Source organism: Nyctibius grandis, chromosome 8 (genome assembly GCF_013368605.1).
Source record: "Nyctibius grandis isolate bNycGra1 chromosome 8, bNycGra1.pri, whole genome shotgun sequence".
In the NCBI taxonomy this organism is placed as follows: Eukaryota; Metazoa; Chordata; class Aves; order Nyctibiiformes; family Nyctibiidae; genus Nyctibius; species Nyctibius grandis.
Window position 1 is genome coordinate 1,224,591 of NC_090665.1, and position 124,718 is coordinate 1,349,308.

General features: G+C 43.4%; 3 protein-coding genes across 5 annotated transcripts; all 3 read right to left on the minus strand.

Moving 5' to 3' along the window:
- Window positions 1-29,126: 29,126 nt before the first annotated feature.
- On the minus strand, window positions 29,127-91,984 carry PLCH1 (phospholipase C eta 1). Its single transcript, XM_068406362.1, has 22 exons — window positions 91,906-91,984; window positions 69,017-69,163; window positions 67,785-68,028; window positions 66,183-66,312; window positions 63,217-63,387; window positions 56,989-57,082; window positions 53,807-54,010; window positions 52,101-52,221; window positions 50,363-50,534; window positions 47,426-47,533; window positions 46,828-46,989; window positions 44,623-44,694; window positions 41,668-41,762; window positions 40,814-40,911; window positions 39,470-39,649; window positions 39,277-39,384; window positions 38,658-38,782; window positions 38,127-38,211; window positions 37,203-37,349; window positions 36,736-36,815; window positions 34,259-34,619; window positions 29,127-31,225 (listed from the first exon to the last, which is right to left on the minus strand). The coding sequence occupies exons 1-22, from the start codon at window positions 91,982-91,984 to the stop codon at window positions 29,127-29,129; spliced, it is 5,082 nt and encodes a 1,693-aa protein (XP_068262463.1).
- A 15,939-nt stretch (window positions 91,985-107,923) lies between these two features.
- Window positions 107,924-112,247, minus strand: C8H3orf33 (chromosome 8 C3orf33 homolog). 3 transcript variants are annotated; one of them, XM_068406662.1, is made up of 5 exons: window positions 112,153-112,247; window positions 112,008-112,067; window positions 110,527-110,680; window positions 109,716-109,813; window positions 107,924-109,243 (listed from the first exon to the last, which is right to left on the minus strand). In XM_068406662.1, the coding sequence occupies exons 1-5, from the start codon at window positions 112,231-112,233 to the stop codon at window positions 108,971-108,973; spliced, it is 666 nt and encodes a 221-aa protein (XP_068262763.1). In that variant the 5' UTR covers window positions 112,234-112,247; the 3' UTR covers window positions 107,924-108,970. The 3 variants fall into 3 exon arrangements, with proteins under 3 accessions (XP_068262763.1, XP_068262761.1, XP_068262762.1); XM_068406660.1 differs by having other exon boundaries at window positions 109,653-109,813; XM_068406661.1 differs by lacking the exon at window positions 112,008-112,067 and having other exon boundaries at window positions 109,653-109,813.
- Window positions 112,248-113,702: 1,455 nt separating this feature from the next.
- SLC33A1 (solute carrier family 33 member 1) lies at window positions 113,703-123,703 on the minus strand. Its single transcript, XM_068406408.1, has 6 exons — window positions 122,918-123,703; window positions 119,459-119,649; window positions 118,616-118,800; window positions 117,716-117,833; window positions 116,663-116,878; window positions 113,703-115,319 (listed from the first exon to the last, which is right to left on the minus strand). The coding sequence occupies exons 1-6, from the start codon at window positions 123,669-123,671 to the stop codon at window positions 115,152-115,154; spliced, it is 1,632 nt and encodes a 543-aa protein (XP_068262509.1). The 5' UTR covers window positions 123,672-123,703; the 3' UTR covers window positions 113,703-115,151.
- Window positions 123,704-124,718: the final 1,015 nt, after the last annotated feature.

Consider the following 124,718-nt stretch of genomic DNA (forward strand, 5'->3'; position numbering starts at 1 on the left):
CTAACACCAGCTCCATACCAGTAAGTCTCTGCTGACAGCAGGGACTGCTGGCTGAAGACTCAGACACCTCCTCTAGCACAGCACTTAAAGGATTTTTTTCGGACTTTAAACTCCTGTCTATCAATTAACAGCAATCATGGGATAATGTCTTTTTCATAAATTTTAACATTATCTTAAAACCAGCAGAATTCCTGGGACCTGCAGCTTCCTAGAATTTCCCACTGGTGGTTTCCCAGCTGTTGTGACAGCACTTGCAGCATCTGCAGACCTGTGTGTGCTTCACAGTAAAGGCTCGATGAGTCCCCTCAGAGGATTATGTTCATCTGCCCAGGGAAACCAGTCAAAGGTGTCTAGAGATCGCTTTGATCAAATGGGCATGCTAATACAATAACTGAAACAGCAAGTTCTCTGAGTGCTGACGTTTTCTGGTACTGGATGTGCCTTGTACATCTCCACTGCTGGCTTGTGCCTGTCCTCTGCATCCTTGAGCAAGGCGGTTCTCCTGAAAAAACGCCTGCCTTTCCCCAAGCACCACGTAAGGAAAGTGATTTCATTGCTGCTTATCCAAAATGGGTATACTCTTAAAATAAAACTCAGGGCTATATAACATTTTATTATGCCACGGACAACTCAGTGTATCATATCATTTGGAGACACAAGAATAAAACGCGAGCTTTACGTTGTCTAGCTTTGCTGGTAGAGCAGGCTTGGGGATAAGATCCAATTTGTTGTAAAGAGAAACATGATTCTGTTCTCTGCGTAATAGATATTGCAAAAAACACGTCTCTGATACAATAACTTCATTGGCTGCATAGCTGTTCCCCCAAGAATCCCATCTGTTTTGATTCTGCTAATTATATATGTACATCTGATCTAATGGAAATAATTTCTACCAGGAACCACGTATTCCTAACAAGACAATCTGACCTTCACAGATTGGGATCTTTCCAGGCCTAGTTGCCTTAAGCAAGGACAGAGAGTCACTGCTGTGCACAACAGTTATGCTAACTACCACCCTAATTTAGCTGTGAGTCTAAATCATGAGGTGAAGGATATAGAAGCTGTAACTGTAGCAAAGAATAGTGTAATAATATAGACATTATTTTAAACAACCCATTTTCTGTTTGGAACGGAGGAATGAACTGCAAATTCTACAATAGATCTCAGTCCAACAGCCAAAAAAAAGCAGGGGGACAGTTTCAAAATATAAAAACCAAGGAGAGTATAACAATGGTTAAGAAAAGACTCAAGAGAATGATTCGTGGCAAAAAGCATCTACTTTTTCGCCTGCTGAAGAACAATACCCAAGAAAAACAATTCCCTCATTTTTGTGTGTGTTTCAAATTACATGACAATTTTTGGATGTTTTTTCCTCCGTGTCTGTGCTGGGATGACGAAATACTCAGTATTCGGAGGTAGGCTCGATGGTTAGCTGGGGTCAGAAATGAGATCTCTTTTTCAGCCTTCAGCTCACTGAGGTACTCAAATAGATTTGTCTCACTTAAAGCAGCCTTTTGAGCAGACTCCTTGACTTCAGTCCCATTAACTGCTCAAAGCTGGGAATGCACTTTAAATGCTTTAAATGCCTTCAGTGCTTTAAGTGAATTAGGGCCAAAATTAGGAGGAGGAACTAAGTAAGCCAGCAGGGCTATAAGTCTTTCTGGAAGAGAAAGCAACTTTAAAGGGAAAACCAGTACTGAGGTTTTAGAAAATATTAAATTCTCTTCTTCAGATCCACGTGGACTTTGCCAAAAAAAAAAAAAAAAAGGGAAAAAAAAAAATAAAAGCAGAGGCTGCTGTTGGATTCATTGGCTGGCTGGAAGTTGTGAATGCTGCTGTTCACAGACTCCTGCTGTTCCCCAGCGTGGCCGCACATGCCACTGGCCAGGGAGAGGCGAGAACCCTCCGCAGGCTGCTTGACTGTTTTTGTGCCAAAGCTTTGGTGAAGGGTTGGAAGGAACAATGTCCCTAGCTGTGCTCAAAAGTATCCCACCTCATATTAAAGTGCATTATTCTACTGATTGCTATCTTTTGGCCATGCCCTCGGTCACACAAAGGAGCTGTGTGAGCTTGCCATGGTTTGAAAGACCTGACGCCATCCTGGTCCAAGGCATTTAACTGCTGCTGCACCAGAACTGCCAGGGAGGATCTGGGGGGCTGTTCGTGCTGCTGGGACAGCAGGGGCCTTCGCCACACGAAACAGGACCGACAGCTGAGTGCTCATGGGGAGTTAACGGGCAAGGGGATGATTAAAGCCAGAGTCCAACCCGAAAGAAAAGAAGAAAAATCATGTATCACCTCAGTAAGATGCAAACTCTTCCCCTGTTGTACCAGAGACAGGATTTCTTCATGGTGCAATCCTCTCTGAGGACTGCTGGGAATACGACAGAAAAAGCAAATATCATCTGCTTGGGAACACCACGGATGCATTTGCTGTGCTGCTTCTGCTGAATTTGAGTGATTTATAGTGCCTGATGTCTGGGATGCAGCTGCCAGAACACCTCATTAAAATACCACCCGTTTTGCAAAGAAAATTGGCAATATTTATTGTTTAAATAGCTAATAGATTAGAGTACATTCTAATCTTCATCATTTCACCAGTGCCTGGATATCAAGTATTAGAACGCCAAATTTATATTTTTGTTAGCCATACTTCTAACATCTCAAAGTCTACGTGCAGCATTCAGTACACGGGCAAACAAATGCTTTCAGCTTTACAAATCCTACATGATTTGTATAAATAACTGTAGGCCACGCTGCTTTATATTAGATTAGAGCGACTTATCAACTCATCTTCACCAAAGGAATGCTCCAAGTAATAAAATCTTTACAGCTTCGTAATATTGGTACTAGTTTTTCTAAAATCACATTTCTTTCTTTCAGTTGAGCTTTTTCCTTTAAAAAAACCCCTGATTTACTAGCAAATCAAAAGCCACGTTTATATGCCTTGAATTGTTTTATTACTTTGCCATACTCTCTTGTGACCTGCAGACTAACATGTGAGAAAGTATCAGATTATTGAATTCACAAAATAGATAAATCTGTGGAAGATTTGCCTAATGAGATGCATTTTATTAGTCACGCCAACCTTAGCATTTGAAAGCTCCCTTAAAAACTGCTGGAGATTACTTCCACTCACATCTACATCATGAAAATAAAGACTGATTCTTGATTTATTTGATAACTATGCAACTGAAGACCTAGAAAATTCCATTATTAAGCTGCTAAATATTTAATTCCACACACTATTTCCTAGTCCTCGGCAGAGGACTTCAGCTGAATGCTGAAATATCTGATAAGAAAAGCTGGAAATATAACGGAGAAACAGCAGTATCAGTGTAGACACCTACGTGTGCAATGTCATTTCTGGATTAGTTCCCCACTGGGGTCTAAAAATAATGTCGATAACGATGTGGGTTTTGTCTTCGTACAGTTTCATTTCAACGGCTGCTGAGCGATTGGTAAATACCTTCCTAGCTGGCACAGCAATTAGTGCTGCGAATAAATCTGCCTGACACATGATTTATGGGGAACCATCTCAGCTGGGTTTCTTAGCACTGAGCTTTGGAGGCCTGGAGGGCGAGCTGCGCTACAGAGCGGTGGCATGCAAGGCAGTGCCAGGTGTCAACGCTGCCACCTCAGTGGCTGAAGCCTCAACGTGCACCGTAGCCTGAGCAGGGTTTCCAGCCTGTTCTGCCAGCCTGGGCATAATTAACCACAGGTATTTGGAGACAGCAGCAGCTCTGGAGCCCCGTCCAAGTGCTGCGCACCTTCCACCTGCCACTGAACCGAGGGCATGGAGGATACTCAGCACCTCCCAGGAACAGCTCGGCAACCAGAGCGGCCCAGCGCAGGGGCAGCGATCAGACAAGGTTCAGATATTTCATATAAAAACTTCACTGAACTTCTTCCTCTCCAGTGATTACTATTCAGGAAGGAAACCCAACCCATCATGCACCATAAATCACTACGGGATTTATGACTTGGGAAATGCCAGCTTTCTGGAGGATGCATTTTATGATTTAAAGCACTCAACTGTGTTCAAGACCCCACGTCTTCCAGCCTCCCACTGACACTGGCCTGAAAAGCTTCCTCTGGCTCCAGATCTGCTGGAGGTGAGGTACCAGGCAAAACCAGAACAAGGCCCACAACGCCATTTTCACTATTTTTGGAAAATTCTTTCCAATTCTCATCCTAAAGACTAGCAATTAAGTGATGGCTGCAAGGACAGAGCAGAAATAAGGAACTCCATGTCCCACCTGCTTGGAGGACCCCGAATGCACAGTGCCCTCCCTGCTCGGGCCAGTCCCCAGCTCCAGCCACCTCCCCTGTGGTGAGGGATCGTTGTTCTCAGGCGCTTAGGTTTTACTGTGATGCCCTGGCTGTACCCAAAGAGATGGAAACAGATGGATATTAAATGACACTTCTAGTTGTTCCCTCATTTTGACTCCTGAAAAACAAATAACTGAACCGCTCAGCTGGGATGCTTGTTCCAGTTCCTGGTTCAGCCCTGAATTTCCTGGTTGAAAACAACTTACCAGGCTGAAGATACTGCATTCAAAACCAAATGCTGGCTTGTATGATTTCAGGTCATGTGCTGAGCAAAGTCATACACAGGCTGAAAACATTTTTATTTGATCTTACTGTGTCCTCTGAAAGAACATTAGATCATGCCAGCAAGGAACACAATGGCAAAACACAAACTGGCTAAAGAAAAAAGGATATATTCACTAACGTAAATTGTGAAAGACTTTCTAAAATGCTGTGTTTATCTAAGATTTAAATAATTTATTTCTTGACCTGATCATTCCAGTTCACCATAAACACAGGATAAAATGAAGCAAGATGATTTCAATGCCCTTTCCAGAACAAAATGAAGGATTTCTTCAGAATCTTTTATTCTACATTTTCCCATGTATTAGAAAACTACAACACAACTGAGTATAAGCCAGTCCTGGAATTTGTGCCCTAAAGTCACCCACCCTAAACTGCACCTTTCCCAGCAGAAATACCTACAGACGCCTTGCTCTTATCTGTACATAAGAGGACTCCCTTTTCTCAAAAGCTGGGAAAAGGAAGCCTGACCCAGGCTGGCAGTTAGTGAAAGGAGACAAAATTCAAGACCAGAAGAAAACAACTTCTGATAAAGCAAAAATATGCTCATGTCAGCAAAGGCACACGGAACTGCACCAGCTGAGACTCAGCTGTAAGAAAACAGCACTTACACGAGCGGTGGAGCCCTCTGCCCACTGCAGACCTACCACTGCTGCACGGTCTCAACGCAGGATTTGACACTGTCCTGGGGCACTGGTGCAGCGTTCCACCCCGTTTGGTAGACAACTATTCAAGTCATTTTCTCCCTCTTTTTCCAGGTGACTCTGGCATGTTTGCCTGGATTCTGTACCTCTGTGGAGATGACCACCTCCTTTTGCTGTCCATCTACTTGTGGGAGAACACGAGATGGATCTTTATTCCTTTTCTATAACATATATTTTCCTTTTTAAATGAATCCTCTATGCTGGGGAAAAGATGCGTTTTAAAAATTACCAGAACAAATCACTTAATTCAAAAAAGCTTTGCAAGCCTTGAAAAGCTGTTAAAATGTTACCAAATTTTATCCAACCAGAAATAAACTTCTCAAAAACATTCTGAAATTGACACTTCCATGCACAGACTAAAAAAAATAATCTTATTTGTAAGAACATAGACTGCTTTACCAGCTAGATATGTACTGTAAACAGCAAGTCCTTAAAGAGAAGGTAGTGTGAAGAAGAGCAGCTCCTACACTTGTGCTGCAGTACCCTCTTGCGACAACCAGGGCAACTTCACACTGACAGGGGACCCAGGGGATGCTCTGCTGCAGCACCCCACAGAGACACTGGAGCTATGACCACAGAAAAAGGTGTGGGGTGGGGTGTTGTTGTTTTTTTTTTTCTAAGAAACTAAATATGCTGTACTTAAAACTTTTCTCAGGAAAAATATATTTAGTGTTTTGGGGTTTGAAGAAGCTGAGTGTTTCCTCACTCTGGGGTGTCTTTGCCACTGTTCAAACGAATCCTACCACAGTTAGAGGAAACGATGCGGGCACCTGAACCTCACTGTCCCCAGCCTGTGGTACCTGTGTGCACAAGAGATGCTAAAAAGTGAGTGAGCACTGGCATTTTGGCTACTGCTCAAGGTCACTTGAGTAATTGGGAGCAATATCTACTGGCAGAAACACAGATTTTGGTGTTTGTTTGACTTTAAGCCTCCCGTCTTTCTCACTTCTGTAGGTTCTTTACTGAGAGCATATTTTGCCCCAGATTGAGCTCCCTGAATTTACTGGTTTTTGCTTTCTGCACCTCAGAAGCCAGTTCTGTCATAGAATCACAAAAAAATAGAGGTCAAGACTGTCTAAGTAGCCTCCTCTTGTCCAGAGCAGCCACAGATTGCATGCACCAGTTAAACCTGCCCACTGCAACAGGTTCAGGCTCTTCCCTAAGCAAGAGCCACACACCCGCCTACATCATCTCACCTCACTTTGTCCCCACATGATACACAAAATTCATGGCACATATTTGTTGCTGTTCAGGTTAGACTGAACTGTTGGGATCACAGTAAGTCCTCCAACTTCTCCAGGGCTTCAGGAGTCAGGTCCCACTACCCAAAACCTTCTCTCCTGCTGGGCTGCATCAGCCTGCGCACTCCTGCTCTGGACTGGTTGCCAGCAGATGGCAATCCCTCCCTGCAGTCCCAGGCAGCCAGGCCAGCCTGTGCCTCAGGCAGAGAGTGTTTGGAAAAAATAGATCTGAATGATTAAAAAAAATACAAATTAATTACTTATATAATGCATTATATTACATATTATTTCCATAGTATAAATATTATTTTGTGCTGGATTTTTGGACACAAACCTCTCCTCTTAGGATACAGAGCCTACAGAAGGAAAATAAAGAGCCAGCTCTCCCTTCCTCTCTCACCCACCTATACACACAGAGACACGCTCTTGGCAAGGTTTTGTTTCTCAAACGCTTGAGGAATGGTTCCTCTTCCATTCTCTCAATGCTATATCATAGTCACAGACATCAGAAAATAATTGCAAATAATCACCACATGAGAAAAGATCCCAATTTAATCAACATCTGGAAGACAGCTCTTTCTGCAGCAGCCCTGCCCTGGAAAATGTTTCCATGATCTACATTGCTGTTACACTTCAATTAACCCCTCCCCTGGTTTTATGTAAACAAATAAATGACAGAACTCACCTGTCTTTCCTCAAAGAATCAGCATGTTTTGCAACACATCCTGAATGACAAAGGATGTCACAAGGAGAATTTTGCCAAAATTGCTGTTCTTTTTTGCTATTTTTAATCCATTTACGTACGCTTCCCTGCTAGCACAGAGTAAATGTTGCATATGGTCAAACATATGGGATACATACGATGACAGCATGTTGCATCCACTGCAACACCAACCATTTAACCATTAGTTTAACACAGAGATAACTTAGTTTTATTAAGATAACCAATTAGCAGTTGCTTAAGCCGAGGCTTAAGACACTCACTGTGTTGAGCGGGGACTGCAGTCCAGAAGACCACACATCTGGGGAGGGAACTAGATGTGAATATGCTTCTCCTACCAAAAAAAAAAATTATTAATATATTGTTTAATAGGTTATTCTACTGTGTTCTATACATTTATATACAATCAAGTAAATATTCCTGATGCTAATGGAAGTGGTAGCAGTGGCACAGACTAGAGAAGCAGAATAATTTGGCTTCACCTTGCCAGTGAAGGCAGACAGGTTTATAAAATCCTCATCCAAAATATAAAAGGCCAGTGGTCATTTTTGTGAGGCCTGCCTCACACACAGAAACTCGCCACTTTAATTACTCCAGTTTAAGCTAATTGCTGCAAAATGCAGAAATTCTTAGTTCGGGAAAAGGTTTTCCTCAGGTTCAGTTTATTTTTGTTTCATTCACACTAAACTGAAATGGGCTGTCTTTAAACCTCACAAAGAGCATGTTATCTTCTGTAATGGCTTTACTGCTTAAAATCACACTGTAAGTAACGAGGCACACAGATAAGCCCAAAGGCCAGGACAAAAAGGAAAAGAAGATACTTTTGAAGATTTTTATTGGAGGATAATCTCTAAAAATAGCCTTTTAATAAGTTATCTTGACAGTTAAATTTAAAGCAAAATCCATGAAGAGAGCAAATATGGGCTGCATTCAGTGTGTGTAACAAAAGAACCCTTCTGGGGGTGTATATAGATTATATATATATCATCTATACTAGGTTATATTATTGACAGATAACAAGAAGTTCATGTTGTGAGTGTACCTCAGAATTACTAATTTATTTTTATCTGAGCAAATGCCTTTGCTGGTTCAGCAGGTGCTCTGAACTAGTTAATTTTTCTAATGAAAAGGTTCAAAATCACCTAACGTGTTAAAGTCAAAATACTCCATGTGTTACACGAACAATTAGAAGCATCACCAACTGCCAGCAATAGTTTAGAACACAGTAAAACCCCAAATGAAGCACAAATTCACTTACTTTGCCTCTCCAGAGGAACTGATGCTGCTGATAGTTGATTCAAGTATGTTCTGTGAATACTATCATCTATCCTGCGAATAAATTATTCATGCAAAACAAGAATTGTAAACTTCCAATGAGTATTTTTATATGAGCAGATGCATGGGAATAAAATAAATAGTTTAATTTCAAAATATTTTGAATTTCTCAAACATTCCCTAAATGGACTTGATTTTTTTTCCCTGGTAGCTATTTCTGAACAAGCAACGCAAAGTTTAAGTGCTGTCAAACGTCAAAGGATGTTTTCTTCTAAATGGATGCTAATTAGATTAGCAGCACAGGTAATTACATTGACTTTAGATTCTGTATGTATTATGTGAGATTCAAACAGAGAATTAACATTCAGTGTCATGTGTTATATTTAATCATTGGACATTAGGAAGCATTTCTTCTCAGCAAGGGTCATTAGCCATTGGAAGGGGCTGCCCAGGGAGGTGGTGGAGTCACCATCTCTGGAGGGGTTTAAGACAAGACTGGACATGGCACTTAGTGCCCTGGTCTAGTTGCCATGGTGGTGTCAGGGCAATGGTTGGACTCGATGAGCCCAGAGGGCTCTTCCAACCTGGTTGATTCAGTGATTCTGTAATACAGAAAGATATAACATATATTTCTTAATTGTGTGAAGTTATTACATTAAGGATCTATAACGTACGGATCATTTCCTTGATCACTCTTCCCACAGCTCCTTTGCCCTTGAGCTACTGAGTGTGAACCTCATGGCGCCAGGTCCTCCCGCACCTGCTGAAGACTGGTGGCCACATCCCATAACAAACACCTCATTGTACAGCCATCAGCAGGGTGGGAAGAGTTCACATGTCAGTGCAGGCTTTGGTAGCAGGGCTCTAGATACTTTTACAATAAGCTCAAGTGAATTAAATAAGATCCCAGAGACTTCCCACTAAACCACTGTCCTTCACACACAGCTTAAATTAATCTTTGGATGAGCACTGCTGTGACTGTTCCAGGAGCTAAGAACTGTCACAGAAGACGCCACCCTCTCGTCCCTGCCAACACAACTCCGCAGCAGCAGTACCCAGGAAAGGACAACTCTGCCCAGGAAGCCCATATGCTGCAGATGCAATTGTCTCCTTGGGGAAAGAACAAGGGCAGCACGAACCAGAACATTCAGGTTTTAGCCAAATCATGTCATCACCTCAAGGGTGGCAATACCGCTACGACAGCGTGAAAGAACTACTTAAAACAAAGTAGCCTCAAAACCTGCTCTTTGGCCTTTGTCCTGTGCCTGTCTATGTGCCAGCTATAGAGAGAGGGGCTTTTGTGACACCCGCTCATCTCCAACTGGCCATGTGTCATCATGTGGAAACAATGTCACTGTTTGCCTGGACATTTATGGCAGCAACAGGTGAGAAGCGCTATCCCTCTTACTCATTGTCAGGGCCACCACGGCACGAGGCCTCTTGATTGATTTTGGGGGCTAATGACTGACGTTGGGTCGTGTTTCAGGCTCGTACGCAAGACTTGTTGACATGCGGTGTATTTTTAGTTGACCTATTTTTATCTAACTTCTACATTGCCCTTATTGCTGCAAACCCCCTTGAATTTCATTCCCCACTCCAGTTCTGGCACCTTGCACCCCAGCCACTTCACTGAAACTCCACCACAAGCATGAAGTTATGTAGGTCACTAAGATCAGAGTTTTGGTCTCTTTATGCTATGCCCTGGACTCTAAAATTGGAGTGATGACATAAGAAAACCTTCATAACTGAGACACCTAAAAATATTATCCCAGAAAATGTCACGCTGGCTGCACTGGCACCCGGGACTCGGGAGCTGGAGCAGTTGCAATGCGAGCTGTGATGGCACGGCACATCCATGTTCCTGCCTGTCCCATGACAGTGCTGCGTGACACCGCGGCACACGAGCAGCTCCACAGGGCTCCAGTAACGCCCAGTTGCTCTTCTTGAAGCGCTGTTGAAATGTCAATGCAAGATATGATTTATGTACCTGTACATTTGTAAGACAGCCCAGCCTCATGCCATAGAGGGCGAAAAAAACGTATGGAGGCAGCAACTGAAGCTTCCATTGCACCAAGATTGCAGAGTAAAGTGTGAAATCACCTCCGAGCTGAATGGCAACTTTCTGGAGAGTACCCAAGCACCAAAAGCTCTGGCACTGCACTGGCAACCTACATAGTTCCTTTATTGACATTTCAAAGCCTATCAGCTGCTTTGAGGAGGCTAGAGGCAACTTTGGCCAAAAAGCTTGGACAATTCTCTTCAGGCTAGTAAATGATACTGATAGAAGGAGCTATTTTTGGAGTTCTTGACTAACTTTCATGAACAGTACAGGAGAGCCTAGGCTTTAAACCACAACTATTTCTGTTCATTCTGGTAAATCATTTATTTGCTTCCTTTTGTGGCTGGGAGGAAGAGCTCTCCCCCTGTTCATCTGGGTATAGCACCAAGCTCATCACAACAGCATCTGACCACAGTAATACCCAACCACAGGGTATCAGTCTATTGGCAACCCTACCAGTTACAACTCCCCGACACATCAAATAAACAGCCTCCTCTTTAGATACTGCACCTGGAAACACATTTTAGAATTTAGCATGAGATAATATTAACAAATTCCCAGTATTGCACTTATCCCTTATTTAAAAGGCTTAAGATATTATATCCCATTCTCCTTGTATAAACCAATTCAAGTTATATAATGTATGTGGATTTACTCTGACCCGATTCCAGATGGCAATATATTATTAAGCCAAGGCTGTACAATTGCAATTCGGTGGAAAACAGGTCAGGATTTTATTACATGTCAAAACTCTCCAACGGTCCTGAATATTTCAAATTAAAAAGGCAAGCAGAAAATAACCCTGGTGTTGGAATGATCCTGTTGCATTACCTTGCTCATGAATTTATATTGGGTGCATATTTTAACAGCTCTTTTGCTACTTGTCAACATCCGTACGTGCAGTTTGTTACGACAAATCGTGGGACAAACCAGGGCTGGGAGTGTACAGATACAAGAGGGGGGCAGCAGTGGTAGCTCCTGCTCTCCCCACAAAGTGGAAGAGCTTCAGCTCAGATCACGCAATGAAAAGACAGGTGAGGTGAAGGAGGAGCAGAAAGGCAAAGGGATGCAGACCAAGATCTTCCATGCAATGGGCTTGAAGGCTTGCTGGTACCGACCTCGTCTCCAGGCAGGACATTGGAGGCCGACTGTCAGGCAGATGGACAGTTCTCAAAGTTCATTAAAAAAGAGAAGAGATCTCTGGAGCAAAACAGGCTTCCTTCCAGCAATCTGAGGAGCAGAGTTGCCTTTTCACTCTCTATCAACATCTCCTTTGAACCAAAAAGCATGCAGAAAGTCAGACTCCTAATTTCCCCTGCCAACTCAGGGCCAGTCCTCAAGAAACCCATCAAATCCATTAATTTCCAGTCTCATCCTTCTCTTCATGCATGATGTCAATGCCACCCGTGAACTGTATTAGTGGGCTGCTTGTTTGGACAGATTTAGTTTGTCTCACGCTATTACACTGCTCAGCTGCTTCCTGGCCTATATTAATCCTCTCTATATTATTTTTCTAGCATAATTAGTGCTGTTAACTAATTTGCTGTTAACAGCTGTTTACAAGTTCATTGAAGGAGATAACTACGAAGAGTCTCTTTGAATCTCCACTGCCAATTTTAACATATATCAAAGAATGTCTAATAAGCCATATTAGTCATTGAAATCAATCAGCATATTGGTGCTTCTCTAATTTTTTCTCTTTGGGGGAAAATATCATTATAATGACATAGATCTTAAATTAAATACAGATCTTAAATTAAGGAACTATCTTTCACCAAAGAATATATCCCCAAGCTATATATGGTAGCTGACATTTATGTTCTCATATGCATATCCATTAGTTTCACTGAATTATTCTTACTGGCCTATTTTTGAATGATTTTGATATATCCTGCACCTGCGATTGCTCCCCTACAACATTTGTAGTATTGCTTTAAGGCAAGAAAAAGGACTTTTTTTTCACTATGCTGCAAGGTTGATCATCTAATGCAAAAAAAATAATGAAAGCACACACAACTTGAACCACTGTCACTCCTAGTTCCAGTAGGCAGTGGAACGTATTAGAGAAAGGACCACATTGTCTCATATTATCTAACAAGGTAAGGAGATGCCAAACATCATATACCCTGTTTTATGCAAGCTGACAGCATCAGAATCACAGAATCAATGAGGTTGGAAGAGCCCTCTGGGCTCATCGAGTCCAACCATTGCCCTGACACCACCATGGCAACTAGACCAGGGCACTAAGTGCCATGTCCAGGCTTCTCTTAAACCCCTCCAGAGATGGTGACTCCACCACCTCCCTGGGCAGCCCCTTCCAATGGCTAATGACCCTTGCTGAGAAGAAATGCTTCCTAATGTCCAACCTGAACCTCCCCTGGCCAAGCTTGAGGCTGTGTCCTCTTGTCCTATCACTAGTTGCCCGGGAGAAGAGGCCGACTCCCACTGCGCTACAACCTCCCTTCAGGTAGTTGTAGACTGCACTAAGGTCACCTCTGAGCCTCCTCTTCTCCAGCAGCTAATTTTTGTGTCTTCTCTCCAAAGCTCCAGCAGGCAAGCCCAGGGCCCTGGTATCAGGGGCAGGTAAAGGGAGTTACTCTGTGTCACATTTTAGGGGAACACTGAGACTGAGCTGCTCTGCTACAGAAACCACCTGAAAGTACCGTTCTGTCCCAAACAGAAGACAAGGCTGTTCAGAACCAAAGGGGTTCTGGGTACCTGCTGTTTTGGGCTGAGTTCCATGGGAAGGAAGGAAGACAAAGCTCAGTCAGGGACAGAGGCAGATGCAGAGACAAGAAGCAGCTGGAGGAGCAGCCGTGCTTGGCCCGGTGGGAGAGGACTCCGTAGGAGAAGGGCTGGATGAAAGAGTGATGAGTAAGAACTGTCCGCCACTTCGTGTATTCTGGCTAACAGAGCAATGGCATCGCACCAAAGAGGCATCAATATACCCGATACCGTCACGGATTTTTATTGTTTAGGGGAACAGCCTGCTAGACCTGCTTTCCCCCAGTTCTGGCAAGCTACCCAGCTCAGAAATGAGACATGACTGTCCCAAGCGGGAGCGAAACAGCATCAAGCCATGCCTCGCCTTTCTCAGGACAGGGCGAGGAGTTCTTCCACACAGTGTGGGTCTTCTCAGCAATGGTGGGACACTCAACTCCCACACCGAGGTTATGCCAGGCAGGAAAATGTACAAAATACCTCAAGGCAGCAAAAGAAAGATTTGAGTAGCTCAGCACACTGCAATTCTATCACAACAGCAGTACTTCATCGTGGGAAGTTCGATGATACAGACTTTTCTATCCCTATCCAACAGTTCATGGATTCAAATATATATAACGAACAATACATTTTCCACCATGTTCTTTCCACCTCCTCAGTTACTGGCATTTCCAGGCACAGGTCCTCCTGCCTGTCTGACACAGAGCTGCCCTACCTGCTGGTTTTATTGGCACATACCTTTCATGCTCAGAGCGGCTGTGGTAGGGGGGCTTTTGAGAGCTAGCCTTTGTTTTCAAATGCAGATTCATTCATGTTTATTCCACTGAATTTTAATTTGAAGTACAACATTCTGCATATGCCACTCTGATTCTTTTTTCCAGAAAGTTAAAAGATTTGACAAGGAGCCAAGAGACAGAAATGTCTGAGCTAGTTCCTACTGCACCTAGAGAGCTTCTGCTTTGCTTTACAAAGCTCCTGGTCTCCACAGTTACAAAAAAGTTGAAAAATAATGATCAAGTGTTACCTTAAATGCTCCCATCCAGAATGAAAAAATAAAATTGCTCAGAAACTCCCAGTGTGACAGCCCGCTGGAGCGTGACTCTGCTTCTTTCCACTCCTGCAGGCTGACTCCATCCCTCTCCGGATTAGGTGATGCTGGACACTCCCCACCTTGCTCTGGGCAGAGCGAGGATTCGACATATCTCTGTGGCAGCCCAGGATGCAGATTACACTCCTATGCATGTGCTGATCTTATGAGGTTTTAATAGACATTGTTTGCCTCCTTTGGCTGCCTCAAGCCACAGAGCTGCCAACTTCAAATTCACACCTACCCTAATGCCATTAGCTAGCACAGGCCCAGGCACTGCTGCCACCCCTGCCCTCCCTGCTGTCCTTGTTCAGATCAACAACCTGGCAGCTGGGTCCTCCCTGCAGCCAGCCACCACCCCGGGCACCCCACACCCTTGTTCTGTGCTTGGGTGGAGTAAAAAGCCCAGACAATTCACACCTCTCTGAGGGGCAAAGAGGGACATAAGCTAAGGGACCAGTTTCAATGCCCCAATAAAGCCCTCTGTCAAAACCAGAACTGGAGGCTGTGATCTGTTCATCAGGCTGATCAAAGAGAAGGTAAGATACATGCCATGGAACACCAAAGCCGCCCTGCAGCTTGCTCCAATACAGATGAAATTTTGGTTTCATTTATAAAAGGGCAAAGAACAAAGTCTCTGACTCAGACAAAAAAAAAACCCAAAACAACCACTAAATAAACCAACCCACACAACAACAAAAACAACACCCAAATCCCAAAACATTTCAGAGAGACACCAGTTGTGCCCCACAACTGCTTGCTCTCCCAGCTGTCCTGGGCAGCAGGAGCTGCGATGAAGCCTGGACAGGAAGAGACACCCTGGGGGAACTGCCACCAGAAGTGTCCTGCCAGAAGCCAGCAGCTTTATGTGTACCACCAAGTACATTTTGTCACTGGCTCTTCAAGATGCTAGCTGAATGCTTTGGCAGATCGTTTTTGTTGTCCTAGTTGCTGATGAACAGGTATGTTAAGTCTTGACAACATAATAAATTAATAAATTCACCAGTGCAAAGTGACACAGGCGAGGGCTGCCACATAGAGAGGCCAGTGCCAAAAAAAAAGCCTCAGATGTGGTCTTTTCCAGCAGGATGTTTCTGGCTGAAGGGGAAATATGACTGGAAAACAGCTTCCTGTATTATTTTTCTAAAATCAAACAGAAGTTGTTCAATAACTGTTCGGTTTGGGTTTTTTAGCTCAGTAGCCTGTCTCACAACGCAAGTATTACAGAACACTTTCTACAACTTTTCCTCTATAGTTTAGAAGAGCAAAAAGGAGAGGAACCATGACAAAGACAACAGAGGAGAAATTCTAAACAAATGTTGACGCCAGGGAATATATGACTTCACTAAATCTTCCAAACCTGACACCTGTAAGTATCTCCAAATAGCTCTATTAAATACGTAGAGGTTTGAACCAGTCCCATGGGAATGAAAGGAGCCATTTCAGTTTAGAGCAGCTAAGAATATCATTCAGGCTGGCACTGACAGGCAAGTAAAAATCCCAAACTACAGAAGGCACCAGAATGACAACACAGTTGCTGACAGAAGCTTGTTCTGCAAGGATGTGATAGGCCCTGCCAGCGTCTGCAGCAACGACGTCTGACAGCTGACAGAGCTTAAATCTGCTGTACAAGAGTCACACAGCTGGATCCATCCTTAGTGCCTGAGCAAGCACCTTATTAACCTTTAATGAATGTATGTTTGGCAGCTATTTAGTTACTCTGCCCGGTTCCATCAAGGCGTTAGCGTTGCTCGGGGAGCCAGGTTAGACCCCAAGCAGTTTCTGTCAACATCCTACCACGCTTCTGCTGTTGCTTCATCCCATTCCACCGCCGGACCTTTCAGCGTGGCTTTGAATACCTTTAAGCTCATTTCTACCCAAGAAGCAAGCAGAGAGGTTTGACAGCGATGGGAGATGGCTTCACCACTATGGAAGAGAGCAGCAATAGGCAGGATTTGTTACTGAATTGGTTTTAGTCAAACCATTATTTACTTATGCATGATTATTGAAATATCATGATAACCAATTTGGACTTCCCAATTATTTCTCCAGAGAAGGTCTCTCCTCCACAGGAGGAACAGGAACACAACCTCTTACCAGCTCTCAGTTTTCACACACCCCAGCAGAATCTGATGGCGACCTTTGGGTTTTGTTGAAGAGACCATTCAATCAACTATCCTCTTGCCCAGCAACCTCTGATGGAACAGGATAAACAACTGTAGAATATTATTAGGGATATATACTTATCCCTTTAATTTTCTCTAGTATTTGTTCATTTTTCCACACCAGTGCTTCCAAGAAAGGTATTCCCACTACAACAGCAGTGATTTTTATTGGAAAGTGATCAGGTTAATTTGTCTATTTTTGAAAAAAACATGTTTAAATTGATACCTTCTTACATGCTTTTCTTTCATGGCTTTTCCCAGCAATGTTCTCCTCTCCATATCATTGTGTGATGAACCAAGCTGCAGACAACATTTGATCCATGCAGACTACAACAAATCATGTTTGCACGGGGCCAGATAGCCAGATTTTTCACCACTACACACAACACAACAAAACCTGGCTGCTTGGGGCCAGACGGTCAATTACCTAAATTGAGTTCTAAGTAGTTATTAACAGATCTTCTATTTATCTTTCCTTCTCAGTTTCAGATTTCTCCAAAATCTTTCCCCATGTGTGAGACCAGGCGATTTGTATGCACCGGCTGTGCAACTGCACAGATGGATCTGACAGCAATGCCATATTCTTCCACAAAAATGACAGGATAATAAGTGGAGATCTTGTTAAACTTGGCTACTGTTAACATAACTGCTTGTTTACCAATATTTCACAGCAAGTCAGACTTACTGACAGCGCTTTACTTGCCAGTCGATGAATGTATTGGCAGCTGCTTTTTCTTAGGCTTAAAGAAATAAAGAGGAGAAACAACAGGACTTTCTAGAGGTAGTCTGGCTTTTTTTTTTTTTTTTTTTCAATATTTCAACTGTCATTGATCAGTATTTGGAATCAAATATACACAGAGAAGCAATTCAGACCAAAATCACAAGACCAAACCACTTGGTTTGAGCCACTATCCATCATCTTTGAATGGTCATGGAGAACAGGAGAGCTTCCTGAGGACTGGAGGAAGGCCAATGTCACTCCAGTCTTCAAAAGGAGCAAGAAGGAGGACCCAGGAATCTACAGGCCTGTCAGCCTCACCTCCATCCCTGGAAAGGTGCTGGAACAGCTCATTCTGGATGTCATCTCTAAGCATGTGCAGGAAAAGAAGGTTATCAGGAGTAATCAACACGAATTCACCAAGGGGAAATCACGCTTGACCAATCTGATGGCCTTCTATGATGGCGTGACTGCCTGGATAGATGAGGGGAGAGCAGTGGATGTTGTCTGCCTTGACTTCAGCAAGGCTTTTGACACCGTGTCCCACAACATCCTCATAGGAAAGCTCAGCAAGCGTGGGCTAGATGAGTGGACAGTGAGGTGGACTGAGAACTGGCTGAACAGCAGAGCTCAGAGGGTTGTGATCAGCAGTGCAGAGTCTAGTTGGAGGCCTGTAGCTAGCGGTGTTCCCCAGGGGTCAGTGCTGGGCCCAGTCCTGTTTAACTTATTCATCAATGACCTGGATAAGACTGTACCCTCAGCAAGTTTGCTGATGACACATAACTGGGAGGGGTGGCTGATACACCAGCAGGCTGTGCTGCCACTCAGCGAGACCTGGCCAGGCTGGAGAGGTGGGCAGAGAGGAACCTCATGAAGTTCAACAAAGGCAAGTGTAGGGTCCTGCACCTGGGGAGGAATAACCCCATGCATTACAAGTCATTAGAGAGTAATAAATCTGTATCATGCCAACAACAGTTTTCTTGCCACTGTCGCATCCTTCTTTACTTTATAGGGATAATTACCTACAAACTTTCTTTTTGGAAATCCAAAAGGAGGAAGAGAGACTGTTGGAGACCTCACCAACACCTATCTGGAATACCACGAGACACCTTGGAGGCTGATGGAGCCTGGGGCTGCCAGGCTGATATGAAGCTGACCCCCTTGACAAAGGATTTGCTGTACATGCAGCTCCCAAGCTACTGAACCACTTAGAATTACCCAGCAAAGTTTTGTTTGGCAGAAGCCATAAGTCCTTCTAGAACATTCAGCAGCTGCAGTCTCTGCACTGAGCGTTGAGCCTCGCACGGCTCTAATAGACCAGAAACCCAGAACTGCCTTGCTTACAGCATTGTTTTCTATAAGTCATACCAGCACTTTCTCCACAATTCTTTCACTTTAAAACAAATGAAAATATATTTGATGTGTAAGACCAACAACTAAGAGTTTTGGTCTAATTTATACTGTTACATAGCTCAAACAAAACACATGAAGTTATTCCTTGTTTAGAGATTCGCATTCAGAAGCAGAAGTCCGTCATGGCTTGTATTTATCCATCCTGCTAAGCATTTAGCATCTCTATGAAGTGCAACAGAAGGTGCTGCCAAAACCATCGAAGAGAGAGAAACCATTTCATTTGGCACTGGACTGAACCTTTCTGCATGACTCCCAGCAAAGACCTACAGCAGAGAAGGGCTTGCAGCCTACTGGTCTGATAATGTATGAACTTGAATTACTGGCAAAAGAAACACACCCTTTCACATCTTTTGAGTAAAAAAAGAAGTGCTTTTCAGCAAGGAAATAAAAGGGACAATTTACTGGACATGTGTGCATCAGGCCCTCTCCCTTCCCTCCTGCTGCCAAGTCTAGCAGTATTCCTGCTCAAAGCTGGCTCAGTGCTGTGCTTGGCACGGAGACACCGAGCATGGAGACCAGAGGCAAAGGAGCCTGCTGAGGATTTATCTTTCAAATTAAAAACTATATTAATGAGTAAATCTTGGTTTATCTCATGAAAGCGCACATTGGCTTCACAGAAGTCCAGTGAGATGGAATTCCTCTGCAACCTCCTCTCACACTGTTGTGGACAGGGAAGGATTCCACTGCAACAAAGGTCTCACGGCTCCAGTGTTCCCACCACTCAAACACGGGGTAAGTCAATGCAGCAGTTTGAACTCTCAATCACGTGGCTTTACTTACATGGCCCCGAGATATTTTTCTCTTTGTCCCCTTTACCCCTTGAAGGATGCTGGCAGCCTTAGCCCAAACTGCTCTCAGATCTGTTTTTTTATTCCATTAGCAGATTCCCTGTGTTCGCTTCAACCTTTCTACTCGAGGACAAGATCTCTGGAGAACAGCAGAGACTTTCTGGTGGCATTACACTTCATCTGGTGAGATAACACAACAGGTTCCCTCTGCTCGTGCTTCGTAATACCCTCAAACACCGCACACTTTGTGTGTGTGCAGGACTAAGAGTGACTACTACACTGTGACTACTGGCTCCACGCTCCAGCTTTAGAAAGCTAACGAGCACCCAATTAAAACCAGCCACCTCACGCACCCTGTGTGTACAGCCAGGGACTGAAGCCTCCTCCACAGGGCAACACGCATCCAAGTGGGCTGAACCTTTGCCCACTGACTACACTGATCAAATCAGAAAATCCTAATGATTATCTGCCAGGATTAGGAATGCAGCTGATTAACGAGAAAGCCTCATTTTATGCAAACGCCATGCATAACTAGGTTCTCACTCAGGCTAGAGGAAAAAAGTGGAAGTGCAAGTCAATATAGCTACTATTTATTTAAATGAATTCAAAACAGCACATGTGCCCTCACCCTTAAGAAGACTAGGCATATATTTTAAATATTTAACACCCAAGTCCCAAGCCAAAATAAATACAAGGGTATTAGTTACCATCTTCCTTACTCAGCATCTTCAAGAACCCAAATTTAGCACTTGATTGTATTCCCCTTATTCTGCCGAACTCTGCCCTGAAAGAGAATCGACTTGGATGCAACTAAATTTTCATTTTACTGAAAAAATATTATTAGTGCTGAAAATAAAAGTCAAATTAACATCAGTTGCAGACACTCTGCAATTCTCTATATTCTGTTTTCTCAGCAGTGTTAGTTTTCAGAACTGCTCCACTGAATTTAAAAGTGTCACTTTAGAATAATACATCCTGAACTGAAATAAGATTTTGGCTATAAACGTTTAAGATGTGAAGCACTAAATTAAAAGAAAGGATCCACTTTTAAAAGCCCGTAAGTCAAATGAGCGCTTGAAAACTAAGCATGAATTAATCATCTGCTTCAAGACAGCTGTTTCCCTGAAAAACGTCCTTCCTTAAGACTATTATTCCTTAAAAAGGGGATCACATAAATACTGTCTGACTTTACTGACAAACTTAAGCCTGTATCCAGATGTACTTAAATTAACCACCCAACTAATGCAGGAGTGCTTCGTCCGAGCTGGGGAACTTCCCTCCCCATCTGCTCAGAACCAGCGAGGTGCTCTTGATGGTCTCACAGAGGTGTTCCAGACCCCCACTGGCCTAGACCCAAAGGTTTGGGCTGTTGGACACCAGAGTTCCCACTCATGGTGTCATTTTGTGCACAGCCACGTTCCCTGCAAGCTGGGATTAGATCTCACTGGTTTGAATATGAAGGAACTATTCCCATATCATTATAAAGCCTGAAACTGAAGCTCATACTGTTTTTTAAACGCACCCACCAGGAAAAACAGGATTTATCTTTATTTGCAAGCGCTCAGCAAAGCAACTCATACAAATTTAGTCAATTCTTAGACCATTTTCACCACTCCTTACCCCTGTGTCTTCCCTGTACGTGCATATAAATAAACCAAAGCAGCAAAGGCAGGCAGGCAGCCAATGTGACTCCACTTACAAAGAGGCTGATCACACTCCCCAGGCTGGATCTGGACCCTGTAATACTGTTAGGGCTGCAGCAGTGACTGGGTCAAGTCATACCCAAAGACAAGTCCCTGCTGCGAAGGGTTTACATACTAAAAGACCAACTGTTCCATAAGCAAAGGACTAATAAAGCCACTGCAAGAGCTACAGCTGCCCTCCCTCCTGCTTCCACGACCCCTTCTTGTACAAATACATACTTCTCCATCTGACATGGAAGTATTTGTGAACAGACAGCACAAGAAGGCGAGGTAACTCAGCTGGAAGCTGTACCGGGACTGCAAATTCTCCCATTTGCTCCATGGCTACACCAGATACTAAATTTACATACTAAATAATACATTTCAAGTCCTATGTTTCTTTACAATGAAAAAAAAAAACAACAACTCATGCTCAACTAGGCCAGTGCAGGCACTGCCCACTTTCATTTGTTTCTCTCTCGATCAACACAGGACTTTAAAAGATTATCTCTGATAGAAATTCAATTTATTTCTCCTTCTGCATGTCTGAGCAGATCTGTAATCAGGGTAATCACTTTGTCACACTGGCTCATACGTGTGGACTGAGGGTCTGGGACATTGTTTTCCCTGTTGCAAATAGGAACTGCATTAAAATCTTATCAAACAAATCCAAATAAGCATTGGTCCAAGAATAAAACTGACCCAACGTGCTTCTGGGGGAAATTCTGGCTGTTCTTTCTATGGCTTTCACTTTTTTTTTTAAAATGAAATGTTTCATTCTTTTACAACTTAATCTTAGTTAAGATGAGAATGGGAAACTAATGAAGAAAGCTCTCTGACCAAAACAATTCAGGATACAAAATTGTTTCTTACTAGGAGATTTATGATCCTATAATCAGTAAAATCAGGGAAGCAGGTGCCCAGAAGTGCTGCAGCAAGTCTCGGTGCCCTGTGGCACCAGCCCTCGGTGACCACAGCCACAGACGTGTGCAGGAAGAGGCACGCCAACGACCGGTCACCCTTCTGCAACGGGAGGGCAACAAAACCAGCCTGGGGCTTGTTTGCATCCACACAGCATCCATGTGTCACCTCACACTGTCCCCTCACAGTAGGAAGCTTCACAGCAGCTCATACAGGAACAGCAGTGAAGAAAAACTGAAAAAATACTTTCAAAAATACCCATCAACATATTTCCTTCTGTTTCTCACACATTCTAATGCCTGAGGTGAACTCCTTCCCCATCCCATTGCTCACATATAAATCACTCCTCTGGCTACTGCTTCACTTCTCGTTTGATACATCAGTGGTGCATCTGACTAGGCAATAAACACCTCCTCAGCCTGTTAGGATGAACAGAAGCAACAGAAAAGCTTCCCAGCAGATCTTTTCACCTCTTTGCAGTGCATTTCTATCACAACATGGGCTCCTCTGCCAAGCAGAAAGAATGTGAAATTGGATCCCGAACACTAGGAGCGTTTTGTACTGCTCTCAAAAGCAGGGGCAGTAGATATCCCAGTAAACAATCATAGAAAGGTAACTCTTCTTGCTTTTGAATTAAAAAAAAAATATAATTTCTTAAAAGTAATATTCTAATCTCATTTTTGCTGCTATTAACTGTTCTAACAGTTAACCCAGGATGTGAACCACCAGCCTTTACTAGGTGAAAATAATTGCTTATTCTCCTCTTGTGATCTTTCCTGCTAGGCAATAAATGTATGCATTAGATGAGAAAGGGTAAAAACACCTTCAGCATTCATAATATATTCCTGCTTTTAAAAATACTTGGCAAGACGTACTAGAATAGTACAGATCCTTAGTGAAGAAAACAAATTGTTTCTTCCACCTAATTTATACCTACATGCAGCTGGGATGGAAGAAAGCTTGAAAAGGAAGTTTTAGAGGAAAATAATCCCATTTTCAATTGCTATTGGAGGTATGGGAAACAAAATACTGCAGAAGTTAGGAATCTGTTAAAAAGCTTTTTTAAAAAGCTTTTCTTTTTTTTTCTTTCAAGAGAAAGAATCTGAACTGAATAACACCTTTGGTTTTGTGTTCTGTTACTTCACGACTGAGCTTCTGAAAGAAGAGCATGAAATAATCAAGAGTTATCATTTGCATCATTCTCAGTGCACTGGCTTTTCATTTTCATAAAGGTCATTCACTCTTTCGCAGAAGAGATAAATACCACCTCTTACTGTTCAGAAAGTTGCACAGGGATGAAATAAAACTAATATGTACCAATATTTAAAAGAGTAAATGCAACAAGAGAGACAGCTCTTGCCTAAGAGACTGATATAAAAATTGGGCAAAGTAATGAAAGTAATTTAAAAAAAAAAATTAAGTAAATATTTATTTAGAAAGAGTTAAAGGAGGTTAATGCAATTAATACCAAACAAAATGTGATTAAAGAAACTAGATTTACTGGACATCTTGTTTTTTATGAATTATAACAGTTCAGTCCATACAGGTGAGAGTGATGATGATGATGATGATATGTGCTCAGTGTTCCATAAAGCATTTAATCAGATGCTTCATGATATATTCTTCAAGAGACTTGAATGATACATGATCATTATGACACTTGCCGTGTTAAATTGGAAATAATTAAGGTTTGCAGAAGACGCAAAAATTTGAGGAATGTGAAATAATAAACATTTCTGAGCTGGACAGCAAGCTAAGATGGTAGCAAGGAGAAATACACACCTCAATGAATCTCAGGAGGAGAAAAATGCAAGTTGTATTTACAAAAGTAGAACTCCACCCTCTAAACAATTTTAAAAATAGTTGGGAAACATGATAGATACCCACTGACCAGATGCTTCCACTGCAATATTGCAGCCAAAAAGATTAAATGCCCTCACATTATAAATATAAACACAATCTGGTACAAATCATGTTACCTCCATGCTTTCTGCTGACATAACTGCCCCTGACATGCTGCAAGTGGTTCTGGTGCCTACAGGTCTTGAACAGCGCTGGAAACTTTATAACCTTCACAGGAGACCTCCAGGAATTAATAAAATATTTTAAAGAGAATTCACAGGTTTGATCCATGTAGAATGTCAAAGAGAAGGCTGTGACTTCACGTTTATGAGAGAGAAACTTGTGTGGTAAGAGGCCTTTCAACTGAGCAGCCAGATAAGACATAATTTCATGCTGGCCAGTGAAGCTAGAGAAACATCAACCAGAAATATTTGTTTTTAAGCACTGAGAGTAATCAGCATTGGAATAAGTTGAAGTTTGCAACAGATTCTGCACCAAAAAATCCTTCACTAGATGAATTTTCAAAAAGCTGCAGCCTTGTTCATACACAGTTTAATTAATTTTGGGGAAAGACTAAAAAATGGTCTTGTGAATGTCTGAATTGTAGATTACTGGTCTGTTCTATCCATATATCTAAAAATCCTGGCTCTATTCAATGCTGCTTATAAACTACGTACCAGATGCTCATTGAGGTTTAAAGACCAAGTTGAGTTCAGAAAGTGCTTAGATTTCTTGATAGAGTGTCCCTTCATTTTATTATCCAATACACAAGGCTACTGAAGCATTCTGAGTTTTCCAGAATTGTCCCATTCCTACTGTTATTCAGCACCACTTTTTAGCATCGCTGTATAAAGTATATTACCTCCAGGTCAGATTTTCTCTGACACTGCAATCATTTCTGCAGCACAAATTCACAATGAGACAAACTGCTCTCTATAATTTTAAGAGTATCACCTCGTTGGACCACAGCTATGTCACATCACACCAGTTCTGGACCTGTATTTACTCATACCCACCAGTGAGACCACACCATCCCCCAGATATGGGAGGATCATCACTTACCAGATGTGCCAGGCCATCTTCACGATGGGACCATCGCCACTGGAGCGCTGGATTGGCAGCATGCTTCCAGGCTTGTAAAAGCATCCCAAAGAGGCTGCCATTTCCTTCTGGAAATCGGTGGTTACAGAATCAGACTGACCCCCAGCCTGTTGTGTGGCAGTGAGTGAGCCCGGCCTCAGCAGTGGTCAGCCCATCCACTCTCACACAGCTGCTTCACAGAACGGTTAAGGGTTGGAAGGGACCTCTGGAGATCATCCAGTCCAACCCCTGCCAAAGCAGGGTCACCTAGAGCATGCTTCCTGGTGCACACACGGCAGCAGCAGCGATTTCCAGAGGCATGCACACATCAAGTATGGCATGTTTTCAAGTTTATGCCAAGGATCAGAATTTCACAGAAAAAGTGGGTGGTATTTAACCAAAACACACTGCTTTAACATGCCAAAATGTTTATATCTAATAAGGCAAATTTATCCCTAGTACAGCTCCCCTGATCAGACCTTTTAGTTATACCAGAGATGCATTTGGGCCAGTAATTAGAAACGAGACACTGCCTGCAACAGACTGGTATTAAACACTAATTACAGTTCTCATCACCACAGGAATGTACTGTTGTTTATGTCCCTTCCATTCCATGAAAGAAAAGGAAGCTCACTCAGTTAAACTAAACACTGAAGATATAATAGAAATCTTGAATAGATATAAAATCCATTGGAAGTGAGAATATAACCCGGTACAGAATGCAGTACCCTTTAAAATAATGGGTTTATACCAAGTGACTTCCCTGGAGATGATGTCTACCCATCTCCAACTCCTCTTAACCTCCCACTTAGCACACAAAAAGTACTAGTTTATAGTTTATTAGATTAACGATGTCTTTAACTTTCTGTTCCATCTTTTGTCCTTGCCCTACATTTCTACTATTTTTAAGTCCCAGATTCAGAAGTAATAGGGATACTTTTAAGCAAAGGATAAATTGTTGTTTATACAGACTCTCATCTGGAAAAGAAACAGAAATTTAACTTGAGGTTTCGAGTATCTTTGACACCTGGTTATAGAACGGTTCCTAATTCTGTGAAGACCTTAATCATATACTTAACAGTAAACACAGGAATAGCCCCCGTGGCTTTAGGAATAGACATATTTTCTGACCTGGTATGCAAAGAGAACTGCACTTGGACTGGACCCTGAACCAGCTGACGGGAAAACAGAACGCAGGTTAGTCCTGGGAAGAATTCTTCACCTGCCTATTCTGCAAGGGTAGTATGGACTCAGCTCCTCTGAATCTCAAGCTCTTCCTTCCAGAGTTTGAACGTTCTCCATTTCTAGTAAATTAAGAGAGAAATGGTCAAATGGTTATCCTGTAAGTTACCACTGCTTTAATATTTGCAGTTGCTTTAATACAAAATACTAAATTTAATTCAAATGTATTATATGGAAGCAAGTGCCTTCAATCTTCAAGTTACTTCATGGGGTCATCAAGCCTTTTTGTGCAGAGGCGGCTGCTAACACCAGTATCTTCATGCTCCTGTACTCACCATTTGTGATTTCATGCATTCTTCGTGCATTGAAGACACACATTTAAAGACCAAATCCATTTCTGAGTACAGCCTATCAAAATTAAGGTTCTGCAGACTGAAAACTTCTCTTACAATACCACCTCTTCTAAACATAGTCTTCCTTACCAGTTTTCCATGTCCAAGCCCACAAAGTGTCCTACAGATTACTCAAGAACAGAAATTAATGGCAGTTGACAGAAGTACTCTGCGCCTTCTCACCTGTGCTAGATCACAACAAGACCTTTGAACATCTTCAATACTCTGACTCAAGTTCTTCAAGGCTCAGATTATCCCAACACTGAGAGGTTAGAAAGTTTTGGCACGCCCCAATGCTACATCACCAAAAAGAAACTTGGGCAAACAAAATATAATTTGAATCTCAGTGAGACAGAAAAAGCAATACTAAGCCCAGTGAGACAGGAAAAACTACTGAGCCAGATCTTCCCTCCGCTTGCCTCTACACGATAGAAATCCTGCCCTGTTTCACTAGTCGAATGTCATTTTCACACACAGAACTGTCCCCATCTGAATTAACTCCTAAAATTAAGAGGAAAGTGTAAGAGATTAAGTCATAGAGACCACTGTAATAATCTACTCTGACCTCCTGTACACACCAAATTTCTAAATTAATTCCAAACAAAGCTAGAAGCGACCTGCAAAGTCAAGATTAGTTTTTTCATCTCCTGCGACAGAGATCCTACCATTTGCTTAATTACAAGGCACTTCTAATGGCAGTTATTTCTAAAGAATGTATAGGTCCTACTAATGCAAATAAATGTATTTGGATACAGTGTGAGCATCTGTGGCACGCAGCATTCAGCAGAGCAGATCACAGCCTGCACACACCCACTTTCACTTGGAAATAGTCTCTAAACTATCACAGCAGACAAGCTACAGGCAAGTCCTAAGCTGAAATCATCTCTCTCTCAGAAAGTATCTGACACTGCAGGCACAGAGCTCCTGAACCTTCCTGAAGTTAGAGATGGCTTCAGTCACACCTTCCAAATTGTATCACAAGTACCGAGACAGAAATTCAGGTCCAAAGCCTAAGGGATTAATCCAGTATCTGGTTCTGTTCCTCCATGGAAAAACGCTTTTTATTTAGAAAATACACTGTTGTCTCCCAAGTGATGAGAACAACAGCCAGTTGTATCTGTTAGACCCTTAATGGAACAAAATGGGAATATGCAGGCAGTCAGACTTAATACACATGGCTCCCTATCCAGAAAGGAGAGAGCTCAGCTGCAGATTTCCAGCTAAGAACCATCATGTGAAATGATGGAAACTTTTCCCTTTCTGAAACCTTATTGCAAGCTCTTCACAACACAGACGTCTGCAATCACTAACTACTGTTAGTTTAAGCATAATTGTATTTGCTACAGTTTCAGTAAACATGTACCCAAGTGCTTAAAAATCTATTTTAATGATGTTTTCGAGAATAATACTCCTCTGCATTACAAAAGAGGTAAAAGGTACGTCTTTTACATATAAGAAAAAACTTACAGCGAAGGCAAAGAATATCTTAAAACCAAAATAAAGCTATGTTGTTCCCTACAGGGAAGCTTCAGGTGTCTGCGATTACTCATTCAACTCACTTTCACCATTCACAGAAAAAGATAGAGACAGTCAAAACAGTTACTCTACCATGTAAATATTCCAGTGACTGTCACCAATTTAGCAACAAAATTACAAATATACAGAAAACAGATCTGCTACTGAAGCCACACACACAACCAATAACAGAAATACACAACAAAATATGCAGAAATTAAGTGTTTTCCATCATAAATGCAGAATTACTCCCACATTCCACTCTGACCTGAAATGAGCACTCAACACAGTGACCAAAAAGGCAGACAACTGTTACTACACTCCATGGAGTGGGCAGAAGACAAATCTACACCTTATTCACCAATTTGGACTAACCCTAATTCTACAAATTGTTTGCTGTAGAATCATGGTTCATACATGGAAACATGTAAAATTAATATTATCAATTAAGTGCAAGTCAGAGTGAAAACAGTGACGCTAATGAAGAGTCTCATCCCGAGAGTGCTGCTTGCTGGGCAGAACGAGCCCTAGGTCAGCAGTCTAACCCCAAGGACGTCACCAGGAACAGAAAGCACGATGCTTAGCAGAATTTGCACAAAAGGCCAAAAGTGAGCACTAAAAATGTTTTTCCAGACAGCAGGACAGGACGTGAGGAACACAGAATACCATGGTATTCATTGCAACGTTAGGCTTGAGCACTGCTGTGCTCGACTTAAAAATGACATGCATAGCAAATGCAGAACGCTACAGATGCTGACTGCATGCACACAGTCCCCAGGCTACTGCACTTCATAGTCTCTAAATCAAAGGAATACATACATAAGGGTGGAACGTGGTTTCTATTTACACAAGCTTTGACAGGAAAGGGCACATTAAATCATGACTGCATCACTAGCATGAAATTGCATTTCTAAATAATTTAAACCCTCAAACCAGTACTTCTCGCTAAAAATCCTTCATTTCAATGAAATGGTACGTAAACATTGAAAATGTACATTTATACAATCTACAGTCTCAGCAGGAAATAGATTTCAGGCTTATCATCACTACTGGGTTCCAGCTGCAGGACAGAATCCCCCGTGTACAACTGGTCGCTGCAGCCGTAGCGCCAAGCGGCGCAAGCGCCCTCCGGTATTCCTCGGCTCTCCGCGTCCTCCCCGGGGAAGCCGTTCAGGTACCTGGCTATGTAAGAGCCTGTTGAGTGCCTGTTGACAACGTGAGGAGACGCTGAAGGCTTGTTCCGAAGGACGACCCCAGCTATGCTACTGCTGTTGGAAGATTTTTGCTTGCTGGCGGCCTCCTGCCGCCCCTTGGCACGGCTGGCGATATTCCGCACCCTGCTCTGGCTTCTGGACGAGAGTTTTCTGACCAGCGCCTTTGGGCAGTCTTCATCAATCTGCCTGGAGTACAGTGCTTGACGGCTGTCCTCCTGGTCCAGGGACACCAGCTTCCTCAGCTGCTCCGTCAGAGCATCCGTAGAATGTGGTCTCATAGTCTTCATAGCAGCAAGTTTCTTGTCTCTCATGCCCGATGAGATAAAGCTTCTACTTATGTATTGATACTTACTTTCAAAATTGCAGGAAATATCCTCTGATGTCAAGTCACCGAGGCTCTTGGATTTGCACGGGCTAGTCTGCTTGATGGCCGAAGGAGGTGGGAAAGCCAAAGGATTTGTGAGCACCGGTGAGCGGATGTCGAGCTGGGATCTCTCAGAGGTACACATGACATTTTTCTGCTTATCTGAACGATGATACAAAAAGCCAACATTTTCACACATGGGCAAAGGGAGCTGACTCCCTGCAGGCCTGGAGTTACCCAAGCAGTCCAGGGCAGCAGCACAGAGCTCAACGGTTGTGCTGTTCCCAGAGGTCCTCTCACCACCACGCCCAGGATCCTGCTTTTGCCTCAGTTTCAAAGGGGAAGCCAACTGGCTCATCTCTTCCCTTTTGTACTCACATGCAGTTACCAAGAGATCTTGAGAATCCCCATCTACTTCTACAAGGCTGCTGCTTTCTGAATTTTCACCAGTGGGGGGGTCAACAAGTGTCTCCTCAAAGATGAGGCTAGTGGAAGCAAAAGAACTGGCAGACTCAGGGGCTTCCCAGCTTGTTCCCCATTTTCGTTTGGGATTTGCATTTAGCAAAGAGAGAGGTGAGGGACAAGGACAGCGAGGCAAGTTATTCTCTACACTGTTCAACTTTTTCTGGAAAACTAATTCACTGCAGGTCTTACATTCAGAAGTTGGCGTAAGAGTTGCCTCGTGGATAATCGTGTACACGGAATACTCTGTAGTCTCGGGGCTGGAGAACATGGTAGTATCTGGAGTTGACAATAAAGGGGATTTGGTGGATTTCGTGGTAGTGAAGTTGTGCTTACAGGGACTGTTCCCACCTGCAGTAAGCACGTGTGGGTGTGTAGCTATCACACTGAAGGTCTGGTTGCTAGTGCCATGGAGGCTTGAGACTGCAGTAAGATTAGTTGGGTCGTCTGTGACATCAAACTCTCTGATCAGAGCTGAGACAGCGCTATCCATCTCGCTCTCATTCGCTAAAGACACTTCATCTATAAGGCGAGAAATGTCACTGTCTTGCATGGCCAAAGTGGAGTGCAAATCAGGAACTTCAGAGCAAATGGCAGAAGATACATCTGTCAAAGAAAGAGGTGCTGCAGTGCTTTGCTTGATCGTGTCATATTTGTGAATTTCCATCTCTCCTTTCTGAGAAAGGGAAGTCCTCACAAGAGTTATTGTCTCCTCCTTAGATCCTTTTGTATCATCTTTCTTTTTATTGTCTGCACAGTTTTTGTCATGTGTTTTTTCTGTGGAAAGTTCAAAATCAGAGTCCTGTATTAGAAGGACAGTTTCACCAGAAATACTATTTTCCTGAGAGCCTACGAGGAGATTTGTTTCAGCTACACCACTTGCCAAAACTAAATTTTCAGGTTGCTCCTGCAGAGGTGGTACTAAAGAGTCAACTGTAGTCTCCTTCTGGTCATTCTTCTTAAATTGAGATGTCAAATTTGAAGTATTTGCTGTTTTCTCAGAACATAGAAAACCATATTCTTTCAAGTTTGTTTCCTTCTCATTTGCATTGTCATCGCTGTTGGCTAAATTAAATAAGAAATATATTAGTTGCATACAATATTGTGTTCTGTTTATTAACAACTATTTTGTCCTTAGACAGACAAATGGAGAACGCAAAAGTAGGTACAGCTGTGATAAAACTTAATTATGGGGTTGTGCAGGTTTAGTACGAATTATCTGAGTGATATGAATAAATGGAAAAATACAACTGCAGGCACTTCACTGAAACTTCCTTTGAATGTCTATTACATCAAGCACGTGATGTAATATTTGTTGCAAATAATGTTAATGAGGTACCATATCATAGCTTGCACATGGTATTACCTTCAGCTGTGTTCCTATTCAGATTTGTACTATAAAGAAGCATGGCAATAAAGATAGAACAAAACAGCTCTGTTAAAAAACATCATACTTTGAAACAAGATGCATGCTTAAAAGGGCTGAGTAAAAAGCATCAAGCAGATGGACTCCAGATTGTATTTTACATGTAGTTATTGTAAACGTTACAATTTAAGGATTTCATTTTTGATCTTCTACCAGCATACTGCATTCATGAGAGCAAGATTTGGATTCTATGAAAAATACGCATTAGATATTTTCTCCACCAAATCTTCTTGTCTTTATACACCAAATCCGAGCTCCACGACTCACTCCTGCGGACCTTTTAATTAAGCAGGGACTATAGAAGTAAGCTTGACATAATATATGCTGTTCCTAATGTTTGCTAGAAATCAGGTGTCCTAGGAAGAAACAAGAGAAGCCCTGATCTTTCATTAACAGTGAACGCCCCCAGTAGATTAAGAGCTATTTTTAATGAACGTGACATTAAAAGGCTGATCTCCAAAATCTAACGAGTTCCCCAAGCTTTCCAGTGCTCCTAGGTAAGGATGGAAGAGATGTACATTTCTTTGATTTGTACAAGAACAGGGGAGAAAATGGACAGCACCCTGTCCACTGGGTGCAATTCCAACTGAGACAGTAGATATGTTTAGCCATAGTATTTCAGGAAGAAAGCTCTGTGGGACAGCCAGCCCTTTCCATTCCTCACAGCATCCTGCAATAACGAACACTGCATCTGACTAGTTCCTCCCTGATGGTGAAGCCACCTCCTGTTCTGAAATATTTGGGCTGAACTTGCTTTCTGAGAATACCCAAGCCTACTCCTGTACGTGCACAAGGCTACTTTGCACCTTTTCTTACCACGATTCAAGGTAAGTGCTTCCACAAAAAAAAAGGGCCTGAGATGCTTTTCGCTGTGTCCACCACTAAGCCTTGGATGGCCCTGCAGCACAGAGAAGGTCCCTCAGGGACAGGAGAGGACTCCATCCAGAATTTCATCTTCTTCATGTCTCACTTCTGTATGTCTAAGGTGGCCAGTCCTCCTCCCTAGGGGTTACAGAGGAAGGCTCACCGAGACTCCAATGGACAGGATCTAGTCCTCTCATAGTTAGAAGGGGCAGGATTCATGCCCTGTGACAGCTTTTTAAGTCATCTCACCAGGGCCTGTGTTTTCTGCAAAAGTTATTTTGCTACAAGTGAATACCTGTGACCTTCAAAAAGTGGGGAAGTTTCTTCCAAAATAATTTTGTGTCTTTGTCTTTAGTGTCTTTAGGAAGAAATATCTAAGAAATTATTACATCTGTTGCGAAGAACGTCTGAGCTGTATCATCTTCACAGGCTTATCTAGAGGATGTTTAAATTTAAAATACAGCATTTCAGAGTTTACTTCCTTTACTAGGAAGATCTTTTTTCCTGTCTAAAGTTTCTTCTCAGGGTTTGCTTGCTGCTTCTCCTCAGTAACTTCTTCTACAAGGCAATGTCCAAATTATCTGTTCCTTCAAAGCCACTAATATGGGCAAGTGAACACCGGTGGCTCAACAACACGTTCTATCTGTGCCTCGTAGTTCTATTTTAGGATGGCTCCTGCAGTTGCTGGAAGCTGCTGCTCTGTAGATGAAAACACTCAGAGCAGAGCAGCATTTCTGTCACCCCCCCGGCCAAGAGAGGCTCTCGGTGTGCTCTCTGCATCTTACCAAGGCAGACAGACGGTGCTTCTGGCTGTCCTGCACCCGCTGAGGAAGAGCCCTGTGGGACTAACGGCAGAAACGCTGCACTGTCAGAGCTGACCAGAAGGTGAGGACCTGGCTAGCCCTGCAGTCTCGTGGGGACAGCCTGTACGAGTGCACACACTCTTCCCAAACAAAAAACAGCATCAAAAAGCAGTATAGATGCCCTGGACTAGGGACAAGCTCAAGGTGGAGACAGCAGGAGTAATGAGTTACAGCCATTACATTCAAAGCTTCCTAGACTTATTTAAATAATCCAGTAAATTAAATATTAGGCAGGTCAAACACACTGACTTTCCTGTAGTTACGGGAATAACTGGATTTCAAAACCAGGACTATTATTGCTGAAAACACTTATATAAAAACTATTTTAAGAATTAAATTGTATTGTGTATCAATAATACAAGACCAAGATTTTATCCTAACACATGCTTTCCATATAACCTAGGCTACTTAATTTGATTAATTTAGGAGGAGAATATCAAGACTGATGGATACAAAGTCTGACCTACTTCTACCCCTTTTACATCTATCTGACAGTCTGCATTAGTCTTTACACACACTATTCCCCAAAACACAATGCTGCGTGCTGTTCTTCCTCCTTGAAAACAGAGAGAGAAAACCCACCACACCAGCAGCTCTGCTTTCAAAAGTACACAGACAGTAGCAAACCAGAAACTGATGAAGTGTAATTGAAGGTTGGTTCTTAAATTACACACAGAAATTTGGTAAGTAGTCTTTTAAGAGCACTTCCAGAAATTATTGTAATTCATTTGCCTGGTTTGGAGAGCAGACAGCTTTCCAGGGCATCACTTATCAAAGAGTTTAAGGAGCTGTTAACATACTACAATCTTCAGCATATGTAATTTTGCCCAGTATCTCTTATTTGAGTTGAGTAAAACTAGGGACTGGCATAGTGACTGCAGAACTAAGCCTTTTAAGAGACTATTTCAACTTACTACACCAAAAGTAATTTTGGAAGCATCTTACCAGATGCATTTTCTTTTCCTTTGGCATCTCGGGCAGTTTCATCTGCTGGGCACGGCAGTCCTACGAGAAGGAATTTCTCCACAGGCACAGAAGCAGGACGTGCTTGCAGACTCCGGCTCGTACGCCTTACAACTCCTTCTTTGTCTTTCAAGTCTGTTGGTTCAGATGCACTGTCCTTAATTTCAGTAGCTTCCAGAAAACCCATCTTACTTTTCTTTCTACCTTTTGCTGGTGCACTGGCTGTGCGCCGGAGGATTCGGTCGCCAATAGATCGCTTCCGCACATAGTGTCCGCTGGTCTCAGCAGAACTGTGCTTAGAGTTCTTGTTAAACAACCCTCTGAGGCCTATCAGCTGCTTACTCTGAAAGGACAAGAATAACCAGAGTTTTGAGTGAGTTCAGACCATTATGTAACGAGTACAATGAAAAGGGCTGCTTTCAGAGAACTTATGAATGATGAAGACAAAGTTAAAAATGCAGCAAAGCAAAAATTCACACCAAGCAATTCACATCTACTCTGACCAAAGAGCTATCAGCACAGGTCTCCATGAATTCATGCATGTCTCTCTCTCTCCTCATTAGGATGGCAGCCTGCCACAATTACAAGAGAGGTTTGCTCAAAGTCTCCTAATCAGAGATGACAAGGCTGGAAGAAGTGTACTGCAGTGACAGGCTACCCATTAGCTTGGAGTTTTATGCATGGGCTTCATCAAAGCAATATTCAAACGTTTCAGAGCCTGAATGAAGAATGATGTAAGTTTGGTAGCTGCAGATCATGCGATTAGGAGCCATTTGAGAAATCTGTGTGCAGCAAGTGCAAAGTGCATGCTAATGAAGTCTACCTTTGTGGCTCCTAGAAAGTGCAATATTGTGTAACTGGGATTGAGGATTAAAGGGCTCCACTGAAAGGCAAAAAAAAATGCAAATACATTTGGCTAATGTTTTCATTGCAATACAAGCAAATAAGGTAATAGTACATCAGCTGTAAATAAAATCTCTCTACAGCAAATAACTTAAAACTATTTATTAGTCTAATGTCAGTCTCTCTCAGAAACTTGACCAGATATCCTCACTCATAAGGATACAAATGTGCATTCGGCCTTTGTTTATACATTAGAAAAAATAATACAGCCCATCATTAAGGCAAGCATTAGATGAACAGGCTAAGCGATACAGAGATCAAATCTCAAAGGGTTTTTTATTTTCCCTCCTCTTCTTTTATCATTTGTCTTCCCTGTGAAGCTACTCTCTGCTATTTTTCTTGACTATTCTTTGAAGAGCACATGAGCCAAGAGCAACAGCCAAACAGGCTCCCCTACAGACTATCACCAGAACTATGTGATTCCACACACGTACCCAGATGTGTACAGGTCTTGGTATACATTGCAGATGCATTCCAAGCTGTTTACTACTGCTTTTCTTTTTACACTGGTTTAGGAGTAATGGAGTCTCCCTTGAATACTAAAACCTTGTCTTTGTGCACAAACCATGCATGAGTTGGGCACGGTCAGCGCCGTTCCCTCCACCGCCTCGACACTGTCCTCCCTGGCAGGAGGAACACTTGTGGAGGCAGGAGCAGATGAGTACATTGAAATGCTGGTCCCTGCACTGAGACAGGGATGCCAAGGGCGAGACAGACATCTAAGTGGTTTACAGAGCCGTCGTTAGATCATTCAGTGATCTAATGGGATCAGTGAGGATAAAGATAGTGGAGTTAAGGGAGGATCTGGACTATACCAAATCTCAGCCCATAGGCCTTGTCAAATATCATGTTCTGGTGCAGTTACAGTTCTCATTGTTTAGTTCTAAAATAAAATTAGTTCAACACACTGAAGAAATGTGCTTACTGTATCTAGACATTATAATTATGAAGTGCTAACAGTAAGAACGTTCCTAAGTACCTGCATGCTAAGACTAGAGTAACAGTATGTTACGCTTTCCTTGCTGAACACCTGCAAGGAACCCTCCCCACATGCTCTGAGCGACATCCTTCTGCTCCCCAAGCCCTCTGACACAAGCGTGTCTGTGCTGTTACTGCGCTGCCTCAGCTGGAGAGAGCCAAGTGTCCTACTGGTTGTGGGTGTGCTGTGAACGGGTGCCCTGGCTCAGTGCTCCTCAGAGAAAACACTATGAATAAGGAATTGCAGTTTGCTTCCTTGAGCATGCTGATGCTTAACAGTGTATGTAGATACCTATACAGACCTATAAATGAAGACATCAAGTTGAGAGCAACAGAGAATCAGACATCGTGCTTTTTCATTGCTGTATGACCTGAATAATTTGTTTAAACTTTATTACAGATCAGTTCCAGACAGCTAGGTACTGCTAATCCAATGTACAAAATGCCAGGAACCTGAGCTGTAAGAATCATTTAGAAACCACACAAATCCTGTGAGGTTCTGTGGTACGTTTAAATCCATTTTTATCACAAGAATTAAAATAAAAAAAAGAGAGATGTAAATTTCCAGATGTACCTACCTTTCCATAGATCTCATTAATGGTGATATGAACAAATATGGATGCTTCTGTCAGTCCTTCTAAGTACACGTGACGATAACCTAGGAAAACAAAAATATTGCACCACAAGTAACCAACAGTTTGCATTTTATGCACAACTGGCAATGACTATCTATAAAAGTGAAATATATACGGTAAGCCACCTTATGCCTTTAGTAAAACTTATGTTCTCACAGGTTTTCCACCAGCACAAATTGCCTCCAAGTTATAAATAAGACACCAGCAGCAATTTCCAACAGCACAGACACCCAATCTCCTTCAAGTAACGGTGAATGCACCACCTTAAGGTACCAGGAGAATTGTCCAAGCTCATACACAAAGTCTCACAAATACAGGCATATATCCTACGTTGATAACCTCATCTTCAAGTTCAAAAGTGTTTGTTCTTCAGTTAGAGCTTTAAGTCAAGAAAAACAAGTGGGACTAACCAGGCACAAGACTGCTAAAGGCCAGAGTTCTTTGTCCAACAAAGTCCCGCCCAATAGGGTCATGATCCCAAACAAGAAACCGCACCAAAGCGATTTCAGGCATGTGGATGGTAAAAGTGAGCGTTTCCTCCCAGACAGGATTAAACCCTGTAAAACAAATGGAAATTCTGGGAAACAAGTCCATAGCAAGCACTAGCCTCGATTTTCATCATGCATGGCAAGAGGCATAAGAAACAAGCAGAGCAAATACACAAATGAATACTCATTGCTCATCTAGATCTAGATGCTCTCAATCTCCATTATGCAAGTAATGACAAGTGAGAGATGTGTCTCCAGGACTGCTCTTACAAACAAAATGGTTCTGGCTGGGTAGCTGGCAGGGATACCAAGGCAAGCTGTTGTTTTGGGGAACTATGGTAGGCTAAGGATAGCCCAAACCAAACAGGAACTGTTCCCTTTTTTCCCCATGGTTTTTCAACTGCCTGTGAGAGCTGACGGCCACCTATCCTGCTGCAACAGACTATCCCACTCTGTTACTCATCTCCTTCCCATGAAGGCTGAGGTGGCAGTGAAACTGCCTAGGACATGATTTGTTTACATTTCATTTGAAGTTATACATGTATTTTATATAAATAATAAAACAAAAACAAAAACAAAAACATTTGGAACTTCTGCATAAAGGAGATTTAAGAACAATTCAGGAGAAAGATACTGTGTTGAACAGTTCTTGTCCTCCACCTCTCACTTGTCTGTCTCCCTACATCAGAAATTCTGTCTAGAAAGCAGAAGTAATTTGTTAAAATAAACTAATTTGATTTCATAAGGTAAGAAGCTTTGCAATATAGAAAGTAATAACAGATACTGAATGATTTATAATTACTTAATATTTTACTCTAAGAAGAAGAAATCACTAGATTATCTTACCATTGTCGTCAACCACCCTGGTTTGATCCTTACAGCAGTCAACAGGTAACCCAATAATTTCCACCTCAACAAAGGGATCTATTATCTATTTTTCAAAAACAAAGTATTTTAAAAGCAAGCCAATGATACAAGTGAAAGTCAATTTTTAAGGAAATTCATGCAGAGAGTTAATTTAAATTCATGTGAGAATTCAAAAACCTTTGATTCACGTGAATTTTCAAGCAGAACAACCATGGGAAATGGCTTCATGAAGTGTAAGCTGATGTATGGCTTGTTGTCGCAAGAGCTGTGGCCAGCTATGGCTAATTTGAAAAAAAGTGAAGTCACCCTCAAAATATGAAATTAATTAGTTCTTAAACATCACGCGTAGGATACAGACTGTGGGAAATGTAGTATTTAGAGACCAAAAGCTTGACAATATCTGAAATTTATAGGCGTATTTAAATAAGGAGGATGTTTCTTTGAGTCACACACTGCCATGTCACTCCAGGACCTCTCACAGAAGCATTTGCTGGTATCAGAGTATCTTACCTCTCCTCTGTCTCCTAACATTGAGTCAGGAGGCTTAGGTAGCTGCTGTCCACTGATGATTTTCAGAAGAAGTTGCTTTTTAGGACTGGCAGGAAGTGGATCAGCAGAGTAGGGGTTGAATGTGCCTAAAAGATGTCAAGGAATGAGAAGTGTAAGGAAAAAGATACACAGAATAAATATCACCCCCCAAGATGCATATATATATATAGCCAAAATTCAGTCATAAGCAAGTAACTTAGAGTATGGAACAGCTGTTAATGAATTTTAAAATTCCATTCCATTTTCTTACAGCCTTTACTGAGCTGATCAGCCCTTGTCTACATGATTACAAGACAAAAGGATACCTCTAACAGAAGGGTTTTGAAAGATGGAGCCCTCAAAACATATCTATAATAACAGCAAGAGATTGTACGCTGGTTCTGACACAGTCTGCGAGTTAGCCACGATTTTTTGAGGACAAAAAATATATGAATTCTGAAGTAAAATGAGCTTATGAGTTTCTGGAAATATGAAAGATTCTACATAGAAAAATAAGAACATTTCTTGTGTCTTGGCAAAACAAAAGACATTTTCTGAAAGGCTTGATACTTACAGTAATAAATGTACAGTGGGACATTACCTTTGCACATCTGCTGAGGTTTGAGGACATAACCACAGTTGCCATTTACCCTAAATTTTGCATCATTTAATTGCATCACGCGTCCCTCGGACTGGTAGTTTAGTGCCACTGTTGAAAGAGAAGGCTCAGGCGTAAGATATTTACTCAGCACATACAAAAGAAGTGGGAAGTAAGTTACTCATGCAACACCTACCCAACTGGCAACCAACATTCCAGTAAGGTAAAGGATTGAAATTGCTGGAGTCAATCCGATAGGCTGAGGGATAGACCCTTGTCAGCTGTTTCTGGTTGTAAAGCATAAACTGCTCAGGCTTCTGCTGCACTGCTTGGTGGGCTCTGGTTTCACTGAATGACAGCACGTTCCCTGTGGATCCTGTGTGTATTGTTAAAGCAACAAACAAGTTACAAAGCAACCCCAGGAGACAGTGGCCTGAACTCAGACCTCGGTTGCACTGGTATTAATCAAGGGGAACATTAGATTTAGTCCAAAGTTACAATGATAGTCTTGTCACATATAAATCATGTGCATTGCATAACTGAAGGGCACCAGTTTCCCCTTCCAGGAGGGTCTTTTGTTCTACCCTCAAATTTTCCAGACTTACAAGGAAAGCCAAGCAGGAGCTTACGCTAATTGCTAGGGCCTTTTCTCCTGCACAACCCCAGACATGGTATCTATGAAGAATCTACAGAGAAATCTACTAGTGGCAGCATGATCAAAACTATCTTACTGAAGAGCTTACAGCTGGGGGAAAGACAGGCCCAGCAGGGCTCTGGTGTTGCTCTTGTCCTGGTAACACATGAACGGCTGCACTCAACCCATTTCTCCCTTACAGAGGTTTCTGCAAACTCATCTCTTCTCTAAATAATCCAAGCAATCTTTTCCAATTCATAAGTCTTCCCTCTGAGCATTTTATCCCCTTAGGCAGATCCCCTTTGATCATCTCTGCCCTCTGAGAAAAAGACTGACCAGAAGTTTCCTAGGCACGAGTGCCCAACTCCAAGGGAGCAGTTAGACCTACTCAACTGCACCATCTCTCCATGCCCATCTCTTCAGGTAGAGTCAGGAAAGCACCAGATCTAGATGGAAGTCAGCTGCAGTACTGTGCTCTGATGAGCAAGGCCCCCCTTTCCAGAGGGCCACAAGCCATCAGATGGGTTCAGCAGCACCACCTAACTGCACACGGACCTGCCTCTCAGCTCAGAACCATGAGAGTGAAATTCTACAAGACTGTGTTCTTGTAGGATTTCTTGGACCCTGTTTCTCCACAGGAAAGGGTTCTCCTGAAAAAGCTTCATTTTTAAAATTGTTACTAAAATATGAATGTGATGAGAAACCAAGGGAAAGGTTATTTCTTAGGGAAGGAAAAGGTGGTGCTTTACTCTTTCTCTGTATTTTAAGTAAATGGGACAGGTAACTAACTACTCTGCTTTTAAAACATCTTTGAAAAACAAGGGAAACCCTGAGAACACAGACACGTTTCCTATCCAAGCAGAAAAGTGAAAAAGGCATGTACAAGTCTCGTGCCAGCAGCCTTACCGTCGTCCACTATATCCTGGGCTGCCACGGAGTTCGTGTACACCACCAGGTCAGACAGAGCTCGGCACAGCTTCACTGTTTTCCTCCGACGAGCCAGCCTGCTGAGTTATATTTCATATATAAAACAAATGGGGAAATTTTCAATATTTAAAGCATATTTCAACCCCTCTTTCTGTTCATCAATGAGGAAATAAACAACTGTGCACAGGGAACCACTTGTGGCCAGCCTCCTTAGAGAGGGCTCCGAGATGATTGTTCCCCTTGTACCTCTGTAGTCACACTATACAAACAGAATTTTTCATTCAAAACATAATGAAACCAGGGCTCTTCTCAACAAAAACAAGGCAGACAGCTTGGAGCTGTATCTGAAAACGGAGCGTTTCAGTGACAACAAATGCATTCTCAATGGCACATTTTTGATTGCTTTTTCTTTACATTCTCAGCTGTAATAAAGTTGGCTGGGCTGTGCCGGACCCTTATTCAGCCTAAACAGTTTTCTTTGAGCTCTGTTTACAGCGTGCAAAATGTAGATTGGCATTTTTCCATTAGAACAGTATTACTATCACATTTCTTTTCAGTTTAAGGGTAATTGCTATTTGCAGCCTCTGAAAACCTACACAATCAAAATATTGGGCTACACAATCAAAATATTGGGCTACACAATCAAAATATTGGGCTACACAATCAAAATATTGGGCTACAGCAGTCAGAGCAAAATATACCCCAACAGCAATGTCATAAATGACCTGCTCTTAAGAACAGACTTCCCTGAGGCAGTGACATATAAATATTGGTAGTAGTAACATGCCTCTAGCTTTAACTGAGCTGTAAAACTAAGGTGATTCAGAGCTCACCTGTGGAGCTGCCCCGCTTCCTTCCCAGAAGAGTTGTGCTGGCTTTCTTCATCATCTGATGCACTATGGTATTTGGATGTTGCCTTCACAGCTTTCTGTTGGGAAAGAACCAAGCCCAGCCATGTCAGTTTATGGGGTGGTTCTACAAACTCACATTACTGTAGTTAACATCGGGTGGGTGGGTGAGCTGCAGCAGGTTTACAGCACAGGACCAGTGTCCTACAAGGGCACAGAATGACCCCTGGAGGTTTGACAGCAGAAATCCCTGGGTGATACATCAAGTGTTTCCATACACATGGAGAAGGAAAGCCAACACAAAGCATCTGTGCCCTGATCTCACTCCGTCTGACTCCAAGGATCCAAGCCTGCAGCCATGGAGCAACTTTATCTGCTGACTTGCAGACAAATACAAGCCTGAAGATAATTCATTCCTGCAAACTGGCCAGTCCATCGCAGGCCACTGTGTGTTCTGCAGCTTCCCTCCCTGCTCCCTCCTGACGTGAGAGGACAACATTGCTCCACCGTCTCCAGCACACTGGCACTGGTCCTGCTGATATTCTAATGGATCATATCATATTTAATAAACATCAACACACCATAGGATGTAAATGTACAATGCATTGCTTCCACCTACCTATGCTTCCCCTGCCCCCCAATTTAGAAAAGTGAACAAATTAATTCATGGAGTTGAGAACAGAGTCTGGGCAAAATTTTGAACATCTTCTTTCTTCTGCCTTTTGAGCCACACACACAAGCATTCCAAGTATTCTGATTTATTACAGTATACAGTAAAGAAAATTGCTATGATTAAAAGATTAAAATCTCAAAAGCACCTTTTTTCCATAAACACCTATTATTTAACGTAGTTTCCAATTTCAACAACATTACATCTTTTGTAACACTAACTATACCTTCAAGTGAGAGTTTCTTTAATTCCCTTCTCATCAAGAGGTAATTAACAACATAACTGAGAGCTCCTTCTCCTTTTGCTCATATAGCTGGATGCTAATTGAGCACGGATTTCTTTTCTCCTGCTGTGACACACCAATAATGTACATAATTTAGTTCGCTGTGTTGAGTGCTGAAATAAAGTTGACTATATTGGAAATCATTTGCATGGCTCAGTTTGGGAATCCAAAGGTCTGCACTGTGGATGTTTCCTGCAGTTAATTTGCAGGAATTGCCAGACTTTGTGTCTTTGTCCCTCCACTGGCAATTTTTAAAGAGTTTATACATGGATACATTTGGCACAAGAGCTGGCTGAAAACATCCCAAGTCAATATCCCTGGGTGGATAATTCTGCACCTGCAAAAATATCAATAGTAACCCTCCTTCCCAGGCATCCCACTAGCTGGAAAGGCGTAAGGGGGAAGGTACTGATGTCCGTCCCTGTTGCCTCAGTCTATAATACAATCATTATTTAAAAAAAAAATAAATAAAAAAAAATCTATATATACTCTTATTTTTTTCAGCAGAGATGAAATGAATGGGTTTTCCAATCTGCTATATCCATCAGGATAACCAGTTGAAGTAATTAAATTATTGATGTACTTTCCAGCCCTCAGTGTAACGAGCAGTTTTTAGTGGCTGACTTTTGTCTGTGACATCTCATTCCCCAGCATTTGTTTTCCCACCAGCGAGCAGAGGTTACAATGTGAAGTGTCTGCTATCATGCACAACAGGTACCTGCAGATCTCAACACACACTGAGTGATTAATGTGCCCTTAGCCAGAGCTGCTGAAAGAAATATGACCACTTTAAACCAATATAAGCTTATAATCAAAGTGTAAACATGAGTCCTGCTATTGTCTGCCTGGAGAATCTTTGATGGCTCCTAGTTGGGAGGCGAGGATGGCTCCGAGCTGCCTTCAGGGCAGATGAGCTGGTGGCTGATTAAGTCCTGTAAAGTATTTCATAATTGCTATTTTTCCTAAACTGCTGCTCAGATTACCAGCTACAGAGTGTGCTCCCTGCTCGGCTGCAGCTTTCACCGTGGATAGTGCTGAAGAGGAACACAGGCATCCAGCAGGCTGGGGGCAGAGGGAGCCGCTGGGGGCACAGTGACTCTGCTGCAGTCCTGCTGCACACCTCACGACAAGTCTATCTGCTGATTTACTTGGCTGCTAATTGACTCCGTGAGGAAGGAAGCTTTCAGTTGAACCAGCTCATGCTGAGGCTACACGTTCAATAAATCCAAGGCACTGTGGGAGTGTGGGAATAGGGGAAGCAGATGACAGGAACACATTTGGCAGGACATGGGAATGGGAGGAAACATGGATGCACTGTCCCTTTTGGTGGCTGCTGTCTGTCCAGCTGTAAAATGAAACCTCACACCCATTTTAACTGTATTAGCTCTTGCTTGGTTCAGTAGAGCCACCACAGCGAAGACCCAGCGAAGCAAACAATTTGACCTAGCAGCTACACAACCATATAAACACTATATGCAAAACCATGAAGAGATCAGAAAAGAACACGTTTTTAGAAAGCAGGGGCCCAGAGCCAGTACCCAGTCACAGCAGTCCCTTAAAGCAAGTGGAAAGCCAGTAAGAGCACGCTCTGCATAGCACTGCTCAGGGTATGAAACAGGGTGAAACTGGACTGTGACTGAAACAAACATTGTCAGCTGTGTGGACAGAGCTCTGGAAAACAAGAATACACCAAGGCATTTGTCTACATTGCTCTGCTGCTGCTGCAAGTTTCATCAGAAAATCAGCAATTGCACATCACTAGTAAAGATGATCTTTTTTGTCAGGCAAGACTTTTTTTTTTTGAGTTTGCATGATCACCTTTAAAGGGTTCTCCATACTACTAACAGCAATAAATACACCAAGTGTAATCACACAGCCCTTCCTCACTGCCCCCACACACACCATGCTTGTCTCAAGCAGTAAAACATACCCAGTGTCTCTAGAATGCTGTCAGACCTAGAACAGCAAACTGAGTCATTTTACTTACTTTGTGTTTACCGAAGTTGCTCATTAATGATCGACTATGAGACTTTTTTCCACCTTCTTTCGTGTCCAGGTTCTGTGAAGAGAGAGCGCAATAAAAAGTGTGACTAGAGACCTTCAGAAGTACCTTTAAGGAGCCTGCTACAGTCTCTAAAAGACATCTATATTCAGCCTAATATAAGTTCCTATGAACTCGAGTTATTCCCTGTTCAGTGCTGAGTTGGAATTCACTTCTGGCTATATAACCATAAGGGCACTAGATGGTTTCTTCAGGTTCAAGAAAGTCAATAACCCCTGTATCTGCATTCAGAGCTTTGTTCCCAGCTCAGGCTGAAAGTCTCTGTAAAATGTAGAAGGAAACCTTAGCAGATAAAGTACTTGTCTCCCTCAGATAAGAGAGTTGACAGTTTCAACAGCAAATCCAAACTAGTCTCAATCCTGACTGACAGTACTGTACACATTGCCACATCCCCACTTGATAATTACTGGAGATTAGTACATAAACTTGCATTGTGAATGCTTGCCTTTTTTTTTTTTTTAAGTAATAGCAAGTCGTTGAAAAAATGAAAGGCACATCAGTGACAAACTAAAGGAAAATGAGATTTGACCAGAAAAAAAAGTAGAAAAATTTCCCAACAAATCCCTTTCTCATCAATTTCTACATCAATTACAAAGCTAGCTAATGAGTTACAGAGTTACCAAACCATCACAACGTTTAACCATTTAGTTTTCTCCCATCCAGGTCAACAATTGATAAAAATTAATTTTCCAGTTGTTTAAACTTATTATTACTAATTGTTCAGCTATGTATTACTTTAAGACCCTTGAAAACAACAGTCACATACAATGTATTCTCACACAGGACTGCTGCAGCAAGGGAAGAGATCTCTAAATGTTCCTTAATAAGTCAATTAGAAAATTCTAGCACTTTATATTATTAACTGACAGATGTTTGAGTAATGCAGTTGCATTACTGCACTATTTTTAGTATTCTGGTCATGTCAATGACATGTAATGGGTAATCTCAGGCACCATATCCAACACAAACACCTTATGGAAATTTGCATTCTTTAAACAAAACTCCCTGCCCCCTCAAATGCTACCTAGGGGCCAATCATTTTTCCAGATACCAGAGAACATATCAAATGTAATTATTCTAACTCAAAATCATATTGAAATGGCTCACATCTGACCATATTTACTAACACGGGGAGTTTGCTCTCTGAAATCCCACTTTTCTGACCTCGTGAAGGCCAAAGGGAACAGGCAAGCTGACTGTTCTCACACTGCAAAGCCACAGTCTGAAAATAACACTTCTCTGTCAGGTCAGATGGCTCCATCCTTTGCATTCTTACCGCCTCTTCCCACCCCAAGGCAGCTTTGACCAGATGTCTCAAGCATCCACACAAGCCGAGTATGTTTTCTGAGTCAAGCCTGGCTTCAGACAAAACTCTCATAGGTCCAGCCTCGGAGAAAGAGGCTGAGGAACTACATAAACCCTACAGAGTGGGAAGATGGGCAGAAAGCAAAGCTACATGTACTTGACCTTTAAAACTACACCAGTTACAGAGTAGGCACATCCCCCACAGAACAACTCACTCTAATTAAACATAACTGGGGTTTGCATCTGCTCGAGATGAAAGTACCGTAACCACGGATTCAAGGTACTAACTGTCTATTGACAAATAATCTAATCAATACTCTGATACATCTTACTGCTTTACAAAAATAGTTTGATGTCAAAAAGGAATAGAAACATACCACTCTGGGCATGAAAAACCAGAACCTTGCTTAGGGCAGTAAAGGCACAATCCTGTGTTTTAGTGCTGTACAGAACAGCCATCAGCAGTTATCACGGCCAGTCTTGACAGGACCAAGGCAATAAAAAAGGATCTTGCCCCATTAACCTAGACACAAACCAAATTGCTTAATACATGCTTCCAATATTGGTACTTACTGAATTAGCTGCTTCCAAGCCTTGCAAGGAATAAACCAGATTAGAACATACTGAAACAACACACTCTTCACACTTGACCATTTGAATTCTCTTATTAGACACTCTCCTAAAATAGTTCCAAGTTTTCATTTTGGATAAAACAAACTCTCAGAGTTGTTCATAAGTTATCAGCTTTCTCATCTGAAAAATGTGCAATGCACGTTGCATTGTCTAATACTCAACAGAGCGTGCGAAGGGGAAGAGCCCACCTACCTGTTTCAGGTTAACATTTAAACCCTCATGAGTCGCCTTTAGCAGCGCTCTCACAGTGAAGCTGTCAGGATCTTCTTTGTCCCTGATTTGGGATTCTTTTATCAGAGATTCCAGTTTTGTTCTTATAAAAGATTCCACCTGGTGCTGAGTTGCACCATTACTCTGAAAAACATTAAGAAACCCAGTTAAAGTAGATTATTATGTCCACCACTTCTGGGACAGCCTGAGGGAGCACTACACACGCTTCAGGCCACGCAGCGCTCCCACCATTTCTTTTCTCTGTGCAAGAAAAAGCTTCTTGCATAATCCTGCCCGATTTTGCCTTTTCTACTGGCTTTTACTGCCACTTCCATTTTCCTTTAGTGTACCTGAAGTACTTAAATGCTATTTATATGATTTAAATGACAAAGTGTGCACTTCCAAACAATCTTATTCCATATCTAAATGTGGAATTATATAACTTCTGTATCTTAAGGACTTGACTTAGAAATCAAAGTTAAAAACTCTAATCCACTAACGACTGTAAGCAGGATTATGGAGCGTGCATGTAAGAAATGTAGAGATGTAACAGGTATGGGAACTGTGTATATGCACATACATAGCAGGGCTTTAATTTGCAGTCATCTTCAATTTCATCAGCGCTGTCCTCATCTGAAACTTCTCCTTCCTCAGCATCTGCTCCAAGACTGTATGGCAACTTTTTACCCTAAAATGAGGAAAACACATTCACAATAAATGCACACATGGGCAGTGTTATGTAGTACAAAGACCAAAATAGCCCATTCCTCCCCTATTCCTTACGTAAATTGTGACCAGAGTTTAGAATTTGTTTTCAGAGAGTCCCATGCAAACTGGATCCAGATTATCACAGGTGATAATTCCAGTGTTTCTGGAAGAGTTTGTTACTGAAAGATCCTTGCAAGCTGTTCCAAAAACAGCCAGTCTCTGGAGCAAGTCAGCAAGTGTCCAAAAGATTTTTTTGAGTTGACTGTAAGATATTTCAGGCCTACTCTTAGCAAGCAGACTGTTGTATACTTAAAAAATCAGAAGCTGAGATTTTGTTATAGGCTCTTCATCAGAACAGAAAATGCAGCCACAAAAGAACTTGCTACAAGCAGCCATCAACAGGAAGGAAGCAGCAAAGCCTATTTTAATATTGCCTGCTCATGCAAGGCTGTAGGCAGCAATCCAAAAGTAGTTGCTAAGCCAGTACTGTGAACGTCACACACCTACATTAGAAAGGAACTACTTTAATTCCATGTCTGGTTTCCAATATCTGATCAGAGTGGTGAGCATCCAACAGAGGTTATTGGCTACTTCTGGTTTTAAAAAAACAAAACAAAGCTCTGACAGATCAATTATCCTTTTTAGAATGTCTTGAATTCTCCCATATGATCGCTTATAGCGAAGCCCAATCACAGAACCTTGGAAATGTTGGCTATGGCACCTCTGAAGGTCTCTGGTCCAACCTGCCACTGAAGGAGGATCATCACCAGCTCCAGATGAGCTTTGTTTTGACGAGTCTTGCAAAATTTCAAGGGTGGAGATTCCCCCAGCCCTCTGGGCAGCCTCTTCCCATGCTGCACTAACCACAGCTGAAAAAGCTTTTCCTGCCATCCAATCTGCACCTGCCAAGCTGTAACTTATGGCCATTGCCTCTTGCTTGACCGTCTGCTACTTAATAAATCACCTATTAAACTGGTGTGTTATTACTTCTGTGTCTTTCTCACTGACTGCAGAAATGTTTGCAGCCTACCTGTTTCATCAGTGACAGAGGTAGGTAAGAATTGCACTCAGGTTTCCCCAGAAATGGACTGGTTTATAGACTGCACTTTGGAATTAATACTGCTGCCCTGCTAACGAGTGGGTCAAATTCACTTCACGCTGGCACCTTTATACTGGCTTAAATCTATGAGTGTTCTTAGAATTACTCTTTGTATACACTAGGAAGATGAAAATTATGCCATTACTTGAAATTGTTTAGCTAATGAATCAATATTGTATTTCAAAGGAAAATTTATAAAACAGAGCAAAATAATAGCAAAAAGATGAAAAACTGGGTTACTTCTCAACAAGACGCTGATCCCTAAATATGATTTTACCTTGTCCAACAGGGCTGCTTACACTGAGCAGGAGATGGGAGACAGGGCTTTGTGAAAAGATACTGTGATGCTTAAAATAATATTCCTCATTCTGAAAACGTGAGCTCAGCTCCAACACCTTCTGTAACTGCTCACAGGGTTTCAAGCCCTGTTAGCTGAAGAATCACACTGAAGTTCCAACCTCAAGCGTGCTAGGGAGAGCAGCTCAAAAGTTCATGTAAGAACAGCACAGTACCACACCTCTCTTGCCTTTAGCATTGACATAGTATTTCAAGCCAGGAAATTTCAGGTCACGTCACATGACTGACATTACATACTATGTTGTTTGACTCCCTAAAACACCAACACTACATGCTTGCATAGTTCATTAACTAGCAGTTACACAAGGAAACCAATTCAGTGAAATTCAAAATCACAGTTGAGCACTCAAAGGTTTTCTAATTCAGAGTCAGCTCTGTAGTATACACTGAAATATGTTCAAACCAAAATTGTGAATCCTTGTAGCCAGCTTGATACAGAGGGCACAGGGGGAAAAAACAGTATCTCAAGAGCTTACAGTGAAGTAATTGCCCCCATGTGTCAAAGTAAATTAGACAATCTAATAAGCCACAACTCTATTAATCATCCTTTCCAACGCCTGCTTTGCATTTCTTTCTTACTGTATCCATACTGGTCTTTGAAACTCCTTTCAGAGCAGATCCATTTACACTGAGAGGCTCAAACAATTAATCTTGCACACAACACTAACTACAGGGCTCAAGGGGGTCCTCTCTCGCTGTTCCTTACAGCTACCTTCTCAAGTGCTCTTCTTTCATAAACACAGCTGATGAACCGTGAAAATAGTTTCATTTCATGAACTACTGCTCACAGCAGGGTGAGGGGGAAATGCAAGAAAACACAAGAGATTTTCAGACACCTTTATAGTACTTTGTCCAAGGAGGGACTGTAGGATAACGTTTAGATACTATAGGGATATGAACCATACAGAACAATATCCCCTAATAACAAATCAGACAAATTTCAAAAAAGAGAAAATATACCAGGTTCAGGTAACTGTGTCACAGCTCCTTCTATTCAAAACAATGCATTTTATATTATTTTTCTGCTTTCCTGACTCAGTGCTAAGATTTAAAAATAAGCACCTCTGACTTTAAGGCTCTCAGATAAGATGCTCAAGAAACAGAAAGAACTAACTTTCCACTGCTGTCGTTATCACCTCCCTGTTGAAATACTTGCAGACGTACTCCAGGACACTCACCAAGCCCAAGGTAAACTCTGTTTCAATGTCTCTGAAAAGCTCAGAGTTTGAACTCGCTGAGTGCACCTGTACTGTTCCACACGGTACTGCTGAACTGGTTCTCCAAAGCCAAAGAAAACCTACGATAAATACCCCATGCTGACTTGTGTTGTGTTTTGAACACGCCGACAGTTACCTTCACTAGGATTTTCCCTTTCAGATTCTGAGGGCTAGGAAGCTGCCTGGAATCTCCAGTGCTTACAGATGACAAGTCGAGTTTGTCACCAAATATCTCCTTCAAGTACTGAGCGATCTTCTTTTGCTGTTGAATACTGCAATGGTTTTCAATGGACAGTATCACTGGAAACCTAGAAATAAAACGCCCAGACATGGTCATAACTGTGTTTTAAGAGAGAAGACCTGCACATCTTACCACATAAACCAATTTAAGCAGTTTGCTTTTGCATTGGCAGTAGCCTGGAAACAAACGCACTTTGGGAGGAAGGACTCTGCACAGGAACTCCCAAATCCCTGCTCTGTCAGAATCCCTCAGGTAGTCCCTACAGGTGATTCTGCCCTCTCTCTCCAACCCCACCCACTTGCACAGAGGGTGACAAAGTTTGAAAGCGATGATCACTGAGCATGAGGCACAGAGAAACTTGCGACAAAGCTCATCAGCAACGCAAAGCCTTTTTGTTCTGTGTAGCTGAGCAGAAGTTACACTATTCCTTTGCAAGCCACACACAAAGTCTTCATAAGCTGTAAGTGATCAGCAAGCTGGGCCTTGAGAAAAGCTTTTCAAGATGAACAGATTCAAAGGAATTGCTCTCTCCTCTCTGTTCATCTTCTGAACATTGATAGCTACAATTCATCATGTTCATCTTCATGAACAATTTGACTTTGTCTTAGTAAGTGCAGCTACAGTGAGTCAGATCAAATCCCTGAAGATGCTCAGAAGAAGAGAAGTTCTTCTGGAGAAGAAGAACTATTTGGCAACACTTTCCAGAATACTCTCCCAGGCTCCACAAATTTGCAGCTCAAGTTTCTTGAGCTAAAAACATTCCTTCTGTATATAATAGCCTATTTCTCCCACAAATTTGCCCAGCTGTTTTCTGAACTCTTGGCAGCCCCCGAATCCTACGGCATGGAACCCCAGAGCCCCACTACACACCAACTGAAGAGCCACATCTTTCAGTTTTGAATTCATCAGCTCCTATTTCTAATCAACATCATCAAACTTTTGGGCTCACATTTTTTTTTTTTTAATTTTTTTTTTTTTTATTCCACACGCCCATTGTTGGGTCACTTTTTTTTTTATTAACGTAAATAGAAGTTAGCTTTTTCCCTCTATTCTCTCTAAACTACTCAAAATTCTCCACACCCACTCATGATTTGAGACAGTTGTGTGTATATATGGTTAAACTCCATGATTTTAATAATAAACTGTTAGATAATACCATGACAAACAAAATAGGATCTGAACATTACCCCAAATCTCAATATTTCCTCATACTACATGAGACAGCTTTTCAATTTTCCTACTGAACTAAAGTATTTTTCTTAGGTAGAGAATATTATGGCATTGATTTTTAAGGAGAATTTCCCCATGGATATGAGTAGGAAGTTCTGTTCGAACAAAGGACCAAACTAATCTGTAGATATTCAACAGTCTCAGACTGTTCAAAGTATTACTGAGTTTACAACGCATGAAAGGTCTTTCTGAGGTTGAATTTCTAACTTGATTCATAGAAAGAGCTCATGCAGCTGAACAATAAATATGACACAGGCAATAAACAGGGGAACAGAATCAACTTCATAATTTCTCAATGTGTTTAAAGGAATATATGCACTTCCTGATGTTGACTGTTGATTTTGACATGGGATTAACTACACAAAACAGACGGGTGTAGCTTCACGACTGACTCTACACTTACTCGTTTTTGATGAAGGCGTATTTATTGATAGTTTCTGCCACATCACGGAAGAGTATTTTAGAAGTAAGAGTATAGCCGTGGTGCACTACTGGCTCTCCATCTGGACCATCCCAGCAATCCACTATTAAGACAAAAAAAAGCTATGCATTAAGAGATGCCCGTGATCTTACACATTTCTGCTGATCTTGCTTGCCAGCAGAACTCATGTACACTGCTCAGCCACGCAGGTGTCAACAAGCTTCATTCAATCTATTACAACCTACCAATTGAGTTAAGACTAACATGACAGTCTTGTCTTATATCAAATGAGAAATCTGCAACCTAAAACTGTTTTTTCCCCCTTATATTAAACCGAGGTTCTTTCCTCATATATAAAATTCCAAAGGTGTAACAGGTCAAATAACGTGTACAGCTATCCCTTGAGAAAGCAGCTTCTGCTTCTGAAGACAAACTATTTAAAACCAATTTAGTCTTTTCCCACTCTCAATTAAACTCACAATTTTATAACTGACTACAGTAAAAGTAGCATCAAATCCATCCCATGTAGAATGGACTAGGACACTAATACTTTTCCTAATGAGTTACTGTACCCTGGATTTACACCAAACTTGTCACTACTGTTGCCTCTACAGGAAGTTAAACACTTCACAAAGAGAAAGCTACAGAGCTATTACCTAGGCTGTACAGTGTCCACAACAGTTTTGAGGTCAAGCACATTAACACAACACTGTGTGTTTTAGTGAACGTTCCTACAGAAGGGAAAGTACAGGGATAGACTACCCAATTTTCTCAGGTTCACCTTCTCTAATTAATTTTTAAATTCAGATTAACAAATTGTTCTTCCAGAGATGAGTTTTGTAATACTAGTCATAAAAACATTGAGTTTAAATTTGTCAGAAGACTTTACTCCATCCAGAATCTTGAAAAGAAAAATACTAATGTTTTGTTATTATTTAAATCATGCAGAACTCAAACAAGAATCCAACGCAATCTCCAGGCTATCAGACAAACAGCACCTTGTTTTCTTCCACCAGCATCCAGCCAACTAAACAGCATCCTACCCCTATTGTGGCAGACCAAAACCAAGCTTCTCAGCTCTAAGATGGTGACAGAAACAGATCCACAGCTGTGCTGATAGAAGTCACCATTTGCTCACCTGTCCTCTTCCTACAGGCACTTTTAATCTTCCCTTTGCATCCGCAGGAGGAACTGCACATGCAAACATCTGCCTTCCCATTCAGCTTATAAAAGAGAAAGGTCTTTGCTGGCCCAGCTCATTCTGAGCTATGTAGATTAGGAAGCACTTCTGTGAAGCAGTAACCTCCAGCACAGGGGAACCGCAGAGCGGAACAGCCAGGGCTGCTTGGCTGGAACTGCAGGGATCCAAAACCAATGCCTGCCCTGTGCCTTACCAGGGCTTGTGCAACAAAAAAATGCTTCACAAACATGGGCCAACGGAAAACTGGCACTGAGAAAATCATAAGACCACAGCAGCAGGTAGGAGAAACCAGTGGTGTCTATGAAGTTTGTCTGAGAAGGTCATTCCCAATAGAAAAATTCCTGTTTAGACTGCTAGAAAACAGGAGTTTACCAATGAAGTTAATCAGACAGTGAAGCATTAATGCTTTGAGTTTGCCACTGACTTTGTCCTTAAAAGAAACAGCCATCATACTTCCCACAACCAGCAAGTTACACTAAAAATATACCTTCAATACATCGACAACCGTCTTGCAGCACTCGTGCATACATCTCCACTCTGGACTGGGACAGCAGCTGGTCTCCTGTCAGGTATGTATTGTGAGATGAAGCAATAAAGTAGTTACAAAGGGGTTGATCCATATCCTGATGCACTTCGCAATGCAGTGGATTAAATATCTCACAAGCAGGGCTGCGCATGAAGTTGGTGAAACCTTTGAACAAAGAAACAGTTTTGCCATGGATGGAGTGTATCTTGCCAAGCAAATGATTTGCACTCAACACTTCCTTCTGTTTAGGCTTGTCAGTGCTAACTCCTGCCTCCAAAACCACTGAATCACATAGCAGGGATTAATCTTCCTGTATGCCACGTTTTCAGCATGTTAACTGCTGTCTGTGGCTTGCCTGGTTCTCTGCAAACTGCAGAGGCTGCACAGACTCAGTCCACTGCTGGCACACACACAGGTATTTCTTATTGAAGCCTATGGAAGTGCTGATACCTTTGAGAAGAACATGATCCCAAGATCCAACCCTCATCCCCAGACAATGTTCAAACAGTTTTGAACTAGAAAAGGAAATAATCTAGAAAGACACATTTATGACTGCAAAAAAAGAAAGTATTTGAGAAACCTGACATTGAGATAAGCCTCTTCAGAAATTAACAACCAACAGCAAAAAAAAAAGTAGGATTCTAAGAGAAGCATAAAGGTAATGAATAGTAGCTGTATGAGAAGACCAAAAACCCCACAGAGCAACACCGCCACTGCCCATCCTATTTTCAGATCTAATGTTTCATTCAGACCCTCAAACGGGGTGATTACAAAAATACACTCGCGAAAACTCTCTGAAAGCCTGGAGAAGCTCCCTACACCAAATCCAGTGCACAAACTAAGACAAGTGTGCTCAAACTGCCTTCTGCAGTTCAGACAAAACCACTCCGCTAATAACTGCAACAGAAGAAGGTGTTATTGGTTTTGTTAGAATTGGTGGAAGAAAATATCCTCCCTCACAATTATTCCGTGAGATAAAACGAATCTCTTAATCTAGATGCTACTGCAAACAGACAATATGCAGCTAAACTACGAGTCATTACTGTTAGAAAAACTTTTTTCCTCCTTCTCCTTCTTAAACTGGTATCCCCTCCCCTCTCTTGATTCTTGTTAAGCGTCAGTATAACAGAGAAACTGGGTGAAATACTTGGGGAGCATCAGTCCGCATTCCCTGGGATGCTGAATTGTGCCTTTGAGGGCGAGTGACCCCTTAGAGGAATATCACTGGGTAGGTGAGAGGGAACCTCAGCATCATGTTCAGCAAGATGCAAAGGGTTTGAGATGCACACCGTGTTTCCTTCAATGGACCCTTGTGATGGTAACAGGTAAGAGCTATCCTGTTCTGCTCCATCACAAGTGCAACGTCTTGTAAATAAGAGGAGGCAGAGGAAATCCCTCAAAGGGAGGTTGTAGTGAAGTGGGAGTCGGCCTCTTCTCCCAGGCAACCAGCGATAGGACAAGAGGACACAGCCTCAAGCTTGGCCAGGGGAGGGTCAGGTTGGACATTAGGAAGCATTTCTTCTCAGCAAGGGTCATTAGCCATTGGAAGGGGCTGCCCAGGGAGGTGGTGGAGTCACCATCTCTGGAGGGGTTGAAGAAAAGACTGGACATGGCACTTAGTGCCATGGTCTAGTTGCCATGGTGGTGTCAGGGCAATGGTTGGACTCGATGATCTCAGAGGGCTCTTCCAACCTGATTGATTCTGTGAAATACTGGGCAACAGAAGAGATTTAGGATATGACGCCTGCGAGAGTCTGGGTTTGATATTCTACAGATCTGCCAGGACTTTGTGCTGCTGTTGATGCCTCACAGGTCCCAAGTTGAGAAGCAATCTTCAGAAGGTAGCAACAGCACCAAGAACAAAACAGAAGAACACACTCCTACCAAAGTTAAAGAAAGATCTGACAGTTCATACAGATCACAGGACAGAAACAGGAGCCAAACTGACAACCTGGCTTGGAAATAAATGGGTTTTTTCCCCAAGTTTACTGCTGACGCTTTGGCTGTCCCAGTGCCACTCTTTTGCTGTAAGACACCGTGTAGACAAGGTAGCAGCCTCCCAAAGGGCTGCACTGCAGCCCAGAGCAGGGGCCCCGTACTAGCCAATTCCCTACTCTAGCCAATTTCACTCCAGTTTAGTTTTCTCTACGCTGCAAGTTTATGTGAGGAGATGGTACTTGGTTTATATCCCTATAAATCAGATCAGTGCTGAATAGAGAAAGTTTTAAAAATACCTCCTTTGAGAATGAGAAATGTAAAATATTTCCAAAGGACAGTGCAAACAATACCCAACCTGAAAGCAACTCAAACATACAAGAAGCAGCAGCAAGATTAAAAGGAACAGAAATGCTTTCAGAAGTATTTTTGTTAAATGCCATAGCTTGTTCATTTGCTTTCCTTATTGCAGTTTAAGTGCAGTGCCCAGGGTCACACTGGAAGCTTGTTTAAGATCTGGGAGGCCATATCCAGGGTTTAAGTACCATGAGGAGGAAGATTTCTCCTCCCCCCTACCCCAAAATCACCATGTAAATTATGCTGCTTCATGAAGGATATCTTCTGGGCAAATAAATTAACACGCCACATCATTGAATCTATTTCATTCCAATTCAGATTTTGATTTGATACTAAGTTGGATTCTGGATAAATATACCATCTACAATTGCTTTGGCAAACAAGGTAAATAAGGTATTAAACCCCAAAGAAAATGCAACTATCCATATTTTATTTCACATAAGCATAAATCAAAGGATTGTACAGGACCAATTCCAGATCTACAGAGACAGAGCAGAATGAAAACTTTGCTGTTATTACTTCAGTTAGAACAGGCTATAGTATAAAATACACGGTATAGAATGTTTTATGTTTGTGTTTTCCAAATAGACAGCAATAAATTCATGCAAGCCTAAGGCTTACACATTAGTGTATGGTGGCTATGATGTATTGCTGTGCAACACTAGCTGCTAATTCACTCCACCTACTCTTATCCCTCCCATGTCTCACAAAAATGCACCTACGTCACTGACTGCTGATCTTCTATGTAGCTATCACAGTCAAATATTATAAGCTACACCAAATCACTGTTACAGCTTTTCTGTCTTATTACAGTATAAAGACAAAACTAATTTTGAAATCAAAAACTTTACCTTCAATCCCAAGAACATTCTGCTTCTTGTTTTCTTCTGATACTTCAAACTTCTGTATGACGTCAAGACAATATTCTGGCGTCACATTATTCATCTGCACAAAAACAACAGTGTTGGTGCACTTATTTTTTCTACCATGTCACCAGCATGTCAAAATCTACTTTAGGCCTCTGGGTCCAGTTGAAAAACCTTATGATCAAACCTTGAGTTCAGTCAAATATGAACAGGACAGTTCAGTAACACTACTGTAAAAGGACTAAGATTTTGGTTTGATTTTTGTCAGTGCTGCACAAGCCTCATGGCTCTTACCTTTGAGGAGAAAAATAGGAGCGAGATGAAAATTAGCTGTTAAGCACACTTAATAATGGTTGTACTGGGCAACAGTGCTGAAATGAGAACTATGAAGTTATATTCGTTAATATAATCTACTTAAACATGCAAAAAAGATTTGGAGGGTTTGATTTCATTTTCATGCATTTTCCAGTTCTGCGATTTCATTACTTCCAAGAGAGTTCACTGTAATATACAGGCTATGAGATAAATAATTAGATTTTGAAATGAAAAACAGCAGTTCTGAAACAAACAAGAGTTGTGTCATCAGCTTCAACTAGCCCACAACTGAAGTCCTAAGTGACTAGTGGGGCCAGAGTATCACCACACACTTATATTTCCTCTAAAATTAAAGGAAAGAAGTAGCTTCTGTCACTCATCTCTTCTCGCCCCCAACCCCTCTAAGCTGTAGAGAGCCAAAGTGAGAACTAACATTAGGTGTATTTCATTTTCTCCACTAATATCATCACAGGATGGCAATGACGACACTAAACCCTTTGGCAGCTTATTTGAACCATTATTCTGTTCACTGTTTGCACTCTGCATCCTTTGCCAAAGTCAGCTCTAACGCCCTGACACACAGAGCAGTCTGGAAGCAAGGGAGCATGCGTCCCTCTGTTAGTGTGTCATCTCTTAACACGACTGCTTCAGGCAGGAGGGAGGTTAGTCATCCTGCAGATTACATAATAGTTATTGTTTAAATCCAAAAATGGTCCCTCCATGAACTGTTCTCTTACTAATGGACTTCTCTTTCAGACAGCAAAACCAATTTCATTTACTCTGCTGCATCTGCAGCCTTTGATGAATTGGTGCTTTCCATTATTCCCCGTAGCTCAGTATTCCCAGCATCAGCACCCAGTTTTTATTCTTGCACTGGGGAAGCATGGCTCAGCCCATTTCCTTCTCCAAACATTTTATATCTCCTAGCTAATCCAACAATCACGAGATGCCTGCAGGAATTATACAGGATAACAGGAAGGAGAACAATTCAGCAGAGAAAATAACTGATTATCCTAGCTCAAGTAGATGTTGCTGTTTGATTGCAAACACTGTTCATAGCAGGCCCTTCTTCTGCACGAGCTGGCTAGAATTAACTTTTTTATTATCCCCCATGGCTCCTTGATGGCTGAGTGGCAGGCTACTTGTGTGCTCTAGCAACAAAAACGTCTCATCTAGTCCAAAGCTGCATCTGCTAAGGGAAAAGTCCACTGATTTGTGCTTTTTAACTGTACCTTAAGAGATAACTTCAGCTACTAATTTATATTTGTTTTCATTAAGCTTTAAAGTATTCCACTAGAAATAATATCCAATAATAATGATCATTGCTGATGGCTGAATATTTAGATACACGGATTACTGAAGACGGGCAAGAGTGAAGCTTCCAGAATCTCTTAGATACGGGGTTACTGGCTATATTCCTGGTTAAAAGCTTTAATTTGATGCAGATATGTTTTTTAAAAGAGTATCAGCTTTTGAATGACCGATAGGACCTTGGTTTTGAAGTAAATGAACTAGCAATTAATTTTCCTAAAATAAGATCCTACAAAACTACCAAAAAAGCAACATCAGCCCTAATCTTCAGTGAAGGGGTAGCAGAAAGAAGGGAGAAAACACTTTTGATTTCCCCAGTCTCCTTGGAAGCAGGTCAGACTGTATTGCCAAAAACTGAACGTCATCTGCAGTGCCAGGCCATGGGAGAGCCCTCTTCTGCAAAGGCCCCCAGGCTACGGATGGGAATTGTTCTCATTTCCCATTCTGATGGGAAAGGAAATAAGAGAAAGGAATGCAAAGAAGAAGAGAAGTTTGGGGAAAAAAAAAGGGGCAGGGGAAGGAGGAGTTAGAAAAGTACAATGCTAATGACAGGTGTTCCTAGACACGACACCAACCCACCAGTGTGCCAACAGTGCTCTGGTGGTTTAGGCTTTAGTTGTTCACACTTAATCATTCTGTAAGAAAAAGCAAAATATAAATAACCAAAGCAAAGACGTTCTTCCAATTCCAGTGCAAGATGTCAATGTAAAATGTCATGACATATCGAGTTATCATAAATCAGTATACTGATTATCCTTCTGTGTAAGCATGAGAGAGGAGGAAGGCAGCAGCCTGCTTTCCAGCTGAGAGTTTGTGTCGCTGCAATAGGGGCTTTTTGCAGAAAGCAGCAAGGATTGACCAGGCAGAATGATCAGGTCTTGTCTGCCTTGTCTGATATTAACAAGCTCCACGGTCTCTCCTCACTCTAAAGTCCATGTACCAACACTAATATTCTTATAATTTCCTGTTCCTTTTGGGACACTGGTTCTTGATATCCTTCAGTACACACTGTTTCAGATCATCACCTAACACATACTGACATTTCCTGGCATATACTGTCTCGTTATATTCCTTTAAAACTTCTTCCAAGAGAGCAGGTAGAGTTGTTTCAAAATATTCATTTTCTAAAAGTGTACTTAATTCCCACTTCTTATGACTTTTTGTCACATTTTCACTATTTACCACATCACTAGTTATTCCTGTGACACTGTATAATTAGTGTAGATAAGTAATAAGAGTAAAGTTGCTCCCTCTAGCAGGCTTAACTCAAAATGCACTAACCCGTATTGAATAATTAGGTAAAAGCTTTACATAATTATATGTGCATGTTCTGCAGGTGTAATTGTTATAAAATTACTTCCTCCTCAGTTCAATTAAAAGAGCAGAGGCATTAATTTTTGCCACTAGTTTCATTTGGGCTGCATACAGCAGCAGCCCTTTTAACCATGGAAGATACCAGCTTGGTACCAACTCGATGGCGTGGTATTGACATTTCCATCTGGTTCCTGTCACTCGGGAGCACGACGGGGCGCATCACACAACATGCAGCACACCCTGGAGCATGCAGAGAACGCTGCTGAAGGCAAGATCTCAGCGGCTGTCCTTTTTCTCAGGACAGATGAAAAATGTATTGCAAAGTAAGTGATCCATGGTAAGGCTGCAGGTGGCAAGCAGGCACGTGGGAAACCTCCCCCTCAGTAAATGAAAACTAAATATTTCAGGTTTGTAACAGCAAAGCAGCCTTGCAACTGCATAAAACCATCAGCACAAGAGTCAAAAAGGTCTCTGCTATGACTGAAACAAAAGCACTTGGTGTGATATGCATACAGCAGACAGGAGGAGGGGAGGACAGACGCTGCAGCAGCAATCAGACAACAGCCGCAGGCTGGCTGACCCCTGAGCACAGGGCACCATCGCTGTGGGCTCCCATGACCAGGGCAGAATGAGGCCACCCACTCTACGATGCAGGTCCAGAATGGCTAGCAACTGCAAAGCTGCTCTTTAACAGGGAAGATGATGTTTGTGGAGCCTATTTCACCCAAGCCCCACTACTCAAAGACAAGCATGAGACAAGCTCTGTCAGTCAAAAGAGCCTGGAGATCCTGCTGTGGAAGCAATCTGCCATACAGCAGGAGATTAGTTTCTGGGAAGGACCAACTCAGACAGCGATGTTGGTTTATTAATAAAGGACACTCCCAAAGGGACAACAGTCAGGCATAACTGGACATCCACGGATGTTCCGCCCTCACAGCCACTTGTGCCAAGAGGACTGCAGGACCAGAAGTCATTCCAGGAAACCAGCCCACTTTCTGCTCGTCTGACATTTGAAGCCATGTAATTGCAATTTCAATAGCAATGAGCTGAGTTTAACTGCACCTAATTGGAAACAATCTGTTTCACAAGCTCTCAGGTGAAGGCAACAGGGAGCTCTCCTGAAAAAAAGCCACCAGCTTAGCAAATTAGAAAACCCAAACCCCTTTTGTTCTATCCTCAGGCTGCAGAATATTTAAAAGTCTTGCCAAAAGAGTAGCAGATGGAGTTGGACAGGCTGTCCACAGAGCAGCCAGACAAAAGCAAAATGGAAATGCTGTTTGGTTGAAGGCACTTGAGAGCTGCATTATGATTTGAACCATTACCAGCTTTTGAAGGCAATCCTGCCTTACCCGAGGACATTGTTATCATGTCTGTGTTCCGAAAACACTGAAGGGTAAATCTGCTGTTAATACTGGGAAGTGGGAAGACCAGAGGGAAGAGGCAAAGATAGTGCAAGGTGCTTCTCAAGTATGCTGCCGAGAGGTTCATCTACAAGAGATGTTGCTCTTACTTTTTTTTTTTTGCAGGGGGTGAGGGGGATAATGTTGAGCAGAGCTTTTACAGCTGATAGCCCTGACCACATTCAGCGTTTTGAGTAGCATGTAGACAGAGGAGAGGATGCAGTATGCCAGACTTGACAGTCAACTTGTTTTTCTGCTGCATCAGTGGTTTCATAATGTCCTTGTGCACCCACAAAGACAGCTCTTCTGCCTCTTTCACATGTTTTTCTTCCTGCTCCAGGTCCCTGAGTGCCCTCTCATACCATTGCTCTTCAGCTGTTCCTGGGCACGTCAGCATCTCCATGAACATGTCCTCCCTGGAGCACTTCTTTGCTTTCTCATCAGTGTCAACCTTGCTGCTGCTGCTGTCAAGGGTGCTCCTCTGAAGGGCACCCAAGTAGAAGGCAGTGATTAGAAATGAAACAAAGGAAAAAGCAGTGAGCTCAGAAGACTGAGGGCAATAGCATAAAGGAAAAAACAAAAACATTTTGTGCTTTAAAGCTGTGATTAGCAGAATCGCTAGGGCCAGATTGCTTGCAGGAATCTGTATGCTGAGGCTATCGCACCGAGATCAGTGACGTGACAGTGCTCCATGTTTCAAGGGGGAGGAAGAAAGAACTGTGGGGCTGTACGTGCCAGGGAATTGCCACAGTGGCCAACAGGGGGAAATTCGGCAGCCAAACAGCACAGACTGTTGAGATTTTATGGTAGGGATAACTCAGAAAAAGCAGTCACCACAGGCAGGATCCCAGAATGGCACAGGAGATTATCCAACGACTGCAGGCACAACACAGCATCTGGAACCAGGAAGCTCAAGGAGGTTGGGATGTTCGTATTTATTTTCATGAGGTTGTGTTGGAACAACACTCTGCAAGGACGCACAGGGTGAGCAAACAATCCAGGACCAATGGCCAGAAGCAAACAAGAGCCCTAGAGATCACAAGGGTCCTTCTGTGTTCCTCACTGTCCAGTGTACACGTTCTCTCCATGGGTTTCACAGACAACTGTTGCAGTAATTCAGTCTCTTTCAAGATGGGCATGAAAATCTCCACTGGAGGAGCATATTTAGGAAGGGCTAGACTTTTTTGTTCAGCAAGTTTGTTCGCAAGCACATCAGGGGAAAATCTCCAATCTTGACCCAACTTTGCTTCTTAAGTTACTTACGCTTCTTTTCATTTTTATTTTTCTTTTTTAAATTCCTTCTCAGTGCGTCTGTTCCTGCAGCTCCCTGAACCCCACCCCACCTCTCCCCATTGCTTCTCTCTGAGAAGCTTCAGATCGAAGTGCAACCTTCAGACACAACATTTGCTTTCTGTAAGCCCCACACATCTGTGAGGAATGCCTGGAAAACAGACTTCCCTGAAGAAAAATTGGGAAAGAAGGCAGAAGGCCAAGACCTTTACACGTGAAAGCTATCTCCTTGAAATATAAACATCCCCCCACAACACCAATAAACAATCCAGACAAGCTATGCAAGAGAAAGCAACCATGCTAAGACATGATAATCAGCTGTAACGAAGTGTGAATGTTACCTGAATGCCTTTATAAACTCACAAGCATTAACCACATTGCCCTACACTTGCCTTTCTCCTGCCACAGAGTCCGAACAAGTTCAAAATCTAGAAGCATTTAAAAAACAACAAAGCATCTCTTTTTTTTTGTTACAACATTGTTCTTCCCCCCCTGCCCCAAGCTAAACTCTTCCATAGAATTCTTTCCCTATACACAAATGTATTTATATGTACATATATATGGATGCACAGTATTCCCATACCTTTTGTTCCACCTTTAGAAACTGAGCAAGTTCTTCAACAGTGAGGTGATCCTTCTTGTCACTGTAGCTCAAAAGCAACAGGTAGAGATCTCGACGTAAGGACATCATCTTGTAAAACACCGAAAATTCTTCAAAATTTAGGGTTCCTTGGTTCTCATCTGTGTCTGCTTCCTAAGACATAAAGACACTCAGGTAAGCATGCTAAACAGGTGAATTTGGGGAACAAAGCAGAACAAGATTTATGTACACGAACAGAAATTTAATAAATTCTAGTCTGTAAGATTCTGTTCAGACACAAATCCTAGCAGGCTAAAATAACTGCAAAATGATAATACCATCTATTGGATTTTTGGGTGAAAACAGTCACGACACTAAAGCCACAGGTTCCCTCTAAAAGCCTCAATTCCATCTTTAGTTTTGAATTTGTTTCCCATGTAAAGAGGCTCACCCTGGCCTTTATTCTGATCTCTGTTACTCTCCTGTATGGCCTGCAGTTATCCTGGATTAAAACATAGCAAGGAACATAATAATTTCACCCCGCGGCTTCCTCTAACAACAGAGTCTGACATTTTAAAACATTCAGGACAATATCAATGTCTTAAATTTACATTAATTCAAACTGCAATGCTCTTAGCCCCCTGTCAGCACTCTGCAGGGGGGAAAAGTCTGCAGCAGCAATAGGTTCCACACCAAAATATATGCCCAATAGCCCCAGTCTTGATGGCAGTTTTTGTTTATCCTCAGAGGTAGGAAGCGAAGAAAACAGTACTTAATGCATGTTAATACAAGCTTTTTACTGTGAACATCTGCCTAAGAGGATTGCTTTGGATTTTCAAAACAAAGAATATATTCTGGAGAACTGCTGTCAACCACTATGTAGGTCTCCACGAAAAATGAACTTCAGGGAAGCTACAACACTTGCTAAGTTTGAGGCTGTGAGCAGATAATGGAGAGATAAAAGTGTGAAATGTTTAGAAATGTGCTACTGTTCACGTGAACAATGTCCTTCCTTCACAGCTGTATGTAATGTTTTTTCCCTGTAGTTATAAGCCCCCTTGCCATTCCCAAGTCACATTCTGGTAAAAATGGTGTTTCCTTCTGTTCAGGTCAGAACACCTTCTGGGCAGAGTCCTTTTAAGAGTGACTTGGCTTTGAACCTGTTGGCTTGTCTACGCTGGTACACCAAATATCCATTCTTCTCCAGGCAAAGGGTATCCTCATCCTGCTATCACTTCTTCCTCCTCAAGAGAGCTCTTCTAGTTGGTGCCCAGCCTCACTTCTGTAGAAGAGGAGCTTGTCTAACAGCAGATGCAATGAACACCTCTCTGGCCTGCTTTGCTTTCCAAGGACCCAGTTTTACTTTCCCTTCACATAAACCACTCCACTTTGAAGCACCTCTTAGAACAGGCACCAATCTTTACACCAGTGACTCCTAGTACATACACACAACTCAAGCAGCAGCCCCATACTCCGTTCCCAGGGGCAGGACCAGGACTGCTTCCTAGGCCTGGCCACCGCCACGGAGCCACAGGTGCTCCTCGGGGCTGGGGCTGCTTGTGCCATGTCCAAACCTGTAACACCAAGTCACACAAACAGCACCACCCAAGCAGATCAAGTGCAAGAGCAGTGCAGAGCAGCTAGATGGAGGGGTGAGGATTTGTCCCAGTTACTCTGCCGTTCCCTTTATCCTGTGTCAAGTCCTGGAAGCCCACAGGACTGCTAGCACAAAGCATTGCTCATGGGTAAGGCCTTTAGGACTGAGCCCTGAATGACTAACACTAAACAAACCATCAACACTCCTTTTCTATTCGACCATAACAACTTTAACCATGCCTGTAGAGTCTAGGATATTAACTCAGGTATAGGTTGGCAGCAACAGCAGCAAAATAAAAATAAGTAAACTAGTTTATTTTTAACCAAAAGTTGCTCTGATTATACAAAGGCTGACGGTTGCTAGTGCCCTACTTCATTACTAGACACGTGAAAAGTGTTGAGTGAACTACATTTTCTTCCTCTCAGTACATGGCTCCACAACTCTGCCTCTCCTGCAGCAGTCAACAACATCAGCAAAACCCGAGGATCTCAGGGAGCTGCACTTCATTACACCTTGTTACCACTACTGTCATCTGAGCTAGAAACTCAGATCACAGCCGGTAAGCTGAGAAGAAAATAATTCCCAGCTCTCTAGTGTTGAATGAGATTTTATATCATTTTATATCTACTATGTATCTTAAATGACATTTCTAATTTGTGGGAACAAGCACAACCCAAATTCACCTCTGCAACACAACCCCACCAGCTTCCACACTTCTCAAGGCTTTGGGGAGTACCTTATACTCCACAGATATACCTCTAATGCAGATTTTATGCCAAACAAAGCAGATTCTTCAACTTCCCCATGTTTTATAGCAAATCAGCTTGTGGCTGGTACCAGTTTTGAAGAGTTAAGAAAATTTTATTTTGCCCTCCGTTATGTCCTTGGCTTATCTTTCCTTTCCTCCAGTAAACACTAGGGCTGGTGGAAAATGGTAACTGTTTTCTGACAACAGAAGTAAAAAATTGATTCTGGCTAAGTAAAAGGAAGTTGTTAAAACAAAAACTAATTACTTTCATAAAGCTAGTTTCTATTAAACAATTTTCCATAAAGAAAATGGAAGAAGATTTCAATAGAAACGGAGTAACATCATTGTCCATCAATGCCAGCATAGAACAATTCATCTCACAGAGATGAAAACAATAATGCATCTGAAAAAGTAACATTAATAAATTGTGTGGTTCATGTCATTAAAACAATGTTCTGATGCATCTTTGTCTACAAAAAGTTAAGACTTGGAAAAGGTCTGTTAGGTGTTGGAAAGGACAGAGCTTAAGTCCCAACTTGCAGATCCTGTCCTGGATCTGGCCAGAAATAGACCATAACTGGCACTATCTTACCACCACAACGCCGTGTGTGAGAGGCCACCAACCTGAAACATCTGCCGGACCTTCCTGCGGGGCAGGTTAACATTTAGTTTATGCATCAGCTGGTGGATCTCTTCAATATTCAGCAGGCCATCTCCATTCTTGTCAGCCTCCTCAAAGGTCTGTTTGACCCAGCTGCGAGCGTGTCAAGGAAAGGTACAAGAGGGTGATTTCCTCACAGAGGAGGGAGGCAGAGCGGTTGGGCAGGTAAGGGACAAGACTTGAACTCAGGAGAACAAGATCCTGCCCCAGTTCTTCTGGACAGGGGGATAGTTCTCCTTAGCAGAGGACCTTAACATCTTCCAGGGAGAAGAACTGAGCATTATTCAATCCACCTTCACACACATGTGCTCTCATTTCTGCTACTAGCTTCTCCTCTGAGAATGTACTTTAAGTTTTCAAACATTGCTGGGCTTGCTCCAACATCATCTTCCACTTCTCCTTTCATTCTGCTTGAACTTCTCCACTTTCTAATCACTTTTCTAATCTAAACCTTTTACCCCCTCTTTGCACATACATCCCTTTGCAGCTTTTGCTAAGTTCTTACACTACTTGGAACTGGTACAGGGTCATTTTGTCTGCAGTCTCCCAGCTGCCACATTTGATAACACAAACAAGACTTGAAGTGATGTTTCACCAGTAGAGAACATACAGCAGCTCGGAAAAGTCATGGATAAATATAGCAAGCTGAGTATGCGTGCAACAGAGCATGTGATATACCCCCCAAATGTATCTGTGCCTGTCTTGTACCAGAATTAAACACTGAAAACACAAATTAAAAACACCTGAAGTGCGTACATTCTCCAGAAGGAGTAGTTACAAGTGACCACTGTAGATTTCTGCATGGCAGAAAAGACAGGTTACAAGTTTAATCAAGATAGGTTTGTTGTTTGGTTATTTGTTTGGGGGTTTTTTGTTTGTTTGCTTTTTGTTGTTGTTGTTGAGGGAAGAGTGTTCTTTGTATTTAACATACTAGTCGGCACTGTTGTGAAACAAAGCATATCAAGAAAATATTCAGTGAACGTGAAAGATTTGTGCTCCTGACAATCAATGGAGGCTGAGAAGTACACACAGATATCTGACATATACCAAGAAAAATGGAGATGGCCAGGAGTTACTGGTCAGTTTACTGAAAGACTCCCAAAAACATTAGGGTTTCACCTGTGCAGAGACTAACAAATTCAAGTTTACAATCAGTAGTATCTTGAAAACAGTGTCTTCTAATGGACCTTGCAATTTGCAGCAGCAGAATAAAATCACAGTTGGGCAAACAGAAGATGACAGAAATCCTGAAATCATGCTGGGGTTAGTAGTTATTGAGATAACTAGAAATGACTGCTTTGGCCCTTCAATAAGAATTTCACTAACAAGATGCAAAACTATCCCCTGATTTCAGGGGAGTTTAATCCAGACCCCAAGGCACAGCTGATGTTTTATTGCGCAGATAAGTGTCCATGTCAAACCCACAACCCAAGTTTCCATTGCAATCAATGGCAAGGTTTTTGGTCACTTAACTGGAAGTGAAAGGACACCCTGTGCTGAAGTCACTAAAAACCAAACCAGAAATACTGACTCAGAAGCTGGAGCTCAGGCTCATAAAAGGATACTGATCATGTGTTCTCTGTCGCTTAGCGAGCGAGTCCTCATCACTTATTCCAGCCATCAAATATTTCAGCCCTGTGATCCAGGTGCGAGCTTCCTCGGGGTTAGATGTGATCAGATCCAGTGACTCCATGTGGTTGCCGTGGTAAATGGTAAAGCAACAGCTTGGGTCAAAGCTCCCCTCTGCATGGCGGTGGAAGATCTCAGACTGCCGGCCTTCGGTGACTTTGTAAATGGAGTCGATGACAACTGTGGTGAAAACGGGACACAAAAATTCACACACTTGGATACCCACCCAATTTCTCTCTGCTTCAGAGCAATTCTGAATTATTCAGGCTAAAAATCACTAAATGTTTTTTTTAATATTACATCTTTGCATCCAAAAGAGCTTTTTGATTGCAAGGCTTCTCCTTGCTCTGGCCACGCCATGTGCACAGTACAGCCACCTCGAAGGCAGGCCAGTGCAGGTACAGGCAGGTTACAGCAAAGCTCTGCTCCATCAGAGGACTACAGGCTACCCAAAGGGGAGCACGAGGAGATGGATGCCAAGTGTCTTCCATCAGTGAAACACTGCATAGCTCCAAAAGGCCTGCACCCACCACAGCCGTGCTCCCTACAGCAGGCAGCCAGGGATACCCATCGCTGTGCTAGGGTAACACGGCTCCCATGGCTCCAAACAGCCATGCTGCTCAACACAGCAGCTCTGAGCCACTACACGCTGGCCCAAAAGCATCAGCTGTCACTATCTGTAGCCTTCCCACCTGCTTCTTTTTAATCTCAAGCCTCCGTGACAGTTCTGTGAACTTCTAGTCCTTATTTTATTCAATAAAACACTAATGCCAAGTTCCAGTTTAAAACAGTGCAGCAGGAACAGTTTCAATAAGAAATAATGCTACACAGTAGCTTCAAGATGTAATAATGCCTAAAGGAAATAATCACAGGTAAGATTAAGAAACCTCGATCTAAACTTGTCTAGCTTCTGTACTTAAATTTGTGATGTATGCATTGAAAAGAGTTCAGCATAGTTTGTTATCAAGTCACTCTTCAGTTTGCTCATAGTTAAACTCTATAGGTGGTTAAACTCTACTCACGCTCTTGAAAACCTTCACTGCATTTAAAATAAGGATCAAAAAGCATTTATTTAATTGATCCAAAAAATATGGTTCAGTTTTCCCTCTGTAATTCACATTCTAATACAGAATTTCCCAAGAAATTAAAAGAAAAATTAAAAATTTACTTTTTGCCTTTTCGCTTTTTCTGGACGGTCTCCATCGGATGCAGGTCCTGTGCTCATCCAGGTAGAAGAGCCGAACTAGCCCTTTGGTTCCACTCTTCAGTTTAACCATCTGAGTCCCAGACTGCATTACACTCATGCATCTTTCAACTGCAAAGCAGAACAGAATAAATTCAACTACATTGCCACCTAATCCCACTCATAAAATGACCTATTGGCTTCCCAACAGCTGCCAAGCATATAAATTTTTTGACTTGCACCTTGAATGACAGAAACTAGTCATTGCTGTGTAAAAGACATACATTTGTTCTTCTTGGCAACTAGCTTCTCCACATAGAAAATAAAAAAATCATCTGGCAAAACACCTTCACGACAAAGGAGGCCAAGAAAACCTTACCGTATATTGAATGAAAGTATTTTATAGTTGTTCCGTGCTTACTCCTTTAAGTATTTTTATGTTATTATACACAGTACTGTAATTTTAAACCAGCACTCTGCAAATTTTGAATGGTGAGACTATCCTTCAAACTCCACATTCCTTTGGGCTCGGTAATCTTTTAGCTTGTATCTTGCGCTTTTGACACTGTTATCAGAATTATAAATACACAATCCCTCCTCCCTGCTACACACATTTACACCCTCTCCATCCTGCTACCAATTTCAACCACATACTGTGATGACTTCCTTTTATCCACCCAACCACGACGATAAGGCTTTGTTTCTCTATGTTTTGACTAAGACACTCATCTCTCCCATTTTGTCTCATATCTTCCCTCTCACTGTTTTCCAAACACTAGGATCAAGATAACATTTCCTCTTGATCTCAGTATATATCCCTGCTCTCCTGGTTTTATCCATTCAGTCTCTTCTCACTTGATATCACTCCAAATTCACCTCCCAGATGCTTTGTTTACACTCTGGCTGGCTCCCAAAGACTATCTGTGTCTGTCTTTATTTCCTCTTATCACCCTTCTCTCTTCAGTACTCCTCTCACAACACAGACTAATGCACCCTCCCACTCCTCTCAGCCAGAGCTAGGATTTATTTTCTCAGCTCCTGACACCTCCTTAGCTCCCCCAGCAAGCGGCACAAGCAGCAGTGGACTCAGTGCCAGCTGAAGCCCCACAGTGTTCTCTTACACCACAGCACATTGTGGTGGCCCTGCTCAGTTCGTCTCCACAGCAGAAGCGTGGCCAGAACGTGGTCTTCCAGCAGACCCACACAACCCCGAGGCCATCAGTGAAGGAGAACAAGCCTGCTGCTCCTTCCAAAGCACCTCTGGGTCAGACACAGCCAGAGCAGCATCCTAAACATTAATCAAACATTAATGTTTGATTAATGAACCAACTTCCCCTGGCTACCTCGCACGAAGCCCTTTTTGTTGGCAAGCCAAACTCCCCATCACATAACTGCATCAGAAGCGGTGTTTTTGCTGAGCTGTCATCTTTCTTGGAGGGATGAGAGGACTCGGGTTGAGCTGAACAGAACCAAAACTCTGCTGAAAGCATCACAGATGTGCATGAGTGCAATACATTTGTCCTTTATTATGTCCATAAATATATGGCCTTCCCTGCATCATCACACATACCAAACGAATAGGTGGGTTTGGAAGTGCTTTAAGATAAGCCAGAAAAGTGACATAAATCAAGTCAGAAATAGGTGTTATATAGTATCTCCACGCTGACTGTGGCAGTTTTAACTTGTATCTGAAGATGCACAAAGTCCCAGGAAGACAAGCCTTTACACCACTAGGCATGGAAAACTCAGAGCCATACAGAAGAAAGATTAACTGAAGCAAAAATAAGTCTAAAACCTACTACATATACACACACCTTCTCCTGGGAGACTGAACCTTTCACTTTGGAACTGAGTTTAGATTAAAAACTGCACGCACGTTTTTATGTCACTATTAGAGTGATAGATTGCAACGCGGTTTTAGCCCAGGAAAAGGTTTAGCGACAAGCTACTCAACACAGAAAATCTGCTTCTTTGCACCTAAGCCTATCAGTTATTAATAAAAGTCTTACAAAAATAACTAATTCTCACATAAATCTTTCTTACCATCAGTTCAGCTGTCATAGGAAAGAACTGGTGTCACTAAGATGATCTTGAGGATCACTAGTAAGAGGCAGAAGAAAGAGGCCTACATTTCTTTAATGTAAGAAAAGCAGAAAATGGGCCACACTCAGGAACTACAGCCAACAAAACCATATGGGGGGGGATCATAAAAGGCAATCCAGTTTCTTCTTCACCCTTTCAATTGCCTAAACATTTCTACATCACACTTGTAATTGTTATCAATGCATTCCACATACATGTTTTCAGACAGACTTCAGATTCAAAGTTATATGGAATATATTTTAAAACACTTTCTTCACAAATAGAGTGGAAGAAATCCAGCTCCTGCCAAATATCTCACCGTTCTCCATGTCTCAGATGCCATCTGCAGTAAGTCTAGTGCCCAAGTAAGCACCATCTTTTCTGCTTGCACTTTTCCAGTTCTAAGAAAACACCACTGGAATGCAAACATTTAAATAAGAATAGTAAATGTGTCAGAAAGTTTATTGCATCATCCCTGCTGTCTTAATAACAGAAAGAATCCACTTTAAAGAATGGACTATGGTAATAGAAATGCCCCACCGTTCAAAGGCCCGTTAGATTTCAGCTCTGGAAACTATTTACAAAATACACCATCCTCTCCTTTAAGCTATTTATAAAATATAAACACACAAAGAAACAAAGTCTTTCTCAAATCTGTTCCTACTATGCTGATTCCAGTCTCTAGCCAGACGCTCACAAGACACGGACACTGCACGTTAGCATCTGAATAAGGTGAATTTATTGAACAGAGGCAGTTCAGAATAAAGCTCCAGAAGAGCAATTCAAGAATGCTTTCACTAGGAACAGGAAAACTGGTGCCAGAAAAACATTTATCCTCTAGATAAACCACGAATACAGAGCAAATGAAGCAGCTCCTCGATGCAGATGTATATTAAAATTGGAGAAAGCAAGACATAGTTTCCATTATATGGTATTTTTCTAACACAAGGACTAGCTGTGCATTTTTTGCCCAAAGTCTGAAAATTAATTAAGTTAAACTAGAATACAATGTAGTTTATGTGTCACAAGAGCAAAGAAAGCTAATTAATCTGGAAATTCAAATAAAATACTTACGCATTGTATATTTAAAGTTTTACTTTCAAATAAAAAAAATCTGAAAACTACAAAGTCACTTCTGATTCTAGAGTTACACACACTTATTCTTGACAGTCTAAAATCATCCTAACAGACATCCTGTAGTTTAATGGGTTTTAAAAATACTGAAATACCACTCTATTTTTTCCTCCCAAAGTAGCCATGTAAAGCAGAGCAGACCTGAATTCAAAGAGCATTTTTTAATTTTAATCCAAGCGCTGACGATCATTCTTAGCAGTACCCACATCTTTGCAGAAGGAGCTGCTTCTCTATCAAATGGTAAACCAGATACAAACCCATCTGTGCCAGCTGGACTTTTTCTGAAGTGGCCACGCTCCCCACCACATGGTAGACCTCCGAAGCCAGGAGGGAAGCCATCCGAGCCCCCAGGAAGTCCAGATGTTACTTGCAATCTTGCACGTTAGGCAGATGCTATTTATTCTACCTGCCAACACCGCTCCTCGCTGCTGAATAAATCACGCTGCTGACTGGGAAGGCTAAGCTGGAACTCTGACCGCTAACCATACGCAGCCTTACGCTCAAAAAGCGCTCTAATCCGCCCCAAATCAGCCAACGCTACCTCTGCTCTAATCTATCCCCATGTGCAACCAGGTCTTTAATAACCAGGGAATAGCTTAGCGCTGCGCCCTGCGAGAATCTCTCACGAGAAGTTACAGCCCTGCTCACGGGTTTAACAGCTGTTCCCTGTACGAGCCCTGCTTTTCAGGAGTTTGCAGTTAATTTGGTTTAATTCTCCACATAGTCATGACGCACGTGTCTGCTTGCTGTTGTGCTTTACCACAAAGCCTTTAAGGCGTGCAGGACCCTTTAGTTGATACTAGAAGGAAAATATTTAGGGAGTTAAAACATTACCCCCGGCAGCACTTTCAGAAAAATAGAAATGCACTTTGATGTACAGGGCATGTGACAGCAGTGAAGCAAACATCCCCTCCCCATAAAACACATCCATCCAAGATTAAATAAACACGCTGGTCACTTTGCAACGGGAGCCAACAGCACCGGTGGACACTGGCTGGGATGCCTGGTGGGCACCAGCTGCCCCCATCGCCCACACCCGACAGCCAACACTGCACCAAGGTCTGCTGGGTTACCCCAACTCCTCAGCCCCGACTAGCTGCCCCAACCCTTCATTTCAGTCATGTAACCCTAAAAGTAAGCAACAGCAGGAACAGGTTTGAGATTTTTTGATACTATATTTTGGGGTTTAGTTATTCAAGATATTGCTATTACCTAACCAGTAGTAGCAAAACTCTCTATTGCCAAGAGCCTCCAGCAAAGTCTTGATGGAATACAGGTTTGGGGTGAACAGGGGTTTATTTCACTTCTTTTTTAGCCAGTTTCAGTGAGATTTCACTTTAAAATAACATTATTTTTTCCACCATTGCCTTCAAAGAACCATTACTTACAAAGAGATGATGTTAACTACTTGAACAACAACCACCTATTTGGGCAAAGGGCAGCGTGTGCAACTGCTGCATGCAAATAGCTCAAGTGTTCACAGCAAACCCTTAGTAAGTTGATACAGCAGGCCCTTAACAAAAATACAAACACAGTAGGATATCAATATATTTAACAGCTTTAGGAAGAGTGTCCAACAATTCAGTATAAAGATCACACCATTCAAGTCGTGAGACAGATTGTCTTTTTAAAAAAAATTTTAAGAAATTTTTACTAGTCCACAAAAACAGTTCTTTGATTTTTCCCCATGACATTACGATATGTTAAGAAATTAATATTTCAAAGTGCAACCAAAAGAAAAAAGGTTTAGTTTCATGTCTTGCTTTTATGGACTTAATGTTACCGCTGTCTGAAAAACCAGAAAGATTAAATAAGGTATAAAGAGCATTACCAAACAATGAGAAGTGTAATTATGAAAGAGGATATAAACTGTGTTTCTAAATTATATGCAGCAAGCTGCATTAAGCCAACGTTAAGCTCGAGGAGATAAAAGAAACCCCTAAAAGGCAGAAGTTACTTTTTCAATCACAACATCAGCTCTTCTCCCCTCCATTCAGTATTTTTGGTTTTACTCTATACTTTGCAGGTATATTGTTCATTTCTCTCTTCAGAGAGGAAAAAAACCCAAACGACCCCCCAGTACCATGACCACCATGTGCTGTTCTCACCCACATGCACCAGATGTTCTGCAGACATCTCCTGTGATTGACTGAGCTGTGGTACCCCAAGAACCAGAACAGGATCCTAAACCTCACCCGAGAGTAACTGCTTTTAGCTGTGGAAAGCATGGTTTGTCTGTCTTTATTCAAACCCCCAAATGTCACCACAGTAATTCTCAAGTTCTCAGATTTAAAAAAAAAAAAAACAAACCAAAAACCAAACAAATTCCAAAAACTGAACTCTGCATGGGGCTGCTATACAAAAAGTAGATTAGAATAGAATATTTTCAGTTGGAAGGAACCTACAGTGATCATCTAGTCCAACTGCCTGACCACTTCAGGGCTGACCTAAAGTTAAACCACGTTATTCAGGGCATTGTCCAAGTAGATGGCTGGTGGGTGACAGGAGTCACAGCATGCTCCCATCGCTGGAATCACGTATCTTGGAGTCCTTTTTTTATTGACATAGATGCACATTCCCAGAAGCAGGCACTGAAAAACATGTAAAGAAAAAAGCACACACCTCCCCAAACCAGAGAACAGCACACAATTAAACTGTCATGATTAAAGTAGTGAAGGTGCTCTGGGTGGGATCAGAAAAAAAAACACACCCTCCAAAAAAACCAACCCATTCTCAGTTGTCTGAACTCTTCTAATCACCCTATTTTGCAGTCATTTATTCATCACGAGTATGCTGTAAGTTTGCCTTTGCTAAGGTCATTAAAAGCCATTTACTCCCTGCCCCATCCCCCAGAGAACACATCTTATCTAAATCCCATCCAACAGCACTGATGTCCAGCACGCCACACAGCTTACCACTAATGTCATCACATTGTTGACTGCGGTTTTGTTACGCAACAGCCGAAGAGCCCAGGAGAGCAGAGACCACAGAGGCAGGTCTGGGGGAACCCACGGCCCCAGACAGGACCATTTTTAATAGCCACGTCTCATATTTTATGCCAGATTTTAACTTGCTTTGCAGCAACTCTTCCAACTCCTCATGGAATTTACATTAAGCTTTTTACATCAATATCAATCCCCAAGGAGGTCACACACACCAGTAGACACAAAAGGCTGGTGCTAGTCCTTCAAAGGCCCAGCTGAAAACAGCACAGGGATGTCATTTCAGCCCTCAAGAAGGCAGAGAATCAAAACGAGTAACCAGCAGAACACAAACTGTGACTACTCAAAGCAATTGTGAATGGCCTACAATGAATGAAACTCATTCAATCTGAAAAACAACTCATGCTTGTAAATTCACTAAATAATATGCAAGCAAAACCAGGGGTGAAGCTTAAGAACAAAAATATATACTACCCAGAAGGGGAAAAAATAATCTATCAGCATAGTTTTAACTCTTTGTAGGTCTGGGAACTGGCTGGTGTTGTGTTTTTTTAAAAAAAAAAAAAACAACCCACACACACCACCAAAAAAAAAAAACCAAACTTGGGAGCAGTAACTCCCACAAATTATGTTCATGAGTAACACATATTTCATAGTAACTGCTGTTTCAGCCTACCATATTGAGCTTGCTGGCTTAATGCTTCTAGGTTGATCAATTTAACTAATCTTATTTCCATATTACAAGTGAAAAGTTTTTGCTATACGCCTTCTCCACAGCTGATCTCTGACAATAGTTATTCTTGCCCTGGGAGCACCCAGAGTCCTCTCCCAGACTGGAGCCCCCTCCTCTTTTGCACTTAGAGATCAGAAAGGAACCAGAAGCATCAAAACAAAGACCTGGCACTACAATACAATCCCAGAAGAGTTTTAATGATCCTTAATCATCAGTTTTGTTCCTACAGTGAGATGATCTTTTACAGAGTACTGCACAATGCAGAAAGTGACTTGCTAGGACAGTGCCTTCTTTACAGGGCCTACGATCCCCTTTTTGAGATCTACACTTCAGTGTAGCAGCTGAAATCTGAGAGAGCAGCCCCCAGATACAATGAATAATGTATGCTTTCCACCTCTGCTCACGGATACCTTGCTTCTGCTAGCTCAGTGGACTTCTAATTGTTATCTCCAAGAAATTAGCGCAGGTTTCATTCAAGCAGCACTTCCGAAAGCAGCTGATGAACAGAGAGTTCAGCAGGTGCAGCTCCTCTGCAGTCCTGCTGGACACTTACGCTGCTGAAGCATCCTGAGGTCTTGAGCAGTCACAAGACTTCAGGACCCCAGCTCTAAGTCTTGTCCGTAAAGAAGCACCTCTGACAGGCTACTGCCTGCCAACACCAAGCCAAGAGACCAACTGTACGACAGCCTACAGGGGAATGTTATTGCTGCTGGTTCCTGAAATATAATAAATATCTCTGAGATCTCTTCTTCCTTCAGAATGAGATCACAGCAAAGCAGCTCATTTTGAGAGCTCTGGTGCCACTGCAACCCAGCATGCCTGAGGACTAGAAGATTTCCATTAAGACTATGGAATTAGTTCTTTATCAACACTGCAAAGCACAATCATTTAACCACAGACATGGCCACCTGCCAAAACACACTGTCACATCATTAGCATGAACAATGAACACAGATTTATTAAGCAAGCAGAGTTAACAAGTTTGCACATCCTAATCCTCATTATTGCAGGAGGATCCCTCAGCAGGGAGGGCACAGCAATTGATTAGGACACTACAAAGCAAGAGTAAGAAGCAGCAGACAGGAAGAAATGGAGGAGGATAGTTTCCACTGCACCTGCCAACAGGGAAGGTGAGTGGACAGGTCCATACGTGCTGCTGTGACAGCCTCAGCAGCAGGTTTCAGGACAAGCAAAGGGCAGAGAGGCATTTGGCTTCTCGGGCAGCATCCTCATGCTGCCATAACCCTTCACAAGCAATACAAGACCTCTCTCTGTGGATTTGTGGCCACGTCTCCAAAGGAAACCCTAGGGTCTCCCCTTGGCTAGGCAAGCTTTGGCTCAGGTACCAGAAAGGCTGGCAACAACTCACCCAAAGGAGCTCAGCTGAGTCACCTGTGCGTGCTCCTCAGCAGTGCTAAGGCAGGGGCTCCTCCTCTGAGGCCTCACAGCAACCGACAAAGAACAGTCTGAAAGGCTTCCAGGAGCTACGCCTCTGGATGCAGAGGTTGCAGTGGAAGGCAGTAAGCCACAAGCTCTTTCTCTTCCAGAATCCCATGTCCGCCCTCTAAAAATCAGTAAGTACATAAAGAAGGATCACACGCCTGAGAACCAATCATGCCTTGTTTGAAGGCTGCCTCTGTTGCACAGCATTAAATGCCATCCCTGTTCCTCCATCCTTTATGTACTACCCAGGTCTTAAATAAAATACAATTCCCACCGCAACATATTGAGCTGGGTCAGATGCCCTCAACCCCACCGCCCAATTATATCATTCCTTTATCCTATCCCCTCCTTAACTTCTCCAACAAAACAAAAATAAACAAACCCCGCCAGAATACCCGTCATAAAGCGTGCTCCTGTACCTGTGCAGGAGACATGCAGACAAAAAAAGGTGCAAATTTATCAGCAAATAGCACTATGTCACAGCAACCTTGGCACCTGTACAGTGTGACAGCCTGGTATGGGGAATAAATCACAGGGCACAGGAGCAGCTGCAGGATGAAGTGGGTGGAAGAGGGATCCAGGACCTGGGGAACGCTCGTCACGCTGGGCTGTGACAGCAGCTGGGCTGGAGGGAGCATTGCTTCCCCTTCAGGCTGCCACATAAATCCCCATCTGGGGCTCAATTAAGAGTAGGAGGAGAAAAAGCAGAGTAGAACTGAAGGTGGAGTTAATTAACCTTTAAAAGTAATGAATGAAGACTGCAGTGCAACTGATGATATGAACTAATTTATTCACACTCCTCAGAAGCAGCCATTTTGCTAAAGAAACATGTTTATTCTATTCTCAAATTACCTCAATGCAAGTCACCAACAGTGAGTCATATGTGGACAAACAATGAATTGAGAGTCTCAAACACCAAAGTAATTCTATTACCAAAAATAATTATGTTTTGTACATCTGAGTTTCATGCTGATCAATGTCTCTATGGGTAACACGTGAAAATGTCTCCAAATCAGCTATGTTATACTGCTGAGGATACCAATAACCTGACATAGAACAGGCACAAACTTCACCTACAGCTGGGTTTCCTGTCACTTGTCTAAAAAAGCCAGCTTATGGCTTCCCAGAACTTTAATTTCAGTCATCCAAGCAGCACACACACCCGCATACTAACAGGCTGTCCTCTAAGACCTGAGCTTCTTAAGTGACTACTTCCAAATGTATGGTAAAGAGGAAAAATAAGCACACATTTCCTCTTGCAGGTAAGCACAGTGCTAGAAAAATCTGTGAGCTTTTCTTTCAGCAAGCTCCATTCACCAACCCCTGGTGTCACCAAGCTACTGCATGCCACGACACTGACACCATTGATGGTGATCCCAATATAGCATTTGGCCATTTTAGTCTTCATCACAGCAGTGGAAGAGTTACTTTAACAGTTTTAATTTATAGTTTATGCCACATAGCTTCACAAAGGCACAGTGCTGCAGCAAACTCCAAGATCCTTTTCAGTTTCACATGATGAGGGTGTTCTGTAGGTTTATTGAAACAAGAGTATATTTAATTCATAAGCACAAAAAAAATACGAAGTAGTTAACAGGCATATACCTAGTTACTAGTTGGTTTACTGCACCCTTGGCTCTGCAGAAGCAGATTAGATACCTCTCATGGAGCCATCACCATCCAGCTTCACCATCCTCCAAAACCACACTGGTGCCACGGAAGGGACCTGGCACTCCACAGTGCCCCACCACAGTGCCCCTCCTCTCAGGCTGGCTGGTGAGGTGTTTCACTTCACACAGGGTAGCAGCCTCAGAACACACCAAACAACCCAGAGGCTTTATTTCAAAGTTGCCATGTGCATATACTAATTTATTGCGAGTGCATATAATGCTGATAGATTTAAGTGACAGATTTAAGCTATTACTGGAATTAAACCTGTGGAAGACCAAGTTCTTCGCAGGAGGAGGTGGATGCCTCCAATATCCGCTCAGAACAGTGTACCATTCTGAGCTAATTCCTTTATGTATCACTTACTATTCTAGAGTCTATACTTAATACTTACTTTACAGGTGCTTGGGTAGATGTACAGATACAAGAGTCCCAAAGAAGCTCTAGTAGTGACCTTAAGAAAGGTGCTGCAACAGTCCCTGCGACTGAAACGCGATGTAGCTCACTGCTGCACCGACCACAGCCCTAGTGCTCTGCTAAAGTAACAACAAGTTAACTACAAAGTACCACGGCCCGTCAGCCAAAGACCCAGACCCAGAGGCAGGGCAAGCCTGTCCGGCTCCTCCCGTGCCACGCTCGCTAACGTCTCACTGCCAACACCTCTTTGAGCACGAGCGCGTTTACATGCTAAAGCAATCACCACCGTGAACAAGGGGACGTCAGGCACTCTGCCTTCATCCACCATCCAAGCACGTCAACGTACTCACGCCTACAAAACACAACACCCAAGGTCTGCGCTCGCGCAGCGCCGTGTCACCCTCCTGCGTGCGGGGGCACCCCGGGAGCCCAGCCGTGACCCCACACACACCGCCACAACGCCACCAGAGCAGCCAAACCTGAACGCGAGGGACACCGAGTTGTACTCATCGCTTCTGCGTCCTTTAACCACTTCCACCAGAGAAATGGTGGTACTACTAATTGAAAGAGATTAAACGGGAATTTGCCAGTTGCTATTATATCTGGCTAAGGAAAAGGGACTGCGAAATGACCTCAAATGGAATTTCACCATCAACTGAGTCCTTCGGTATGGAATGTGTTCACACATATGCACACATTTACAGGAGCTTCAAAAATTAAACCTGATGCTTTTTTCCTAGGACTGTTCCAAAAACCCCCTTCCAATAAGCCAGCTCTTGTAAATTATTAAATGGGGACATATCCATTACCTCCTGCGTCTCAGCAAGCAGATGGAGTAACACCTGGTCTCCCTTACTTAACCACATGCACCAAAGCTCAGTGCAGAGTTTTGTGTAACCGAAACCTCCAAAATAAGAGCACAGCGTTTGGAGCTGTAGCACACCAGCTCCAACACAGGAGGCCTTTCCCTGAGAGGATACACAAACAACTGACTTTTTCTTGAAATAGTCTCAGTTTCTTATACAATAGCTGTGTCCATTTCCAGTAACTTTGCCTAGTTAAAAAAATATTTAGCATGAATGATTTTATTTGATAAATATACAGAAAAAAAATCAGTATATATCAACCCCCAACACTGCCCTTAATTTTTTTTAACATGCTTCATAGTGGGCAACATGATATTTAAAAGTATAATCTATGACTTTTGGTGGCTTTATTTTAGATTAGTTTGTTTATTTTTAAATTATGGATAATCTTATTAGAAAATGTCTTCTGAACTACCCAATTTTGACAAGCCAGCTCTTTGCTAAATGTATTTTGTAAGTTTTTTCTTTAAAAGCACATTACCCAACATCATTAAGGATAAGAAAAATACAAAAATAAACTTTATCTATCATGATTTCTCCTTCTCTCTACAGCATTTACTCTATATCCACTTAGAGGCTTAAACTAATTACCATTCTTCATCCAGCACCGACTTCAATTGAACAAAATCAGACATTATCAACTACAAGTCACTGAAGAAAGTTATTCAACATGTCTTCCTTTTTTTGTATCATCCTCCTACAATTCTTGAAGAGACCTGTCTTTCTTCTAGTGCTGTTTGATCAGAATTTTACACATCATTTGCATATGTGTTATACTATTTATAAGTGCTACTAGGGAAAAAATAAAAAACAACACACAGACAGAAACTCTTTTCCTTAGAAAGCGATGCCACAGCAAAATGACCAACAGATGAAAAGGTCAAGAATGGTTTTTTTAAAGGCAAAGTCATTTGTAATAATTTAACACTCAAGTGCAGTTTGCCCATATCATAGGAGCAGTATCTCACATATAATCCACATGTTTTCATGGAGGAATGTACTTTCGAGTCAATACAAAAATATCAAGTTTTCCTCTTAAATATTCAGGAATATACATATACATATTTCATACTAATAATATCCACATAAATATTGTATGCAACATACCAATCATAAGGATAAAGTTACCTGATTTTTCTATAAGCAATTTCAGAACTGTTATGAGCTCTTCCTACAGGAATTCCGAACTCAAACATCCTTACCTTTTTCTGGACTTAAATTTTTAAATACTTCAAGGTCTGCCATTAAATTTGTAACTCATACATTATTGGCAAGTAGAATGGAAATTCTCACTGCCGGAAAGCCTCACTTTAATCTTCATGTCTCCAGAGCTAAAACATTTGGAAAGCAATCCTTAGGAGTACAGGAGAGCGTTGCCAGCACTGCTCTTTACGAGGAACGATGAAATCTCCGTGATCCGTAACATAAAGACGGGAAAGCACAAATCCAGAGACAACACGAGGCAACTTTCTTCAAAACCGAGCGGCGCAGCCGGAGAGGGAAGCTGGAAGCATCTGCTCTGTGCTGCTGCTGCGGGACTGCAGGAGCAGCGACTACTTTTGGTATGAGACACGCGTGCACAGCACAGCGACTGAGGCGCTCCAGGCATCGAGGGTGCGTAACGCCTGGAAGAGCTCTAGAGGCGAGCGAGGAAATCCTGCTGGCACCCAGGGAGGCCGCTCAGGAACGGATTACCATACTCCAGCTAAAGAATGGGAGAGTGACGCAGGCTGAATGCATAAGAGAAAAACCACCCTCGCTCCAAAGTAGCTCCCAGCGTCTGCAGCCACGGGATTCTGCGAGGCGGAAGGAGAGAACAGGACCTCTGGGGAACACACTCCCTTTCCCCAGGTTCTGTGCCCCCTCCTCCTGTCTCTGTCACTAACTCGAAGGGGAACAGCCACTGTGCAGAATCAGGCCAGTTAGAGCATGCAAATGGTTTAGCCTGTGCATCACTGAGCATTTGATTTCGTAAGAACAAGTAGTCTCCTGCAAGATGTTGAGCACTAACTCACCCAGGAGCTATAAAAAATTACCATGCTACTAGCTAAATACTGTGCTTGTTTGAGCCAACTCAATGCTACTGAAATCTGTAGGTTATAGTCAGTGTGGAACAATGGGCAGAAACATTCAGACTTGCATAAATTGCATGCGCTTATGACAGAGCCCAAGGGGACACAGTGCTGGAAAGCACGGCAAGAATAAAGCAGGCTCCGTATTCAATGCTTCGCATCTTTGATTTATTGCATTTTCTAATTGTTTCACTATTCAGCTGGCTTTTACACAGTGACATTTACATCAGTGCACCAAAGGAATCCCCAGCTATATTCTCAGATTGTGACAGCACTAAAAGAGGACAGGATTTGTCTAGTGCATGCTAGGAAAAAGTTCCATGATAGACAGTGTGACTAAGAAAAAAAAAACCACCCACCCCCCAAAAACCCCGTAGTTCTACATGGTTGTAGAACTTGAGTGAGATGGCAGACAAGATACAAGTGAAAGTTGACAAGTTTTCCTTACTGAGAAATCATTATTTCTTAGCTGTTGCTAACACAAACAGCAAGACTTCCCACAGTCACCACTTGTCACACTAGATCACAGCACACTGCAAGATGTATGTTGACTGTATCTAGCAGCCTATAAAATGAAACAACCTGCCAAACCCACTGCAGGATCGTTCTTGGCTGCACTCAAAGTTTGTGCTTCTAATCACCCTTTCAGCTGAGGATGGCAGGACATGGCAGAAGTCACACTCTGCAGAGAGAAGTGCCACTCGTTCTCAGTTGTAGCAAGGGAAATGGAACAGCTACATCATTACCCCACCGCTGGTTCACACCTCAGTTCACAAGATCAATGAGGTCATCACTCTGAAGCCCCTAGATAGTTATCAATACATCTGCATTCAAATGAATTGTTGTGTTATAGTTGCAATTCAACAACAAAAAATAATCTGTCACCACTCTATAGCTTAATTATTGATATAACAAATTATCAAGTGCAATCTGATAAGTGCAAATTACTCCCCACTCCTATCATTCTATTAATTATGAGAGGAGCTATACACAAGCATCTAACACCAAAGCTGCTCTGTAAGAAACCTTGCCCAATCATTAACACATTCCTTATTATTTTTGTCTTCAAAATAAAGTTCATTTTAAAACCAGAAGTGCTTAAATGCTATATTGCTTTAGAAATTAGAGCACGCTGTAGGGGTTTAGCAAGAACATAGAATCACAGAATGGTTAGAGTTGGAAGGGACTTCTGGAGATCATCTGGTCCAACCTCCTGCCAAAGCAGGGGGGTTACATTAGAGCAAACAAATGAAGATTTCTATGTAATTCAGGAGACATATGTCAAATGGTATGAAAATACTAGTAGGTTTATTCAATTGAAAAAGCAAACAAACAAAAAAATCACCATGACAATTCTTTGCTGACAAGCCAGGTTCTGCATCCAATCCCTAGCCCTGTCAGTCAGAGTCAAATCTGAAACTGGTGTGCCCTTGAAGACACACTACTTAGAGTTTGACTGTCTGCAAAGGGGAAAGTCAAAAGGCAACCAGTTCACTTTATACCACCTGACACCGCACCTACATCTTATTTAAGCGGTGGCCAAGTGACCCTCTCACCTTTCCAGTTTGCTTTGCTTTCACACACGTCCCCTGTTCTCGGGGGGATCACGACGCTCCTGCTGGGAGTGCTCTGCAGAGCCACACCACACAACGCTCTATCAGAGTCTCAGAGCTGATGGCGACAAGCAAGCTTTCTGAATATAAAATTGTTACTCGTTCCCTGTATCTGGTTAACATCAACGATCACCATAAGACAACGGCACATATTTCCAACACCCACTACTGTTTCATAGGTATCGCACAATCCCAAGATAAGGTTTGGCAGGAAAGGTAACAGACTCACTCGTACGTCTATTTTTCCTACTTACATCTTCTGCCCCATAAGCCCTTCCTTGGGAGACCTTTCCCAATGCTTTGCACGCTTAAATATCTGATTTTTTTCAACTTTTTAAGCTTCAAGAAACGAGTGAACCATCCTCCAAGCCTCATCTCACCGATAGCTTTTGACAATCTGAGCTACAAAAGCACTAAAATTTATTAAAAAGATGTTCACTCACTCAAAATCCATCTCCCCTAGGCTAACAGTATGTTACAGTCATCTTAATTCGCTGTTCAAAAAAAAGTTCTGTCATTAAACCACTGGAATTATTTTGAGATAAGATGGCAAGTACCTCCAGGTACAAAGCAGTGTCAAAACACTGTCCCTGTCATTAAAAAGGGGGATTTAAAGCTTTCTTGTAATATATGCAAACTGTAATTCTTCTCTTTATGCACATAGTTACAGGTATGTTTTCATTTAAAATACACTGTGGCCTGGTTTGTGCCAAAAGCAATGCCAGAGGGACGAAACGGTGCTGGCTTGTCTGGGGGTATAGTTGCACCAGGCAGCTGCCGCACCCCCGCTCACTATTAAAGAGAATTTATTATCAAAAGCATCAGCCTTTGCCAAATCACCAAAAATGGAAGCCCAATGTTTGAACACTAAAAACCACACCTCACAAGGCTTAGATTACTGGACATAGACACAACAGTGCAAGTTCTACTGCAAAATATTCATTTTCCAATAAATGAGAATATGATTTAACTAACGGTTTTGAAATTACGGCATCAGAAGAATATTAATTTCCAGGCTCATCAGTTTTTCCTTTTTCACCGTCAAAATAGCTGGAAACTGGTACAAAGACTAATTCTGCTAAAGAGCAAGAAAAGCTGATTAGAGAACTTCTACCTCTTAGAGTAAATAGATAATGAAATAAGAAGGTAACAACATCTTCACATTCGTCATCTAAATTTAATCTTAGGTCTAAACTGTAATACAACCTCCTCATGAAAAGCCAGCTAGCAATGAATAAAACTTTATATTAGCTGCACGAAAAACCTGTCATTTTTATCAGATTAAAGCTTTTATCAACTCTATTCATTTTAATGAAGACACGGCTCTTTGGAAAGCTGACAAATATACAAAGATGGAGGGGAAAAACACTTGGCATTAGAACTCAACCTCCTCATACACCAACCTGAGACAGATCCCACACATGAAACTCCTCCTTTCACCAAAGGATGCATCTAGTGATAGACACAGGGTTCGTAAAGGTAAGCTACACATTCAATGAGGCGTGGAGAGGCAGTTTCTTCAGGCATTTTAGGCACTATTTTAATCTATGTGAACTTTAATAAATAAATTCTTTAATACCCTTCCTGCATATACATTTTCATTTCCATCTGGTTGTCTCAAGGAATGAATTGTGGATATTTCGCTACATAAATCAGAATATAAACCAAAATCTAAGTCACTGCACTATTAACTTGTTCTGCTTTCCCAAGCATCATTATAAAACTGAAATTGAAGCTGACTATTAAGATATAAGCCTGAATTCTGCAGTCTACAGCTGGCATCTTTAGCACTGCAGCCTCCAGCATAGGGCTTGCATGAGGCTTCAGCAGGGCTAATTATAAAGCATTGCCCATCAGCAAACATCAAGCCTAACATATATGTGCAATTCAGCAAAGGTTTAATATTCTTCCCCCAAAACTCTTGTGCTCTAATGTCAAAAATAGACTATTTTACCGTACAAAAAGTAAAACATAATGCATTTTATGTTCCCATTCATTAGGCATAAAAGCTCCAGATCACTGAAGCAAAAAAATCCTACAAGAACTTGCACAAAAGTGCAGCTTCTCAGACTGAAATGAATGGAAAAACACTGCAATAACACCTGCCATAAGCAATCCCTTGTGAGGCTGTCCAAACCTGGCTGTGTAACAGCAGTAGGTGTTCATCTAATAAAGGGGGTGCACAATCGTGTCTGTTACATTTGGGAAATCTTTGAGATGATGCCTCAAAATAAGCACCTGCCTTGGACTAGGTCTCTCTCTCCCCCCCTCGACTTGGGATGCATATAAGCAGGTGATTTGGAAGAACCTTTTGAAGGAGGAGCTGGATATTCCTGAAACGAGACTAAGAGCACACACAGGAATCCCAATTAGCAGTGAGCAATTTACCCTGCAAGTTCGCTGGTGGCTGGGACAAACAGCTCACTGCACATTCACAGAATCACAGAATCAGTCAGGTTGGAAGAGCCCTCTGGGATCATCGAGTCCAACCATTGCCCTGACACCACCATGGCAACTAGACCAGGGCACTAAGTGCCATGTCCAGTCTTTTCTTAAACACCTCCAGAGATGGTGACTCCACCACCTCCCTGGGCAGATGGTCACAAGCGTGAGTGAATTCCAAAAAACTTTAGGAAAAAAAACCTTAGCTGCATTTATTGACTTTGCAGCTGATATCTAGATGCAGCTTCTGGCTGGGTAAGGACTTACGTTGCTGACGTTGCCACAGGAAGGGTTATTACATACACACTGTTTTTTTTTCCCCTTAATACTTTTAGCCCCAAACATCTGCTAGCAAAGTAGATGGATGTTTGGTCTGACAACACAGCCATTCCTCACTGTTATTGCCAGCAAACAAACAAAATATGATCCACATTTACAGCTTGTAAACCCTGAGAAAATGTTAAAAATCTTTTTCCAAGCCTAGAGGCATGATGTACTTTGTATTTTGGCACTGTTTGCAACAGGAAGGAAAAAGAAAGTGGGTTCATCAAGTCCTCAAGGCTATTCCAAACATTACAATTGCTTATCTGCTCTATTCTACAGAAACTGCTAAAATAGCGTAAACCCAGCTCTGCCGTCAGTTTGTTATTCTCTGTGTGCACACACAGTGCTGTATCTCACTGCTACTGAAGAAAACTGACATTTTTGCTTCGAGGCAGATAAGACTCCCTAGAGTACAAGACACAGCAGCAGCCTCCACTGCTATAACCAAAAATTCAGACATAAACAGATAAGAATTTTAATATCCTGCAAATGCAGCTATTAGCAGCTTTTCCTAATAAAATTATTAAATTATGAGAAATCCTCAGGCAATTTTGATGCATATACTACTTCAGCATCACACGTATGAATGTTCAGTCATTACTCAAAGACAACCAGTTAAAGCCCTGTGGAAAGGCACACAACTGTGCATCAATACTTCTTGCCTAACAACATGCAAGTGTCTCAAAGTATCATTATACTGTGGTAGAGAGCAGCCTGATCTGGGTACAGCAGAATGGAAACAGTGATGTCTGCATTTGCTGTTCACTGCAGCCAGGAATTGAATCAGGACCACTTAAATAGTTCTCCAGCCTTATATTCACATCGGTCAATACACTGCTTGCTACTAATTACAGTCACAACTTCAGAGCAAGAACACAGATAGGATGCTTTAACAATTTTTCCAGAATGTACCAATCTCCACCTCAAGGTACGTTAGTTTTTCCTGTGTCTATTTATATACTCATGGACAATTTTCAATTTGCTCTCGTGCCAACTTTCCCCATCAGTTCAAACAAGCCTTTTCTTCCCTGAGCTTTCCCTTCGCAATGCATGTATAGTCAGCAGTCACATTCCCTCTCAGTCTTTGATTTTCCAAGCTAAACAAACCAGACTAGTCTCCACTTCCCTAGTCCTTTTCTCTGCCTGTTCCCAAGCTCCCCTTGCTCGAATACTGCTGACCAGAACTGTGTTAGGCTGGCCCTTGCAGCACCAACACCTTCACCTTACTCCACGACACTCAAAATTGCATCTACCTTCAACTAACACATCACACAAGCAAGGTGCTGTCCTCCTGTTGCCACATCTCATATGCTTTGTCCTCCACCACCTCCTTGCTTGCAGCTGATGGTCTCCCACACTGGAGCAGAAGCAGTCACCACTTGTCTTCCAAGGGAGGTTCTCTAGCACTCACAGAGGCACCGTGCACTCCAACAGGTTATACTTGCAGTGCTGCAGTCTCATTGGGGAGTTTCTGCTTAAGTTGGTATTTTCCCCCATTTGGTTTGGTTTTTTGGGGTTGTTTTTTGTTTTTTTAATTGGTTGGGTTTGGGTTTTTCAGTGGGTTTTTTCTTTTCTACATGAAAAAAGATGCTTAAACTACTCCCAGTAAACTCAGAGCTTCACTAATCTTATTTATGCAGTCCACGAGAGTTTCTTCCATTTAAACACCTCAGCTGGAGGTGAACAAAGGGAATACCATCTCTTCAGATTCTTAAAGCAGTGCAGGTCCCAGAAGGGTATGAAGGAAACACCAGAGATGAACACAGCTGAGTAGCAAAGTTCATATTGTGTGTGCCTCTGTAGACGCTCCCAGTCCTGAAGTCTCCAGGGAGAAAGATGTTCCCATGCTTTTTAAGGATGCAGTGGGATATTTTTATCTGGCTGGCTCGCACCTGAGGTGCAACAGTTCTTCCAGATTACAGGGTCAGTTACAGATAATAACGGTGCCGCTGTAATGTGACCTTCCAGGCAAGCCTGAGACAACCAAATTAGTCCATTGCTCAGAACAAAAGGGTGCAATTTAGGTTATATGAGCAAGACTGAATTAACATCACACCCTACCAATAGCAGCCAAGTCCCTATTGACACAGGTCTGGAAACAGGTGGAGAGGCCAGAAGATAAAATCAGAAACTAAGAGAAAGAATTAATTACAATTAGGAAAATGCAATTTAAACTAAAGGTTTGTCTTTCTGGGAGAACTTAAGAACAGATAATTGGCATAAGTAACTGACTAATAAGTATGAACAGCTACTTTCAGATCTGCTGAGACAGAATCAGTTATTCACTAAACATGTCGCAGCTTCCTTCTGTTTAATGATTACAGAATATCAGCATTCATAAATGTAAAAAAATAAGCTAATCAACAGCTCTCTGTGCTTGCTCCCTGAAGAGCCACGCTCTTAATGTCATAATATGAAACTATAATAGTAATAACTACCCAAAAAAATCATGGAAACACTGCATAAATTAGAATTAATAGACACTAGAGCTGGACACATCCAACCCAAACACTGAAATGTCAGCAAATCACAAGGGGTTGGATCACAGCACCTTCCTGCTAACAGACAGCACCCTTCCCACATAAAATTCACATTAGATTCTCTTTCCTAATTTCCCAGTGGTGTAAAAAAGTTTTAAATAAGTACAATTTCCTTATGCCTGCCGGAGAAAATATGGTCTCAGAGACAGCTAAGTCCCAGTTTAGTAGTTTGGTATTCACTTAGTCATGCAAAGCCCAAAGTTCCCTGCTCAGTCCCACTCAGGTCTCTCAGAGGCAAGGAGGATGGGTCAAACTTAACCACAAGGCTGCTATCAGGAACAGGGGCGAGCACTGAGCCCGCTCACCCCCACCCATCCCACTGCCCTTCATCAGCACCTGCAGGATCAGAAGGGTCACTGATAAAAAGCAAATCCTTAAAAAGCTTTTATCTGTATCAGCACAGTCCCATAGGAAGCCAACTTCTCTCAAGCATCAGGAGCAACATGCTAATTCCTGGCGACAAGCACACGTCTCCTTACACCATGCTGCTGGGAACTGCCACCTCTGTCCCTGTCCAGTGGGGACTTCAGTTGCCTCCATATACTCAGAGTGAAAGTAACTGTCACTGCAGTGTCTTGCTTAGGTCAAAGAGACAAATGGGAAGCCCTGAAGGATTCTGTCAGGGAAAGATAATCAATCCTGTCTGGTCATGAATGAAAGACAAATAAATTAAGCCATAGAATCTTTCTGGTCTAGGATTCCTGCTAATTATGTCTTCTACTTTAGACGATTATCACTTTGCAGACTCATCACTCAATAGCTGTTCATGGATTACTGGACTTGGTGCTAATGGATCATTATCCAGCCTTTGCGCCATTAGCAGGATAAAGACATTGTGCTGCTCTACCATAAAATACCACCTCAAGCCACAGAGTATGGACAAGACTTTTCTTTCACTTAATCTGATACAGCAAAACTGCAAACACATCCAAAAGTAACTGCTCCAGTTATACACTCACGCTAGAGAACAGGTTGTTGCCTGGAGAGAAGTGTTATTGACAGGCGTTTACCAAAACACTGCAAGAGTGCTCAGGCTCAGCAAAGGGGGACCTGGGTGAAGACATCTGGAAGTCAACTCTCTCCCTTCCACAATATCAGAGAGAACTCAGAAGGAACACAATCCCACCAAAATCAGTGGGACCGCACACGTGGCCTGATAAATCCCAGGAACGAATCTCAGTTTCATTTGAGCAGCAGAACAGTTGTGCCCAGAGATGACAGGTTCACCAATGATGGATTTGTGAGCCATCTTCCCTCTAACACATGTCCCAAATGTAGCGCACAGATTAATTAATGTGACAATGCTGCTGTCAGACTGACTTACAGAAAGTTATTAACATTCTTCTGGTGTCCCAAATAGAACTAGCAGTGCCTAGGGGCAAGAAAAAAGCAGTACAGGGGGAAATGGTGTTGTGTCTGAATATGCTTTTGTTAAGAAGATGCACACATTGATAAATGATTAATTGTCACACTAAACCATTAACTCCATCGATGGTGACATAACCACAGGGACAAAAACGCAGATTCAGTTTGGTTTACAGTGGGTTGCATCGCAGTTCTGTGAGCTGCAAACTTCCCCAGCTTTCTGACAAACACAGTGAAAATGGAGATGTAGATTCTCTAGGGGAAAAAAAAACCAAATTAGCTTTGCTTTTGAAAAAGATGAGTATTTCCATCTCTAATTTATAGGCATTCCATCCTGCTGTTATTAATAGTGCCATAAATATGCCCAAAAGTGACAGTTCTTAATCACTGACTTCGAAGGGAATAAGGAATACAAAATTTGGGCCGCTTAGAGCACTAGGAAGGCACTCCCCCAGTAGGACAGGGGTCTGTTCCAGGCAGGGATGGCTCCTGAATCCTGGTGGTCCCTGGCCCACTGCAGGAGCACAGGCTGGGCTCAGCCCTGCTCCTTACGCCGTGCCCAAGGGTAAAGCTGCCCAGCAAAGGGAGAGAAACCTGCGTGGGGAACGCATGCGCTTTCTACTTAAGTTGATGTATCAAGTTTTAAGCATACATAAAGAGGTCCTGAAAATGAAGTATTTTATATCAAAATGTCTTCAGATATTTCCTGACTTTGCTATTGGAAAGATACTAGCATGTAATCTGTAATGGCAAGAAACCAAGATGTGGGGAGTTGATAGGGGACTAATTAGGGATGACTATTAGGCATCTATTTTGCACAAACGTCTGATCAATACTTGTAAGTCAAGCTCTTCCTGAGTCTTTCAATTCCTCCTGGCTAGGAGCACAAAGGATGGGTACCTGCAGAGACAGTCCCAGAAATGCCTCAGGAGGAAATGTTTAAGTGTAAGGCAGTGCCAGGCTGTGTGAACACAATGAATTCACTTCACTCCAAAATACAATCACCATCTGCACCCAGAGCAACTCTGCCCGCTGCCTATGCTCCAGCTGCTGCTCTGCTCTTCTCCAGGCTTCAACGCTTCAGTGAGCAGCACCGGGGGGGCGGCGGTCCCGGAGCGCCCCCTGGCGCCCCCGCGCGGCGCCGCCGGCCGGCAGCCAGCCCGCTGCTCGGAAATCCGAGTCGCATCTGACAGTGGGAAGCAAAAGAAGCCAAAAATATAACTTGTAACTTACCGTGAAATACACCATTGTCCACCAAGAAGTGCCTGCAGTAGTGCAGACAGCTCTTCTTATCCAGACTCCAGTAACTCATTGTAAGCCGACTTTCTGCTCACCATCAAAGGCAGTGACCCTGCAAAGTGAAAGAGTATGGATAATTATGAGTTAATTTGCAAGAAATGCATAACTACTGCAAGCACTATGAGAGTATTTATTTGTGCCCTTTATGCAAAATAGTTCATTAGCTTCGTACAAAGCATTACAACAAATGCTGTCCTTCACTCTCCGAACGTGCCCATCTCCAAGGACACCCAGGCAGAGGGTGCAGGTCCATCACTCGGACTGAGCTAGACGTGGACCGTCAGCGATGCCTACAAGTACCGAGTTCAAGGCTGCCGAAGCGAGCCCACCCAACCCAGCAGCCGCTGCACCCACGATGGGCTCCTGTTGTCCCCGTCAACCCACAGCCCCTGCAGGCTGTTGTGGGGCCACGGAGAGATGATCAATTAATCCATTTAATGATGCTGTCCCATATTTAACAAACTACAGGCACATCAGACAACACCACAAAACTATAAATGCTTCCCAGTGAAGGCTACCAAAAAAAAAAAAAGATGAATCAAAGGTAATTACCTCCTGAGTTTGAGACCACAGAGTAGCATTATGTGGCTGCAGAGCCTCCTCAGCACTCCCCCTGCACCAGCACACCCCTGCCCTTGGCAGACACTCACCCGTGGGAGCTCGAAATGAACTCTCCTGTGGACAGGCAGCTTGAGCAGCACCTTTGAGGGGGTGCAGTTACATCACCCATGCAAAATTTGTGTCCCCCAGCCCCAAGGGAGCCCAGCTTTGCACAGGAATGAGATGCTCTCAACTCAGAGTGTCAATGCTACCCTGTGCTGAAGCACGGGACAAACTGTCAATCTGCTTTACCATCTTTTCTGCTTCCTCTGCCTCCGTTACACCCCCGTTACTCAGCTGATCACCAGTGGCACCAAACAGAACAAGTGGGAACGATACCCTTCCTGGGAAATGCCACCAGCTGAGGACACCCCAGAGCACCTGGGAGCCTTGATGGCTGCCTGAACCAAGCGTCTTTACCAGCAGGCAGAAGCCCACGTTGCTGCACAGGAGGAAGACGGGGATTCATCTCTGAACCACTGCACTCTTTTCAGAGGCAGACTGCAGAGGACTTCCCAGGAGAACACAGCAGCTGGGCAGCAACCCTTCCCTGCACAGCTCTGTGCTGGCCCCTGCCTTCCCTGCTCGCCTGCCAGCACTGTCACAGGATGAGTTTTGGCTCTAACGCCAGCAGCAGAGACAAGCCCATCAAAGTATTCACGGGTAATTTGCCCCAGATGCTACCACCAATAAGTGCTGGGAGAAGCAAGCAGTCTTTTTGGACACAGGCCCCAGAGCTCTGCCAGGCCAAGCCCCCAACCACCAATTTTTTCTTGGATCCAGCCAATAATATTTATAATCCAGTTAAAATGGAAACGCACAGCAAGCCAGAGCAAAAGACAGACCAGCCAAGTGAGGGGAACAGGAGGGGCTGAAGCCAATCGCTGACAATGAGGTGAGAAACAACCCCCCTTCAGCCCCGGGAGCATTTCCATCACAGCCACTGGCTGTTCCACTGCTGCAATCTGGGACAATGCGAACAATCGGAACAATTATTTTCAGAGACCTGAGCAGTAGAAGTTAACTCATTAATAAGCTGGTGGTTATAACTCAAGACAAGGCTTTATTTGTTTGAGTCATTTCATTGAATTTCTATTCAAAGAATTTCAGCCTTTTGTTTTGCAAGTTGGACCTTACAAAAATCTGTCCCACACAGCAGGAGCTCATGTGCACAGTTATGGCTACAGCCAAACAAACCAGCGTTTCATATTTCTTTAACATTTGCTGCTGGGAAAAACAAAACAAAACAAAAAAACACCAACCCATGGACTCCTTGATCTCCTGTTCTGACACCAGATCCTTTCACTGGATCCTCCTTCTCCCTCTGCTCTTTTATCAAGGTCAAGACTCACGTTTCAGCGATGCAGACACCCCTTCCTGTTCCAAGCCTGCTTTGGTCTCCCGTTTTATCTCACTCCCACCTTCACTCTGGTCAACCCAGCTGCTTTCTCCCCCACGCTTGGTGCAAACGATGCCAACTGCCTTTACTCAAGCAAACCACTCGCAGGATGTAAGGATACTGCTGTTCAAGCCTCCTCATAAAACTGCTTCCAGGGGGGGCCTAGTAAGGAATCCCCCCAGATGAAATTGGCACTGTGAAGGGGTAGCAGTATCCTGCGACCTGGAGGCAAGGTAGAGGGGAGCTAGCTTCCTCGTCTCCTGCCAGAGAGCTGTTGGGTCACATGGGCTCTCATGGACACCCCAGCCAGGGCTGCTCCAGTCTGGAAGGTGGCAAGGTTTTCTTCTGCAGGAGAAGCAGCTAGCATGGGGCTGAAGCTAGTAGCTTGGTGGAAAAGTGTAAAGTGATGTTTATGTTTCCTTGTACTGTTGATCAGTGCAAGTTCTAGAGACTGATAGGCAAATACTAATCTGCTATCTAGGATGTTTCTGTTGCAGGTTTGTGAGGAGGCTGTTCAGTGCACACGTGCAGTTTGCCTCTCCACTGTTGCCTCTGTGGGGAAGAGATGGTGGGAATGATCCATGGCAGGTGTGAGCCAAAAATTACTCTTACCTTTTGCTCTGTCTTAAAACTATCAGTCTCCATTACAGTCTGTGTTTTGGGTATGGCCCATGTATTGTTTACCCTAAAGGCATATTTTACTAAAATTTGGAACACTTTGGAACCCGTTACGTCTGCCAGACTTCATCTCCTACATATCTTGGACTTGCCAGCCATGAGCTTTCATTATAGCTTGCCACAACTGAGGCTACTCTTCTAGCATTAATTAGTAAGGCACAAGCTATTAGTTACTTCATGCGTGTAGGAATAATTCTACCATCATGGTCCAGCCTACTGCCAAGCTTTTTGCTTAAGCCTATAAAAAATACAAGTGGCACCATGTTTTAATTAAGAAAATCATATCCAATATTCATCACTAAGAATTCAGACAAAAAGGATCTTATCTCCTGCTCAGCTCCCACACAGAACTCATGTCGCAGTGGGAGATTTATGGGGAAAATGTTGCTATTGATATATATATGCAGTGCCTCTGAAAGAAACCCTTCAGCCCCCTCCCCTGCCTTTCATGGCTCATGCCAATACAATACTCCTTTGTTCTTGCACAAAGGGTTCCCCAGCACCACGGTGGCCCCTTGGAACAAAGGCTCTCCCTGGCATCAGGGATGAAGGCAGAATCCCAAAGTGGCTGCATCAGCTGACACAAACATCCTGTAAGAAAACCTTCCTAAGAAACACCAGCAATTATTTGGATGGCCCTCAAAGTTATTTGCTTTCCCTGTTAGAGAGCTCTGGGAGAGCCCAGCCAGATCATGCCTTACTGCATTGTAGCAAAAAAAGCAAACAAAAAAACAACCAACCCCACTCTTTGGGCCAAATACCATCATTTCAAATGAACGTGCACTTAGGAATGTAACTGTACACAAATTTGCACTATTTCAACAACATAGTAGAAAAAGAACATCTTGTTTATGTCATAGACCAGAATGTTATACAGGCTATACCTGTATAATTCCTTTTATACATGTAGAATAAGCTACATGAGTAAAAAGTGCCAGTAAGCATATAACTATGTTTAAATAGGGAAGGACTGCACCACCAAATCTATTTTGGCTAAAAGTTACTGAAATCCTGAACAGATATAAATCTGAGTTCAAAACTAGTTTCTGTGGTTACTTGATAACACAACCAATTCAGAAAGAGAGCTGAAAACACTCCTAACTTTTTCCGCAGCTTAGAGGTATCACTCTTTCACGACAAGCAAAACTCCTGCAGGTTCAGCCCTGAGCCCGGCACATTCACACCAAGAGGTAAAGCAATCGCTGCTTCACTACCTGAGCAAAGAGACATTGCTCCAGTGTGTCAAGAATCCATCTACTTTATATCTGGATAAAGTGTATTAACACGTAAGTTGAGCAAGGGAGTCCATTATGTGCTCTGAAGAAACACAGGAACCTGAAGGAACCGTATCTTCTATTTTAGCTGATTAATTTCCATTAAACATGTGTCAGCTGCGTTATTTTAGTATTTTGAGTAGTGTTCCATAAGGAACATCCTTCCAAAGAGGAGGGCAAGAGCTATGATTAGTTCTACTGAACTGTACTTTATGAGAGTTAATGGAAGTAAACTGATTTGCTCAAAGAAATTTGATACAAAAAAATAAGTTAAATGCACATGTGTATGCATGCATATATGTCTGTGTAGATACAGATGGATGAGATGAATAACTATGTTCAGGCTGACTGTTATGGTTAGCAGTAAACTATTTTAGAAAGTAGCTGCATAATCTAAATATTTATCTGCAATATTTAACCTGGACACTGTGCAGGTCCTGAATGTGAAGAGGGTATTAAGCACATGTCCACTTAGGACGAGACAGGAACTCGGTTTGAGTCCAGTGCACAGCTCTCTTGAGAATGCTCAAACAAATTAATTGGTAGTTAAGTGAGCGGTAACAGGGTGGAGGGATTGCTAATCTCCCCTTTTCTCAGCTGCCCTCTCCCCTTCTTGTTTCTGAAGCACTTCAACAGATAACATGATTAAGTCCATCAGATAGTATGAATAGTTCCTACTAACAGGACAGATACTGCAGTTCACCAGTACTTCCCTCTGACAAAACCACAGCTCCAGTTTCAGAGCTCGCTGTTCCAGTGTCTACCCAGAGAACACATTTTGAAAGTATGATTTATAAAAAATGTATTCCTTTCCTTAGCACAAAATGGTGTAAGTAAAAACAAATATTCTGTAAAAAGTTCTACCAAAGTTAAAAAAAAAGCAAGCAGATGTGCCTGGCAATTCTGCCTTAAACAGAAAAGAAAGTCCAGAAAACACTAAATATTCAGAGGGCTCTAGATTTTGGAAGTTTGCACCTATTTCAAATACCTGATAATGATAAATTTTACTGTGAAAAATAGTTCAGAGATACTGGACACTACAAGTAAAAGTATAATAAAGAAAAAAAACAGGTTAGAAATGAGAAGAGCAACAGAGAGTCAAGGAAAGGACACACAAAGTGTGTGATTGGAAATAATACTGTATGAGCTCCAGATATGGCCAGAGAACACTCTTAAAAGCATTAGAGACATCTGTAGAGGAGGGCGGAAAAACCATCTGGCTGGCCCTAAGTAGCAGGAATGTACTGTCCAGAGAGAAACACTGGTCTTTAATCTGGCAGCTGGGATTGTGGTGGGGGCACCCAGAATGACTGCCATCACGTGCATGGCAGCTATTAGCAAACAGAAAAAATAAACACCAAACCACAGCACAAATACTACTTTGAACTTTCCTTGGAGAATACTGAGGTAGTATTCCAAAACCTAAGCAATTTGGCTTCACAACAGATCAACATATATTATTAGAACAAAGACAGGTTAACTGATTTACCTTAAGTTTGAGAGTAAGCAAAAGATTCACTTGCACACCTCAGAACAGAATGAGGGCTGCCCAGATGGGATCGTTGGTCTTTGGTACAATCTCATTCCTATAAAGATACGTTCCAGATCAAGCTCTACATCATTTCTAAAGATGCCATTAGCATTCAGCAGCTTGGCAAACACATTGCAGTGGAAATCAGAGGAGACACTTATCCTAGAACACACTCTCAATAGTCCCAGGGCTCAGCCCTTTGTTATACTAATATTATGAAATAACAGATACTGAAGAGAGGGAGTGGAGTCATTTGCAATTCTGTTTACACCACAACATGCAACCAGGAAAATTTATGCTCTCACCAACTTACTTTCCCTGGAGCATGTTAAATATGCTGCAGGGTTTCTCCCAGGTTAGTTTATCAGTGGCCATCAACAGGAACTTCTTTCCAGGCTTTATACGTTAGAAAAAGAGCTGCTGTTTCCAGTTCGTGTTTTCACTTTCTAAAGAAAGTACCAACAAATCCTCTGGTGGAACAACCTTCAAGCTTTCAGAGACCAGCTGCTGCACAACATGGCTGTAATTTTTTTAAACACCATCCACAAACCAAAGCCATCAGATGAAAAGCTTAGCCATAGTTAGACCTGCAAACAGAATCTGAAGAGATTATAAAATCCTAATATGACAATATTTCATGGGGCATCCACCCATCTGCAGTCTTGGGCTTCTTATTTCACTAAGCCACTGCCAGTCACCTAAATATTGCTAAGCATTTAAGCTGGTCTGAATTCATGCAGATTTAGATTTAGCTGTCATACAAACCCAGGCTCTAAGGGTTCCAAACATCATCTGTGTAAATATCCACTTTAATCAGCATCAAATATCTACACTCACTCAAAATAACTTGCATAAATTCTTATTTCTCTAGGAATTGGTCTGGAGGAACAAAATAAGAGATTTTTGTTTGGTTTATTTTTCTGCCAGATCAGTTCCTTCATCTAACGTGCCACAAGGCCGAGAGAGCAGCTGTGCTGGCACAACACTGGCAGTAAAGGTGTCAGAGTGTGCAAACCAGCACGGCAGCAAAGAAAAATTTCCTGTGGATTTCACTGAGAGCAACTGGAAACTCTTCGAAGTCAGGGTTGACTATTCAAAGGGAAAAGGTCACAAAGGAGTTTGGATTTGGGATATAGATGTTGCACTTACATGCTCTTTAGACAGATGAGGTTTCCTGAAAATGCAGATTTTTTTTTTTTAAACCTGGTATTTTGGCTATTTCCCCATTAGAGCATTAAACACTGATCTCAGTCGCACATCGTTCACCAGATGAAGACATACTCCAATGTTAGTTTGAGAAAGCTGCTTCTAAATATTTGTTAATTTTACAGCAACTAACAATCTACATCAGCAATCCAGAAATAGCATTGTCATCACTGACATTGCTACTGCCACACCAGACCACAGCTCTCTTCCTTGTCCCCTCCTAGTACCAACGCTCTGCTGAGGACACTCACAAAACCATACCCAGCTTCACTTGGCCAGTGCTGAAGGAGCAGAAAGCAGGCAGCAGCGGCTGCACATCTCCCTCCTAACGGCACTAGCGATCTGGGAGGTTCAGCCTAACCCTAACAGTGTCTAAGTTCAATCACACTAGAGGACTGATGCCCACAATTTGCTCCATAAACTACGCTGTCACTTTCCAGGAGAGGACCACGTAGACATCACTGCACAGCACCATACGCAGTGTGTGACCGACAAGTTACCCAGCACCCATTCCTCCCGCCACGTAGCCCACCCAGTGCAGGCAGGAGGCCAGCCAAGCTGTGTTAGCCTGTATAATGGACAACTTTCTTATCTGTCCTACCCACAGCTATCAAACAGCAAACCTTAATCTTCCTGTGGCTGTTAATTCTGATGGAGCTTTTGTTTCAAGTCGTTTCTCTGCTCTTTCTGGGGAGTCATGAAAACCATGTGTCAGCACAACGCGGTGCTGAGGAAGGCGTCAGAAAGGATTTGAACTGACTCCCCATGGCAACAGACCCTGAAAGGGAATTAGCATTTGTTCCCCATTCCTCAAGAAGCCCAAATGGAATTTGGTTTTCTCCTATTTAAGGAATTATTTCCAGGAGGGCAGCATGCTGCTGCCTCTATCGCTCAGCAGGCACTGCTCCAGAAGACACCTACCTTGCACGCTCTGTGTTCAGCGTAACAGTCATCCCACCAGACATGGAACTGATAAATATGAGTAAGCGTACGTGAATGTTTTCCTTACACTGCTCTCTGGTACTCTGCACACCTTTCTGCTGCTTTTGCCAGCTCTCTGTATACTCAGTCACTAATCCAAATCATTTTTTGGTTTTGCTACACAAAGGTTTTCAAACTCAAGATGTTGAACACAAGAGTCTTTCTACACTGAGATTTTAATCTACAGAGAGAGAACTCACTTCACCACGCTGGCAATGCTATTTTTTTATGCATCATCAACACATCTTCAGATTCTATTATACTTTTTGAGATTCTTCTATATTTTCTCCAATTTCTTCTATAAACACCACCACTCCCTTCAAAGCAGGCAGAGGAATGTACAGCAAGCCCAGAAGTGTCAGCCCCAAGAGCCATGCACCCCAATATGAATGGTCCCAAAGCTGGGGGAATTGATTAATCTCATAGGCAGTTTGTGAACTCCCAGAGATTCCTAGCTCATGCCTCAATTTGCCAGGTAAAAACTGGGAGAAGGGAAAAAAAAATCCAACTTTACCTCCCATGCTGCAGATAATAGATTTCCACAGACTCCAATGAATGACACTACTGCATGTGGCCAAGAAACTCCCATTCACAGCACTCAGTCCAGTGGTGTTGATGCTGACTAGGGTGAACTATTGAAAGTGTCAGCAAAAGGAGACTGATGGTCTCCCGAGAACTCATCCAGCACTGCTTTGAGCCAAAGCTCTGGTTAGCACCGCTTCGCCACACGCATCTCTGCCTGGAGCGCGAAACGTAAAAGGCAGCGAAGGGAGTAGAGTCATCACAGAGATTCAGCACAGCAAGAAATTTACTGAACAGCTGTTAATAACATCTTTAGGAGCCTCTGAAATACCTGGCGCAGACTTTAAGACCTTTTCCCAGCAGCAAAATGAAACTTTAAAGCCATGAAGTTGTGATAATCAACGTGAAATGTAGGCTTACTTTGTTCTTACCTATCATTATTTTAGAAAATAAGAAGTCTGTTTCTAGAAGTGAAAATGAACATTTCTCTCCCATAGGTCATTTCACAGCTTTAAGAGGGACCTTTTCTTCCTCAACAGATCAGCAGAAACACACCCTGTATAAAGCAGGCGGTACGCAGCACACCAGATCACACCTGAGAGCATCCATCTCTCACTGGAGTAATTATTTAATAATTTGGATAGGTCATTTTCAGACACTGTTAATATATGAGACCATATTGCTTGTAAAAGGTAACACTGCCATTTTAATAGCTGAAACAGCTACTGCTGAACTTAGAGCTAGTGCTATAACCTATGAAACCCTGGATGTTGCTCAGCTGTAGCACAGAATAATTCAAACAATGTGATAAAACATGGAGATAAAAATAAAATGCCTGGAAAGGACTTGTGCCAACGCAGCCAGCCATGCGCATGGATGATCTGCATCTTGTATGGTTGGCTACTTGCTGATTGATATGTAGTCCCCCAAAACGCAGACATTTCCTACAACAAGACCCTTTTGTGTATATCATCAGTTGGTAATTGCCAACATTCTTCCATTTTTTCTACCAAGACACTACCAAGTTCACTGCCAAACAATGCATCAATCACCCACAGCTGGAACTAAGACCAAGCAAAGAATATTGGAAACACGTTGATATGAGGCTCAGCAATGCACATTTTAGGCCCATACAGTTACAGTCAACATCCCCTACTCCATCTCAGTGACACACTTGGTCACGCCCAGCGTGAATGGGTATGTCAGCTTTGTGTCAGCCCCAATAAATCACGTCTGTAATGGAGCATGGACTGCTTTACACAACAGCTTGCCTCCACTTGAAATGTCTTGCAAGCAACCTTGAATTATTTCAAGTTGAAGCGACTCACGTGGACATCTTTTGCCAAGAGCGATAAACTGCTGTCATGCACACGGCCAGATGCCCTTGAAGCAGTTTGGCAGTGCTCACCTGTGGACCTGGGCCTCCGCAGGGGCACATTTTGCATCCCCAGCATCATGTCCCTGCTTTTTCTAGCACTGCAACAGGTGCCTGCTTCCAAACTGCTGTCAGCAGCTCTGCCCACCTCTCCCTTCTGCTCCTCTCTACTCCCACTGCTCTTGTGGGAACCTTAGTAAGCACCTAGATATTTCCTCACCCTCTGGATCTGCCAACCTGCCTTTCCATCTCCCAAATACATGCTCCACATCACTCTCAACTAGCCAGGTACTAGATAATGCTTCTGTAATGCCAGATGACCAGCAAAAGGCTTCGTGAGTCAGGTAAGCAGAGAGCAAGCTCAGATCTCTGAAGTAATGATAATGCCCTCAGTAGCCACGGAAACTAGAACAAGGAAATCACCTTTATTACAGAAAACAATTCCAGTTTTCTAAAATAAACAAGAAAGAAAGGGAAAAAAAAAAAAAGAGTACACACACTCCCTCCTGGCAATTAGATCAGTCTGCACTAACGTTGGCCAACCTCAGCAGTACTCCAGTGGAAGCACCTTCTGCTTATGGACTTGGAAGAAAAGCCAGATTTATCCCCAGCATAGTCCCGACCCAGTGGCTCAAACCAATTAATCTCTGGCTCATTGCTCAGCCCTGCTCCACCGCCCCACGGAACCACGCTCTGCTGGTGAGTGGCTTTAACACCCTTCCAGTACAACAGCCATGATGACTGCTCAGAACATGCTCTGCACCCTACTATGCCAAGAGGAAAACGCCATAATAACTGTGTTTCTAAAGCCTGAAATGAAAACCTTCATTTCAACACACTCAAGTAAATCTGAAGCACTAATAAAAGAAGTTTCTCTAAGACCCTACAAGGCAATTATGCATTGCAGTCTTAGCTCCCCTGAAGATAGAGGCAGAAAAAAACTGTCCTATTGAAGATAATACAGGAGGTCTCTAACAGACCTGGAAAGAGACCTCTGCTTTCTGAATTTGGAGTGTTTGTGATTTTTTTTAACATTCAGACTTCTTTAAACTTATTTAAAAACCCAAAACAAACAAACAAAAAACCCCACAAAACAAACAAAAGAACACCACCCCCCCACCCTGTGTAGCTGTGGCCCTGGCTTTGCCATCTAGGTTATCAATTTAAATTGAATTGGATCTTGGGTGACACCTTCAAAAAAGAAAATCCTTATGCAGATTTCATTAAAGGAAAACCATTCTATTTATAGAAAGATTACTCTGTAGAGCCAACAGAAATACACTGCTTCAGCACTAAAACCTTCCCCAGAAATAAGGGGAAGCTAAATATTGAACAGAGGACTGATTTACATTCTGTGTTTTGATGCTCATAAAACTGTTTCACTGCCATGGGTATTTCTTGACAATGTTTTAAATTACAGATCAACTCCTGCAAACCTGGGATCTGTTAATAGCGGGTGGCCTCTCCTTTGCTTTTATGGAGTGAAAATTTTATTCCCCTTTACAAATACTGGTGATTTTGATCAAAGTCATCGTGGGACACCCGCCTCAAAGGGTGAAAGGGCAGAAGCGTTAAATCAATTCCCTAGGCAACCTCCCAAGCTGAGCCAGTATTGTTAAAATAATGAGTTGTGCACCACTTGATCCAAAACCACCAGCTGATCCCCATTTTTATAGACAATAAGTAGCATAAAACCAGAAAGTGTCTGCAAGCGGTCAGATTATTTTTCACAAATCATGCATCTTCAACTGATAAAACATAATATTTTTTTCTGTAACAGTCTACGGGCTTTTTTAAACCTAGAAAATGCATACTTCAGAGTTAAAAAAAAAAAGTAACCTTCTCAAACTTATTCCAGGGAGCTAACGTTTAAAGAAACAGGAAAATTTTAACAGCGTGCGTGCACTCTGCTGTTTCTCACCTCCCAAAAAGTCCACATTTTCTTTCTGTCTTTAACTTAGGTGTCTCATTGCAGGCTTGAATCCTGTCTCTTTTCAGTAAGGTTATGCACAGGTATTCTTTCACATTTCAGAACAACAGATGCCCAAAGTTTTCTTTCGCTTCCTCTAAGTTTTGTAACAGACCAGCCAGAAAGTCCCAAGGACAAGTAAATCAGGAGAGTCCACTGAAAACAGGCAAACACTGGGCTTTGTAACTCAGGAGTTAAAGCACACTTTAAACAAAGAGCCTATGACTAGTTCATCAGATAAGGTTTATATCTTTCTCCCTGGAATTTAATAACACTTCTTCTAAAAACACTCTTCGGTCAGCTAGAGTTGAAGCTCCCAGAATTGCTTAATTACAACAAAACATGCATGGAGTATAATTCCAAGCTCATTGTACTTTCTTTTTTTTTATTGAAAAATAGTTCATAGAATAGATTATCAGCACTCAAACAACATATTTTTAGGAAGGGCTCAATCCAGCAAGAGGCTTGACTCTTCTCAACTCCCACCTATTTCAGTACAGGGTTGGGAATAAGCGTGCTCTGTAAACGTTACCCCCGCAACACTCTTCGGGTGATGGCCTCCGCTCTCAGTGGGGTCAGGATTTTATGTTAAGCCTCATTTAACACGGTCTGGCCTGAGTCTAAGGCATACCAAGCGGCTGCAGTTTTCTCTGCTTTTAGCTCATCACCAAACCGGGCGCTGAAACTGTTCGGACACAACCTTAAAGCAGAACCTCCGGCGCCACATGGCAAAAGCAGGTTTTACCCCCAGGAGAGGGGTCAAAGAGCCCAAAAGAAGCCTGGAAGTTTATCCGGCGTGATTCATTATTTAACCAACAGAACAAACACGGCCAACGCAACCGCTGGAGCAGCCCCTTGTGACTCCGGCCGACACCAGCCACACCGCGGAGCACCGAGGGGAAGCCCCTGGTACCGGCTGCGCTGCGGGCGCTGGCTGCTCCCTCGGGGACCCCCCGATGCTCCCCAGGATGCCCCGGGCCGGGCCCTCTGCGGCTCCAGGGAAGGAGAGGTCGCAGTTTTCTTCATAACGCGAGTTATAACCGCGCCCGGGAGACACACAGCGCCTCACCGACCAGAACGTTTTATCCGAGGTTTACAAAGTTACACCTCGTAAACCCTCATCTTAACTTTCGGCTGCAAACACCTGGAAAACCCAGCATTAACTCCCGAAGCGACAGCCCCGCGGACGATCCAGGAGGGGTGCGCAGTGCGCGCCCCCGCCGCCCACCCCCGGCCCCGCCGCACCGAGCCCCCGCGGGGGCCGCACCTCAGCCGCCGCCCGGGGCTCGGAGGGTCCCGCCCGGGGCCCGTACCGCCCGCACTCACCGCGGGGCGCCGAGTTCGGCTCGGTCCCGTCCGGCGCCGCCGCCTCAACCTGCTCTCCCGTTCAAACGCACGGCGCTGCCGCCCGCCCCGGCCCGGCCTGGCCCGCCCTCCGGCGCGGAGCGCAGGGGAAACCCGGAGCGGCACCAAGCCCGGAACGGAGCGCGCTCCCGCCCGCCAGCGGCGTGGCGGCGGCGGCTGAGGCCGCTGATCCAGCCCCGGTGTTGCGGCGGCCCCGCGCCCGCTCCCATTCAACCTGCTCCATTGTGTGCCCGCTCCGAGCTGGCGGGGCGCCGCGCTGCCCCTCAGCGCTGCCCCTCAGCACCGCCCGGGCCGCTCCCGCCTCAGCGCTGCCCCCTCAGCGCCGCTCCCGCCCTCAGCGCTGCCCCTCAGCGCTGCCCGCGTCGCTCCCGCCCTCAGCGCTGCCCGCGCCGCTCCCGCCTCAGCGCTGCCCCCTCAGCGCTGCGCGAGCCGCTCCCGCCCTCAGCGCTGCCCCCTCAGCGCCGCTCCCGCCTCAGCGCTGCCCCCTCAGCGCCGCTCCCGCCTCAGCGCTGCCCCCTCAGCGCCGCTCCCGCCTCAGCGCTGCCCCCTCAGCGCCGCTCCCGCCTCAGCGCTGCCCCCTCAGCGCCGCTCCCGCCTCAGCGCTGCCCCCTCAGCGCTGCCCCCTCAGCGCCGCCCCGCCTCACGGCTGCCGCGGGGCGAGAGGCCCTTTCTTTAACCGTCCCGGGAGAGGCTCCCCACGGCGGGACTCACAGAGCTCCCCGAAGCGGTCCGGCGGGGACCGAAGGCGCGGGGCGGCCCCTCGGACTCACCTTCGCCCCGCCGGCGGTGGGTGCCGTGGAGACGCGCGGGGCAGCAGCAACCGCCGCACCTGCCGCGGGGCGGGGCGGGGCGGCACCGCCCTCCCTCACAGCCCCGGGGAGGCGCCCGCCGCCCCCGGGAGCCGGAGAGAGCGTTCAGGGACCTTCCCCCGAGCAGGCCGGGATCCCTCGGGGGAGGGAAATCGTTGGGTTTAACTGACTTTTTCTTTTTTTTTGCTTTAAAAACCGACAGTGAACTTCAAGTGCTGTTCACCTGCGTTGTCTAACGGAACCCAACGGCAGGGAAGCGATAACCACACACTTACACAGCTCTGGTTTCCCTGACTTATGGCGTACCAATAGCCACCGAAAGTCCTGACGTGAGGGAATGAGCCTCTCTGCTGGAGGAGGTTAAGTCTAAAACTGCTTCTGAAATTATAGCTTTTTATACCTGATAGTCCTGTGGGTGACTGAGGAGCATTTTATAGGGAACCAGCAGGTGTGAGCTCTGACAGACCCAGAGAAGAGCGGGACATCGCAGTGAACAAGAAATGTCGCCTGAGGAAGGTGACTGCTGTCCCAGAGACCTTGGCCGGGGGAAGCCACCCCCCCAGACATCGCTGTGCAGCAGCGAGGCCTTGCTCCATGCGCAGGGCCAAGCTTCTTTGTTAGTCTGTCAGGAAAGGATGCTGACAGCACTGTGCCCACCGCTCTCGGGTGGGCTCTGGGGAAGGCTGGTAATGTTTATGACAACCATTTGCCTTACATACCACACCAGCAATAAAAAGCCTATGCAACGCTGAAGATATTTTTCTTAGTGGGCCATTTGGAGGCCTCTCCTTTCACTCCCTATGGTCTTTTTAAGATGGTGTATTGCTCACAGCGTATTCAGAGTTGCAGGGGTGAAGACACAAGAGCTAAACAGCTTAATCCTTGTCCTTATTCCTCATCACGAAAGAACTGCATCCTCTGCTTGGAAACTCTTGTGTGCATTGCTGCTGTGGCTGACAGAATGGGATAGCGCTCCTCAGAGGCAGTGTTGGATGTTTTTATATAATGGAGAAAAGTGCTTTTTCTCCCCCTGACCTCGCAGTCAGTTCCTGAACTCGGTTCTGCAGAGCTATTTGTTTCTACTCCTGTTACTGGTTTTTCAATAGACAGGCCTCCCACAGAGACGAGATCTGCAACCTCTCAAGCCTTGCACAGATGGAAAGCACAGCTTTGAACTGAGCTGTGCTTTTTTGAGGGGGCAGGGTGTGTTGTTGTTTTTTTAAACAGATAAGCCCTGGATGATAAGGAAAACAGCATTAACAAACAATCACAGGAGTTGACTTTCGTGAAATCAGTTGTCACTGCAATCTCAAATCCCACACCACTCCGTTACTCTCTGTGAGACCAGCGTTGCCCATTGCAGCGCTGATCCCTTACACTAAGCTGCTTGCCTGGGTTTGTATTCTGACCAAGAATTATAGTAAGACCACATCTGCAAAAGTTCCATATGCAACAGATGTGAAGAGAGATCAGAGGCCTGAATTCAAAGATTTTAGATATCCCTCTTCATAGTTCCTTCTGAAATTATTTGTTGGACTATTTCATGGCCATGAATACAGGGAAGGAAACTTCAAAAATCTAGTTCAAACTAAGAGGAGGCTAAGTGAAAAAGCAGCTGTATTGCCACCTTTTAAAGATCCTTCACAAGCCACAACCTAATGGAAAGGATACAGCAATTTGCTGTAATTTAGAAAAATCCCTAGGGCTTTTCTGAACATCATCACAGGTAGAAAGGGCAAAGGGGCCAGACTGTGAGGGAACAAACTTGGTGCATATCGCCCACACCTCACCTCTGCTCGCTAGAAATGTAGCATGCAGTTTCCTGAGATTTTTCTCTCAGCTTTACAGTGGATTTTTGTGATAAATCCTCCTACAGCTCATTTACAAAAGTGAAAAGTCGAGGTAGAATTATATTAACTATTACAAGAAAAATAACATCATAACCCTACAATTATGCCCAGTTTGGAAAAGCTCTTTCAGCTTCCCAGATGCAGGAACAGGAACAGCTATAATCGCTCGTGGGTAGTGGATTATTGCTGAGACTGAATTTGTAGTTTGGGGTTAAAAGTCAACGTTGAGTTTCACTTGGGAGGATGCTACGGCCGATCCCAAATCCCTGACCATCTGTATGACTTTTATGTCCAAGTACCACGGCACTGGCAGGCCTGGCCCTTCCCTCCAGAATGCATAAAACCTGATGCCTCACTTTTTTTCTTTTAAAAAAAAAAAAACAGGCACAGATAAATAATTTAAGATTTTTTTGCACCACACTCTTCTCGGCAAGGAATCACACAGAAAGAAAGAAAATCTGGAGAACACTTCACTTAAAATAAATATTGGGACAGTGGGAGGTTACACAAAGGTCAAGTGTTTGGTATATAAAACATCTAACAAGGAACACAAGAAATTCAATCTTTATTCTGAGAATATTTACAAAATAAATAATAATACACTCTCATATACTTAACACGTGTTTCAAAAATAAAACAAGAATTTAAGTTCTTAGTATACTATGGTCCACCTTTTCAAACTTCATGTTAAAGTTTTATTTTCATCTAATTTTAGATATTTGTAGAACCATCAGAAAAAAACAGCATAGGTTTTTCCTCTTCAAATGAATGTTGTCTTCCAAAAATTCAGATTACTGACATTTTAATTGATATTCTTTGATATACCAAGTGATTCTTTTTCCCCTGAGAAGCTGTAGTTGTTATGACCGTATCAGCTTTTTAAGATCAGCCGTAACAAATTACCTTTTATATCAGTAACAATGCAACCTATTATTCAAGATGAAAGATTTTTAAAACACAAATTATACATAAAAGTAGTCTAAGAACAGAATTCAAACAAAATGCTTGTGTGTAAACACATACCACAAGCTTTGTAAAGGTCTGAAATGGAGTTTTCTAACCAATGTGGGCTACGTAGTAATGACATGGAACAGAGAAGTGGTTAAGGCCGTACTTTGTGAACTAACACTCTGCACCTCTTAAAAACTGGACTGCTGAGGACTTTCACTGTTGGTTAACAGAGCTGTGTAGGTGTTTAGCAGGTGGAAAACCAGACAACTCATTCAGGACATCATTGGGGAAAGTTCAGCTTCAGAACATTTTAATTAGTGGCCTGCATACTACTGCTAAATTTCAATCCCATACGGGTTATAACACGGCATTAAGTAACTGTGGGCTTTCTGACCCTCAAAATTACGGCACTGTTTTTTACCATAAACATCTACTTTACATAAGCCCATCACCTAGGGAACAGGCATTCCTCCAAGCCAGTCTCCCTTTTTACCTTCCAACAGCGCTTCTTAACCAGCTTGCAAATCGTTTCAACGTCTGTACAAATTTATTGTTGCTTATACGATCTCTAATTCTTTCAGAGTAGCTTTCTTCATTCCATATTCCTCTATTTTTCTTCAAGGCCTTTAACTCTGCTCGAAGCAGCCGTTTGTGAAGTTTCCAGTACAGGTGGGAATCATGACGTAGTCCTTCGATACGTGCTGTTCTGCCAAGCCCTTGTCTCAAGATCTCTTCATTTACACACGTGCTGAGAAATCGACCCTATAAAAAAGCACAATATGATACTCACTTCATCTTTAAAACAGTTTATTTTTTTTTGGTGTGAACTCCCTCTGAGATACAAGCTTTACTTCTGGCTAAACCTACTCTCTGGCAGAAAGAGTTAAAAGGAATCCAGCTGACCGTTAAAACATCATACTAATGCCAGACAGTCGATGGAGTAAGCATCAGGGTAATCAGAACTAGATGATATAGTCTAGCACTATCTGACAGAGACATACACTCGTGTCATGAATCAGTCTGCAAGAATACTGGTCTGGAAATCAGATTTACAAACACATTTAAAATTCCTATCAAGATAGATCCTTAAATGTACTGAGATAACCGAACTGCGTCACTATAGTCAAACTCAAAACTGCAGACAGAGGTCAATTTTTGTCACTAGATTTACCTTATTTACTAAAACACGGCACTCGAGTGCCAAGTCCTCCCTCCCGAGGAGCTGGAACCACACCATTTGCTGGGGTTTCAACTCTTGCTGTAACCAGGCCACGCCGCTCGGAGCCAGCTCCACTCCGGCAAGTCTCACCAGCAGCAGACCCTTCGATTGCCCTGATTACAGAGAGAACTTCGGTACTGAACGCAGCAAAGGAAACCGTGTGCTTTGCACAGACCCTCAGCTCTTGGCAATGAATTTATTCCCATGGACTTAAAAAAAAAAGAAAAATAACCCATTTTAGTTCCTCAAAGCATTACTTATTCACAAATCTCTCCTTCAGTAAAACAATTAATTCAAGATTTCGATAAGTGGTTTAAGCTAGTTTATTTTGCATCCAAACAGAACTGCTTTCATTATCAGTTTTATCCGAAGGGGCAGAAGCAGCAGGCAAGGAGCATCAGCGCCTGCAGGTATTTGCAAAGTGTCTCAGAGCGATGGACAGCTCCTGCCGAGTCACAGAACCATCCCCAAGAGCGGGTCTGTGTACGTACGTACGCCAGAGCGTCAGCTGTAAATAAACGCGTGATCCCAGCCGAGCCTTTCTGCCAGGAAGGAGATGAGCTGTGCAAGCAAACGAACAGCCTGCGTGCTAGCTTTCCCTGCCAGAAAAATATCACGATAACGACGCTAATTAATACAAATATTGCTTGTCAAGCTCTTCTTACAGGTCTTCTCAGAGTCTTTTATTCCCCAGTTTCCCACCCGTAACGTACCAAAAGGCAGAGCCAGAATTGTGACCTACCTGCCTCTCAGCCTGCCCCTACCTGCTCTCTGTGCAGCCTCATTAACAGCGACATTTCATTCCTACCCTCGTACTTTTACTCACATTTTCTCTGTATCGCCGTAATGAAAGGAATGCTAATGGGGATGTGTTCCACTTCCAGGCCTTTCTCAGTTATGTGATGTAATTTTCCCCGCAATTTCACATTCTTTTCCACAAACGCCACTGGTATATCCAAAGCGCTTGTAAACTTTGTTGTCTATTGATGGAAAGAAGAGCAAGACAAAGGTTTTAAAAATACGTAGAGCAGTTACAATCATATTAAATCCAACTTCTTCTTCAAATAGTTCAGCAAATTACAGATCTATTAATAGACAGCATGCACAAGTATGTATCTGTATTTTTAATAGTAACCAGCTGCAGAAGCCATTATGTACTGGCCTTTCCAGACCCTGAGGGATGTTCCCTGTGCCCAGGACTTGAAAAGCGTGTTTCTGAAGTGGCCCAAACGGCGCTACAACAGGGGTGAAAGGAACCGAGATGCGTTTAGGGACGCTGGCAAAGAACAGACACGCTGAAAACAAAGGTGGAGCAGGGAGGACAGAACGACACAGACTTTGGTAAGGGAGTGAAAGAGGAGAGGGACAAAAGCAGGTGTCCACCTCTCAGAGGATCACAAGAAGATTAAATTTGACACCACAGCAGTCGGTTAACGGCAGGATTCAAAGGGACAGCTGAACTATTCAATAAAACCTTCCCGTCTGTGGGCCGTAGGGCCTCCTGCTAGGAACACAGAAATGCAGGACCTCGCGGGCAGAAAGCCTGGAGGTTTTTATGAACAGAAGTTGTTCAAGTCTGATCTCACTTGCACTGGAAGCTCCAACAGCCCGGTTAGCACATTCACAAACCCTTGGGTTAAAAACCAAAACCAACCATCAAACAAACTAGAAAAAAAGAAAAAAAAGAATTCTGGCAACATTTATAGTTCAGGCTTTCTGCTAAGATTTTGAAGTAAAAGCTTTATACAAATGTTCTCTCATAGCAAACTGCATTTGGAATTGTGAAGAGGGAAGATCGGGGTAACTATTATTTTTTAAACAGCTGGAAGGACGCAGGAGAAGGGGTCACTCCCTACCTGCGGAGACGCGGCTTTGGCTGGAGCTACAGCGAAGCGTTAGCACACGCCGTGAGCTGATCATTTCAGAAAGAGAAGGAAGATTTAGGGTCATGTTTAAAAATATCCGAAAAGCAGTTCTGTTCACGGAAGCATGGAGAAAAGGTGCGAGGAACCCGCCTCTATTTCAGCTTTATTTGGCCTAGAGGCATGAGACCCTCCGGACTGCACAGCAGCAGGGACGAGGCGGGCGTTATCTGCACCAAGGGCTGCGGGCAGCTGCGGCCGCGGTGCGGGACAAGTTAGAGAACAACGGGGGCAAGGAAGGCGACTCGGTCCCGGCCGCGGAGATGCCGCTTGCGAGCAGACACGCGTGAGAGCGGCGGGGCCGCGCCGGGCACTGCCGCACCTCCCACCGCCCTCCGCCCCGGCGCGGAGCCCCGCGGAGCCCCTGCCCGCCCCCCGCACTCACCATGCGGACGCTCCGGGCCAGCACCAGCACCCCGGCCACCGCCAAACCCGTGCTCAGGCTCTGCGGGCAGAGGAGAGCGGGGCTCAGCCAGGCCGCACCGCGCAGCCCCCGGCCTCCCCCCCCCGCGCCCCGCCGCCCCCGTTACCCGCAGGAGGCTGAGGTGCGCGTCCGCCCACTCGGAGAGGCGGGCCAGGCCCTCGGCCGCCGCGCTCCGCCGCTCCGCCATGGCGGCCCGCAGCGCCGGGGCGGGGCCGGGGGGCCGGGGCCGGGCCGCGGGCGTTGGGCCGGGCCCCGCCGCGGGCCGGAACAAGTGCGCAAACGCGGGCGCGGTGCCGCTGCGGCCCTCGGGCAGGCTCCGGGGCCGGTGCGGGTGTTGGTGTCGAGCTCGCTCTGTTGTTTATTCTTTTCCCGACCTTAGTTCAAAACTAACAAATATTCGTAATTCATTATCAAACGGCTCAAGCCACCCGTTTCCCTCAGCTGAATCAAATATAGAATCATGGAATTGTTTTGGTTGGAAAGGCCCTTCTATGCAGTGCACCTATATGGTCTTTGAAGAAATACATACATTGTAAGAACATGATCTGACAATGATATAAACCGATTTATGTTCACACAGGTCTTCCATTTCTACCAGTTCTAGGTTTCTACATGAACAGGCGGTACATGAGATGATACCAGTAAGTCACAGCTCCACCGTCTGTCCTGGCACCTGTCTCACTTCACAACGATCCTGCTTGGGAAATTAAACCAGGACAAACCCTTTACCCAGAAAAATCCATTTTCTGCCATTTCCCTCCTGCTAGAGTTAACCCACATCTGCCTCCCCCTGCGCCGGCTCAGGCCACGCAGGACCACAAAGCCCCTGCAGTAACCCAGGGACCTACAGCAGCACCTGGCACCATTCACCTTCTCCAGTTCCCACTTTCCTAACAGACTCTCAAGGAAGAGGTTTTGTTGCTTCTTTCTCCCTTTTTAAAAAGTTTTTTTTTAATGTTAAAGATGCTTAAGTCTACAATAATTCTAATCTTTAAAAAAAAATAAATTATTTCGCTTCAAAATATGGTTGGGAGAAAAAAGGTAGCAAGACCACAAGTTTACTGATTCTTTTCAGCAACCTGCTGATCAGCTGGTATAGCAGTAACATGTCTGACTTGTGTCACAAAACATGAACTTAAATTACCAAGTAATAATAAAAAAATAATCCATCAGTTGCTCCTCCAGTCTGAAAGAGACAGTTATTTAATTTAGGTCACATTTCATATCTATTAGTAGGGATTTGGAGTTTAATTTTGATGTTGTCAAGTTCATCTGATGTACCGATAAGCAATCCTCAACCCATCTTCATTAATAACAAGTTTACTGGCACCTTCAGAAATAGGGAAACAAAATTGCCAAGGAAAAGCCAACTCTAAAACACCTGTGAATTTAATTTCCCATATTCTGCACTTCAGAAGTTTTTCCTCAAAGTCAGAAAAGTTAAAATAAAAAAACCCCTCTAGGCCTGGACTAGATGCAGTGAGTGGCCAGTTGTTCCTGCAATGACACAGCACTGAAGTGCCTCACACACAGTTGACCCAGTGGAGACGATCTGGCTAGAACTGGGACTAAAGATCATCCACCTTCGACCACAAATCTCCAGTCTAGTCTTGTATTCTTTTTGTGCTTCTGCAGAGGTGAAATCAGAAGACATAGTTTTGGGAATAAAACCAATGTGATTTTATTTAGCTTGACTGATTTTGCTGTACTTGAAGCAAATGGTAAGAACGTGCTTTTGATTTACTTTTTCCCTGAAACATACAGTAACGAGAGATCTGCAACACCCTCTGGAGCTTGGGATGCCGAGCTGAGGATGTGGTACTTCCCCTGTTGACAAGGCAAGAAACAAAGACTGGACAAGGAAATCATGTACCTTTCAAAGGTATTTTTAATAGTTTTCTTTTTTAATAACGATGTACCGTATACATCCAACAGTGTCTAAGTGCCCTCCCTCGAGGCGTACAGCACGCATGCTGTGCACACTAAGGCACGCGGGAGGGAAGTCGTGTTTGACAAATGCAAGGGCAATGTTTCCACTACACAGCATCAGAGGTAAGTTTCTGTAGCAGCTCTGCCACAGGACTGAGCTCGTTTGATTCACGTGACAGCAAGTCATAGACCAGCTCCCTGGGAATTTGGCAAGTTTGTCACCACCAAACCACTTTCAAAGGCACTGACCATCTTTCCTTACCCCTAGCTAGGAACAGTCACGTTTTTTCCACTGATTTGCAACAGAATGCTCGCATTTTAGTGACACAGAGGAAGCAGCACTATTAATTCATTCCCCCAAAATGACAACTGCCTCCTGAAGGCCTGCACGCCCTCTCCGTTTGAAGCCTGTCTTCTGTGTGCCAGCTGCTGTGCCGTCCAGTTTACATCCTCAGGATTCAAGGCTTAGAGTATTGTGCGTTACTTTTAAGTCCTACCTTACAGCAATTTTTCATCAAGTAAGTACCTTGAATGTAAATCAAAATGCTTTGAAGCAGCGGAAATAAATTAAACAAATGTGATTTGTTTATAAAAATATTTTCTTATAAATCTTTAAAGCTTATAAAAGCCCGAAAATACATTTAAAAGAATCTCCGAAACATTTCATCCTTTGCAGTGTGGTTACAGTTCAGAAAGTGAGAAGAAACAAAGCCCACAGACACTTCCCATGTATCTTCCCACCAGGATCTCCATCGTACAACACGCTTAACCTACAAGTCAGACTGCCTTTGACATCCTTCCCCGGGTCACATCCTTCCTGCTGGAAAATAAAGCGTTGGGACGCAGCCGACAAGGCTGCTGCTGAGACAGACATGGCACAATCAGCTTTTCTGTAGTTGCTGCATGGAAACGTGGATGTCGGTGGTACCAGCAGCCACGACTGAAGCTGGAGCTCAGGGATACGTATGTAGGACATAGGTGCTCTTTGTTAACAGTTGCTTTCTGAACTGACATTTTCAGATTGGGGAGGCACGTGGTATCACGTACAAACATACCACCGTCTCGGCCAGTGATGTGGCATCTAAAAATACCAATATTCCTGTTTATTGATTACAGGATGGGTCTTTTTAATAAAACCAAAATGACCTTGATAGTCCATCCAATATTTAAACTGCATCACTTGGTCCTCTTGCACTTCCAGGAAGACTGTCCTTCATCCTGCAGCTTTTTAAGTTTTGGTCCAAGTAGGAACCACCAGCCAAATCCCAGAATGACACAGGTGATGGATTCCACGTAGTATCCGTCCAAGGTGGTAACACAGGAACCACCAGCTTTTGTGCAGAGCTGAAACAGAGCAGCAGAAGTTGATGCATTATTCTCTGGGAGATGCAGAAACACACAGACCTTTAGAAGTTATACCCTTGCATCTCACCGCTGCGTATTTCTGGGAAAAACATGCCCAGGGCGTTTTTTAATTGCAGAACTGGAAGAAAAAACACTCCAGCATTGAAAGGGGAAGTGTACAGCACACGGTTGTTTCTGCTATTGTTCAGCTTTCAATACTGCTGTAACCCTCAGATAAATCAATCCCCTTGAGTGGAGGTTCTGCCAGCATTTTCATTATTCTGAGACATGTCAAGATCAAATTAGGAATAAGAAGGGAGCGGTGGCAGTGATGGAACATTACCAACTGGCAGGAGGTGAAAAGAGATCAGAGGAACGAGGCGAAGGAGGAAGGACTTCAGTTCAATAGAGGCCCAGGCACAGGGGAACCCGTGGCAAGCCAGTGAGAAACAGGCAGAAGCAGCATGCACTGCAGCAGCAGTTTCCCCTCTGCAACCAGTAAACACTCCAACTGCAGTTCAAACACGTCATGTTTGACTCCTGGAACACTTTATTTACTTAGAGAACATCTACATCCCAAAGAGTCCTGGCATTCAAGAGTGACATAAATCTCAATCATGAGTAAGGGAAAAAGAAAAACCCAACAAAAAACCTCCAAACATTTCCACCCTTCCAAACAGCCGCATTAAAGCTTCTCATTTGCTCAGGAGGCTAATCTGAACCCTCGCTTTCCAGGCAGTTTTGCGTCCTGCTGTTTGATCTGCGTGCAGTAGCACAGCACGTTCTTTGTTCTTTTCCACAGGGCTCCCCAGAAGGGGGATGGCAGCCAGTCACACCGCTCAATTTCACGTGGAAAGTGAAGATCAAAGAGAGCAGAGTAACGTCATGGGAGAAGGTATTGAGGTATCCAGATCGGGAGGCTCCAGAAGACAGAAGGAACAAAAACCTACCACAAAACTTATGGGACTTAAGGGACAGAGAGCCTGTCAAGAACAGAGCCCTAATTACACAACTCCAAACTTTGCAAGGTTTACTCTCAAAAATGTAACTACAGTCTCCTCACGCCGCAGAGGATGCGGTGCCAACCCAGTGCTTCTACCACCAGCTTCTCAACCCAGCCCAGAACGAAATGGACAACTCCCAAAGATCTGCAGTTGCAGAGTAAAGATGTTAGTTACTAAGATAAAATCAGACTTAATTTTACTAGACAGGAAAATTAGCTCAATTAGTGGGAAATTTAAGCATAAGCTATGCGCTATGAAGGTTTTCAAAGGTGAAAAAAAAACACTAAGAGAAGCCATTTAATCAATAAATAATTGACCTTCGCTGCCTCCAAAACTGACCTCTGCAGCCACTGGAGTTCCACAGGTCTGTTCCTGGGCCCCTGCACACTCTTTCACCGTGAGTGGGTCCACAAGCCAGAGCGCCACGGTGGAAGGCCAGTTCCCTCCCAGGTTCGACACAGTATTCAGGAGCGTCATGTAGGTCCCTCCGATCAGCGGATCGCTGACTTTGGCGTTGAAAGCCATTATTGCAACGTACATGCTGTACAGCGTGATCTGTAGCAGAGGTAAGAAAACCCACAGGGCAGTCAGGTCTCTCCAGTTGCAATGACAACTAAAAACTCTAACATAAAAACTGTTCAAAGAGATTGCTTGGAGTTAGCAGCATTGACTGGAAAATAATCCCAACAGGTTAAAATTGCACAAGAGCGAAATTACTTCTGCAGCCTGGCTCTCTACTAACACCAAGAACCAGCCTCGCCACTGGTCTCAAGTCATGCTAAAATGGACCCAGCCTCACATGCACGGGAATGACTCAGGCTATCACTGAAGTATGACAAGGCCAGCTAAAATAGCACATAAAAATAACACTTTTGCATTTAAAATCAACTCTCAAGGCATTGCATACATTTTAGTTCTGGTCCAAAGCCCAGTTTGTACCAGGCGTTTGTGTTCCAGGCCTTTGGATCAGACCCATTATGACATTCCCCCAAAATCAATCAAGTCTTTTCTCTAGGACCAGGATCACATAACTTTATGGACCTGCACAATAAGCACAACCATCATCATGCCTATGAAACTCAGTCAGAATGCTGGGATTTCTCCAGCTCCACCATGCTTTTGAGCTGCTGGTTTGGGGGAAAAAAGATCTGGGAAACAAAAGCAGATCTGGTCAACTGAAAGTAACTTCATAGAAGATGTTCAGTGGAGCACATGGAAGAGGGAGAAACAATATTGGTAAGAGTATCAAAAGTAAATATAGCCATGCAGCACATAGGTCGGGCTGAGAGGAATCCTAGTGTAACTAAGGCCAAAAGCATTTAGAGTCCTCTCGTTGATTGACCTGAAATACCCTCCTGTCCACCTCCCCTTCCCACAGACAGTGTATGTTACCTGATGTAAAGCATAACTGAACAATAGCACAACATAGTAGTAGACAGGAAATCCTCCTTCATGTTTGACTTGAGGAGTCCACCACACCAACAAAGCAAATTCCAGGCCAAGCAGTAATCTGGAGGAATAAGAAAGACAATTTGTAATTCAAGTAATTCTTCCCGTGTGTTTCCTTGATACAAAGCAACTATCAAACATTTATACATACAGAATACATTAAAAGAGTTTATATCTAAATAGTTACAACTATTTCTATCTTAGATTTAGATATTAAATATTTGACAAGCACTGAAACTGTAAACATTTTATACCTAAATAATTGTCTTCCATATAAACATAATTCACTGCCAGATCTACACTAGCTTTCTCCCTTGCCCCTTCACACAGAAATTTGTTTTTGTAGAAAGCAACGCACAAGACACCCAACCAAATCCAGCCAGAGCAAGACCTACCCTTTTCTTTTTTTTGGGCAAAAACATACATAGTTGCATAAGAACACGTTAAGGTAACGGCTACCTGTTGCAGACATGTTACATCCAGTAGCTGCACCAAATGACTGGTCAACGTGCTCCACCACTCTTACGTGCACAAGTAATTTCACAGACAGTCCCAGATCTAGTCAGAGCAATTTGTGAATAACGAACTATCAACACTAAGAGCAGGAGAGTACTGCTCTAAGGCTGTTGTATCTGCAGCTTAACAACACCTCACATTCCACTTTCTTACATGTGTTACTACGTAAATCGTCTTCAAGGCACGAGACACAGAGTTCACCTTACTATGAGAGTTCTGACATATTTTCTTGTATCTGGAAGTTTAAGAGCTACACAAGAAATCCTACACTCGATCTGAATAGACAAATGACTACATTTCTGTCAAACAAGATTTGTTTGTTTTTACCTAAAAGGCATGGCTTTGTAAAACGTGTTCAGGGGCTGGGGCCCCGCTGTGTATTTGCTGATGATCAGAGGCAAGATGATCTGTAAAGGAACCATTGGAACCGCTAGCAGAGCTAAGTGCTCCTTTGGGACGCCCTCTTCCACCAGTTTGAGTCCTGTTACAGCATCTGCTGCTGAAAATCCCACCTGCAATACAAGTTAGACAAAATAAACTGGGGAAAGCAGTGACAGCTTGGCCAAAAATTCAGTTTACTCAGTATTACGTAAATTGAGAAACGTGACAGAGTACAATTCACTTTTGTGTCTCATTTGATTTCCTAGTCTGTTCTGAAACATGTTCTACACTTGCACACTCTTATCATCAGTGCCAAAACTATACCAAGAACATTAAAGACAGCAATGATATTCATGCCTGTGCCTTAATTGCTGGCAGTATCCACAGTGGCCAACACGAAGCTGTGGAAACCTGGTTTGTACAGAGTTGTAGATTCTGGGAATAGCATTTAGGTTAAAAGAAACCTTTTCTGTACTTCTAACTGCAGGCTACACAAACAGCCTAACTGTTTCAAAATGTTTAAAACCAAATTACTTTAATACTAGACTATATCAAACTTCTCTTTAATGCTTGTATAAACACTTACAAAAGCTCAAACAAATGTTTTCTGTTGTACAACCTTACTTAGCACAACGATACAAGCAATTTTGTTTCAAATTTAATGTGAAAATTCAGACCTCTGATGGCAACCACGAGCAAAACTAAGAAATAACTTACATCACAGGGACTCAGCAAGCTTTCAGAATCTGATCTCATCAGCATCTAACAATTCATCTATGTATTACTTACTTTTGCTGTGAGAATCAAGAGACAGAACGTAAGAACTGCCGGCATCTTGATGATTGAGAATAGCAGCTTGTATGTATCAGTGATGCCTTTTGTTTCTTCTTTTGTTGGGGTTAGTTCCTTGTTTTCCTTTTTCAAAAGGGCGACCAGTGTAGTGGTAATTAGAAAGACAGCTCCCCAGAAAAACAGGAAATCTGGGGGGGGAAAAATAAAATAAAAAAGTCTTTCTAGCAGCCATCATCAACAGTTCATTAACAACTCCCTGAGTATCTAAAATGCAGTTATTTTGCAACAATATAAACCTAATAATCAAAAATTGAATGAAAAACTTGAGAGGAAGAAATCATTCACAACTCTTCAGTTGATTTACTGTGTAGTCATGTAACTACTCCGTGCCCCAACTCTATACTCCCTACATAATACCGACCTACCATCTGAAGGGAACAAAGATTTATACTTGTAAGTGTAAAGATGGCCTGATGAAAGCTCTTACACAGTTGTCAAGTAGAGAGTCACTCAAATATGTCTGTTTTAAGTGGCTATTGTACTTGCTAACTCTTAAGTGCTCTATTTGAAGCAGATAGAATATTTGCTAAATTGTGGATTTGAAGGCAGCAATAGTAAAAATAGACGAATATTTTACAGCAAGTACTTTTTGAGTTACTGAATGGATTAATCTAAGGTAATCCTATCCTCCACCTTTATGGAAGAGGCAAGAAAGAACTCAGTAACACGCAGAGGGTAAGACAGAAGTAGCCTTTTATCTTCCTGGTCACCAGCAACTCCAGAAGCCTCGTGGTGACTTTAAGCGAGGGCCAGTGAAAGGGCAAAGGCAGTGCAAAGGTTTGGGCAATTATTAGCTGCTTCTCATGCACAGGAGGAGAACAAGCATGGAAGCAAACATGGGAAGTCTCCTTTAGCTAGACCCTAGCACTGGCAGTGTAAAAGTGGCATTTTAAACCATCTTCTGCTGCTTCCACATCGGTTACTTTTCCCTTTTCTAAAGAAAAGAAGATCTCATAACCAATGCTGTCAGATTGCTCTCTCCTCTATTACAAAAAGGTACCCTAACCATGTATTTTTAAGTAAAAGGTGAGTTTTCAGAGAGTCATGCTAATCACAGCTACTGTCTACAAAAGCCATACAGGAGTGGCACTCTGATAATAGCACTAAGCGTTATCACCCCAGCGAGAGACCTACAGTGCAAGGCCAGGAATAGAAATAGCTTGAGCATCATGGCATGAATACTTCTGGTCAGGAGAGCCCTGCCAGCTGCAATACAGCAACGGCTGGATTAGCCAAAAAAAAAAATAAAGCAGCTATATAGTCCTCTAACAGGCTACAAGCAAAAGAACTTCAAAATTACAGTTTACACAAGGAATTTCTAGCATAAAGTTTCTGGTGCCACCAGTGCTGCCTGGCCCCATCCCTATTTTGTCTCTATCCTATTCCTAGAAAAAATAAACCACTGTGTTGGGGCAAAGCAAACTTTTGAACTAGAACAGGGACAGAGCAGGCTGGAAAATAACCATCAACGAGGGTGCGTGGGGGGACAGGTGTTTCATCACAGCAGCTTTAAGTAATTCTGAACATTGGTTGGACATTAGGAAGCATTTCTTCTCAGCAAGGGTCATTAGCCATTGGAAGGGGCTGCCCAGGGAGGTGGTGGAGTCACCATCTCTGGAGGGGTTTAAGAAAAGCCTGGACATGGCACTTAGTGCCCTGGTCTAGTTGACAGGGTGGTGTCAGGGCAATGGTTGGACTCGATGATCCCAGAGGGCTCTTCCAACCTCATTGATTCTGGGATTCTGTAAAGCTACACAGCTTCACCTCTCCAAACTGTGAAGTTTGCTGCTGCTTTAACTGCCTGACCCAGCTCACCACGAGCCCCGTTACAACCAGGCTAGGACCAGAGAGCCACCCCCCTCATTTCAGTACTGCTCTGCACTGCTTCAGGAGAAGCATGGACACGGCAAATTGTGGCATACAGTCCCATGAACAAGGCAACAGAAATTTCTTGCAGTTTTACCACCCAAAAAAGCATATCCTGCAACTACAGCGTCAGAGCTATCTGCTTGTCTTACTCCACCCAGGTTACTACTCCAGGACAAGTTAAACAGGTTGCGTTGGTGGTTTCTGGTTTCGGGATATTTTTTTTTTTTCCCCAAAGACAGCACTCTTGTAATAGAAACAAATCCATTTGTACAAACAGTGCCAAGGAAGAAAAAAAAGAGAACAAAAAAAGCGGACAGTGAAGGTAAGAATAGACAAACCAAGCTCTCTTCACCACACTAGTGATTTTCAAGTTGCATCAGCAGTAGAAGACGTCAGTCTGCCGCTGGAGCAAGAGGGAAGAGACACGCCAGCACTGCCAAACCACACAGTGTGGGAAAACAAAGGAGAGGGATAAACCAGGAGGGTCACTTTGAGGACTGCTCTACATTTGTTGACATAGAGACCAGATGTGGGGTTATCAACAGGAAGGAAGGAGGAAGACTATTAGCTGCATAGACAAAGTACAGCAGTCTTGGAAACTGATATCCCGATTTATCAATAAAGTAGGTACAGGACAGAAAGCCAAAACTAGCCTTTAAACAACAATTCAACTCAGTTTTGGCACACCTTTTCCCTTACACAGTACAGGCAGAGCAATCAACGTAAGAAAGGGAAAAGAAACTAAAACCATGAGAACTGACTCTGCTGGCCATGGTCCCTCGGGGACTGCAGCCAGAAGCGGTGCCAGTTTCTCCTGTCCTCCCACAAACTGAACTGGCTAAGCTCAACCTTGTAACCAAAACATGTGCATTTTAAGCATCTTCTAGGTAACGTGCCTAACATCAACCACCTCATACAATCTTCCTGAAAAAAAACCCAAACAACCCAAAAACCAGCAAACAGAAGACATCCCTGGACTAACAGCTAGTTATGGTTAGATTACCAGACTCCATTCATCAAAGAGAAAACAAAATCCCCCTTAATTTACTAAAGGCCTTCCTTCAGACATTGGCTACGTGGTCAACCCTGAACACTTGTCATTTCTACTTCTGTGAACAATACCATCTTGGAAGAGTAATTTTTTTTTTAATTTCCCCTTTGCTTCCTCCCAGAAGTAGATGCTCTTAAAAGGCCTCCTTAAAAAGAGGCAAAGCTTTTGGTTCGTTCATGGTTTTTTAAACAATAATCTATTCCATGGTCACTAAACTAGAGAGAAAAAAAAAATCTCTCCAAAGTGCTTAGGTCAGCCAAGACAATGACAAGGCAGGTTTCCTTCCCTCAAGCCCAGAGAAGCGAGGAAGTTCAGTGCATGTAGCAGTGGACTCTGCCAACCTCCTGGCAGGCTGTGCTCTCTCAGGGGCAAGGAACAAACCAAACCTGCTCGATTCACAGCGCCAAGCTCTGAACGGAGCTTTGGTCCAGGCTCAGGGAAGAAGCATCCCCATCCCAGCGGTACCCAGGCAGTACCTGAGAGGGTAACAATCCCTCGGGGCTGGGGCTCGAACCGCAGGTACTTGTTGCAGAAGGAGGCCGACTCGAGGGCCAGGAAGAGGACGTTGCCCAGGAAGTAGCCGGCCGTCTGGCCCACGGAGTTGCAGGTGGAGGCGTAGCCCACGTTCTCCCTGGACAACATGGTCAGGGCCCAGCCGTCCACCGCAATGTCCTGCGTGGCCGCCAGGAACTCGAAGAGGAAGAAAGTCACAGTGAGGGCCACCACGTCGGGGCCGCGGCCCTCCCCGTCGCCCAGCAGCACGTCCACCTGGGTGGACATGTAGATCATGAAGAGCCCCAGGACGTACTGCGTGGGCACCAGCCAGGACTTGCGGCGGCCGAAGCCCCGCAGGTAGACGGCGTCCACCAAGGGGGCCCAGAGCAGCTTGAGGCTGAAGGGCCAGAAGACGAAGCTGAAGAAGGCCTGGTCGGTGTAGCTGGCGCTCTTGCTCTGCAGGATGAGGGGCACGCTGCCCGCCAGCCCCAGCGGGATGCCCTGCAGCACGTAGAGCACCAGCAGCAGCAGGATGCTGCCCAGCTCCGCCCGGCACCCCCGCGCCCCCCGCGGGCCCCGCTCCGGCGGCAGCAGCGCCTCGTCCTCGCCGCTCGGCAGCCCGTCCCCGCAGAGCGCCAGGCCGGGCGGCGCCTCGCTCCTCACGTCCAGGCAGTGGTGGTGGCTCCCGGCCCGGCGCTGCCGGCCGCCCTCCTTGGCCGCGATGGCGGGCGACATGTCTCGGCCGGCGGCGGCCCGGGGGCCGTGCTGCGCCCCGCGGCCCAGGCGGGAGCGGACCCGCCGCCGCTGACGAGACGCCGCGCACCCGCCCGGCCGCCGCCAACCGCTGCCGCCCCGCCCCTTCCGGGCACGCGTGCGCTCGCGGCAGACGTGGCTGCTCCTCATTGGTGCAACGCAGACTTACGTCAGACGCCCGCCCCGCCCCGCTCCCGCCGGGCGGGGGTCAGCCGGGTCACGGCGGCGAGCGGGGCCCAGGCCCGGCAGCCCGCGGGCGGCAGGGCCCCCGGAGCCGGCACAGGCCCGCGGCGGGGCCACCGAAGCGGCTTATCTCTCGGGGCGGAGCAGGGAGCTGCCGCGCTTCCCTGGGCCGCCCCCGCTGTGGCCGGCCCTGCGCGGCTAGAACGGGTGTGGATGCGCGTCCCTCAGAGCCCCGGTATCGCGCAGGCCGCGCACCCACCCCCCGGGGGCTTAAAAACCGTCTCCAGCGAGCGTGCGCCCACCCCGGGCCGGTAACCAGCGCTGTTAAACGGTCGGTAAATAACAAAAATTTACGTTCCGTTATTTTTCACTCTTTGGTCCTCCCGTACCTAACAAAAATTAGTAAGAACCAAGGTAAGCAAATGCTGCTTTTTTCTCCTTTTAATAAAGTTACACGATAATTAGACCATCAGAAACACATTTTGTGCGTCTCACTTTTCTTCTGCTTTTAATGCTTGAAGTATTTTTCCATTTTTTTTTAATTTTTAGTTTTTGAAAGACCTCTCACAGCCACAACGCAATTAGAACAAAAATTGCACCCTGGTACTATCCTTGGGACAAAATCACAGAGGAACCGGACAGTGGTTTGTAGTTCCATGGGCAACTTGAATTCTTACACTCGCACCTCTCCTCATTTCCCTCTCTTTAAGACCAATAATTTTACACGTTCAGAGAAAGGTTTCCAAAATACTTTGGGAGCGTTACCGGGAGACTCACTGATGTCGGTACCTTCCTCGGTGCCTTTTAAGAACTTCCACCTGAGCAGAAATAGAAGATGCGCTTTAT

Excerpts from the sequence above, each read along its gene's own strand:
- C8H3orf33 (XM_068406660.1), bottom strand. The coding sequence starts at position 112,233 with ATGGCGGAGCGGCGGAGCGCGGCGGCCGAGGGCCTGGCCCGCCTCTCC. Across the intron at positions 112,068-112,152 it reads CGCACCTCAGCCTCCTGCGG|AGCCTGAGCACGGGTTTGGC; the intron begins GTAACGGGGGCG and ends CTCTGCCCGCAG. Across the intron at positions 109,244-109,652 it reads GCCGTGTTTTAGTAAATAAG|GGTCGATTTCTCAGCACGTG; the intron begins GTAAATCTAGTG and ends GCTTTTTTATAG.
- PLCH1 (XM_068406362.1), bottom strand. The coding sequence starts at position 91,984 with ATGAGTTACTGGAGTCTGGATAAGAAGAGCTGTCTGCACTACTGCAGG. Across the intron at positions 47,534-50,362 it reads AAGGGAAAATCCTAGTGAAG|GGTAAAAAGTTGCCATACAG; the intron begins GTAACTGTCGGC and ends TCCTCATTTTAG. Across the intron at positions 34,620-36,735 it reads TTAATGAGATCTATGGAAAG|AGTAAGCAGCTGATAGGCCT; the intron begins GTAGGTACATCT and ends TTGTCCTTTCAG.
- SLC33A1 (XM_068406408.1), bottom strand. The coding sequence starts at position 123,671 with ATGTCGCCCGCCATCGCGGCCAAGGAGGGCGGCCGGCAGCGCCGGGCC. Across the intron at positions 118,801-119,458 it reads TCTTGATTCTCACAGCAAAA|GTGGGATTTTCAGCAGCAGA; the intron begins GTAAGTAATACA and ends CTTGTATTGCAG. Across the intron at positions 116,879-117,715 it reads TCAGTTATGCTTTACATCAG|ATCACGCTGTACAGCATGTA; the intron begins GTAACATACACT and ends CCTCTGCTACAG.